Source organism: Ammospiza nelsoni, chromosome 2 (genome assembly GCF_027579445.1).
Source record: "Ammospiza nelsoni isolate bAmmNel1 chromosome 2, bAmmNel1.pri, whole genome shotgun sequence".
Lineage (NCBI taxonomy): Eukaryota > Metazoa > Chordata > Aves > Passeriformes > Passerellidae > Ammospiza > Ammospiza nelsoni.
Genome location: NC_080634.1, coordinates 55,474,474 through 55,601,983, shown reverse-complemented (window position 1 = coordinate 55,601,983; position 127,510 = coordinate 55,474,474). Strand labels below are relative to the sequence as shown.

The window sequence follows — 127,510 nt, the reverse complement described above, 5'->3', positions numbered from 1 at the left end:
GTGTCTACACAAGCACTGCTTTCATGAGATCATATTAATTTAATACAAAAGGTACGTATATGAACCTTTCCTGTTTTGATTATGCCTAGGATATTTGTATCATGATATATGACAATTTTGCCAGGGCTGCCTACACAAATAGTACTTGTTTTCTTATGGAGCAGTCTTAAATTACGATGTTTTTCATTTGAAAACATGGGCCTTTTTATGCCTCAGACAGGAAAACACTCCTCAGGAATCTGTACATCTTTTCTGTTTCTCCTTTGCCTTTGTTTTCAGGAAAATTACATACAGCCTATGGAAACCTAGATCTAATCTGGACCATATTTCTGAAATGCAAATCTTTTTTCTGCTGAAAAGTATGTGGATGTGCATTTGGAAGTCCTCAGAAATGTATCTTTCATAATCATTTATGGGTGCATATTGATTAGCTAAAGTCTTTGATGCTCAGTTCTTCTAACAGGACTTCCATGGTTTGTCCAAAGAGCCTGACTGCTTCTAAAATTAGTGCAAGCATTGTCCCTGAATTCATGAGTACAGCGGTGGGAGACAGTAGGAGCCTGTTGCCAACAGTAGAGGTTCCTGCTTCCTGAAGCCTGGGAGACACTCATTTGCAACTGGACAGGTTTTTGAGAATACTTACTGAAAAGGCAGCTCAAAATTATTTGTGGATTTGATAAGAAATCATTGTTTTCTCCAGGAGGAACTCCCTCACCAATGTACAATGTATTTTCTGTTGAGGTCTACTGACAAATCTGACAATTTTGTTCCTTCTCCTATTCTAGCAGTTCCTGTTTCATCCTAACTCTCTGCCCTTCAGGCATTCATGTGAAATGCAGGACCCTATAGTTCCAAGTCACCTGCTGGGAGGACTTCAACTAACATTTTGTTCTCCAAAGAATGAGCTACAAGTATTCATGCTGAGAGAATATTCTAGACACATCTCTTGGCAATTTGTCTGTATTTTAAAGATCTATTTAAATACTTTTATTGGAGCAGAAGTTAAAGTATCTGTCCTCCCAGACACCTCCCAGGTAGTTGTTCTGTCCAGCAGGCTTGAGAGTAATTTTTCTTTGTGGTTTAGAATTAAGATATTATTAAATTAAAAAAAACAACCCAAGCCCCAAACCAAAAACACACATCAAAACAAAAATTCCAGGAGTGACAGAGACATCTTAAGTTTCAGAAAACCCCACAGCCTACTAGTCAGCACACGCTCATGGAGAGGCAGGCCTGACAGAAACTGCGCTACATATCCCTGCTACACACCAAAGACCAGGCAGGATCTGGGGTGTCCTGCTTTCCCACTGGATTCTGAATGCTGTGACTTCAAGTTTTCTAGTGATGAAAGAGCACATTAAACCCTTTTCTGCCATGCTCACAGCAGAGATGGACAGCAGGTTCAAGGTAAAAGGGGCTGGTACTGATGGAATAGTTGATGCAAATATAGTCTTGCTCTGAGCACAAGGCTCAGACTAGACTTTTTGCATTGAAATACAATTCCATTTTACATACTTGTATTATCATCAGTATTATCTCAGGAAGTTGTAAAGGTGGGGACTGATCTAACCTAAAGGCTGTTTCACTGTATGTTTCAAGCCAAAGGTCAAATCAGTGTCACTTGCTCCCGTGTCACTTGCTTCATACATGCAGAGCACTCCCAGAAACTGACAGGAGTTTCTATTTTCTTTTAACAAAACAAAAGAAAAATTGTAGGAAGATACATTCTGTGTGAAGCACTCTCTTTTTCCAAAGAACAAAAAAAGCCAGCACAGTACTACAGAATACATTTGTGTCTGTTGCTGGTGTGGTGTTTTTACGGTAGCTGTGCAGTGACTCACATCATGTAGGTAGAATTCCTTCTAAATATTGCCTAAATAAAACAGTACTGCACATGGGATATGAGAAACATCTGCTGCTTCAGCCAGGCTCAGCAGTTGTGTGTGTGTGTGGCATAATTCCCCTGAGTTTCACTTAGCATTGGACAGAGAATTTGAGGTGTGTCCTTAAATTGCAAAGATCTGGTTTGATCCACCCCTTAGATGAGAATGGCAAAACTCCCACTGACTTCAAACCCAGGCTTCGTTATGATTATCAAATGTTGACTAGTTAGCAGCCCTGGAAATCAGTGTATTGGGTATGGCTGAGCTCTGGCAGGGAGAAGGAAGAGCTTGAAACATTCTGGAATGACAAAACGTATTGGTCTTCTCAGTGGAAATATCAAACTAGGCACAACTGTTTGCAAAGTGACTGTTTCTGATCTTTCTGCATTCTTACTGTTTATCCACACTGTTTTGAGAAAGTCCAAGATAAGGATAATTCCTTTTTTTCCCAGCAGGACTCTATTTATAAGTTACAAGGCCAGAGGAGACTAATGATAATCTCCCTTGACCTTGGGTAACAGAAACTGTAGGACTTCCCTTATTTAATTTGTGTTTGAGGTAGAACTCCTCTTTAGGAATAACAAGAGATTGCATGTTCTGGGAAATCCCCTTGCAGCCCTTGGCAGATTATTCCAGTGACTATTACCTGTAGGAAAAATTGTTTTGCTGTACGCAATCAGTGTGTTTAGCTTTGTCTTCTAGCTGCTAGACCTAATATTCAATAAGTGCTTTATGAAGCATGAGTTCCTGCCATGCCCAGTCTCCTGGAATATAAGAGTTTTTTAAACATTGATCATTTGGAGTCTTTTTGCCCACCTTGTTCTTTTTTCTGCTCTTCCAAAGGCTTTCCATAGTTACCTAATAGCCCCATAAATTGTGAACACCAGTGCTGGGCCAAGGAAAGCTACAGTAAAAGTGTTAATTGCAGAGGTAATTTGTTGTCCCAGTTTTTATACCACCAGCCATGCCCACAGAGGGCATTCCTGCACTATCAAACACGTTCTTGAGCCTGTGCTGGTGCTCAGTTCACTCCCCATGCACATAGTTCAGACTTGTCAAAGGAGGGTGACACCGTTCTCTGCTCCAAACCTGTGGGCAGCAGCACAAACTCACGGATGTGACAAGATTAGCTAACATCTCTGTCTGATCTCCAGAGCCTTGTGAAGTAATGACTCCCCAGGAGGGAGCTGCACATCCTACAAAGTTCTACAGTTCTTGTTCCTAGATGTGTCATTTTATGGGACCTATATTAAAACAGGTATTGTTGGCTAAAGCCCAGCGTGCTCAGAGATTGGTAAATTCTGAAAACAAGTCACTATCACTGAACATTCTCCCAATCTGTGTGTTATCTGAAAAATTGAGCAGTGATGATATTATATCCTCTTTTAGGTCTCTGAAAATTTTTTAAATTGCTAAAGGCTTATCTGTGTTTAAATCTTTAAACTAATATGTCCTCCATGAAAATTGCACATTAAAAGGACATTTTGAAATCAATTAGTCAACGCCTAATTCTTTTAAAGCATAATGTGCTAATTCTACACAAGCATCCGTCATGGAAATATCAGGTCATACCAATCCAAATATTCTATGGAAATGTTAAGTATTATTCCATTATAACATTACTTCCTTTACTCACCAAACTTGTACATTTATCTAAAATATATTTTCCACCAACTTGTGTCAAGTTGGTCAAGTGGTATTGGTCATGCTACTCTCCTTTTCATTATCAGCTTTTCCATCCCTGTTTCTGGAATCAGGGCTGTTCTCTCTTTATAAACCAACCGAATCAATGAAAACTCACACATGTTAATTCATCGAGTCGTCTGAAACCTCCACAGCATCTCCCAACTAACTGATTGGGAAAATAATATTAAAAACTGTTGGATGAACATTTATCCAGAGCTGCTGATTTTGAGTTCTTTAACTGGAGCTGCTCTTATTTTACATTCTCAGGCTTGCATTGGTACAGAAAGTATTTTATTACCAATCTGGAACATGGCTTTATCGTCTGTTTTTCACCCCAAAACAGAACAGAAATATTTATTGAACATCAGTGTTTCTTTTGCACTCCACTTGATTAGTCAAATTTTTTCACATAGCAGTAGAATAGCAACAATTCTTTTGTTTCAAATTTATATTAAAATTAGACAAATCTTTGTCACTCAGCATTGCTGACTGCAGATCTCATCTTTTACATTCTTTACCAGCTTTATGTTTCTGATTTTGCGTTTCTGGCAATTTTAGCACATTTTTCCTACTTATTTTTATTAATTTATATGCCTTTGGTCATTAAATTGTTCTTTTTCTTGTTAGCTCTCCAATCAAGTGCACCATCTTTCTTTTTTTTCCCCTTTTTTTCTTTTTTCCTTTTTTTTAAAAGAAATTTTCTTGAACATTGCAGAGATATAATCTCCAAAAGGACATGTTTCAGTTTCTCACTCTTTCCAGCTTTCTGAATTTTCCCCCTAAACCACCAAATGTTTATATTACCGTTTTGGCCCTTACCTTGGTTCTCTGTAACAGATGACTCTCTTGTATCCCAGCCAGCACTGCTTTGGGGGTTTCACAATTAAATCTCCTTTACCAGTGTGGGTGAGGGCAAACAGATTTCTCTGGCTTGCCTGCTTATTATTAGTGCTCCCCTTAGGAAGTTTGAGGTCAATTTAATATCAGCAAGAGAAGGCTTTTAGCATATTTTGCACAGATAGAAATCACAAACAATGTTACATCTCTCCCCCACTACACAGAGCAGAGAGGGAATTTAGTAGCCAGCCATTCTGCTTTCACACCTGGTGGTCTCTGGACAATATGTGCTACGACACGATCTTGTTTTTATGCCAACACAAGAAAAAGACATTTTCTTCCCAGCCCAACTGTGCTGGCAGTAGGGACAGAGCCAGAAACCAACACACCACCTTATGCCCACTGAAAACCACCAACACAGCCAATCTGGTGATTGTGCCCTTCATGTAAGTACCCTTAGTCTGGTTTGGGTAAAATCAAGCAGACTGGTCTCAGCTCCTGGCTGCAGTCAAGGTGGCTGCTCTGGCCTGGCTAAGCAGAGGCAGCTGCACCAGCAGTCACCACATGTGCAAGTGATTTCTGCCCAGCTGCCAGCAGCTGGAGAACACATAATCCCATTTTTACAGACCATAAACCTTTTTCCTGTTAGACCTTCCTGCCATGGCTGTCTTCAACATTACAGCCCCACGGGCTGCCTCAGCCCGGCAGCTCCCTGGGAGCTGTGTGCAGGTGGGATCATCTGCGCTCCCCGCTCGCTTATCACGCCGGCAGCTGGTGCTGGAGATCAGCAATTAAAGGTTACTCTCTCTTTGTATCCTTCAGTGTCCAACTTAATTTAGATCTCAACGTTTTGGTTGTGGGCTAAATGGGCACTCGTCTGCTCCCTTGTTCTCCCGTCCCTTCTGTTATTATTTTCTTGCTGTCCTGGGAGACCAAGTTTAATGGCAAGGATTTTATCCGCCGCTAGCCAGATGCCTGAGAGACCAGCTCCGTTGAAGTATTTTAATGAAAAATATGTTCCTGATGAAATTTGGATGGCATGTTAACAAAGACAGATCTTAGTGCTCAGCATCACAGCAGGTGTATTATGTGCAAACATAATCCACTGTGCTTCAAAGGGTTTAATAAAGTAGCCTGTCTATTTATCCTGTGCTCATCCTCCTGTTATCTGGGGTCTTTACAATTTCCACCATACAATCATAGGGGCGACTTGTGATTTCTAATCAGCATTTTTTGGCCTCTGTCCCCTTTTGGAAGTGTTGCCACAAAGGCGAAACAGGTCTGAAAGAAGGCAATGAGAGGGAGTGCACTGACCTGAGCTGCTGTCTTGGCTTTGTTTCTGACTTTACAGTTTGAGCATAATGTCAGCAAATCCATTTAGAAAAAAAATAAGGCAAAGCCTTTTTCATCAGCATAGGGAAACAAAAGATCAAAGATCACTCGTAACTCATAAAATACTGCAAGGCCATTGGATCAAAGGCACTATAATAAGTGCAAAATACTGTGATACAAGTAAAACATCTTGCCATGTCTTCCAGACTCTTTCCTGCTGCATGGATTTCTTTACTTTCTCCTCTGCATTACAACAGGGGAAAGAGACTCTTTTCCCTAATTTTTTTTTTCTACTTTTGAAGATTAAATCTTCAAAAGATTGTGCTCATAGTGGAAAAAAGCCTGGCAATAGATCCACCAATGTAAGATTTTTCAGATGTTAAATACAGGCAGCAGGTGAGACTGGAGTTTCAGTCTGGGATTTGAGCAGACATTTCAGAACAGACGTTTTGTCCACCTCACTCTTTTTGTTCTCTGAGCTTCTCCATCATCTGGAACCTACTTACAGTATTGTTTTCTTTATTACCATGTGTGATTTATTTCCTGGTTCATCCAAACCAGACCCAGTGCCACAATTCATTCACTTGTGCCAGCTGGTACCTTCCATGATCAGTGGGAAAGATGCTCCTGGCACGACTGCACACCTCTGCACTTAGCCCCTCTACAGTGGCACTGCCTGAAGCTGAATTCTTGCTGCCAGAGTCACACAGACCACGACCAGACATGGACACAGGAAGCTCCTCAGCATTCAAAGAAAGTGTTGCCCAGTCTCACCACAAGAAAAGTAACAGGTCATGTTAGCTGCAAGTGTCTGGTGAAAAAATGCAGCATCCTTCATTTATTAGACTGAATACACACATGACTGTATCCTCCAGAAAATCAAACAAAATCTTACCTACAATAAAAGACAGGCAAGTTAAAACCCCCCAATTGTACATGTTTCTATTAAAACAAACAAGGAGAATATTTAGAATTTGGGTTGTTCAAAATAAAATGTTTAAAAACAGCCCAGAAAATGTTTATGATAGACAACATTTCCCATTTTGCTGTCCAGAACACAGTCTGAGTTGCTCAGCAAGGGTTTCCCTTGCTCTCCCAAAGGCTTTGTCAGTACTCCAGCTGGCAGCATGGCTGTGAAGCATTAACCATCGTAGACCCCAGCCAGCATATGGAAAAGAGGTTTAGCAGCAGGTTGATCAGAGTCCAGCCACAGTGGTGGGAAATAACCCTAAGCAGCTGCTTGGTCTCAACACTCACTTGGCGCAGATACCCATGTATGTGGAAATTGTATTTCCTCAGTCATATAGATGATACAAGTTAACTAGGAGGGACCTTTTAATCTGTTTTTAATTCTGAACACCAAAAACTGACCCTTCCTCTTGGGCCTTTTGTCTTGCCCACACTTCCCATAAATGAATGAGGGAAAGCAGGAGAATTCATTACATGTAACACTGTCTGATGTAAATGCTCCATAAATCCTTTCCTATCTTTGTGGGTATGTAGGTATCCACCACTCTGCATTTAAATCACAGACTTCATGTCATGCAAATAAATTTAACAACAGTCTGAGATAAATTAGTATATTTTACAAAAACGGATAGAAAGGGCTTTTCTTAAAGCAGTCTCTGCACAAGGATAGATTCATCATGTAGCAACAGTCCCTGAACATTACCCATGAACACTGGACATGACAAATACCCACATATATGTGGCCCTCAGCTGCAGACGGGCACATTAAGGAGCTGGTGCTGCTCTTTGCTGTCTGATGCTCCATCTCCAATGCTGCAAGCTGACTCGCTGACTTTGGAGAGCGGCCTCCTGCCTGCCCACTGCTCTCCTCTCATCAGCCAGCCTGGCTCCGACGTGCTGGTCCGTGCCTGGACACGTTGCCCTGACCAACGCCCAGCGGGAGGGGAGGGATTTTCGTGGAGTATGCTGAGTTGGAAAATCCACAATGGTCCACAAGGATCGAGTCCAGCACCTGGCCCTACACATGGCCATCCCCAAGAGTCACACCATGTGCCCGACAGCATTGTCCGAACGCTCCTGAGCTCTGTCGGGCTGGTGCTGTCGCCACTTCCCTGGGGAGTTGTTCCAGTGCCCAACCACCCTCTGGACGAAGAACTTTTTCCTGACATCCTACCTAAACCTCCCCTGCCACAACCTCAGGCCATTCCCAGGGGTCGCATCACTGGTCACCACAGAGAAGAGATCAGTGTCTGCTCCTCTGCACCCCACCCTGAGTAAGCCGTAACTGCGATGAGCTCTCTCCTCAGTCTCCTCCAGGTTGAACAGACCGAGTGACCTCGGTCGCTGCTCGCAGGGCTGCCACACAAACCGCACGGACAGCGGGGAGCTGCGGAGCTGCCCCAGCGCCCTCACCGGGGCCGGCCCAGCCCGGGGGCGCACACGGGCCGGGCGCGCCCCTCACGGGTCTCCTCTCCCACAAGGCCGCCCCAGCCCCGCGGGCGGGCGGGCGTGTGAGGGCGGCGCGGCCGCGGCGGGGCAGGGCCGGGCTGGGCCGGGCTGGGCCGGGAGCGCCTCGCCGCCAGGGGCGCGGGCTGCCCTCGCTCGGCGCCCGCCGCCGCCGCCCCGCGCCCGCTGACAGCCGCCCGCAGCCGCCATTTAACCCTCCTGCCGCCGCTGCCGCCGGCGGGCAGTGAGCGCCCGCCCGCCCCCCGGCAGCGTCTCCTCCGCGGGAAGGACCGCGCTCTATCCCCGACCCGCCGGCCGCTGCCCTGCGGCGTGGAGGTGAGCGCGGGGCGGGAGCCGAGCCCGGGGGTGCCGGGGCGCGGGCGGGTCGCTGGGTGCCGAGGCGTGGGGCGGTGCGGAGCCCGGGCCGCCCCGGGCTCGGAGCCGGCCGGGGGTGGCTGTCGGCGCGGAGCCGGCGGGCACGGGCGGGGAGAGCCGTCGGTCGGAGCGAAGGTGCCGCGGGATCGCGCCGTGATCGCCGTGACGCGCCGTCCTGGAGGTGTTTTAAAACACCCGTGCGCCGGCAGGTCCCGGGGCTTGCCACCGCCCCGTATCCTCTGTGGTCGCCTCTGCCCCGGAGACAGCGCCCGTCCCGCCCGGAGCCCGGCGCTGCAGCGCTCTCGGAGTGCCGGGAGCATCGGCACGGGGAGCGCCTGCCCGGGTTCCTCGCCCAAGTCCGCAATAGGTAGGAATAATTTTAGTGGTTTTGAATATGTTTGGTGATTTCTACTTTATATCAGTCGCTAGACCGGTCGAAGCCGTGTGAGTGCACGGCAAACCCAGGGTAAAGCGTAGGAGAAAGCTTCGCAATTCTTTTTAATACTGATACTTCACGGTATTTTAGACCTGCTTCTCTAACAAACTTCGGATTGTATCAGCTGTGCCGTGTATGTTCTCCATACGAGGACCTTCATTATAAACTCCACCGAAAGGGGAATTCCAGTAATAGTGGACAGTATATATATATATTTATTAAAAAAAAAAACAACTTTGAAGGGGAAAGGAAAGAATGGATGGCTGCATTCCTTCCCTTATGCCATGAGCTCTCATCAAATGTATATAATTCTTTGCATTCTTTATTTATTATTGCTCGAACATCTTCCCAGATCTCCTTATGCTTAGTAAACTTGTTTTCATTGTACATTTTCCAAAGTAAATATCATCCCTGTATGCTGTTTATTGTAAGCCCTTCGGTTTCAAAGGACAGATGTTGCTGGCCAGTCTGCTCTTGAATTGCTATGTTAATATCAAAAAGAGAGCTGAGAAATCTCAGGATTTTGTGAGATCTGACCCCAAATATTAATGAAAATAGGCTCTACCAGCTAATTGGGTTTTTTTCTTGCACAAGGAGGATCTGGTGCTGTCAGTTTCAGCCTAGTGAATTTAGATGCATAATTTTAATAAAGTCATTATCTGATAACAATGTAAAATTGTTGGATGTGTAAATAAGAATGAAAGATGCCTTTGAGGATGTCAGCTCCAGCCCCCTGCTGTGGCAGACATCACATAGACACTTTCCTGGCTAAACTAAATATCTTCCAAGAACTGGCATATTTTTGGCCCTGACCACTCTGGCTGGTCAGCAGTGATTAGATTTTGATAAAATGTGATGAATAGTTGAGGTGTTCTCTCTTTACTGTCAAAGTGAAGAGATTATATGGAAGGTTCTGAAATTCCCAGCAGGTGGTAACACTTCAATAGCTGCCTAATCCCATTGCAATAAGCATATGATGGTTGAAAATAATTAATCTCTTTTCCAATATACAGATAAAATATGAAGAAATCCATTTGAGGAAATGTTGCAGATACACATTTCTTTTTGCTGTTAGTGCTGCTTGTGAAATGTAGGGAGGATTTAGGGACTTTCAGGCTTTTCTGTCTGTAGCTTATTTTGCCGTCAACCTCTCATACGTAGCCAGAACTGTGCAGATTTTGGGCTGCAAATACAACTGGAAAATGTTTAATAGTGAACAGCTAAAAAAAAAATATATATTTTTTTCTCCTTAATTTCAAAAAGTACCCAGACCATGACTGGTTGCTGGGTCCATCAGAGTGCCTGGGTAGGTGCTGCTGCCTGGGGCAGGTTGGTTCCAAGAGGATCATTCCTCAGCCTGACATCATACTGCCCCCCCCACACACCCACTCCTTCCCCAGGCCCTTGTCCCACCTTGCTCTCCTGTGTACCCTAAGTCAGGGGGCTTTCTGTGCCATGGCTGGGTCCATCTTCTCGTGCAGCTGTGGGGCTGGTGGGACAAGGAGAGAACAGGGCTGTGCTCAGAGGAGAGATGAGCAAGAGCAGCCCTGTCACTGAAGGAGGATGTGAGCTAGGGCAGGGGAGGGCTCAGATCTTGGTGGGGATTTGCAGAGGAAGGGGACTGAGGGTATTTGTGGGTAGGTGAAATATGGGATCCATCAGTGGCACTTCTCTGCATGACTGAGGCTCCAGAGCACAGAGGTTTTGAGTGCCATGGATTTGTGTTCTCATTAAACTCCATGCTTGGTCATGGAGTGTCTGATTAATTCCTGATGGCCTTTTCTTAACTACAAGGCTTATTTGCCTGTCATCTCCCTAATGAAGGGGGAGCAGGCACTGAATGCTGTGCTATTGCAGTTGGCGAAGGTGGTTACTGCCAAATCAGCAGGTGACAGCTCTCAGAAGAGGTGGCTGGTGTCTGAAATGTCATGTCTGTGCTGCAGCCTTGGATACTGCTGCAAAAATACCAGGAGTCATAAATCCAGTTGGCTTGGAGTTTTTTATTTGTTTGGTTTATTTTAGGGGTGGTTTTTTTTTTGTAAAACCAAAATGATCCAAATATATTTTATGGTTTTAACAATGTAGGGAAATAGGGACATTTTTAAAGTAGATTAATACATATGATTCTAATAGGCAGTATTATAGCCTATTCTGGTAATTATTTGCAAAAGATATTGCAAGTGCAATTTCAGATTTCATGTCTGGCTCTTACCTGGTCAGTGACACTGTGTGCCTGCAAACCACACAGCTGATGAGGATTTATTCTTGTAGTCCCCATACCAGATAGTGAGACACAGTCTCCAGTGGAGGGCTGTGCCACAGGAAAAGTAAGAGATGTGACCAAGATAGCACAGGAAATCTGCTGCAGAGCAGGGACTCAAAGTTTTCCTGTGTCATTTGCGTGGCACACAAGCCTCTTGGTCTTTGCTTCCAAAGCGCTTTATGGCTTCTGCCCTCCTCATCTGTCATTTCAAATTCCCTTTGGAGAGGAAGTCTTCCACTTCCAATCAGCCCATTACACTGTCTCTTGGAAGAAGAAAGCATCTTTTTATGTTGCTGTGTTTCTGCTGCATTTTGCACAATAGAGCCTCAGTTCATGCTTGTCCACGAGAGCAATAAATTAAAAAAGCCAATTATTTGAAGTCTGATAGCCTTCTCCGTTCCATCATTTTTCATCTCATTAAGTTAATAAACTTGAGGTAGAAGATCTGAATAGAGTAGAAACCATTTAAATGTACTGTCTGCTTCAAAAACCAATTTTATAGGAGTGTGAAAAGAGGAAAAATATTTGAGCAGGGGGCAAATATATGAAGGATTTGGAAGAAGACCTAAAAATGAGGAGAAATCTAGAAAGATATTGGCTTAGAGAAGATAACGAGGTAAGGGAAAAATTCTGAACTGAACTTAGAGGTCAGTGTAAGGCCTTTCCAAAACTGAGATGAGGCAAAAGGAAGAAAAGTGAAGGAGGGGAGAGAGCAAACCTGTGCAGAAAGAGAGGAGTACGGCAGCACTACTACACCAGAAATGGGCCAGCATTGCTTTTAGAGGTGCTATTGGAATTGAGCTAGCAAAGGTGCAAAAGCTCAGGGAGGCTTCGTGGAGCACTTTAACTGGAGCTTTGTTCCAAGGTAGGGCTGTACTGCAGCTGTAGCCTGAAGTAGCTGTGTGTGTGTGAGGTGGGAGGGCTCCTGCTGCAATCCAGCGCTGCAGAGGCGTGCAGAGGCTGAAGTAGCCCTGGGCTAGGCTTCCAGAGGTGCCTGATCTCACTAATTGGAAGTTAGTTTTGGTACAGTTTCAAACACTCCCGTTCTAGCCTGGGTGTTACCCATGCTGCACACCACAATCTTTCCCAAGAGAGCCAAGATAACACAGGAGGAAGGGTGAGAGGGAAGGAGGTTTTGGTGTGACAAATGATTGGTGTTACCGAAACACCCAGGGGCTCTGGCACTGGGCTCCATCTCCGGCTTGGTTAGAAAGAGTCTCTGTCCTGAAAAGTCTTTACTATAAATACAGAGTGTGAAAGATGGGGTGGAAAGGAGGGGAGCAGATTAATGCTGCAGTTTGCTGACATTATGTCTGGCAGTGGCAGGAATAGGAACAGAAGTCAGGTCTGGTCCCTGTGCCTCCTGCTGGCATGCTGTCTCATGAACCATGCTGCTTTTTGCTTGGTTGGGCTGATGTGCAAATTAAGATGTAAGGCAGCTACCTCAAGAGTGCTCTCCTGCACAGGCTTTTTCCTTTTTTTTTTTTTTCCTGAGCATTTATTCTCCTTTCCATAGCTTAATTTCCTCTGTGCAGTGTGTCGCTCATTAGACTGAGATTAGGATTATTTGAATTTCATCTGTCAATGTGTGACTTTCTGAAAGAAGTATTTGTAAAAGCCATTTGAAGAATCTGCAGCTAGGAAAGCTAGGAATGGAAAGGACCAGTTAAAGTCATCCAGCACAATCATGGTGGTGGCCCACAAAGCAATTTTCCCTCACTTTATTTCAGGGCAGTTTACAGCAATGCCACATATCTTCGAGTTTTCTTTGAGCAGTTAACTCAAAGACATCTATCACAATTATTTTTTTTAAACAAAGCCTGCTTTTTCTTCTTTGGACTACTTTGATTCCTTGTTCCGACTAACTGATTAGTGATCAGTAAGGACACCGGCAAGGAACGATGTTCGTGCTGTGATGCTGCGCCTGCCGCCGGCAGCGGGCGGAGCTCGGAGCGGCTGTCCCTGGGGCAGGCTGGCTCCGCGCCGCGCTCCGTCAGCAGCCGCCCCTCTCCTGAGGCACAAGGTTTGTCTTCCTGTAATTTACAGCGTATCAAGTGAAATTGAGGGTGGTGGCGGTATCACTGTCCCTATCTAATGTTTTCTGGAGCCCTGTCAAGTTCCTGGGCCAGATGATGATTATTACTTTCAGATATGTGCAGCTATTATTGTAATGGGCTTTTACTGAGCAAGGCTGTGCTGCTAGTCTTCTTAGAAATTATTCTCTCCAGCCACTTGGCGCAGAGAGCAGTTCAAAAAGCTTTCAAGTAACACGTCTGCTGCATCTTAGCTCAAGAAGCCGAGCAGTGTAATTGCTGAAATACCTTATTTGTGAAACATACATGATATTTGGTTCCTATGTTTTACCATTATCCTCCACAGTTTTGCTCATTCCTAACTTCTCTCTGCTCCAGTGCCAAATTTCTCTCATAAATTAAGTTGTAAACCTATTCAAGACCTTTCTTGCAGGTTTGTGTGAAGGTGAGCACAGTGACACTGACCTACAGGTGCTCAGTGAAATGCAGGAGAGCAACTCTTATATTTTGAAATGGCCTCTAAGTAGAATTTCTCTTTTTAGAATCCCTCCTACTTACATTTCTGAAGGAAACTGTTTGGTTTTGCTGCTATCATTGTGCTTCCAACCTCTTTTATCTAATTGTTATGAGACTCGTAAGGACTAGTTTAAACCACATGGACATAAAACTGGGAAGCTTGCCAAAAGAAGTCTATTTCTATTGGCTTAGCAGAGGCTCAAGTGATTGTAAACTTAAAACATTATGGAGGAAAAAGTGGAAGTTGGCACCTTTTTCATCTGATCAGTTGGAGTGACATAAAAGGCAGATATAGATCTCTTATAAATCTAGTAAGATCACTGAGTGTATTACTAGACCTGAATTACAGAGGGAGTTCAATGACCAAAAAGTTGGTTGGATGACCAATCAGTTTGTTGCTGAGCTGCTTTCATACTTGAAAGTAGCTGACAAACAATATGAATTGTGCACCAGCAATAAATCTCCAATATCAGTATGTCCTGAGCTCAGAGTTATATTTTGTAAAAAATACTCATTATTTTGCTATTGTGAGCCTTGGTCATAATATAAGATATCCATAGCAGCAGTTCCTGCAGTGCAAAGATAAAGTTGTTGTTATCTGTCTTTGTTGTTCTGGCTCAGGAGCTGTATTTCAGGATAGAAAATTATTGTACAGTGAATTGTAGCTGTTCTTATTCCGATGCATTGATACAGTGTTAGTAGTTGTTAAGTAAATGAGAGAAATATTAATTAATAGTCAATTAATATTTTTTTACTTATTAATGATATGTCTTTCTTCTCATAATTTATGAAGCAAAGTTGACACAGCTGTAATTTTTTAACTTTTAGGTGTTCTTGGAAAACGTACTGGCACTTTGGAGCTGAAAAAGGACATGAGGAGTAAAAGGACCCAGGATCTCACTGGTCAGAATGAAACATATGTTGAAAGATTTTTCAAATCTATTGTTAGTAGTGCTCTGTGACTACGGTGAGTATTAGAGCTGTCAAGGGAAAGCTGTGATGTGCTTTCACAAGGTGGTTTTGAATGGTGGTGTTTCCAGGTGATCTGTGGAAACGAAATGCTGTGGAAGCCACCACTGATGGGCACAGAGTTTAGTGTAGATCTTATGCAATAGTTAAATGCAACTTGCATAAACTGTCCCTTTAGATCAGTGTCAGGATTCTTTCCTGGTATAAATTTGCTCAGGGAAATGAATAAGACAAATTAACAAATTTCCATGAGCATCAAGGGATGGGCTGTGCTAGAAGCAGTAACTGGAACTCTGCTCTCTTGTAAGACTTATATTTAATAATATTTAATGAACATCATGGAAAATAGGTCTGGTTTAGGTATCCATAGTGGGATGGGTGGAAATATGTACAGAACTACCTGTTTCTCTCCATTACTGGGAAAGGAACCTGCGTGGTTGGATCATATGTAAGCATCTACAGTATAGCCAAGCTCCTGTGGCTCAGTGAGCCCCCATCTGAGCCCCCCATCTGCCAGCCAGAGACCTTTTGAGTACAACAGAGGTGTTCTTTACTCTGATTGTATAAGAAGTCAAAGGATGAGGTTCATACTCATTCAATCTTAGTCACATAAAATTAAACAGGAAGTCAGAGACAGTCAGTCTTGTTTGATTAGTCCATGCATAAATCCATACATATTGAAAGCAGCTCTTACCCATCTGCAACTGAGATGTGTAGAATGAAAAATCCTCCTTCTCACCATCAGCTGCCAAGAAGGGAAGTTAGACATCCTAAGTTCAAGTCAGAAACCTGCAAGATGTTTATGAGCTGAGGGGCATCATATCTATGGTGTCTTATCCTTTCCAAGAATGTACTAAGTAGGAAGTAGGTTTGCAAATTACTTTCTTATTGCAGAATGAATTAGAAATTCTGAAAATGGGACTCTTAATTCCTAAGCAATTAATATGTTTTAGCAAATTTCATTCCTAGTTTAAAAGTCAGCATTGTTTTGACAGCTGCAGTACATTGTCAAACCACCCTGAAGGATTAAGCTGTGCACTGCAGAAATAAGTACAGCGTGGAAAACATGGGAAAAGAAGTGGTTAATCCCCACTTATGGAATGAGCTGTAGCAGGTAGTTCTTGTGACAAACAGCTGAAGATGTCTTATGAAAGAGGGAAATGGACAAAAACATATGCAGTGTGCTGTCCTTGTGTAAGTGAGAAAAATTATAGTAATTAATGACTGGTATGCTACTCATTTCTCTGTGCATACTCCATCTATGCTGCAGAGCAAAGGATCCCTAAAAGATGTAAAGAACCTAGAATTGCTGTCTTTTAGATGAACTTGGTTCTAGTAGAAGTAAAAACTCTTGTCTATGGCTTTTAGTACAATTCCTTTTTTTAATAAGACAGCTAACCAGCCCGGGTAGAAACACTGCACTGAGTGTGTAACACAGTAAGGTAAGTAATAAATTCACTGGAGCCAAGATGTGAGATGGATGATTACAATATCCACTGGTTCTTGGTGAGCCAGTCCTCTAGACATTCACAACTGATTGACTCAGAGGTAAAAGCTATTATTCATGAACTTTATAGAGTGTGGCACAGCAAGTAATTATGAGGTACAGTTAATGAGCTAAATCTCTGCTGCAAACTTTAGGTGCATCAACTTTCACCTTATTTTCAGTTAAAGGGCAGCCCATAATTCAGAAAATTGCTTCCAAACAGTTCTGCATATACATATTTTTGAATATTACTGTGTACATCGATTTTAGATAACTATTTCATTTATATAGTTCTCTTTTCAGGCAAGACTATTTTTAAGTGATCCAGTATGCTCTGGAAAACTACTGAAGTGCTATAAAAAGCTCTAACATCCAACTAAACTGTATTCTCATTTCTTATCAGTTTACTGATGTTTTTGTTCTACTTAGCTCTGTGTAACCGAAGGCTGACAAGCCAACAGTGCAACCCAAGCTGGCTTAAAAACACTTAAAAGTAAATAACTATCTGAATAGCACCCTCAAGTAATTCTTCTTGCTCTTCAGTGAAATCAAGGACTTTTCTTTTAATCTTTTAAAGTGTGAATTTTTACAAAGACTCCTCTGGCAGGTTGTTGGTACCACAGCCAGACTTCTTTCAATGGGATACCATTGTAATGACAATGAAAATGATACAAGTGCATTGAAGGATGCCCGTGACTGGCTGTCCAAACTATTGGGATGAAGTTTTGGCATGTAGCAGTCATGGACACGTAGTAGGCTGGAGGGCAGCTGAAGGAGCTTGCAGTGGAAGCTGTCTCCTGACTGGTGTCTTTTGGAGCATTGTGAAAAACTGCTATGTGGGCTGTCCAAAAGTGCAAATTTCTTATTTACCAAACTGAAGGAAAGGATGCTGTGAGCTTGGGTGCACCAGCCAGAGCTCTGCAGTGCTGTAACTGCATCCTCCAGCAGTGCTCACTTTCCTCACTTCCTGAGTGATCTGCACTTAGGGTTGATGGACTGCTCCACAGCAGTCCCCTGCCCTCCTGTCCTTCCTCCCTACATACAGAGTGCTGTTACTCCTCGTCTCAGCCATTCCAAATGACAAACAGTGCAAGGAGGTCAAGACAGCTGTACAAGAGAGTAAGGACAATAAAGCAATAGGTAGAAACATCAGTGCTTTTTATTACTATCTCTTGAATGTTTTTGTTGTAAGTTTAAAGCTTAAAATTGAAACTTTTCATGCTGGGTTTTTGCCATGGTCTGATTTCCTTTTCCTTTAATGTTTCAGCTACATTGAATCTAGCTGATTCCCATGTAGAGAAATGCATCATTTTGCCCACTATCGAAGAAAAAATATCCCAGCAACTCACAGCCATTTCACTGAGAAACTCTAACACATCTGTGGGAACTTCATTTTTGTTAGAGTTTTCACAGTGGCCTGGGACATGCTTTCTGCTGTCCTTATAAAGATCTAGGTCTGGTCCAGATCTAAATCCTTGCAGATGTAAAAGAGATGAGATTCTCTGAAGGGTCAAGTGTGCTCCAACTCCCCCTGGCTCCTCTTGCCAGCCTCATACAGCACTGTGCATGCTCCTGCCCAGGGCAAGAACTCCCCAACATTATTGGACACAAGAGTTGATTTTCCTGTGCTCCCTTATGGAATGAGCAAGGAATGTGGGAATGTGCTGGAGTTAATCACAGGCCCAAGGAGCAGCAGAAGATAAAAGAGCTATAAGGTAAAGAGATGAGTGCAGGAGTTTGAAGAACTGTGGTAACAATAATGGAGTTAGGCTAGTACCCAAGAGATACTGAAAGTGGATGGTGGTAGAAACAGGACTGTAAAATATGGGCAGGCACACGTGACAGAGCCAAAACATGAAGAGCAAGGACAATATGTTGCTGGTCAGTTCAGAGACACTTTTTACATGTCTGTCTCTTACTCTCTGGGTGTCCAAGTTGAGATCAGGTTTGCTGCAGTGCCATGTGCTCCCCACAGCTGCGATGAACGGGATCCTGCTTTGGATGTCTGAAGGACCATTTTACTTAAAATCAGGTCCTGGCTTTCACAGGGCACCACAATTAGTTGATACTTGACAGTTTTTACCTTCATGCCTGTGCCTTGGTTCCTAACACACTAAACAAGAATAGTGACCTCCTCTCATTTTTCAGGGATTTTAGAAGGATAAATTCATTAATATTTCTAATGCACTAATGCACTACAATAAGGGCACAATAGAAGGGTCCATGGGGGAAATGAATAATTCTGTGTTATCCGGATGGATTTTGGATGGTGTGCAGTCAATAATACATAGGACCACCAACAGAAGACTGAGAACAAAAGAACCCTCTGATAATGAGCACTGTCCATCTGCCAAATGAAGCAGTGTCTTGTGGAAATGCAAATGAAAGGCTGGAGTTATAGTACAAATACATGTAAGAGTATATGTACGATTTGTATGTGTAAGGCTGTGCGTGCCACCTTTACTCAGACTTTATGTATGTATGTATGTGGTTGGAGCTGTTATTTAAAGGACATGTTATAGCTGGTGGCAAGTAATAGGCTCTTTTTTTCTGGTGCACACTGCACCCCGCCCAGATGTAAATGTCTATACCCAGTCAGATGAATTTCTTCCTGAAAATCTTTCCTGCTGAGAAGAAAGTGAATCCAAGGTGACTAACTCAAATTGAAGCTTAGAGTAGTAGGCGTCTAATATTATGTGAGATGAGTCCTGCTACTCCTGACTGCTAAGTGCTTGCCTTGGCAGTTGCAGTGTTTTCCCAGCAAAGCTTTCTTTGAGGTAATCTTAAGACATGTGTAACAGATTTAACAAGTCAAAGTATTGTTAGTTGATACTACTTATGAAAGGATTGCTTTAACTGAAGTTTTACACTTCCATGGCACCTTCCATCTAAGACTCAGAAGCCTTTCCCCAGACAATTAATTTAATAAAGATGTCTCACAGCACATACTTTATCTGGAATAGATATATGCAGTTTCCATTTTTTCAGATAACCTTTCTGTGTCTGAAATCCTTAAGGTTCAGGCAATGCAGAGAAGGTAGCTGAGCTAAGAACGGAAATGTGATTTTCCAATTTATTGCTTTAGATATCATCACTAGTTACAGCATGTCTCAGGATAATTTGGCGACTTGCACAAACATGGTCATGCAAGAAGTGAATTTGAAAAGACTGCACCATTTATAATGGAATGATGTCATTTAGACATGTTGCACCACATCTGAGACAGGAAAAGTGCTGCAGTCACCATCACTGTTATTTTCAGCTCTTTCACTCAAGTGTCTGCAATGCAAATGAGCAAAATGAAAGATTCATAAGACAGAGCAAGAGAAAAGGCTTCAAAAAGCATCATGCAGACTTTCTATTCTATTTAACTTGGGGGACATTTTTCATCTGTCTGTATAAGAAACCACTGTCTTTTTTTGCTAAATTATGGCTGAAGCTGAAAAACAGCTGGCCTCTGTGGAGTTTCAAAATCTGTAAGTCAAAGAAGTTGAAAAGTTTGAGAATCTGTTCTGATAAATTAAGGTTTCTGTTAATCTTTTGGGTGGTTTGTGGTCCGCTTTATAATACTGGTTTTTGCCTTCCTGAATGTGTTACTGCAGTGGATTTTGAGCTGCTCCAAATCACATCCCTGCACAGAACAGAGCTGTTGAGCTCCAGCTGCTATTGCTAGGACCTTTTCTTTTTTTGTCATTTGGTTCACTTGAAAAAGACTGAGAACCGCTTTTAATATCCATTTTTAAAATATTTATTTTCTTCCATAGGAACAATTACTTGTCTGTTTCTTAATACTGTTGTGGAACTTTTCCTTTCAGTTCTCGGCGAAGTGGAGTATCTCCTGTTGGAGCACCCGGATCATGTAGCTTTCAGCAATGACACAGTGTCTGTGGAATATCAGTACTACAGTGGTGGTAATGTGACAGCAGAGCATGTGTCCATCCTTTTATTGGATGCCAGCACCAGTGAGATAATTGCAAGAAAACAGCTTCCTGCAAATCAGTCCCAGGGGACGGTGGTGTTTGAGTGCTTCCATTTCAAGAGTGCTGGTGATTTCTTGTTCAGAATGGTCTCCCCCAGTGACAACAGCAGTGCTGCTCAGTGGAGCAGAAACAGCATGCCCACCCTCCACGTGGAGTGGCCTGTATTTCACATTGATTTGAACAGGAGTTCAGAGGTGCTTGGGAGCTCCCTTCAGGTTGGACTTTTTACAAATGAGCAGTTATGTGCCATGAACAGGACTGTGATTTCACTGGATGTGATATTCACCAGCACCCTTTATGAATTCAGAAGAGTATGCTCTGATGAGACTCTGGGCATTAGAACTAGCAAAGAAATCCCCCTGTCTAGGTCCCAGTGGGTAGAGTTTGACTGCCCACCTGTCAGTCAAGAAATATACATCACTGTGTTACTGAAATCATTAGAAACACATTCCATCATTGCCTCCATAGGACCTGTAGATCTCCTCCACAAATTTGGATACAGACTAGTTGTGGCAGCAGAAGACCCATGCAAAACTTTGGTTCAGGTCTTTGTAATCTCTCCACCATGTGCGTCTATCAGTGGAAAAATTGTTGTTTATAAAGAGGCTCTCAAGCATCCAAGTCAAAGAACAACTTGGCTGTATGAAAACATCCTTCAGCCTGGAGACAACAGGACAGAATTTAACTGCACTTTGTTTGATGTGGGGAAGAACAAATACTGCTTTGACCTCCTCAACTTCTCAAATCGAAGCTATTTTCCAGCAAGAGTTAAGGAGTGTATACTGATCCAAAGGAATATGGGTTTGTACTGATTTTTTTTCTCTTTTAGCCAAAAATCAGCTCTCTTTCCAGTCAACATGGATAATGATTTTGGGTCTCCTGCATCAGACAAAATAGTTGTAATGTCATACTTAGGTGGGAACAGGATAGACTGTAGAGGACACAAGGACATTTGACAACAAGTGCCACTGTGGTAGCTTAAGGCTGCACTAAGTTAATGCTAGGTACCAACTAGAACCACTTAGGGCATTCTGAATGATGTACCTATCTCGTTGGGCTGGAAATGAAACTTTTCCTTCTCAGTGAGGTAAGAAGCTACTGTGGTAGATGTGGCCCACTGGAGACTCTAAAGGTAGGATTAGTCTCACCTGCATTTAAGTGTGTAAAAGCCAGGGGCCCAACATTAAGTAGTTGTGTAGCTTTTTAGTTGAGAAGCATCTTGCAAGGGTGATTCATGAGTGTTGAACATACAGGGGCTGAATCCTCACATGGGTGTCCTTCTTTACCCATTTGGTGTAGAAGTTTAGTGCTCTTCCTGTTAGATGCACAAACTCTGGTGAGATGAGTCAGGATCTGGGTACAGTGAAGAGCACAGCTGTGCCACTTGGACAGCTGGCAAGTTTTCTAAAGAAGTGTTTGCTGCTTAGAACTGACCGGGGTACATTTTCTGACCCATGAGGCCTTCTGGCAGATCATGGGCCATGTTCATATAGCCAAACCTTTCCTTATAGGAAAGATTAGAATAGTACAGTCTGCCAACTGGGAACAGCTGGTGGTCCATATAATCCTTTGGACCGTGATCAGGCATGCTCAGAGAGTGTTGGTTGGCAGAAGCCAAAACAGTATGTTTTACAGCCATAGTGTTAGAAGTGGCAGTCCATGGTTTGACAGTCTGCAAAGCACAGTAGCATGGCAGAGGAAGCAGATGAGCCAAATACCCTTCTCATCACTCATCTGTGGAAGGCAGCCACAGAGAGGGATGGGCTGTATGTGCACAAGGGAATTGGGATTGGGTTGGGTTGCATTGCCTACACCCTGGAAGGTAAATATTCTCATTTGAAGCAGCTTGTGTCTACAGGTAATGAAGTAGTCTTTTCCAACTGCACACTTCAAAGAGTTTGGATTGAAAGGTTTAAGATGTGCATTATTTTCCTCACGTCCCCACCTTGGTTGCCCTGAAAAGAAAGTGGAGGATCTCTAGCCGAAAAATGGCCACTGAGCTTCATGGACAGGTATCTGAGAGGGATCATGAGAAGACCAGGAGTGTAGGACATGCTCCAGAGCACACACTCTCAGACACAGCCTACATTAATGAGATTCCTAGCATCTTATTTTGTGCTATTTCACAAATTCTAAAACTGTTAGCTATTTAATTAACTCTCTGTACTAAAAATGACCTCTGTTTTCAACACATGCCAAATCCAGTGCATAGTTCTCTTCATCTTAACTTCCCATCTACATTTTCTTTTGGCACTCACTGTCTTCCTTTGGCATAAGAAAGTCTATCTAAAAATAAAAGCATATTTATTTTCTTAATAGAGGTAATTCACAAGTAAAAAGGAAGACAGAATTCTAGTTTTTCATCTGTACCTGGGTGGTATGTTACACTGATATGATTTAGATAATTACCCTGACAGATAAATCACTAGCATACGGTACAGATATGATACTGTGCCCAATATTTAAATGGTTTAATTGATGAGATCTCCATTAAGCAATGGTGCCCTGCAGTCTGCTCTGTTTCCCTGGGTTCCTCAGCAACCCCGTCCTTACAACCACATTGGAAAGAATCAGGCTATGCCTCTTGAAAAGCAGAGTTAGGTCAATAGCTGCCAAGTGAAGAGTATCTCATCTACAAAGCCGATGAAAGCAAAGCCACACCATGTAGTTGTAAATAAAATGTCAACCTGAAATTAATTAGGCTGCAGCACATCTGACTTTGTGCCTGTATCTGTGAGACTTCAAAGCCTGCAGGCAGAATTTGAAAGGAGCAGGGTGTTCTGGGAGGGGCACATCAGCCTGAAGCCATGACAGACAGAGCAAACCTGCACTGCCTGTGATGGCCATCAACCTCCTGGCTCCTTTGGAAGGGGCTTCCCTGAGCCCCCTCCCCTTGCTGCAGGGCACTGAGAGGTGCCCTGCTTACAAAAGACCCCCAATAGCTGTTTGTGTAAAACACGCGACTGCTGCAGAACAGGTGCCTCTCCTCAAGTCTCCTAATTTCTGCTTTGGACTTGCTGAAGTTTAAGGCCAGGAGAGGTGATAAATCTCAAGTCTGGGCTCCTGTGCAATGTGGGCCATCATTTTTCATTCAGTTACCCTGGTGTTGAGCCCCACAGCTAGTCTTTGCATCTGACTGCCACTTACCCTGCAGGGAGTTATCCAGTCTTCTGCTGAAGACACCACAAAACAGACTTATCTGGTAATTTCCCTCAATGCTATGCTCTAATTTATTTATTCTTTTGAAAAGGGAAACTTTGTGTGTTTTCATAACTAAAGTTAATCTAGCTTCATCCTCTGGTGACTGAATTTTACTCTGCTGCCTTCTAATAGCAGAGTAAAATTTCTGTTTCCTATCCTACTGTCTTTGCCTCACAAAGACATTTGCACATCCAGGTCATCTCACTTCTACCAGATTTTCTCAGTGTTCTTTTTAACAAACTGAAAAGATGAAGTCTTTAATTGGAAGGCATTTTCTTCAGGATTTGATTAATCTATTGGTTCTGTTTTGCTCCCTTTCTGTTATTTTAAACACTCATGATTATTTGACAGCCGGGGTACCAGATTTGTGTGCTGCATTCAGACATCGTTCTCACTGATGCTCCTTGATCAGTAGCACTCTCCCTATCCCTACCTCTGCTTTCATTCCACTGATTGCATTTGCAATTTTCCCTAAAAAACTTTACTTTTGCCCTGTAAACTCCTCTTGAGCTGTTTCAGTATGGAGTCTGCCATCCTGCTGTTGCAATTTTCATTCCTTCTTCCTACAGTTCCTTCTTGCTTTGCTGATTTAGGATCTATTTTCCTTTAATTATCCTAACTTAGCAAGTACCCTATGTTGCTCCATACAATTGCACTGTCTGCTTGTGTCATTACAGGAGGGACATATTTTCTCAGTAATGGTTTATATTTATTTTCATGTCAACTAGGGAAGCACTGAGCCTTATACTGATCTCTCTGGAATCTCTTCAAATGCATTCTCACTCAATGATGGTTTTCTGTTGACAGTTGCATATCCAATCTGTCACTCAGCCAGTTCTTACTTCATTTAGCATATGCTCTATTGTTGTGAAGCAGAGATATTGTTTTGTAAATGATCAAAGTTCCTAAATCATTCAAATGATCTTCATCCAAACCACAGATGATGAGATAAAATATGATTTTACCACATGTCTTTTCCATAAATCAGACATGAGTTATATTCCTGGTGCTTTGTCAGTCCCGCTCTTTATTCCTCATTCAGGCCAAGTTTAGTACAGCCTTTTGGAACAGGAATCTGACTTGTGTATGGATTAGGAAGCAGAAAGCTGCCAGTGGCCCTGAGTGGGCCAGGTCAGCAGCTCTTCGAGCCCAGGCAATCAGCTTCAGAATAAGCGTCACAAAAAACTTATGCTATCCAAGACTGTGACTATATCTATTAAAGGTGGGGAATACATCCATTAATTGTGAGACAGCACTTGTGCAGTTTTCTGTAGACCCTAACTGGAGAATCTGTCAAAGTCAGTGAAAAATTTAACAGTGAGATGTGAGTTCATTCATCTCGATGGGCTCTTCACTGTTTCACAGAGGAACACGCAGCTCATTTTTTCCCCAGTGTTTGACTGGATTATTGGGATGTCTGAGATAGGAAACTCTGTTAGATCATCCTATCCAGCAGCAGATGCATTGCAGGCTCATGCTTTTCCATGCTTAATCCTGTGCTTTGCTCACCTGAGATTTAAATGCTCCCAGCAGTGAGACTTCTGCTCTCCTTAGAAGGTTGTCCATGTTCTAGTCTGTATCCTGCTTGAAACATTCAGAACAAGCCTGATAATATTAATCAGTAATGCTAAAGCATAGAAAAAGGTGTTTTTTCATATTTCTGGTGTTAATTAACTTTCTTTTCCGGTTCCTAGTTACACTCTGGAGACTAATTTCAACTTTGGTGTGACTTACACTGAAGTCTCTTGCAGTTGCCTACAGCACAAATGAATTTTGTTCATCCGACTTTTGCTTTTGGGATGATGGCAGGGCATAAGAAATGCAGCTGTTGCCTGAAAAGGGAAAGAGGAATGTGGAGGAAGACCTTCTGAAGAGGAAAGTGGTCAGTAAGGGAGGAGAGGAGCAAATGGAGCATCTAGAGGTCAGGCAGGGGTGTAAATTTCTGTCAAATTTTTGCTTCCCGAATAAGAATGTGTAAGTCAGACCTGCTCGTTGGTAGGAAATTCTGAGAACCAATTAGCTCTGTTGCCTGAATCTGTACCTGAGTTGGGTGTTGATTTAGAAACAGGCATATGCAGGGGATTTGGGTATGCTAGGGCTGGTTTCTACCCTATCCACTTTTTCTGTGTCAATAAATGCTTCATCTCCACACATTTGGAATAAATCAAGTTTTACAGACTCACTTACAGACTCAGCTTCTGGAAAAAAATTATTTTTAGGCTGTGCCTCCCCATTTCTTAACAATGCCTGTTTGTGGGGAAAAGACTCTAATTTTCCCAGGATTTCTTTCTTTAAAGGGATCCTTTTCCTTTCGTTGTCCAAATTAGTAACTGTTGGAACATGCCACCATTTCAGTGCACCCAAGCTTCATTTCCATGGAAGGGTGATAGGCTGTTTTCAGGACCTAAAAACTGGTCTCAGCTTCCAAAAATATCCTGCAATCCCCTAGGCTAGCACAGATACTTTCATGAACCTGTCAGTAATTAGTGATTTTGTCCCACACCACTGGCCTGGTTGAAGTGTTTAAGACTCTTGGTGTGTGTCAGGCTGGAAGGATGATGATGATACTGAGTGTCCCTCGCTGACTGTGCTGATGGACAGTGCTGCATGTGCAAAATCTTGTGAACATGGAAATCTGAGGGGAGAAATTTATGCAGAGCAATAATTAACACAGTTAATTGCATTTATCTTTCATGTTGGCAGATCTGCCAACTGTCAGCTATTTCAAAATAACTCATCAGTTAGATGTCTTCACATTGATAATTGATTCCTCAATTGTGTGTGAAGAAACCTCACGCTTATTAGAGCTAGTTTACAGTGCATACCTTCTGGTTTTTCCCCTGGCATTTTCAATCTGTTTGTCTTAAATGGAGGTTAATAATTTCATTTCCTTGGGGGAGAATAACTGTGCTTCATTTTCTTTTACATTCTGGTAATTGCAGGGGATTGCAGAGCAAGATGCAGGAGTTTAAATCTCCCATCTTTCATGGGAACTGGAACATTTCTTGCTCTCCTGCTGTTTGAAGCACATTTCTTAGCCCCAAAGCTATGGATGCCAAGTGTTTTTGCTAAGGAACTCTATACCTTTAGCCAAAGTCCAAGTCAGTGAAAAGTGTCCTGGAGCAATGGGCACGTCAGGTTTGACGTCAGTGTTGGGAAATTACTCATCCTAAATGTTCTTGTATGTTGAAACCCACAGGCATCAATGTGGAGCCTGTTGAGCACCCTCCACTATCACCAGTGTTAGCACTGGAGGCAACCAGAACCTTTCTGAGCTTGGCTCTGCATCTGACTTTAATTAACAGAAGTTTAGATGAGCAGGAAATGTGGAGAGAGGGAAACAGGTTAGCTCATGCGCTGGAAATTATGACAGGAACTCACCAAGCTGCTCACACAAAGAGTCTGTAGGTCTACAAGGAGGTAGGTCCTTCAGCTAGCCTCTCTACCAGTGGTGGGGGACACTGCTGGAGTCCTTCATGATCCTCATATGAAGAAAACTGTTGGGAGATCCTATGATATATATGATACCATGAAGTCTTCTTGAGAAGGTATCAATGAGCCCTTTATTAACTATTGATTATGAACATTTTTTCTTCCTGCCCTCAGTAGTACCTTGGCTCGCTAACTGATGTGTTTTTGCAAACTTTACATGGTTTGTTGTTGTCCTGCAGTGCAGGTGAGGACCTGCACCAGGAGGGCAGCTCCACTGCTCCTCTTAGGCTGATCACATTAATGCTGACATGGTCACAAAACTGTGTAGGACAGGGCCCAAAGCAGTTACAATTTAATGCTTATTGAAACACAGCTGTATTTATTCTTGTTAGAGACATTTAAAAATAATAACACACTAGGAACATTACAGCAAACAATAAAATATAAAATTATAAAGCCATTTTCAGTCATGCAACATTCTCTAGTACTTGGACATCATAACTTGGTTAAGGGCTCGGGGCATGCTAGCAGCAGTAATAAAATTAAAAATCACAGCTTGTGTTGGCAGTAGCAACACCATAAATTATCCAAAAGAGCAGAGTTTAACTTGGTTTACTTTAAAAAAATTATTTGGCTGTTTTTCTACTTTATCTGTGGGCAGTGAAATGAAGTTAAGAAGTCTATTGTTTTTCTTTCTGTCAAAGTCAGCTGACCCATAGGAGCATCTCCAGGGGTTTTATCTTTTAAGATTGCACCTGAGCTCATGCATTCGTTTGGAATTTAAAGTGGTGGCCCTGCCTCAGTGTCACCGCTGTCACACAGGGACAGGAATGGTCCCATCTTTACTTCTCTGGGTTCTCACTGTAAAGTTTGAATGTGGAGATCGCTGGATGAGGATGTTGTCTAAGAAAAAGAGGGATTTTATTACACATTAAAAAATTATAATATAGTGTTAGAACCTGCATCTGCCTCCAGTTAAAATAAATAAATGCAAAATTCCATCCATGCAAAATTCCATCCATGAGTTAACTGCCTAATCATAAGCAATAAAACAATAGAGACCTGTAAGTTGCCAGATGAATGATTCAATAATACACTTATGTGCTGGAAATAAAATAAAAGAGTGAACCAATGTTGTCATTTCATTAGGCCTTGTAGGCTTATCATCCTGTCATAGTCATGTAAATCAGCAGTAACTGTACTTCAATCAAATTATCCTGCTGTAAATGCACTGTTTGTCAGGCAAGAATTGGATGAATATATAAATTACCAGCCCACTTCAAAGATCTGTGGATTCATTTCCTTTTGCTGTTGTTCCAGGCAGAACCTGCCTGCCACTTGACTGACCACTGTGTTGCAGGCTGACACTGGGGTGAAAAAAGGAAAACAACAAGTGAAGCTTTGGCCCATCCCTGGATGCCGCTTGCTATTTTGGTCTTGCTGTTTGCATTGTTTGGTTATTTATTGCTGTTTTTCTCAAAAAGAAGACAAAGGACTGTGTCATTAAAGGTAAGGAGGCAGACACGTTCCTCATTGCTGTGAGCTTGTGTGTTTGTAGAAACGTGGAGCCGGTGGCAGCCCTGGAGCCCGTGCAGCGTCTCCTGTGGGGACGGAATCCGCGAGCGCTTCCGAGAGTGCCTCAGCTCCTCGCCGGCAAAACCAGGTTGCGCTGGATCGCCGAGGGAGACTTCCCTGTGCTCGCTGGAGGAGTGTGTGTGTACGTAGCTCTGCTGTCCCCTTCCCCCAGTGCTGTGACCCCCCTGGCAATAGCAAAGTGTGAAATGGAAACATCCCATCTCCCTTTCAGTCATACTGGTTTGGGGGGCTGTCACATTCCTGTGGCTGATGGAGTAGGGCAGGAGCCTCTGCACATCTGATTGGGGGACACTGGAGATAGGGCTCCAAGGCATAATATTTCTGAATGCCATGGGTGCAGTTTATAATCTCCAGGATGATCAGAGAGTGGAGAAGTCCTGAAAGAGAGATCTTGGGGCTATCAGAACACATTCAGTAAAAGCCAAAGGCTCCAGTGGAAACTTATTAGAAAGCTAAAAAAGGTTGCTGGTTCCAGCTGGGACCTGTGGTATGAAGTTTCCATTCTGTGAGTTTTTTGAGGTGGTAGTGCCAGGTCTTCCCCTGCTCCAGCCTGCCATTTCTGCTGGCCTGTGACAGGGCAGGCTGGCTGTTATTGATAGGTAAGGCTTTATAAAGCTTTTATAAACCCTTACCTATCGGCAGCAACTGGCCACTGCTGCTGGGTGGAAAGTGGGCTCAGAAACAAGAGACCTGAGCCTTCTATGAGGTGGATTACAGCAGTCATGTGGCCTCCAGTGAGGCTGGATCAGGCTGTGCCAGCACCATAGTTGGATGCTGACAGCCACTGCTGAGGGGCATGAGAAGTGCCCTCTTTTAGCAGGGTACTGGTGCTTAGTCTGTGCAAAACTTTTGCTTCTTGCAAACTCCCTGCTGAAAAGGAGTGTGCTGATGCCAAGAGAACAGAAAGCTGATCTACAAGCTGCAGTGCCTTTGTGTCCCACAGGTGCCACAGGGGATGGGGATGGGGAAGGAAAGATACCTGGGAACTGTGCAGGCTGCTAGGACCTCAGACTATAACTTAACAGATATTTTAAGCTATTACAAAGTGACCAGCAGGTCTTACTCCTTGCTTTGGCTGCTTGCAGGCACTTCTTTCTGCTTGCAAAAGTGCTGTGTGTAGACCTGGAATAGAAACAGCTAAAAAAATGGACAGTTTGGGGATGTGGAGAGTTGTTTTGCCTGTGGCCACTGTGGTGTTTATGCCACTGAAAAGGAAAGGACAGCAGGGGGAGAGAAAAGGAAAGGACAGCAGGAGCAGAAAGAGGGGAGGACTGTTTTTAGTGGAAGTATTGGCTTGAACCAGCTTCACGTGTTGGGGATGAAGGCCTCAGAAGTATACAGGCACTGAAATGTGTTGTGGAACACTGCAGGAAATGGGTTGTATTTAACAAAAGTTTGGGTGAACGAAAAATACTAAAAATTATATTAAATTAAAATTAAAAAATATTCCATCAAACCAGGTATTACATGTTGTCAGCGGTCATGAAGCACTGGGAATGTTTTAACAGGTCTAACGTTTTTAATGACTTGAAAACGCTGGCCACATGGGTTTGCTTATTTAGTAAAGCTCTGAGTGAAAGCAGAAAGGAACAATTTAGGTGCTTTGGGTCCCCAGTTTAAACCAGCCCTGCTCTAGTTGTCTTCGCTATGCCAGGCTCTCTGAGGCTGCTGTGGGCAGCAATGCCACCACCAAAACACAGTGGGGTTGTTAGTGTTTTTCCAAAGCTGCTGTTGAGCTGTGCTATCCCTTGCCTTCTGTCTTTCTTCTGGAGGGGTATGTCTGTAAGTGTATAATTTGATTTGTCTCCTTACCAGCCAGTTTCATTCCGCACCTCTGGAGCTCAGAACTCAGAGGGCAGTCCTGGTGCAGGGAACTCACTGAAGGGGGTTCCCTGCATGCAGAGCATGTGCTGGAAACACAATTTATGTGTGGACCTTGCTTTGTCTGCATGGAGGTGACAGCCTCTGGTGCTTCTCAGAGGGGTCACTCCTCCCGTGCAGGCATGCAGCTGTAAAAGGTGTATGATGGTTTCCAACCATCCTGTGCACACACTGTGCACACAGCTGTGGCAGTGTGGTTGGACTCAGCAGGTCTGGACAATCCCCAGGTTCCAGTGAGGTGTCTAGGTTAATAAGAAGGTTAATGCATAGAGAGCACAGAGGAAAAGGAGGCTGTGTCTGCACCCACTGCAGTGGGATCATCTGGAGGAAATACCTCGCTTCTGTCTTGTACATGCTTTCTAATCCTCCTGCTCCCACGTGGGGCAGCTTCCTTTACAGAATCACATGCATGGTCATCCCACTGAATCTCAGCTTGCTCAAGAAGGGGTTTGACACTCTGACTTTACAGTATTCATCCACTGCCTAATCTCAAGCTGGGAGTGTCACCGTCACCCTTCCCATTCCAGCTGTCTGCAGCTTTCAGGAGCAGACAGGTTCTGTTTCCAGCATAACTCTGCAGACATTAGTCCAGCAGATGGAGCAAATGGCTGAATGAGCAAGGCCTGTGCATGGTGCAGGGGCCAATGAGGTGCAGGGAGAAGTGAACCATACGGACCCAATCCTTTTTGGAACCTCTCAGTTCCTTGCTGTTAGCTATGTATCCCAAACAATGCAGCACAGCATGCATTACAAATAGAGAATGGAATATTTGGAAAATATCCATAAGCAAAAACAACTGAGAGAAGGATGAGAAATGAATGAATTGCTCTGCTGCAGGGGTGCTGAATAGAGCAAATGCTGGCCCTGCCTGCTCCGCTTGTTCACTCCCCTCTCAGGTATCCAGAGCAGCAGTGCTCTGGGCTCTGGCACAGGGGCATTGGACTGAATGCAGATTTTAGAGATCCTCCCATAAGATTCAGCAGGCAGTGGTCTTGTTTTTTAAGTTGGTTTCAAGCTCTCAGAGTGACACAAAGATCAAAGTTAATCCAATGGCAGGATTTTTTAGAGGACTTGGGATTGTTAGGTAGCCCTGAAATAGGGAAGTGGATCTCCTTCCCAGCCCAGCACCCTGCACTTCTGTTCCGTAGCAGCCTGAGACCTTCTAGCCTGTGTTCATCAGTGCCTTTGTGCATCCTGCCCACCTAACAGCTGCATTACCAGCTTGCTGTTGAGTGTGGGTTGTCCTGAATTATGGGAAGTACATGGTGTCCAGTTCTTGTTATTCTGCAGTCACATTTCCTATTCCTGGGCAGTCGCTGTAGTGCAGGCAGGAGCACCTGCCAAGTCTCACAGCTGGCTGTCAGTCTGATGGAAGGCTTTGGATCCTGGATAAAACTAGAGACTAGGGCAGGGTTGTTCAGTGGTTTTGTTTGAGCTCACACCTTCTTGGCCAGCTCTTTTCAACTGCAACTAACCAGCCTTGTCCCCCAATAAAATCTTCATGGCTTTAGAGAGCTCATGTGTGACCAGAAGAGTCATGCTTCAGATGCTAACAGATACTAAAATTAGCTACTGGACCAATTAATCCACTTTTGACCATGCTGTATTCTGTTCAGGATTGCCCCTGAAATACTTGAGACCTCATTCAAAACAAAGAATTACCAATTTGTCATTGGTTCAGCCATCTGTAATGTGGTGGAATGGGCAAGTGGGAGGTTTAAACTGGGCTATGGACCGCTCTGTGATTGTCACATTATGGGTTAGAATCACAGAATATCTCAAATTGGAAGTGGCCCATAAGGATCACAGAGTCCAACTCCCTGCTCCCCCAGGACTACTAAAGCTAAACCACATGACTGAGAGCATTGTCCAGACAATCTGTGATTTCTGGCCGTGATGACTTCCCTAGGATGCCTGTCCTGGTGGCTAATTACTGTCTCAGTGAAGAAAGGTTTGCAGAGTACTCTTCACTGTTCAAAGTCCCATCTCCAGTCCACAAGTGAAGGGTATCAGAATGGTAGTAGAATGCTAAAGAAAGAGCAATGGCACTTTCAGTTGAAAGCTTGCTGTGGCACGGGAAGGTTTTGTCCTCTGGAACTGTGGCACCAGACAGTGGTAGAAGCATCCTCAGAGGACTGCTTAGAAAAGTTGCATTGCCTCTCCTGATGCTGCCTCTCTCTTCAAATTCATTTCAATTCTCACACCCACTTAAGCTCTCCTAAAAATAATTTTAAAGTGATATCTGAAGCACTTGCCTGGGTTGAATTTTTTTTACCCCCTTTATGTCACTTTTCAACGGGGAGTCTAAATGTACTTCATAAAGAAAGGCAGAGTTCCGCCATTTTCCAGGTATGCAGTAATACCTTATGGAAACAGCAGAACAGGAAAAAATAACTATTATGTTTAAAAGGTCTGTGGCAGTCTTGGTTTAAAGTAAGTAGATGTTCATGCCAGTTTGAAGCCATCAAGTAGTAAGTCATCTCCAATGAACAAATTTTAATGGCAGACAAATTCCTGTACTGTATTAATGGCTTCTTTTGTGTGAAGTATCCATCCTCAAATACCAAAATGCTGCTGCCAGTGCAACTCTGACAGATGTGTGTGCTCTTTCTTACAGCTGTCCAGCCTCCCACCCCACCTTCTGTTCAGCCAGGAGAGGACCAGAAAGCAAATAACATAGTTACCATCACAGGTATTTCACTGTGCTTGTTCATCATCTTTGCCACTGTTCTTATCACCCTCTGGAGGAAGCTCTGCAGAGCTCAGAAGTGCAGCACCGCTGTCCGACGAAGCTCCGTCCATTCCCCCGGCTTCCGGAAGAACTCAGATGAGGAGAACATTTGCCAAGGTAACAAGCAACGAGACAGCTTTGCTGAAGGAGGGGATGCTCCTGTTAATATTCCCCTAACCTACAGGCGAAGCCTCCAATTTGCCCAAGAAGATGATGCCTCTGGAAGTGAAAACTTTCAGCCAAATGCCCAAAAAATTATCCCTCCAATTTTCAGCTACCGCCTGGCACAGCAGCAGCTGAAAGAGATGAAGAAGAAAGGCCTGACAGAGACCACTAAGGTGTACCATGTCTCTCAGAATCCTCTCACGGACACGGTTCTTGGTGCCACCACCATGCTTCCCCTGAGCGGGGAAAACCAAGAGGAGGCAGCGGCAAACAAATTTCGGATCAAATCTCCATTCCTGGACCAGCCAGCCAGTCAGCCCAAGTTCCTGGGAGAAGGCTCGCACCCTAGGCTGGATTTTCCATTCTCACAGGCCAATCCTGCAATGAGCCCTACCCAAACCTTGGTAAGAAGAGGTCATTTCAAGCACCAGGATAACAGAGTGGACTTGCCTGAGAGGGGCTGTCACAGAAATTCACAGTTCAGAAGAACAGCCAGTTTCCATGAAACTAAAAAGGCCAGGCCTTTCAGAGAGAGAAGCATGTCCACTCTCACACCCCGACAGACTCCTCTCTACAACTCCAGGACCAGGATGTGGGACCATGGTCTGGAGGACAGGACACGGCCAAAATCAAGAAACGCCAATCCAGCTTGTGAAAAGCTGGATCAGCCCCAGGGCACTGTGCTGGGGTGTGAACCACAGGGCCATGGCACAAAGCCCCACCACAGGGCAGGTCCCCCGGTGAGGAAGCTGGACCTGATCACGGATCGCCAGCCTGCTGGTCAGGAGAGGGCAGCTGAGAAGCCTGAGCCCAGCCGAAGTAAGAGGGGCCCTTCACCTAACCCCAAAGGTGTGTGGCGGAAAGAAACCGGCCCAAATGGCAAAGATAATTCCCAGAGAGGCCAAAGCGTCAGCCCTGCGCAGTATCGAAGGGACAAGTGCCAGAGCTTCCCCCTGGACCCTGAGTTTGCCTTTTATGACAATTCTACTTTTGGCTTAACGGAGGCGGAGCAGCAGATGATCGACCTCCCTGGGTATTTTGGCTCAAATGAAGAAGATGAAACAAGCACTCTGAGCATGGAGAAGCTGGTGATCTGAGTGACTCATCGTGGCCCTGCAGGAGTGCCGTGCGTGGGAGAGGATCTGCAGGATCACTTGGCTTCTGGTGAAAGAAAGAGCAGGAGTCATGTTACCTCTACACACAGCAGCAGGGAGTAATGCCCCGGGTCTGGCTTGTGGGAACATATTCCTTTCTAATTACTGAAAAGTGCTTTCATATAATTATTTTTTGTATGTATGTGTGTACAAGACACACAAAGTACCCTGGGAAGGAGCACGTTAGTTAAGGTGTGGCTCAGGAATAGCCAATAGATTTTATTGCGTAAAGCATCATGTTTTGTGCATCATAAATGAAGAGTGCCGCTGACATTTCCCACCTTGTCCACTGTGTACTGATAGACTGTGAGATACTGAAGCATCCACTGTCCAGCACCCTCAGCCATCTGCCCTGATTAGTGAATCATTTCCCATGTAGAAAGCACAAAGCTCAATCTGTGAGCAGTTTTCATAACTTTTCTGATAGTCATCAGTGAACTGTGTTGATTTGTAGGTGTTGCTCAAATAACTCATATGGTGGGAGGTGTTTTAGCTGGTTGCATGAAAGTGCAAACATTTGATGCTGAATATTTGAGTGAATTTAAAATTGAGGAGACATTTTCATCATTCAAGACTTTGATATTTTCTTACTGTCAATATTTATATCAAGAAAACAATGTACAAATATTTGCAGGAAATTAGTACAAAAGGCATGCTACAGGGAGGGCAAAGAACACAGGTGATCAGATTTTAGTCCTCACAGAAATGTCACCGCAGCATGTTACCTGTCAAAAGCAGTGAGAGAACTGTTGAATTATGCATCCTTTCCATAGTGATCCTTTCCTTTATTGAATTTTTTTAATGTAAGTACATTGACAATAATACTACCATGGCAAGCTCAAAATAAATTATGAACAAAACCAGAAAACAACAAATTATTTGATTAATACCCATTCTGGGAAGAAAAAATTAAAATGGCTTGACAATATCTGGTGATTCACAGGGAATCTTATAGAATCATTTACATTGGAAAGACCTCTGAAATAATTAAGTCCAACCATTAACGTAACACCACTAAACCATACCCCTTAACTGCCACATCCACTCACCTTTTGAACACCTCCAAGGACAGTGATTCCACTGCTTCCCTGGGATACCTCTTCCCATGCCTGACCACTCTTTCAGTGAAGAAATTTTCCCTCATATCAAATCTAAATCTCGTCTGGCACAACTTGAGGCCATTTCCTCTGATCCTGTCACTTTTTACCTGGGAGAAGGGGCTAACTAACTCCTGCCTTGCTACAACCTCCTTTCAGAGAATTGTAGAGAGCAGTAACAGTGAACTACGAAAACCATGATGGGCTTTTTTGTTGTGTTTTAAAACCAGACATCACAAATTTGCCATTAGATTTTGCTGTAAGTATTCAGAGTTGGGTTGGAACTCCAATTAACAGCAGAAGCAGAGCTCAGGCTTTGTGGATGACTAAGACTTTTCTTGCCATTTGTTAGGATAACCGACTCTCTGGGGACTTTGCAAAGACCGGGGAATGCTAGTGGGCAGAAACAGGAAAAGAGGAGATGCTCCCCATGGAGGTTGGTGTAAGAGAAGAAAGGTTTAGGCAGTGGACTATTAGACTGAAATCAACTCTCCCCTAAGGAGCCTAACCCTACATGCCCTTTAACCTGCCTTGTGGGTGTGAAAGCAAAATTAGCATGTGCTCCATTGTCATGATGTATCCTGCTATCTTTCTCAAAACTGGCTTTCTGAGCAGAGAGATTTCCCAATCCCACACTTCTTCCCCCCCAGCCCTTCTCCCCCACAAACCAGCAGCAATATTAAAGGGAGAGCAACATTGCTGTGTGTAAGCTGCCAGTTTCCGATGGCACTCCGCTGCAGTGTCCAAAGCTGGCACAGGTAGCTTGACAGGCACACGGTGTTACCTGCTGTGACAACATAGGAGGAGCAAGCCTCAGCATTTGGCCACCAGAGTCAAATCTGGCTGTTTGAATGGCCTTTCTGATGGGTAATGCTTTGCAGCTGCTGCTGGAGTGAGGGATCTGACTCGGTGGGTGATGTGAGCTCCCTCTTTCCCGGGAGCCATGCCAAGATGCTCATGTTCAGCCCTTGGCCCAGCGTGGTGTTGGTACCAGCGATGCATTCCCATGAACTGTCAGCTTGAAAAGCTGTTTAAAGCATCTATAAATGTGTTCACGCTTGAAGACTTATCCAAAGGCAATCAAATGTAATGAGGCTTTAAATTGACTTTAGTGAGCTGGAAATCACGGCTCTGGAACAATTGCTGCTCAGGTTACTTACCCTGCCTGTACTAAGGTAAGGTCTGTGGTAGTACCTTCTCCCTGAAGCGGGGATCCATCAGCATTGGAGCTGCAGGGCTGCAGTATGTGTTTAAGCTTTGTTGAGCCTCTCAGCATGGGAGAGAGACCCTGGAGAAATGGGAGACCAGATATGCAGTGCAGCAACATTCAGTAAGCATTCCCCTAGGCTTCAGCAGGAGGGATTGGAGCTTGGCGCTAGCCCTCAGATCCACTAAGTACTCAGCTAGTGCCATTCTACCCTGTTTATTAAGATTAAAGGTGGTTCTGAAATGCTTCCTGAGGTGTGCTGTGGGACTTGCAGGCTCCTGCACAAAGCCCTGTGACCCTTGCATCTCAGAGGGGGTTTTCTTTGCCACAGCAGGGCAGAGAAGGGGCAACGTTGCTCTAAATCAGATGCTGCTTTCTGCAAAGTTGTCCCAGTGTTGGGCTGTGTTGTGCCTTAGATGAACTTACGTACATTTTACATCAAAGGCAGCAGGGCAAACCTCTTCCCTCCCAGCTTGTCATGCCTTGGCCTCCCTTTCCCTCTCAGAGACAGGAGAAACACCCATGATGTTGGCTGAAGGCAGTCCAGCTCTAATGCCTGCCCCTCCATAGTGACACACAGGGAAACAGGCTCCATTGTCTGGATTTGACATCACTCATTGCTTACTCACTGAGGAACTGCACTGGGTGCTGGTTGTCTGATTTAGCCCTGATGACTTCATCTCCACCTTGATAATCCATTATCAGATGGGTTACCAGATGCTTAATGAACTGCCAGACCACAAATGCTGTCCCCTAAATGCTGTAGTTTCCACAGTCTTTGCCCTACTTCCTTAGCTCTCTGCTGAAGGATGGGATTGAGCCTCAGCTGCCAGAAGGCATGAATTTATTTCACTCACATTTCTCTGTGTCTTCAAAACAATAAAAATTATCCTTTCTGCCCCAGTGCTCCTCAGAGGCCACACAGTTATAATGTGTGCAAAGTCATTCCTTATGTCCCAACATGCAGTTACAATCTTGCACTGAGATTTTACCGTATCAAAATACAGAAGCAGTGATCAGAAGGGAAAGGATAAGTGCTGCCTTTTTGCAGCCCTTTCTTCACAAGGACAAACTCATTTCAGACATGTTGGTGAAAATTTCACTCCACATGAGCATGCTTGAGAAGAGGGCAGGGGGGCAGTCTAGCCAAGGGCACAGGCTCTAGCAGCACAGCTCCCTGGAGTGCTGCCCATTACGCTGGGATGTTCATGCTTGCAGTCACTGGGATGTCTAGGAAACAAAGGAACCAAACCAAGTTTTAAACTGAACCTTCACCTCATGCCTCTGCATTGTCTCCAGGACAGCTTGAGCCATGAAAATTAAACTTACCTTGCAGACTCTTTCAACTACCCAGGACAACAAGTGAAAAAGCACCAGAGCCAACACTGAAAGAATACATTTCTCATATTATGAGGTTTCCAAGATTTTGATCCAGATTTCTGTTCACATTCCTATTGCTGAAAACCAGCTAAAAAGTATTAAGTCCTACTCAGATGGTTTTATTTCACTCTTTGTCGATATGTATTCAAATTACAGTATGTATGGATATAAAAGCAAGTAAATGGAAGAGAAATACCAGTTTAAAAATTATTATAAATCAGAATAAAAGGAAGCAGGTTTAAATTATTTGCATCAAGCTGATTTTGCTGTTCATTTTTAATTGTTGTTATTAACAGCTGTAGAAAATAAATTTTCAGTATTCCATTTCTTTCAGTCATTTGTGTTGCTCTTTCATTTCACCCAGTGAGACAATGAAAGCAGTGTGCCTTGTGGTTCAATCACTTTCTGATTCCTCTTCACTAATGCAAGGTCATCTGGTAAATTATAGGACAATGTACAGGAGAATGACTGCATTTTAGGAGCTCCTAGGAATATCTCTGTTCACCTTAATTTTAGTCAAATCTACATAATTTTAATCTGGGGTTTAAAACTGGTTGGCAGGATTGTCTTTGTCTGCTTTAATGCCTTGTGGTGTACTCTAGCAGTGGATCTGCGGCAGGAAGCTGTTGGAATGGAGCTCACAGTGTCCACATTGTGGGTGGACAGACTACTTTGAAGCAGCCTTAGTCTGGATGCACATTAGCAGTTGGAGCATGTCCATCCTCTGGGTTGGTTTCACACATTCCAGGAACACTCTGCATCTGAAGTGTAGCAATTAGAACCATAGGGAAAGTTGCTTAAAAACATTCTCCTGAAGCAGATCAAAGCATTAACAAAGGCACATCAGATGAAGTCCAATTCCCATCCCCTTGTGCTTTCTATCCTGATGTTCTCATAACGGAAACACTGATGGTTAAAATCAAGATGAGAAAGACTTTGAAAAGTATAGATTGATTAAAGCACATGCTTGATCCTTCTAAGTCCAGAGAACTTTAAAGAAACATTCTCCAACAAAATCTTGAAAACTGCTGGAAAAGAAATCTCTGGTTATTCCATGACTGTGATCCATATGTTTTTTATTAAAATGTTGTCTGACTGTGCTCAAAGAACTCGTGCTGTTAGCCTCAGGTAGCAGAAGCAGGTGCAACTCCAGCTATCAAGTGCAGGTTTGGCGATTGGCAGCAGCAGAGCACTGGCTATCAACTTACACCACTCTTTTCAGCCTGTGCTTTTCTCTTTCCAAAGCACCAGTTTCAGCTGGCCTGACTGTTGTCACCATCTCCGCTCTCTCTGTCGATAAAGAATGGAGGCCTGATTTTCATGGCTGAGTATTTCAGTGAGTACCACATCCCGTGCCATGTCGACCAAACCAAGCCGTCATCATGGGGTCCACTGTACCTCCCTCTTTTGTAGTATCGCCCATTGAGGTTCACAGCATGGCACCTTGGAACAATGCAGGAAAGACAAGAAGGGAATTCAGTTTAGCATGAGAAGATACTGCATCATTGCAAAGTACTGTTCTCGCACAACAGATATCTAGATATGCCAGGACAGGATGGACTAAATGGTTAATGCTTTTAGTGGAACACAGGAATATGTGGGTCATCCTAAAGCAGACACCTACACTGGTCAGATAATTCTGCCTGTTGACTCCTTCAGGTGTATTAACTATGGGCATTAGAACTGCATGGCCTGAACAAAGGGGTATAGTGCCTTTTGGTAAACTCTAGCTCAAGTGTAGGCAGCTCCATATTAACACCTAAAAATGCAGATGTCTTTTCATCGAGGTAAATCCTGCTATTGATGTACATTTTTTTAGCTCCACCAATTTCAAGTGGTATGTGATGAGAATCTGGTCTAAGAGGCTCATCCTGTACTAAAGCAGAGAAAATCTGAGAGTGTTATATCCCAGATTCCAGGGCTGTTAAACATGAGTCCCTATCCACTGATGTGTGGCATATGCCCAAACAGCAAATACACCCTTATAACTGTTGTGGGGTAGCTCTGCTCTTAGACAGAGGGTCCACTCTAGGGAAATGTTCTTTGTACACACTTCACCTTACCATGGCTACAGTTGTTTTCTTCACTGGAGTATAACACAAAGCACTTTCAGGAATTTTAACTGAGCTCTTTTCCTTTCAGGTCATTGTCCCCCATGCATTTGTTCTGACCCATTTTCTTAAAGTGAATTCAACTTACCTGCTTTGCTCTAATAAAAGTAGTAAATTTTTTTCCTTTGAGAATCTGTAGGTTTGGCTGTGAGAGGTGGCAAGTGCACACAGCAGCCTCCAGCTGCTGTAAGGCAGGCAAGTCCTCTCAGCTGTGCAGCCACCCACAACCTACCCATCCAAGAGGAATCAGCTGTTTTCCATACCTGTTAAACCACCAGCCACCCTTGTTCTCTGATGCACAGTTGCCTGCCAGGAACTGATCGTGATCCTTATCAAATGTGGTGAACTGCATCCCTCTGTGAGAAGCTGACCACTGATCTTCAAAATTGCTCCCACCAGACAGAGCGTCGCCAGCATTACCAGAATAGGTGCCAAACCATAACCTATAATTTTCCTGCAAGAATATGTGAAACATTTATTTGACATCCATTCTTTCTGCCTTTCCTCACAGTTTTGAGGCCAACTCAGCTCTGGACATTTCATTCACTGTCAAAAGCACTGTTGAAGTCAAGGGTGACTTTTGTCTCCATGCTTTAATGATCCTAGTGTAGATCAATGCAGGATTTAAACTTCCAGAAGGGATTGGTAATTACTGCTGCTGCTACAAAAGGCTCCGGGTTTATTGTCATTCAACAACCATTTAATACACTTTACAGCAAGATGGAAAGCTCTTTCTAGCTGATCAAGAACAACTTAGCAAAAACTGCCAAGTGTCAAGTAATTGCCTTCCTAAACAGAGCAGTTCTTCAGCTAGAATAAATGCTTAGGCATTTTGCTCTTCCAAGGATGAGAAGCCATCTGATTTCTATTATCTGGTCCTGGTAGGAATATTTAGAATAACAGTTCCATTGTACACAATTAACAGGTTGAAGAGATATTAGATATTAAGTGGATGGTCACATTTGTGTTGTGGGCTTTCTTCTGTCATTATTGGCCTCATTTCTTTATGAAAAATGGCAGTAAGGTATTGAAATGCAGCTGTTCAAACTTTTCATAAGAAACCGCTAATTGCAAACTGAGTGTAATGTGCACATTTCTGGAGCAGTGATGGATTTGGAACTAGGACAGGTCCATGCAGTGTCCTTGGTTATTTGAGCTAGTTACATGTGGTGTTCAGGAAGGCAAGTCTGCAAAGAACAGCACCTGTATGGAGCTGGACACTGTCTACAGCTAGAAAAGCACAGCATGAAAATACAGGATGTGTCTGACTCTGGGCTTTCTGTGTCTGTAGCAGTGGGTATAGTGCTACAAGTACCTCTCTTGAAGATAGGAACTTAGAACTGCTCCTCAAAGCTTTGATTAGAATTCTCTCGTTTATTTTAAAATAAAGTTGAGAGGATTTGCTCTGGCACTTGCCTTTTGTGTGACAGTCTGAAACAGTCTCTTAGAAAGCAGGAGAACAGGGTTCCATTTAGTTGCAGAAGTTCAAACCCTAAGGGTCTTCTCACTCACAGAAGACTCTTAATCATGAGGCCAGAGGCAAATATATGTGGGAATCCCTGTGCCCTGTGGCCAGGGAACTGCCCTCTGTTCAGCAGCACAGTTAGCAAGAGGGCACAAACATGTGCTCCTGTCACCCACTGACCTGGGCTCTCAGTTGTAAGGAAGAAGTCCCAGGTTTATGTCCCTGATCCCAGGGCTCTTTGTCAGTCACACAAAGTAGGAAGCCCAGGAAACCAGAGCAGGTCAGTTTTGCAGAGCTGTAGATACAACCCTGATACTGGTGTGATGCTGTGTATGCACTGCCCCACCCTCACAGACCAAGGCAAGCAAATCACTGCTCTCCCATTTCTTACCTGCTCATTTGCAAGCTGGAAATTTTCATAGATTGCATAACGTCTTTCCCCATGCCAGTCCATCAGGTCAATCTTTAATGAGTTCTCTCCTAAACATAAAGTTGTGTCATGTTAGATGAATACTTAATGCAAATTAGAGAGAAATCTATGGAGAAAAAATACTCAGACCTCTAGCAAGCAGGTCATAGATGTGGTCATTTCCCAGCCAGTATTCATCATTCTTGCCCTGGAATTTCCCAAATCCCAGTTTGTAATCATCCCATTTCCTGTGCAGAAAAATGTCTAGATATAAATTTCATCATGAGAGGGGATTAGACAGTTTTTGACACTTGAGAATGGTAACAATTAAAACTTCACTTGTATCTAGATACTGTTTTCTAAAAGTATCTGACTCATCTAGCAATAAATACAACTCGCAGCTTACGTTTTCCCTTGCTAAACCTGTGCACACACATACATGGGGATCAAACCTTCAAACTGCTAGATGCAGTGCTTGCAGACTGATGTTTCCAGTTAAAAGGAAAGGGAAAGCAGCAGCTGTCACATTGTTCTTCAGCAAAATACCTGATATTGTTCTCCAGCAAGTCATAATTCACCTGCTCCACCTTTGATATTCTCATATACTTCAGTGTGTGTCATCATTTTGAGTTTTAGTAACCTGTGTTTATTCCTTCTCTCATGTTGTTATTATGGATATTCATTCTGCCTGACCTTCATACTAGTCAATGCTCCTCTTCAGGATGTTTTTATTTCACCTGAACTACCTTGGCTAGATAGCTGCCACTCTCTGGGTAAGCTGCCTTAGAGTCACTTGAGGTAGCTTTGCAATGCACTGCATAGACTTTAGAAGGCATTAGATATGCCCTGAAATTGTGTGTGCTGTGATAGTTAATTAACCTTCACGAGGACATTTCTTGTGAACTGTGCTACCAGAGCATCTCTCCTGATCTAAATTTCAGTATGAAAGTCACCTCTCTGGGATTTTGCATAGGAAAAGGACAATCTGGTTTGGCATTTTTAAAAGTTATCTGAATATGATAATAAATGTTACAACATGCTGAACAAAATTCCTCATATCAGAACAGATCTGTTCAACAGGTCTCAGTCTGTGCACTGGTAGCAGACACCTGCCAATTTGGAGCCTTTGACAGTCTTTAATAATGATAAAATATGCATTCAAATGCAGAGAACCCATGGAAGTTCTCACCAAGTTGCAGATCCATTTTGAAAATGGCCCCCTGCTGCCAACAGGTACCACCAGATTGTCCTAATCCTAAACTATCATCACTAATATAGAGTCTTGCACATCCTGCTTCTCAAGGGTGGGGGTTTGCCTGGCAGCAGGACAGGGGTAGGAGCTGGTGGCCAGACTGCAAGCCCTGTTGCTGCAAGAACAATGCACGCACCTGTTGAAGTTCTCCCTGCCGTTGCTGCGCCGCTGGATGACGGTCCAGCCCCCGCCATCGGACATGTCACAGAATGCCAGGAAGGGCTCTCGGTCCGCCCTGGGCCTGATGCGGTAGTAGCCACTCGTGGTGCTCCTCCGGCCATACACTGCAGAGCAATCTGGGCACAACAGTACCTGTCTGTTAAATGGGCTGGGGGCAAAGCCAAGGGCTGTGTGCCACCAAGAGGAGATGTCACTCTATGGGACAAGGACACTTGGCCAGCCTGTGCAGAGCTCTGCAAGCCCTGCAAAGTCAAAGGAAATGGTGCAGCAATGTAGTAGCTACACCAGTTTGCAAACTGCCAGCCTGACAAAGAGCTTTAAGGCTTGAGAGCCTTTACAGCCATGCCCTCTGAGGGAATAATGCCCAAATCTTTGGTGAGATGCAGGACAGCTGCAGCTTAGTCTGGGGCTATATCATGAAAACCTGAGACTGAAACTTTATCTGTCAGCAAGATCATTTGCAGGGAAGCTAATTTCCATGTGGAAGGTAAGGTACCCTCAGCTGTACTTCTGATGAGATCAGGGAACAATATTTCTAAAATAATAGGCTAAACACCTGTGTCCAACTCTACCAGGGCTGTATCAGGAGAGAGCCTTTCAGGATCTCAGTGCTTCACACTTCCAATGTAATGCCCGAAGGCTAAAGTCTTGGCCACAGGAAACAATGTCATTTATGACCATGTTCTCAAAATAACACCAAGGAACAAAGTGCCTGTTCCTGTTCTATGCCACAGAATTAATGGGGGAGCTGAGGAACAGGGAGGCTTGGCTCATCCAAACAGCTGCAGCTGAGCCAGGCACTCTGGGCTCCCCTAAGCCACACGGGAAATATGGGCTCTTCAAGAACAGGACCCATCTATTCCTAGAGCAGATGCCTAAAGTAAATCTGATGGCAATCACAAGAAGTGATTGTTCCTCTCTTCAGGTAAGAAGCCCAGCTGAAGATGACCATTTTGTACCTGGGTAATAGCTGCCCGCAGCTAGGGTAGGTGACTCTAGCCCCAAGGGATATCTTTTAGTGTCAGGGCAACCAGTCAGCTCTTCTCCTTCCCATGTATCTGTATTTTAAATCACAATCCACTTTAAAATTTTTAAACTTTTAGCAGACATAAAATATGACATATGGGACACTGCAGGGAGAAATAAACATAGTGGCACACTACTGCAAACTGTACCTTGGTCATACACTATCAAATTTCCACTGGTTGTGGGTAAAAGCGTCTCATGCTGCTCACTCCTGTTGCCTGAGAACAGTTCACTTTTCGTCCTGTGGTAAGTGTTCTCCAGTATGTCCTTCAGCTGCATTTCATATAAGTAAAGCAAATCTTGAAGGTGTTTTAACCTTTGTCTTAATTTATTGTTGTCTAGGAGGCAGATATCTTTGTCCTATGGAGAAAACAAAACAAAACCCCCCACAATTCAGCCAGTGGTAAGGAGAGACACAGAGAAAAGAGTATCTGTCTCCTCTTCACCCTAGCATGTCACACTGCCTATGTAGATCACCATGATTTCATGGTGATCTCTTCCTAAGATGTCCAAATCTTGCACAGCATGAGCTGTTGAATTGAGTCCAGCAGAAAAGGGGGTCCTGAAACAACCTTGGCATGGATTAGAACATGCCAGAATACGATCAGATGCACAAAAAATTTACTTTGGATGAAAATAATTTGTCTTGACCCCACTTAATGATCTCAAGGGGAAGGTTTGCAAACTATGAAAGTGCTCCGGATGATAAGAGAGGGAAAACTTGGCTCTTGCACTGCAGATGGGTGAAACCAGCAAGGTTCCAGAATTAGCTTTGTGTAAAACTGAAAAAGAGCTGATATTTTGGCTATAAAAATACATTTTTTAAAATACTTTTTTGTTGTTGTTTTTGTTGTTGTTTTGAATTCTTAGTAATGTCAGTTCAGTCTCCCAGACAGCTGTACAGCCCTTAATGCTATGAAAATCCTGTATTATCAGCACGACATTCCTTTAGCTGCAGACAGATTCCTTTTTGCTCTGCTCCTGCAGCTCTCCATCCCTCCTGTGGGGGAGTGTCCATCTCTGCACGACTGGGAATGGTGAACCATCGAGAGTACAGAAACAGCTAAAATATACACACCGAAAACCTGGGTGCAGGTGAGCCAAAGCTGACCAGAAGGAGCAGCAGCAACCAGTGCATCATCACACACATTTCTTATCACCTGAAAAGAGGCATTGACAGGCTGTAATGGAAGCTTTTTTACTTCCTCTCACAACTTAATCCCCCCTCACACTTATGTTTAATTCCCCAGGAGATGCTGCAGGATTTATTAAGGAGGTTGCTTGAAACTACAGGCAGGACAAAATCAGGGTAAGATGCATATTAAGGAGAAGCTAAAGCACAAGTGCGGTATGCTGACAGGGATAAAGGCTCAGGTCTGCTCCTAATTCCCCACAGAAATAAATACTCTGTGTGACTTTCCAGCAACCTCCGTATCTCCTCCCAGGTATCCACACAGGAAGTTGCTCAGCAATCATGTTTTCTTGAGGACTTTTCAAAATCCCACAGAGTTTATTCAGTTCAAACTTCTCAAAGTGGAATTAAGAGGAATTTGCCTCCTGGTTAAGTGACTGTAGACATTCCCCTCCTCATCCTCGGAGTGGTCTGTGCGGATGGGATTACCTTGGAGGCCAAGTCACACATGTGACAAAGTGGACATGAAATAGTTTTTCCTTGGATTTCAGGGGAGAAGATGTCTACTGCCAATCTGCTTCAACACACAGATGTGGTTTTGATTGGAGAGTCTTAGCTAGAAAATATGCTAAGTGACTGCCACTGGGAACATGCAGCTGAATGTGAATGAACGGTACAAATTGTTCTCAGTGTGCTTGCATCGTGCTTTTAAAAAAACCCAACAAAATCAGAAAGAAAAGAAAATCTGAAAACTAGGCTAAACCCAACTCCCCTGCTTCACATCTGGAAGTGCTGCAGAAACCTGGCTCCCCAGCTCTGTGCTCTGAGTGATGTGCTTTGTTTCAGCTGTGGCTCTATCAGCATCCCTGCAGCAGCTGATCCTAGAGCTGCTTCCAATACACCAAAGCTGCTGCAACAGAGGAGCCCTCTGCCAAGATGGGCAGGCAGGGCTCAAAGCAAGCTGAGGGAAGAAGAGCTCCACAGAAGTTGCCCAGAAAAGATGACATGCAGGTAGATGCCCCATGCAGTGCCCACTGGTGACAGCAAAAATTTACCAGGAAGGGTGGGATGAGTGACAGCTCCTGGAAACCAGACAGTGCACAGCAGAGAGAAAGAAAGCAACTACATCTACACCTTTACCAAGACACATGAAATGCACGTACCTGTAACTTGCCTTTCTTCAGACCTCCTCCCGGAAAGATTATCTCCCCTAAAAGTCAACTGCAAAAGAAAGTGGTCATAAACCTGGATGCATTTCAAGGGGTTGATGAGATTTTCCTCTCCAGATGACCTACATCAAGGGCACAGAGGAAGAATGTTTCACAGCACTAGGCAGTTTCACAGAAAAGGCATCTCAGTTCCTAATGTGAAAGAGTTACCCAAGCCCCAAGTTTTCTGTTGTTACCCAGTACTCATCTTGCTGCTTCCCAGTGAGAGTAAACAGCAGAAGGCTTCTATCAACCATGTTCTCTAAAGGAGAGGGGAGAGGGGCTCTGCTGCTGGTGTACTATTACCTACCTTGACTAGGAAGCTCAACCAAGACTGACTTCTTTGAGTGTTTATGTGAATCACTCAGACTAATGTGCCCTGTGGGAGTTTCAGCTCGTGTTTTAACCCAGCCAGGAACATTTCAGTAAGTCCTGCAAGGTGGAAATAACACAGCTTTTCCATTCAGCATTCCTTTTGCTGTTTAATCTGTTTTATAAGAGTACAGCTGTAATGCCAAAGAAGCTGCAAATCTGAAGCAAGAAGCAAATGTGGGAGTGTTAAGCAAGACTTGCTGTTAGACTGAAATCTCGGGAGGGTTGTGTAACTCTCCTGTGAGCTGGATGATTAGATTTGCTAGTTAACACAAACAAGGACATTTGTGGAAAAGAGAAAAAAAACACAAAACCAAACAGATGGGTGCCTCCCTTTGTATTATGGCCAAGGAATTACAGATTATTTTAAAGAAAACAGCAGGAATGCTCCATTTTACAGAGTTTTCTTCAGAGGAGAGACCATGGGCACAAAAGACAGGGCACATAAACCCATGGCAAATGTCTGTGCTGCTCTTCAGGAAAGCAGGACTATCCAGCTACTACCAGCTACATGAATGCTGTTTATTCCTTTAAAACTGCATTCCTCTTCTCCCACAAGAACCCTGATTCATTCCACTGCCAAAGGATTATGTAAGCAGTGCTTTTTTTCTCATTTGTTTTCTAGCCCCAGTTTAAGACTGGTTTTGACAGCTATGAAATTGAGTGAAATGTTTCCTCTTCTCCCTAGTGGGTATTTGGCCCTTTTTTCTGCCCCTTTGGCCAGGAGCTGCAGCCACCAGCAGGGTGTGCAGGTACCATGCACTGGAGCACAGGGAGGCTCCACATCATCCCCTGGGGCTTTCACCAGCAGCAGCAACTCTTTCTCAGGTGGACCCATCCAGACAGCGCTCAACCTGCTGTGCAACCATTTATGCTCTTGTCTAAAAGGTGGCCAAAAATCTCGTTGGCCTGTGAGCATCTCCTGATCCTAGGTGGGATCAGAGACAGGGCTGAGGCTGTGATGTCAATGTTGGAGTTGTGGTGTGGGTGCACAGTCAGTGCCTGCAGCTGTCTGCAGGGCCATAAGATTAAGGAGCATCAGGCCTCACAGCATTGAGTTCTGCTGGTCCCAGGGCAGAAGGGAGAGTGAAACTGCAGTGCCAGTGAAGCTCACATGTGTGCTCTGTCACTGCAGCTTTGCAGGAACAGGACTCAATCTCCAACCCTCGCTCAGTGGCCGCCAAAATATCTCAGAGCCAAGACATCTGGAGCACTCACGCTGCCTCTAGGTCTCCACCAATGTTTGCCTCAGCAACATCTGCACGTGAAAATCCCACTCAGCTGGAACATGGTTCTTGCATACCTGTTTCATGATTAACCTATTTTCCCAGGCTAGAGAGAGCTTTAGGAATATCTGAAGCACAAGAGAGGGGTTGCCATGAGGCTGAGTTCACGTGAGGGGGGGTCTAGCAGGAGAGTGTCTTCAGGAACTGCTCCACTGGCTCGGAGCTAAAATAACCAAGTCATCATAAAGAATGTGGACACTGTGTGATCACCAATGTTTCCTCACAGATGTTGAAATCCCTAGGCAATGTGACAATAAATACTGGGTTGTGGTTTTTTCCCTGGAATACACATGCTTCACAAATATTCTGGAATGCAAATTCCTGTTTAGTTTCTTGGAAGGATATCAGATTCCCTTTTCTTAAGATTCTCAGTGATCCTGTCAGCAAAAAAATAACAGTTTCATAACTAAAAATCTTCCTACCTTGCTGTCCTCCACCTTCCTTCCAGCAAAAGTATGAAGGTGCTGAAAAAACCATTATTTACACATTAAATGCAATACCAGCACACGCAAACTGGTGGATAAATGTGACTGAAGAGCACGGCTCTGGGGATATTCCTAGAGTTATGGGGAAATATGGCTTGGAATGAACACAGGAACATGACACCTGATGGATATTAACACCTTCAGAGCCTAAAGGAACATCATTGCAGTAGTGGCATCTCAAAACTCTCCCAAGACCGGTTTCTTGTTGGTTGCTTGTTCTTAAAAGGGGAAAGGCAAGAAATGAGGCAGACTGCTCCAGGCTCCAAAGGAGGTAGAGAGACCTCAGGATTTCACAGCAAGAGTCTGACTCTGCTCTAGGAAAATACAGGGTAGACTGGATCCAGCTCAAAGACAAACAGATTACTTGCAATGAATCCAGGTGCACTATGCATTTGCATTATTTTTATACTTTCCTATCCCATGACACCCTCCATGAACACCCTGCTCTCTGGGAGAGACTGCAGACCAGGCTCCTTTGCAGGCACTGCAGGTGTGGAGGTACTTACCAGGGGTCTGCACACCCTTGATGTTTGAGCTAGCGTACATCTCTGCAGGAATCTAGGCTGCCAGCTTTTTTAAAACAAAGTTAATATATGAGATCTGAAACAAATATTTATTGTATTTTAATCTAACAATAAAGGGTTTCATCAAAAGTAAGCTGAAATGAAAAGACCAGGATGACATCAGCCACCATAGTTTCAACCTGTGAAATAACCGAAACCGGCATTTGCGCATGAAAAGTCTGTGGTTGGTAAGCCAGGAGTAACCACAGAAATCTGTGTACAAAGCAGCAGCAGTGGTGGCAAGCCATGAAACATGCTAGATCTGAATATTTTGATAACGTTCAAAGAGCAAATACATAATTCAGTTTAACTAATGAGTCTGCATGCAGCCTATGAGTATCTAATGGGTTGACACAACAAATGTAATTATTTTGTAAGTTCCTGAGGGCAAGCACAGGTCCCAGCAATCCCATGTCAGGAATAGCTGTACCAAAGGGAATTAATCACAAGACTAGGGGGGGTATGTGGATTCAATGATCTTCTACCTATCTCAGGTCAGAGAACTTCCCTGACCTAATTCACTCCCATTTGAACTGGAACGTCCCTTTGATTTTGCTGCAAAATATTTAGTGCAGAAGAACCAGCCACAAACCTTAGCATGTTCTCCCGCTTTTTAATTACTCACATTGTGCTTTTTTTTTTTTTTTCTTTTTGCCCTGAGTTTGAATCTTCCAAGTCTCATTCTGCAGCCTTTTAATTTCATGAAGCCTTACTCTGAGAAGGGGAAGAGCCCTCTGTGCCAAAAGCCTTTTTCCCTACTAAAGGCTAGGTCCAATCACAGAGGCTGTGTGCTTGCTTCTGGCTGGGAATCCAAACCCCCATTATCTGCTTTGACTGAGGGTGTGTGTGCAGGAAACCCAGCAGGGTCATGGAGTGAGGAGCTGCTTTGGAGATTTTCCTAAGCAGGGCTGAGGAACATGGCACAAGCACAGCACACTTGTGAGCAGGGCACTTGGCTGGCATGGAGAGGAAAAGCAGGAACAAGTTCTGCTCCTGGAGAGATTGCATTCAGGGCAGTTTAATGTAGAACAAGTAGACAGAGGTGAGAAGAGCTGTGGGTGGTGTATGACAGGGTGTGGTGGAGGTGGTCTCACTGGGCATGTTGAGGGGGCTCCAGGAACTGCAGCACTCTGCCTAGATTTGGGAGCCTGATCCACCTAGGCAGGGACAAGCAGCAGAGATATGTGGTCAGGACAGGAGCAGAACTGCAGGTTCTGGAGGGATCTCTGCAGCACAACACAGAAGTGCCACATCAATTTAACTGTCTCAAAGGTTAGGCAACTGCTGAACAAATACCTTTGTAGTCATAAATGTTGATGGTGTGAGTCTGTGTACACCCCTTCTGGGGTACCTTGTCCTTTTTCCAGATCCAGCCCTGTCTGACTGTGGTTAAGTCACTCACATTAAGAGCCATACAAAGAGCTCAGACAATATTTCCAAAATCTTTCCTGTTTGTGGATTCAAGGATATCATTCCTTTTGTCACAGAGCTACATGCCACAATCATCTGTCACTGGCTAATCCCTGCTATTGCTCCAGGACTTTTCAGGGTTACCTGACTTCTGTCACTGATGCTCCAAGTGTGACCTGCATGGTGTTACCTGGTGCAGTCAGCATGACTGTGACTCACAACACCTGAGAAGTGAGTCCAGAAATGCCTGCCAGCTTTTTGATATGTGCACACACAGGCCGTGCAGGTGGCAGGGAGTTAGAGGGACTGTAAGCAGACCTAGAATGTTTTAAACACGTGTTGCATGGTCCTTCAGCTACCAAGGGTACCAAACACTGTCCTGAGGTCTTGTGTTCTGAGATTGACAGTGGATGTAAGTTACACTTTACTCAGTGGCAGGCAGTCGTTCTTATTCTATCTGACCACAGTTACAACCTCTGTGTCAGCTGCAAACTTTATCACTCAGGATCTTATCCAGACCATGGTTTAAAACAAAACAACACAACATTAAACAGTGCAAGACAACACCCAATCCCTGCAGAATCTCTCAGGAAAATAATTGCTTAAGGACGGTTTATCTTTTAGTTATTTTAAGACTAGTGTGCTGCATTTACATCTATGTGAAATGGGTTGATTGAACCTTTTTAATCAAAGTTATTTTCTAGCCAGTCAGTTGCTTACAGAAGCAACTAAATATTTTTATTTTAGCAGTAAAACTTGCAATCTTGTTTTAGAAATACAGTGAGCACAATTATTTTCCCTAATCGCCATGTTGGTTTACAATTATTATTAATATAATTATTTTTGCTTCTACTATTAAGCTTATTTAATATTTTATTAGTCTAAACCCTCTTTCTATTCTGCTCCCACTTCTCAGGGAGCAGAGCCAAGATGAAAAGCTATCACCATCAGGTCATCTGGTCTACCTGTTTTTAATACTGGCAGAGAATTAATTTTTTACCCACTTATTTTCATATTTCTGCTATCTCAAGACTTAATAAAAATGTAATATTTTTCTTGCCTGTCTTAAAAGAATCCGATACAGAAGAGCAATACCTACCAATTTAAAAATCTGTCAAGTTAAGAGATTCTGTTTACCACCTTCTCTGTTATTTTTGGAATGCAAAGTATGTCATCACCCCTCTGAGAAATGCGTACTTAATCCTGCTCTTTAGCCAGTATGTAACTGGATTATTTACTAAATATTTAAATCTTTTTTCATTTTTGACAATTCAGCTATTTTACACTGATGGACAATTGTCAGAGGATCAGAACTGGATCCTCAAGGGTTATTGAATATCAGTATCATGACTTAACCAGCAAAATAGAATGAAAAATATTTACAAGTCTTGAATGTAAAAAACATAACACTTTCAATGCTTCCTTTTTATTTTGTCTTTATGAACCTTGGATCTTGTTCCTATGCTTTTCTCTACCAGCTGAGAGATAGAAATTTAATTTTATTAGTAAAAAGGTAGTGTTTTTATGTTAGTCATCTGAGTCCAGAAGTAAGGGTCTTAAGAAAATAGACCGACCACCAGGAAACTCATGAAACTCATGAAACTCAGTATCACTGGCAATGCAGCATCTATCCATGTGATGAAAACTGGGAAGAGCTGTTCTTCCTTTTGAAGTGCACCTTTAGCTGGCCAGCCCTGGAATTCAGCCCAGGTACCAAAGTGGAAGCCTCCCACCTCCAGCCCCTCCTTTGGCTGCTTTTTGCAGGTTGTCTGGTGAGAAGTCCACTTCAATACCTAAACTGCCTTCACACCTTGATGCCTCCAGAGCCCAGGACAGGGGAAACTGGACTTTTGTATTTCTACACTGCTCTCTGATGTGGGCCTGCCCTCACCACCTCCACCGTGAAGGGGCTCCACAGGTGTAAATTCCTGCTGAGAGTAACTCACAGCATCCCCACCCGCTCCACAGGTAAGGACTGTCCTCAGTAACCTGCACTGTAAATGCGTGAGAGAAACATGGTCCCCCATCGTGGTATAACCAAAGATGTTTATTAAAAGTGCACATAACTTCTATCATATTTTCACCACTGCGTTAGAATAGCATGAACCTAGATAGCCAAAAGTATAATTATTAATAAGCTTGCTAACCAGTAATATTCATGCTCAATTCCCTAATAGCAACATCAGACTTTTCTCTCAAAGATAAATGCTTATAGAACAGTCCTTTCTACAAACTACTGTGCACCTGCTACTTGTTACACTTTTACAAACTTTGTTACATCTTTCCTGCCTTGACTGAACAGTCTTCTCTAACTAAATGCTCTTTGTTCTCTCAATTACAAGTTCCCTTTGTTTTATTTCCCTACACTGCACATGTAATTTTTTTTTATAACTTAGAAAAAATTAATTGAATGTTTCTTCTCATCATCAAACTTAGTTTCCATCCTTGTTTAGCTGCTTCTCAAATACATAATTATCTGAGTATACCAATACTTCGCACCAACCTCATGAAGTTTAATAAAGACAAATTTTCAGTCTATGCAGGGGAGGGGTCCTGGTCGATGGCAAGCTGAATCTGAGCCAGCAGTGCCCTGGCAGCCAGGAGGGCCAACCCTGTCCTGGGTGCATCAGGCACAGCATCACCAGGTGGGCAAGGGAGGGGATTGTCCTGCTCTGCTCTGAGCTGGGGCTGCCTCACCTCGAGTGCTGGGGGCAGTTCTGGGTGCCACAATATAAACAAGACATTAAGCTGTTAGGGAGTGTCCAAAGAAAGGCAATGAGGATGGTGAAGGACCTTGAGGGGAAGCCACATGAGGAGGGGGTGAAGTCACTTGGTGCGCTCAGCCTGGAGGGGACTGAGGGGAGACCACAATGCTGTCTACATGTTCCTCATGAGGGGAAGGGGAGGGGTGGGCACTGATCTCTTCTCTGTCATGTCCAGTGACCGGATCTGAGGGAATGATCTGAAAGTGTCTGAGAAGCTCTAGGTTGGATATTGGAAAATGGTTTTTCACCAAGAGAGTGATTGGGCACTGGACAGGCTCCCAGGGAAGTGGTACTAAGCCTGACAGAACTCAAGAAATGTGTGGGCAACACTCTCAGGATACTTGAAGTGTCAGGAGTGGGACAGCAGTTGGACTTTGATGATCCTTGTGGATCCTTCCAACTCCAGATATTCTGTGATTCTATTTCTGTTACTTGCTACCACTGTCTGTACTAGACATTTATATATTTATACATATGCATATTTGAAGGGAAAACTTTCTCTTCAGTCTAGTGCTCAGAAATGTTCCCTATTCTCAGCATTCACGTTAAGGGTTTTATTTCTCTTGGGCAGGGAGCATCCGGGCAGGCTCCGGCTATCAGTCACCGCATCTCCGCTGCCAAGCCCCAGCAGCCCAGGGAGCAGCGCTAAAAGCTCGCTTTGGGCTCCCTCTGGTGTCGGCCGTCCTGCAGAAAGCCTCCCCAGCGCAAAGCAGCCCCAACCTCAGCAGCGACAGCAGCACTGCTGCACCGCGGGATGCCCAGGGACTGCTCTTCGCTTGCCGGTTGGTAACGAGGTGGCGTGAAGCCTCTGCAGAGCACAGGGTCTCACATCGCATTCGGGAGGCTCCGATCCTGCGAAAACCTAAATGTTCGATGCCGTGTGAAAATCCAAGTGCTCATTAGGATGCTCTGCCCTGGATGATGGCAAGAGCTGCCCCAGGCTGTGGGGACTGGCTGGCCTGCAGCCCTGCCCAAGCTGTCATGCCATGGGAAAGGCACTGAGAAGCATCAAACCACAGCAGCAAAAAAGTTTACAAAAACTGCGAGGCTGGGGCTTGAAAGCAGATGGTGGGGCTGGCTGGGGTCTGGTGGGCTGGGGACAGTGTGACTCCCACACAGAGCTACAGAATCAATTAGAAAATACTTGGAAAGTCTTGGAAAAGGCTTCAGCAATAATCGAGCCAAACCTATGTCTGAACACGCCCATGTCACTTAGACAATGGCACTAAGGTGCCATGTCCAGTCTTGAATGACTCCAGAGATGGTGAATCCACCCACTCCCTGGGCACTCTCTTCCAATGTCTCCTTCTGTGAAGAGTTTCTTCCTAATGTCCAACCTAAACCTCCCAGCTTCAGAGTGTATCTTCTTCTCCTGTCCCTATTTACTTGGGAGAAGGGGCTGAACCCCACCTGGCTCCACTCTCCTTTAAGGCAGTCTGAGAGCGATATCTCCCCTGAGCTCCTCTTCTTCTGGCTAAATAACCTCAGGTGCACCTTGTAGCACTTGTGCTCCAGATCCATCACCACCTCTGCTGCCTTCTCTGGACACACTCCAGCACCTCAGTGTCTTCCCTGAATTCAGGGGCTCAGAATTGGACACACAACACTGGTGAGGTGTGGCCTCACTAGTGCTGAACTCACTGCCCTGGTCCTGCTGGCCACGCTATTGCTGCTACAGGCCAGGATGCCATTGGCCTTCTTGGCCACCTGGGCACACTCTGGCTCACGTCCAGCCGCTACCATCCAGCACTCCCAGGTCCTTTTCTGCCCGGCAGCTTTCCAGCCCCTCTGCCCCCGGCCTGCAGCGCTGCCTGGGCTGGTTGTGACCCAAGCGCAGGACCTGGAATTGGCCGTGTTGCACCTCACGCTGTTGGGTCTCAGCCCATCGCTCCAGCCTGCCCAGATGCCTCGGCAGGCCCTTCCCACCCTGCAGCAGACGGGCACCCCGACCCAGTCCGGTATGGCGCACGAACGCCCCTCCGGGGGCACGGGGAGCCCCGCTGCCCGCCCGCGGCCTGTGCGGGCTGTGCGGGCGGTGCGGGGCGGCGCGGGCCGCCGGGGCCGTTATCATGGCAGCGGGCGGGTCCGCCGAGCCCAGCCCGGACCGGCCCGGCCCGGCCCAGGGGCAGCTGGACAACGCCGCCGAGCCCCTTGTTCGCACCCCGGGGGCCGTGAGGCGCGTTCGAACTCCGCGCTACAGCTCGGTGGGTGAGACGGGCTGGCGGCGCGGCGCGGAGGCGGGCGGGAGGGAGGGCCGGCCGGGATACAGCCCTCAGGAAGTTTAACCCAACTTTCCGCTGAGTCCGCGGGGCGCCGGGGGCGGTGTCCAGGCTCGGCTTGGAGCCCGGCGGCCGCGCCGAGGTGAGGTAGGGGGAGGGCTCGGGGGGCTCTGTGCCAGCGGGGTGCAGCGGGAGCGAGTGCGGGCCTCCCGTGCGGGCAGCTGGCGTGCGGCGGGAGGCGGCGCCCGGAGCGGCTCCTGCGGCTCAGCCCGCGCCCGCAGCTCCCCCGAGGTGCCGGCTGGGGCTCCTCTGCGCTTCAGAGCTTGAAGCAGGGCGAAATGCCTCATCGTGAGGTACAGATGCTGTTGTCGCTGTGGTATGTTTGGTGTAGTCAAAAGCCCTTCATCAGAGGGCTGAATGCCTTGACTCTCACCAGTGTTACAGCTGAAAGATTGAGCTTTGTCAACCATAGGGGGGAATAGTGGAAAATGAAGCAGTAGCCTGGCTGTTGGGACTGTGAGGCTACTATAGAATGATGCTATTCACAGTTTCTTGTACAGTCTCACTTCAACTCGGTGCGCTTCTCTTCAGGTCAGCAGAACAACAACAACAGCAAGCAAAATGACAGCTGTGAGGTATGAACAAGGGATCCAGCCAAGAGAATCAACTGGGTGAGTGAAATTAACTGTGCCAGCAAGGGGGTTTGGGATTGAATATGTGCTGTGTCTTTAGGTCCTTAGTGCTTAAAATACAACAAAGGGAATAATGATGGAGTGTCTGAATGTTATATAGCATAGTCTTTTTATCTCCCCTCTGCCACCAGTGCTGTTGTCTGAGAGGAGAGGTATCTTTGGGAGAAACACGCTGTTTTGATTCACGTCTTGTAAGTAGTTAGTAAGTGATTAATGAGTACAAGGTGTCCATCCCTGATATAATAAGTCCATGGTATTAATGTGTGTTCTCTTTTAGCATCCAGACTGTCAAGAGACTTACAAGAGTGTCAAGGTCTCTTGTAGAGCAAGGCTTTTTCTGTTCTTGCTTTAAAAGCCTCAAATCTGAGGTTGTGCTTGTGCTCTGTATGGAGTGTATGTGTGAAGGAAACAATTTCTTCTAATATGTCCTCCTTTTACTCTGTTCCACCCCCATAGTCAAAGCCTAATTGTAATAGTTTATGGCTGAACACTTGTTCTGTCTTGGGCAACAAGTAGATGTAGAATGATCAGCAAAACAAACTCCCTCTGAGGAAAGCATTATCTAGAACTGAATTTTTGTGTGGGAGCACTATGGAAACAGTGTACTTGGGCTTCTGTTTTATCTTTGTGTTAAGGATTGTCTTCCTAACTGAAAACACTTTTGTTTCTCATTCTTTTTGTGGCATATTTTAATTACAGTAGAGGATAAGAAGGTAGCATTTGGTGCACATCATGTGTCTGCAAGTACAAGCAAGTGACCTGCAGCAAAATTGCTGCAGCAGTAGCAGGCTTTAATAAGTGAAACATTTCTGCTGTTCAGTAAGTGTAAACACCCAAGTGAATATTCTGTAAGAATAGCTGGGAAGCAAACCTGAATGCCTGTCCATCACTAAAGCTTTTCTTCAGCTCTAGGAACAAAATGAGGCAGGTTTCACTGGAAACACTGGAGCTAGGAAATGAGGCTTGAATGTTAAAATTGCTACATCAGAATAATTCTTCTGCTGAGCCTGGTACTGAGTGCAGATGGTGGAGCATCAGTACTGGCTCCTGAAACTAGGAGCTAGGAATGATGCTAGGAGAAGCATCATTAAACTTCTTGCTTAAAAGGTGGTGAGCCCAGACTGCAGCATCAGTGCTGGTGCATGGGTCTGTTGCGGAGGATGAAGAATATTTGAATCCTCAAAATTATTACACTAATGCCTCAAACATGCTAGGCTGCCTCAGAACAGAATGGAAACATCAATTTTGAATGTGTGTGTGTAGCTGTTCCTGCCCATGAAGCTGTGAAACCAGAGTCAGGGCCTCAGCAAACACTGTGGCTGTGCTATTATGCATCACAGTATTTCTGTGGAGAAGACTGAAATAAAGACTCCTGGATTTTGATGCTACACTTTTTCTCTGAAATTGTCATGTGGCCTTCAAAAAAACCAAAAACTTGATCTGAAGAGACACTTTTAAGGAAGTTATGGCAAGCAGCCACTACCCAAAAAACTGCTGTTCTAGCACTAGCTCAGCTGCTGCTCTGGTCTTCCAGTTTCCGGTCTGGTATCCTGCTCTGTGCAAAAACATCTCTATGGTATGGCTTTTCCTGGTGAAAGCATTAATTCTCTGTACAAGAAGGTCACTGTAACAGTATTAATGTCACTTGGACTCTCTGAAGCCATTTTGCATATGCATATTTCTGGCCCGAACTGTTGAGTCCTTAGCAGTGGATGCCCTGCTTCAAAGCCCTTTATCCTACTGCTGAACTCATCTGTCTCTTTTTGGGGGGGAAAAGGGGAAAACATTTGAGAAAGGATCTGCTAATAGGAAATAGAGCAGCATAACCAAGGGGTTCAGCTGTGTCAATATGGGGGAAGTCTTTCTTCCCCTGGTGCTGGGCCTGTGCTCTGGCTCAGGCTGCTGTTCACTTGACAGTTAATTCTTTTTTTTTGGAACAACAAATCTTAGCAATGTACAGAGTTGACACCTCTATCAGTGTGTGACTTGTATTATTTCTTTGCCAGCTCTGCAACAACTGAAGAGGCCACAGTAAAGATTGATAACGGTCGTGATGAGAGTAATGAACCAGACAGCTGTTCCAAGTAAGCTAATGATAGATCAGTTTCTTTGCTTACCCCCAGAAGTGGAATCTGATGAGCCAAAATAAGAAGGCAGGTGGCTTGTTGAAGTAGAGATAAGCCCAGTAAAATGCTTAATATTGACATTTCTTCTAGTACATAGTGAAGACAAATAAATTGTGAAAGCCTCTTTATCCCTCTAGAGATAAAAGTCCAACCCAAGAACACAAGTCCATCATATTATGGAGAATGGGTAGTCCACACCACATTGATTAAATTTTCCCAAAGGAATGAGTTTGTGGGAGCACAGAAGAACAGGTGCTGGTGAGACAATGAGGTGAATGAGAACCTGAGCATGAGAATAAGCATTGTGGCGCACATCAAGACTAAGTTGTCTGAACCTGCTAGTAGTTATCTCTGTTCTTGAAACAGTTATTTCCTGACAGTGTTTACCTCACATTACTCTTACAGCAAACTTAGTCAAGTCAGTGGCAAGTGCTGCAGCTCAAGAACAGTAAGCCTAAGCCTGTTATTTCAGTTATTCTATGTGAGAACATGTTTTTCTAGATTTCAGAATTTACAAATGTATTTTACTGAAGCTCTAAGCTAATTATGTAATCAAATGTGCCATGTTTCCTTCACCTAAGATGTTGGCAGGCCAAATTGGAGTGGTGTGTGTGTATGTTTTGGTCTCAAGTGTACCTAGTTAGAGGTACTTGTCCACAGACTGTGGAAGTTGAAGTCTTGGTGTCCCCACTACAGTTGTAGGTTTGACTGGACAGACATAGACCAGCAAACCATTAGTGTCATTATTGCAATGTTTCCTTAGATATTTTTTCATTCATTTTCCTGGCATTAATAAATAGCCGGAAAACCCTTCTATATGTTAAGCTGCCTTCAAGACAAGACATGTCATTACATACTTGACTTCTGTAGGAATAGTGAGTACTATAACCCACGTGTCTACCTCCAGCTTAAGAATGCAAATGTTTGCTGGTTAGACCTTGTACCTTAGTTTAGAGTAGAACCTAATAATGAAAAATGTGGGTTAATTCAGTAACCTCAGCAAGATGCTACCTCAGCACTTCAAAGGTACCTAGCCTTGTCTTAAACTGAGTTATTGAAGTGCACCAAATCTATCAGTACTTTTTGTCAGTATGTTAGAACTAACGGAAGTCCTGCTGTTAGTGATATGCTTGTAAAAAGGTGTTTTCTTCTAAGTGTCTAAGAAAAGATTTGATGCTTACAGTAGTTATCTTGGGATTGCTTAACAGACTGGCAGTCTGTTTTTTCACTCTCAGCACTTGAGTTTTGCAGGTTCTACACCAAGAACTTCTACCTTAGTTCTTGGTGTAATCTAAAGAGGCTTCAAGCCAGAAAGAGTTACATAAAAGCTTTGTTCTAAACCAAAGGGCTTAAAGCATACCAAAGAGGCAACAAAATCTACTGTAATTGGGAACAAGAGCTGTGACCTTGCCAGGACTGAAGATAATTCTCACAACTGGAAGAACTTGGCTTCAGAAACACTTTTTCTTAGAAGATTATTTGGATTTTCAATCTGAAAGCCAAACTGATGTTTCTTTTTTAAAGTAGATGTGGGATTTCTGTTCCTCTTTTCCAAAGGCATGGGAGCCGTTAACAAGTGCAGCTCTTTTCAGGCCTGGGAAAAAAATGGTCTGATACAATAAGCTAATATATGGAACAAAATAAATTAAGAGATGTTTGTATTCCAATCTTCCTTTTGACCAATATAAACCCACTTCTTACAGCTTACTAAGCCAGAGTTCAAGTGTCACTGGAATTGTGACACAGAATAATGTCAGAAATAAGTACATACTGCTGTATTTCTAGGGTCTGGAAGCTGATCAATACTTTTTCTAACAAGTGATCAAAGTACTGTTTTCAAGTACTCTCTTAACCTATACACTTCATGAATGCAACTGAGTAATGGCATTTTAGAGAAGTTACTACTGTGCAGAATACTAAAACTAAAGGAATGTGAACAAAAGAATGTAACAGTGCACTTTTGGCTGATGTCTGTAGCACAATGTCACTTGTCTTGATGTCAGTTCTCTTCTCTTGCAGTGCAACTAGAAGAAAAATTGCCCCGTTTGTGATGTCATTCGGATTCAGGTAAAAGCTTGAGCTTGTAATGATGTGGGAAAGGTAAAAATAGTCCTCATTTCTGGAGTAAGAACTTAAAAACCCATAAACATCAGTAACTCCAGCTTGCTTTGTCTGAAAGTACTGAATCCTTTGTCACCCCCAGGAAAGGTAACTTGAGAAAAGTACTGGAATTTAAAAATTAGATTTAAACAGATATGACTACATTCTCCAAGAAGAGCTGAAAGTCAGAACTGTAAATGTCATTGTCTTGGATAAAACCTCTTTAATGGCTTATTCTTGGTGGCAGCCTTTGAACAAACAGTTGGTCAGTTGTGTGTAGTCTAGGTGCTGGGACAAGGCAAGCCATTAAAGACAGGTATTTTTAAGGGACTGTATTAAGTCATGAGAGGGAGGGAAGCTGAGTAAGGTGAAAGCAGAAATGATACTTGTATGCCTTAAATCATTCAGGTTTGCACTGCTTCTAGGTAGCTGTGAAAGCATAAACTAATAACTACAGCTGTGTCTGAGATAAATGTATGGTTCCACAGAGATGGTGGCCTCTGTGCATATTACTTAAAAATGCAGTTGGAAACCTTCAGCTTCTAATTAAGCAGGCTTCAATCTATGTAAGAGATTACATTCTTGCTGGAACATCTTAGAAATCAGGGTTTGTGCTGTTCAGTTGATAAGTGTTCATTCCTACCTCTCAAACTTCCTTGTATTTTTCTCTTTGCAGAGTATTTGGAGTTGTACTTATCATTGTGGACATTATAGTTGTGATCCTGGATCTGGCTATTAGTGAGGGGAAGAAGGGTACAGAGATTCCTGAAGGTGTTTCCCTGGCAATAGCACTCTTCTTTCTCATCGATGTTCTCCTGAGGGTGTTTGTTGAAGGGTAAGACATAGGCAAAAGTTAAGTCCATGTGGCAAATCCTCAAGCTAGGAAGGAAGCAAAACTTCAAGCTTGAACTATGAACGTGGTGTCCTGTAAGCTGATTGTCTGGCCATAGATAATAGCCACGTCTTGGCTGTGTATGTTGGTGGCTACCCTTCTATAGAACAACCTTTAAGTATTTTCAGTATAAGTGAGCATCTGGGAACTACACAGCTTTGCCATAACTTGTGTGTAAATCAGGGCTGAGATTGCTTCCTTAGTGAGACTTCAGTGCTTAGTGTTAAGAAAAACTGCTGGAGAGCTTGTCTCGAGTAGTAGCTCTGCATAGATTGTTCTCTTCTTGGAGATATATTTCAGTTGTTGCTGCCTATATTGGCATCTGTCTAAAACTATCCTTGGTTTCAGCTTCAGGAACTATTTCCAGTCCAAACTGAATATTTTGGATGCATGTATAGTGGTGGGCACCCTGTTAATTAATTTGACATACTGCTTCTTAGATGTTGATGCAGCAAAGGAGATACCAAGGTAAGAGTGGTATGGCAGCTGGTAAGTGTGAGCTCTTATCTTGATAATCTTCTAAGAATTTTCTTGGGCACCTTTAAGCCAGATTTGTACATTTGAGATAACAGATGAGACTGTGATAGTTTGTCATGGTGCAGACCAATGAAGGATAGACATGCAGCTTTGGTCTGTGGTTGTGTTCTAGGCTGTCCCTGCCTCAAAGGCAGAGGGGATCTGAACATACTAGTTGAGGTAACTAGAAGTGGGGCCATCAAATGCTCTGACTCAAGCACTTTTTGGGGAAAGGTGTGCTGTAGCCTTAAGAGAGGAGGGTCTGAAGAAGGCAGAAAGAGTTGCATTATTGTAGCAAATGGAAGGGACAGCAAAGGGAGGATCTCTGTCTAAAGGATTTTGCAATAGAAAGAGTTGCCAAACTGTCTTGTTTCCTTTGCTTTGCTTTCCCAAAAGCCTCATGGTAATATAATGCTGGATTTTTCAGCCATGCTCTGAGGAGAGGAGACATGCTGTTTATGTGCATAAGCTACTTCAAGTCCTATTTCCTTCTGATTTCTGTATCTTGATCAGATGATAACCTGTAAGATGAATCTATTCCTGATGGAGACAGAACTACAACTTTAAGATGAGTTTATCTGCACTAGATTTGACTTAGAGAAACTTTCTTACATCAACCAGGGAAAAGTTGAGGTCTTTTAAAAAAAAAAAGTCACCTCTTGCCCCAAATTCAGCTGACTAATGGGCATAAGTAGGGAACATTTCTTCTGGAACATTATTCCAAAAGGAAAGAAAAAATTTAGTTATTGAAGAATCTAGAATTGGACAAATATCTGTAAGTAATAGTTTTCTATTAAAGTGCTTGCTAAACTTGGATATCAAGAAGTAAAACTGTCAAAGGAGTGGCTTTTGCAGCCTAGTTTCCTCTTAGGTTGTCTTAAACAGTCATTGGAGGTTTTAATTATTACTTTCCATTTCTATGGCCACGTTTTTCTAAAACAGCTTTCATCTTATAGCAGCACCCAGATAAAGGAGGGGAAAAGAGCAGTGTGACAGGTTTATCTGCATTCTTATCTCTACTAGGCTATGCTAGTAGTAGGCCTGATCCTACACTGACTGTAGATCTGTGTGTGCAAGTTCTTTGTATTCTGACTTGCTGAAGTTTATGGGAATCTAGAATAGGTTTTTGGCTCACATGAAGAGTACTTCACACTGCTGCTCTCAGAAGACACTCAGCTGGGGCATACCATCTTACCCATTCAATTTTTGAGGCCCTCTGTAAGGCTTCCCTTGTTAAAAGGCTCTAAAATGATGTTCTGACCAAAATATTGCTACCTGACTTTAGATGATACCTCAGGTTTGACCAAATCCCAAATCTTTGGATGGTGTTCATCCCACCTAACACAGCAGTAGTGTCAACAAAATCCAATTAATTCTCAGCAGCCTTACTGGGGTTTATCACTTTTCTTTCCTGAGTCCTTCATCAAGAAGCAAACAGTAATCCTAAAGCATCTGATATATCTCAGAAGAATTAGAATTTGAGCAGCTTTTTTGTGGATAAGAGCTTATATACAAATGAAATTTCAGTGACAGACCATAATGTGCCCTGATGGAGGAATATGGTTTCTCTTTATAATCTAGTCTAGCTGGGTGTGTGTAGGGGTCAGTTAACTGTTTTCTTGAAGTCTGACCTATAAAAGGACTTTGAGGAATGAGAGCTGGATATCAGTCTGGGAGCTAATGCTTAACAGGCTGACTTCCTTAAGGGCCTTTTATCTTGAAGAGTTGCTTCTCAGAGTTGTGGGGAGAGGGGTTGTGGAGGTTTCACCCCAGTTTTGGTTCATCTCATTTGCTGCTAGCTCCAAGGAAATTCTGTTTTGAAAACTGGAGGGTGATAGTGAATTTGGAAGAAGCTCAGGGAAAAACCGAAACTTTCCTCCAGGTATCCAGGACAACCTTACCTTGCTGACTTAAAGCTCCGTATCAGTGGGGGGCAGACTGTGAGCAAAACTGGAGTTTTGTCTCCCTTACTGTTGGTATTTACCAGCATTTTTACACAAATGTATCAAAACCTAGAATGTGTGTGTGCTGCCTAAAATGTATGCTCACTTACCTCCTTAAGGAATGAATTGAATGTTAGTTTGCCCTGAACCAGGACAAACCCCCTAGGAGTGTGGGAAAGCAGCTGCTCCTGTTCAGTTGTTTTGATAGAACTGCTCACCTAAGCTTCTTTCCTGCTTCAAAGTTCAACAATAGTTCAAAGTTCCTCAAACCAAACCAAGTGTTCAGCTTGCTGAATGATTAAACACAGGATATATACTGATTGGTTCTCAGGTTTCTTAATCAAGTCATGATGTACTTAGCCTGTCTAGCCTATTTTTAGTTATTTTTCAGGTGGCTACATATGCTTTAGTGGGGCTGCATACACTTTAATATGTAGTTAAGAATAAGCTTCAAGGAACAAAAACTTGGTGATAATAACATGGGTAATGTTAATGGAATTTGTTGCTTTCTAGCCAGAGGTGCCGGTGGAAGTAGGGGATTTCCTAGTTCTGCTAGCTGTTGAGAACATGTACTTGCAAAAAACCCTTAACAATAAACCCATTCTATTGTATTTGTTCCAAAATCAGCCTGAGATGTCCTAGTTCAACATATGAAACAAAGTTTTAAACTTTCCCTGAAACAGCTTTTAAACAGCTTCAATCTCTGCCTGTAAGTTTATTTGTGTCCATTTTCTTCCATGCTGAATCTGTCCTCTAGAATGGTTATTTTCCTCCGAATCCTGAGAATTGTCATCTTGATAAGAATATTTCGTCTGGCTTCGCAAAAGAAGCAACTTGAAAAGGTGACCAGGAGAATGGTAAGTTGGCCTCTTAGCATATCTAGGCTGCTTAATAGTAGTTTCCAGCTCTTTGTTCAGGCAGCATCAGTGGTAAGTAGCAAGACTGACCATGGCCTATTGGTCTGCTATTGCTGGTGTTGCCCAAGCAGCACATCTGTTCCATGTCCCTGACAGGGCTCTGGAGCTTTGCCCCCAGCCTCAGCAAAGCCTTGTCATTCTTGGCTTTGTTCAAGTAAGCAGCAACTTGACCTGGCATGTCAAAGTGATTGCAACACCCTGTGCGTCTAAACTGACAGTTTCTAGCTTGTGTGGCACATAGACTCTTTTCCCTCACATGGGGGAAGGTATGAGTTTTAATGTGTCTGATGCTTTATTTTGAGTACAAACAAAGCAATCTAGCTGAAGCCCTATCCACTGTCAATGCCTCTTATTTTCATCAGGGGCATTGAAGTTGTGCTTTAAGCTTCAGGTATGTCATATTGTTTAGGAAGAAGCAACCCTTAACTTTATTCTTTTTCCCCCAGATTTCAAACAGTCAAATAACAATGACAGATTCCTGCTGCAGTATTCACAGAATCTGCAGTGGTCTTTTTACTAGAATAAATTTTGGTATTTAAGGGTAAAAATTCTATACAGAGCTTCTACCTAGAAGTTAATACAAGGAATTTGCCCTTGGATAATGCTGTAGTGAAGTGAGGTTCTGCTACTCAAGCTTAACTGGAGAGTCTACATGGTTGAATTTTCCTAGTAACAGGCAAAAATTGATGATCATTGGTATTCTTGTGGAAGATTAACTTTTTTTCTTTTTTTCTTTTTTTTGTCAGGTCTCTGAAAACAAAAGACGTTATATGAAAGATGGCTTTGATCTGGATCTCACTTATATTACTGGTTTGTAGAAACAAATGTCACTTTGCAGCATATTATGTCCTGTAAAGGCTTGTTTTACAGTTAATAAGAGCTTATCATGAATTACAGACAATGTTTTAGACTCATGAAATTTAAGTATGAAGTCAAACCAGGCCTACTCCTTTTCTGTGGGATTTTGAAATATGGATTCCTGACTAACACTATTCTCCAGAATTATCCTTCTGGGAGAGTTGTACATACTGTATGTAATGATAGAAATTTATCCTAGTTCCCTAGGCCTAGGGAGCCAGTGTTGGGAAACTACTTACAGTATTTTTGCTTCTGATTCTATGGAGACTGACACTTGATGGTGGCTGATGCTTTGGGAAGCATTATTTGTCTTGCTCTAGCTATGCTAAATGTAGAGGAAAGCCTACCAGAAATGGGTAGATTGTTCTTATAATTAGGGTAAGAATGAGAAATTTCATAAGGATGTTTCTCAGTCATGTAGTTCTTATGTGCAGGGGGGCTTCCTGCTGTTACTTGTGATTGCTGTCTTCTCAACAGATCGAATTATTGCAATGTCATTTCCATCTTCTGGGAAGCAGTCTTTCTACAGGAATCCCATAAAGGTAAAAATCTTACCTACCAAATTCTGAAACCTGTTTCTTTTATAGGTTCCTACTAATTTACATGTGGCCTAGATTATGTCAGTCCTAGTTTTGCTGCCTTTGCTGGTTGGAATGACTGGTGATCTGCACTGTGCTGCACTGCTTATGTTGTAGTGTCTCAGCTAAACCTAGTGGTTTTCTCTCACTGGGGACACACCAGTGCATTGATGCTCCTGTTCTTTGGGAATGTTTTGAAGAATGAAGGTAGTTCTGCCCCAGGCTAGTAATGGTGATACGATCTATTCACCTAAATAAAGTTGCTTTAAAGGTCCGTATACATAATGTCCTTTTCAGAGCTCTGCTTCCTGGTATTGTAGAAACATATATAGGGCCAGGAAGATAGCTGCAGGAGTACTTGTATTCCAGATGAGAATGAGCTACCAGGTTGGAAAGGCCTGCTTTCCAAGTGCTGTTCATGAATGCAGTTGTTGATCCCCGCTGGGGGGTGGGGGGTTGAGGTGGCAGTGGAAATAACAAGTAGAGCACTAACTACTCTAAACTCATTATTGCTTAGGAAGTTGCAAGATTTTTGGACACCAAACATCCAGGCCACTATAAAGTCTATAATCTCTGCAGTAAGTATGTTTAGCTGCTGACTATATTTGAGATAAAATTTAATGTATAAGTGAAAAGTATGAAACCAGAAGCTAAGCATGCATGGCCTTAGCCAAGTTACCTCTGGTTTTTTTCATTCTAATGTCTGTTAACACTACTGTATTTTAGACACTAGTACATGCTCAGACCAGCCCTTTTGTATTACAAACTACTTTCTTTGTTACAATCCTTCTCCCTTCCTGGCATAACTTCAGGTCTTTCCCTATAGGTGAACAAGGCTACGACCCCAAGTACTTTCACTACAGGGTGGAAAGGATCTTCATTGATGACCACAATGTCCCAGCACTACAGTGAGTCTTGTAAGAAATACATACCTTGTAAGAGTTCTATGTAGGCATTTGCCTTGATCCACTAACTTTGCTCTTATTTAGGGACATGCTGAAATTCACTGCCAGTGTCCGTGAATGGATGAGTCAGGATGAGAAGAATGTTATAGCAATTCACTGTAAAGGGGGCAAAGGTAGGATGCAATCTGTGTATGCTACAAATCATGCTTCTTTGTTATTGTAGCTTCTTTGATTAAAGTTTGGCCTTAAACCATACTATGAGATGGGTTTACGATGTAATGTGACAAATACTGAGGACACTGTGATGACTAGCATGACTACAATACTCTGTTTAGTATTAAACAACCTCAGTTTTAGGTAGTCTAAACTGGTTCTTAGTCTAAGCTGTTAATATGTCTCCTAATGTTCTAAGTGTTCTTCAATAACTTTTTGGTGTTCTGGCAGCTGAATTTTATATGCTTCATTTTATATGCCCCACGAGAGACTGGGGATAGGGAAGCTACAGAAATTGCTACTATTAAAAGTGTTAGGCTGTTGCTTTGGCTTCTGGTAGCCAGTCACCCATGCTGAATATTGTGCACTGTAACGTGGCTCAAACTATCCATTATTTAGGTTGGAAAAAGGCATTTAAGATCAAGTCCAACTATTAATCCAGTACTACCAGATGTACCACTAAACTCTGTCTCTCAGTGCCACATCTGCACATCTCCAGGAATACCTCTGGGAGTGGTGATTTGGCCACTTTCCAGGGCAGCCTGTTCCAGTCCTTGATGACCCTGTTGGAGAAGAAATTTTTCTTAATATCCAATCTAAATCTTCTCTGGGACAACCTGAGGCCATTTCCTCTCCTCCTATTACTTGTTACTTGATGGAAGAGATCAGCCCCACTTCACTATGACCTTTACAGTGAAAAGGTCTCCTCTGAGCCTCCTTTTCTCTATGCTAAACACTCTCAGCTCTCTCGACTGCTTCTTGAAGTCTTGTGCTCCAGACCCTTCCCCAGCTCTGTTGCCCTTCTCTGGACACATTCTAGCATCTCAATGTCTTTCTTGCTGTGAGGGGCCCAAAACTTAATGCAGGATTCAAGGTACAACCTCTCCAGTGACAAGCATAGAGGGACAATCACTGTCTTGGTCCCGCTGGCCAGAATATTGCTGATACAGCCCAGTATGCCATTGGCCTTCCTGGCCACCTGGGCACACTGATTCATGTTCAGCTGCTGTCAACCATCACTCTCAAGTCTTTTTCCAGTGGGCTTCTTTTCGGCCAATATTCCCTGAGCACTCTGTGGGGTTGTTGTGACCCAAGTGCAGGTCCCAGCCCTTCACTTTATTGAACCTCATACAACTGGCCTTGGTCCATTGATCCAGCCTGTCCCTGCCCTCCAGCAGATCAACACTCCCACTCAACTTGGTGCCTTCTTCAAACTGACTGAGGATGCACTCAGTTCCCTTGTCCAGATTGTTGGTAAAGACATTAAACTGGCCTCCATCCTGTGCCCTGGGATCACCACTAGTGACCAGCTGTCACCTGGATGTACCTGCATCCACCTCAATTCTCTGGGCCTGGCCTCCAGGCAGGTCTTTACCCAGTAGAGAGTGCACCTGTCCAAGCCACAAGCAGCCAGTTTCTCCAGGACAATGCTCTGGGAAATGGTGTCAAAGGCTTTACTAAAGCCCAAGCAGACAACATCCACAGCCTTTCCCTCATCCATTAAAGTGGGTCACCATCTCACTGAAGGAGTTCTTGTTGATCAAGCCAGACCTGCCCTTCATAAATCCATGTTGGCTGGGCCTGATCCCTGGTTGTGCTGTGTTTGTTGTGTGATACCACTCAAGATGGTCTGCTCCATAACATTACCTCTCTAGAATGTTCCAGATACTGCTGGATCTTAAATCAAGATACACATGATATTAGGTGATAGAGTACACTGAAGTTTTATGGAAACAAGAATAGTGAAAGCTACCAAACATATGAGCTAACCTGCAGGTGCTACCTGAACCAGCAGTGGTGTGGGAGCTGCTGAAATGCATAAATATCTGCAAGTAAGCCAAGTTTCCCTGCAAATATCTGCCACACCTTTAGCCACCTGCTGTTACTACTGCAGCAAATACTTGGCTTAAAGTAGGTGGTTACTTAACATTAAATAGTTGCCCCCAGGTGGAGCTCTGTCTTAAAAGGTTTTGCAAAACTGAATGTTGAAATTACCTGCCAGTCAAAACCAGCTTGAAGAACAAGTGTGGGGAGGGCAACTTCACCTCTGAGATTTTTAAATAAAGAACCAAAACTATATTGGCATCTTCCGTGCTAGCAGACTTGATAGCTTCTTAGTAGGGGTGCCGGGAAAACAGTTGGGGCAGAGAAACAGCTCTTGACACTTACAGCATTACACTTACAACTATAAACACTTTAAAGTTTCAGTTTATAGCCTCATTTAGTAGAGCTTGACTATTTCCTGCTGGAGTATGCAGATACTGACCAGCTGCCTAAGTGTCTCTAGTAATGAAAATGTGGGGACAAGGAACAAGTTGATGCCATAAACAATACTACACACTGTGGTATCTTGTCTTTAACTCATTCTTCTCAGAAGTACTTGACTACTTGTTTGTCACTTATAACTCTTGAAATAGATAACAGGAGATGACTTCACAAAAATAATCCCAAATACCTTTGAACTGCTCTAATTTAACTTGCACTGTATGTCTAATACAGGCAGGACTGGAACAATGGTCTGTACTTGGCTCATAGACAGTGACCAGTTTGAGAGCGCAAAGGTAAAAACTGCTGGGTTTTTTTTTTATTTGTTTAGGATTCAAAATGTCCTCTTAGGATTTACTGAATTGGTGAAATACACTAATAACATGCAAAAATTCTATACTAGAAAAAGAATTCTCTGAAAAGTCTGGTTTTAAAAAAGTTTATGAAAGTCTTGCTACAGTGTAAATTCTGATTTATTTGTAAATTCTGAGACTATTTGTGATCTGAAAGGAGTGAGAAAATAGCATTTAACAGGTCACCACCTTGAAGGGGTTTTTTTTTTTGAGGAATAAGGTGTCTAGGGTATTGAGCAACATCTTAAGCTGTAGGTGACTTCTGAGCAAACTCTCCCAAAGATAGTATCACTAGTTTTAAGTGGTTTTAAGAATTTTTTTTTCCTAGTCTCCCTCCAAGTAGTTTGAGGCATCAAGAATTGTCTTGTTTTGACAGCCAGCATTACAAAAGGAAGCTCTTCTAGGAAAAGGGAGAAAGATCAAGTCCCAGCCAGGACAGGTGCTGATGCTGCTTTAGTATCCCAGGTCTGATATATCAGCTGGAGGCTGGGGATGCAGAAGGCCCAGGACACTCAAGGTAGTCTGGGCAGACTGTATATCCATTTAATCACTTGTTTTCCTCTGAGTTTGCTTTGTGAAGATATGAGCTAGTGTTCAGCTTGGTCTGCCACAGACCACTTGAGAAATATAAATGGTTCTAAAGCAATTGCTTGAAAGTTTTGTATTGCTCTCCTTCACTCTTTCATGAATGACAGATTTATGTGTCGGACCTCCTAATTAGTACCTTCTTCTTGGAGTTAAAAGTCTCCTTTAGAAGGTACCAAAATAATGATTGCATATTTCCACTTGCATTCCTTTACTGGACTTTAGTAGTGTAGTTCCAGTTTAATATCTGCTTCTCAAGAAGGAGAATGGTGGTGGGATGGATAGTTTAACCCTTGAAATTATTATTCTGTGTAGGAAAGTTTGGACTACTTTGGGGAGAGGAGAACTGATAGAAGCACAAGTACCAAGTTTCAAGGTGTTGAAACACCCTCACAGGTAAGCTCATGCAGGTTCAGGGAAGTAGTCAAACCAATACTAACCTTGTGAGTGCTTATGCTGCCCTAACTCCTCTGCCTTGTTTCAGAGATGTAGGTTCCTATTACCTGCTTAACTCCTGAACTTTCTGTACTCTTTCTTTGAGAGTTGGAATGTGAACAGCTGACAGGGTTGCCCTGTTTGGTAGCTTTCACTGTCTTTCCCCTTCCCCTTTCTCTGATCTGAAGTATAGTATCTAGGATAACAACAGAATTCTTGAGATTGGGCAAGCTTTCTGTCCAGCCCTACTGTTCAAGCAGGGTGACCTGGACAGTTGTGTCTGGTCAGGTCCAGAATATGTGCACAGATGCAGATTCCACAGCATGTCTGGGCACCCTCACAGGAGTGGGACTCTGTGAGGCGATTGGACTGCTAACAAGGATGCACAGGAGCTGTGATGGGCCTGGGATGGGGCCCTGGCACTGATTTGGCTTGTGTGGAGAAATGCATCTTCTGCAGACTGCATTCACTGGGAAATACTACACAAGTTTTTGCCTCAGGCCTCATTTTTGCACATCTTGATTTACTGTTCTGCGTGATGCAGAGTTGGGAAGTGAATATTGTGATGGGTACTTAAAATTGCTGGTATAAAATAGAAGTATAGCTGTCCTTCAATAAAATGAAAATTTCTAGTATGTTTAAACATTTGGCCTCGTAAGGCTGCCGTATAAAATATCCTCACTTCTTGCTGAACTAAAAAGTACAGAATTCCTCTTAAAACATGAAATTTAAATGCTGTTTAAAAATGTAGATGTTGAATTTGTCTAGAAGATTGTTTCTGCAGGGAAAGGGAAGGAGAGTAATTGTCTTTCTTCTTAGCTTTGGACTTTGAAGAGCTAAAAACTTGGTGTAAAAGAAGCTATTTAAATCCTACTTCCACCTAGAATTAATCCATGGTGGGTACAGAAACTGCATAATGTGTCTGGGTTTTTTGCATTACAGAGTAGGTATGTTGGGTATTATGAGATCCTGAAAAACAAGTATAACTTGGAACTCCCACCAGAGAGACAACTCAAAATAAAAAACATCAAAATCCACACTATACATGGTAAGAACTCTTGTATTTGGGCATTGCTCTATCTGGTAATGGTTTCCTATTACAGGCAGCTGATAACTGTCTCTCTTGCTAAGCCCATGATCGGAATGTAGACTTAGTGGGATTTGAGAATTTAAATGACACAGAACACAATGAAGAGTATTTTGTAGTCAGTTGCTCTGTGTTATGTCACTTTCTAGATGTCCGACCCAATGATGGCTTACATACAACCTGCCCTCTTTTGGAAGGGGAATCACTTTTTCAGTGAGACTAACTCTTGGTGTGGAACTGGATCCACTAATGTTTCTGAGCTTTAGATACATGCCTGCTACAGTGCATGTGTGCTGATAATCTTGATCAAAGGCTGGAAGTTCATCACTCCTTGTTCCAGGGGTGTTCAAATTGCTGTTATTGTTCAGTAAATGGAACTAGATTTTACATTAGCCTGTTCCCCTAGTGGGAGGAACTTCAAAATGTAAATTTTCAGCCACTGAATCCTTTCGCTTACCTTTAGCCTTTGAATTCTCTAGAGTCTTGAGCCAGGCATTCTGGAAAGAATGCAGTTTTGAATGGGATTGCACTTGGTTTTCATGACTACTTATGCTTCCAGCTGATGTCTGTGCCTCTGGTATAATGCAAGACTTTGTTCCTAGGAGTTGGGAAAGGCAATGGAACTGATATGAAGGTGCAGATAATAACAAGGAAGAGAATTGTACTACAATGTGTATGTGGCAATCAAAACAACTGCAGGGTGAGTACTATGAAGATGCACAAGTTGAGTCACAGAAGCTAAAAGCTGATTTCTAGGTTACAAATGTCTTAGTTTTGTCCAATATTAAATTTCTACCTAGTCTAACTAAATGGATGATGTAAATTCCAAGAGGACAAAAAAAGCTAAACTTTGCCAAATCTCAGGAAATGTAGTGGTGAGATAGTGAAAGATTTCCCTGGGAGTCCTTTAAATACAAATAGTTCACTCTGTCCTGAGCAGCTTAAGCTGCTGTCTGTTATTCTAGCACTGCTGTTGTATTGTGTACCATGAATGAATGTTAGGTCTTGTCATGAATTGGTCCCTTGTCTTGCTGCAGAAACTTTCATAAAATAAATTCTTTATTCTGTTATCCAGCTTTTCTTTGATTCTGAAAGTGACACTGTAGTCATTGGCTTGGAAGACTGCCCTGTTCTAAGTGGTGATGTGAAAGTCAGATTTGAATGCAATTCTGTAAGTACACCAGTGTGAAGACCTTCAGTTGGGTATGGGGAGAGGCTGCAGTGCAAGCTGCAGTGGGTCCTGCCTGGCTGGGCAGCAGGGGCAGAATCTGTTCCTTCCCAGTGACTCCTGCTGTGTGTCACTGTGCAATGAGGGGTGCAGCAAGTGCTGTAATATCAGCCTAGGCAAGCAGGGGAAGCACCTGGCTGCTCAAACAGCAGTCCAACCAAGGCATTTTAGTTGGGTACCTGCTGCTCCTGACCATGGGAGTCCCACCTCATTGTATTAAATGACTTGGTACTGAAATAATTGCAGAGAAAATAGTGATCTGTGTATGATATGGGGCTCTTCAAGTGTACTGATTCTGACACTGTAGCTTTTTAAACCAAATTAGTGAAGAGGGTACCCTTGCTCTACAAACCAAAGTTCTGTTGTGTAACACAGTCCTTAAACAAGGTGTTTGTGTTTAGGCTCTTCCAAAAGGCTATGATGGCTGCCCATTCTTTTTCTGGTTCAACACTTCCTTTATTGAAAATAACAGGTAAGGATATTAGTGAATGCCTTCAGATCCTAACTTCTGGTGTCTTATAGAGCTGAAAGATCATAAACATAGTACTGAAAGCTAAGATAGTTCAGCCCTGATCAGCCAGCTAACTTTCATGTGAGTACTGGTCTTTGATCCTCGGCTGTAACTTGTGAGCTGGCAGTTGCTCATGCTGTGACAAATATTTTAAACATATGGGAGCTTTTTATCTTAACTTAAACCACTGGATTATTTCCTTGGTGCTTTCTAACCATTTTTAATGAATTTGAATTAAAAAATGTAATGCTAACTATTCAAATCTGCCATCCTCTATAGATAGTATGGTTGCCTGAGAAGCAGGAACTCAGTAGCTTAGCAGGGAGATATTAAGACCACAGTTAGAGGTACTGATGCTTGGAATCACAAAGAAAGGCCTTCTTATGGCTTCTCATGCTCTTGATAAAGTTAGAAATTACTGTGATTTTGCTTGCAGAGACTGGAACTCCTGGAGAAGCTCCAGCTGGTGAAAGTTGGGGCTTCTTTGCCTTGCTTTGGGAGTGATGTAGAAATGCAAAGACAAGAGAGCCTTATCTTTGGTCTGCCTTGCTTGACAGATTTAGGTAGAGGAACAGTGAACTTGGCATGGGAGATATAATTACTGTGTTCTCCATGAGTGGAATAGAAAGAAGACAGTTTTTACTTAACTGATCCTGTTAGAGCCTGAGGAGAGGTAGCCATGAGTCTCTTTGTAACACTCAGCCAGCAATGCACCTTGCAGTCTCAATGCAGACCAATTAAACCAAACCAGTGCCAGGAAAAATGTGTGCCAGCTGTCTGATGGCCCTGCAATGTTGCCATCTTGAGGGTTTTGCTGAAGAACTATGGAGCATGCCCTACTAGGCTGAGTGCTGAATCAAATCCTTGCCTTTAGGAAGGCTGGTTATTAAATTCCTGGCACTTGCATCATATCAGGAGGCCTTGAGCTGAATGCAGTAATAATTTCTCTCTGTCTTGCACTGTGGGGCTCTGGGAGGGTGCTGGGGAGCCAATCCACAAACCCATCAGGTTGCCTTTGTTTCCTAGATGACTTCAGATGCAAAACACTGTGCAGGCATGGCTGATTTCTGTTTAAATTCAAGGTCTGGGGCTGGATTTAATAGTCTAGGGCTGACTAGAAGATTTTTCACGTGGCTGAAAGGAAAAGCATGTCTTAGGCTGTAAGATATGCTATTGAATTTTGTCTTTCAGACTCTACCTTTCCAGGAATGAGCTGGATAACCCTCACAAGTCTAAAACATGGAAAATCTATAGTGAGACATTTGCTGTGGAGGTGAACTTTATTGATGCATAAGGGAAATCTGAAAGAAGGAAAACATGTAAAATTCATCTCTTTCCTGGAGAATGTCTTGCTGTTTCAGTATAAAGTGAAGCAGTGTCGCTTGGATGTATCTACACAGAAACACACTAAGTACAACTTCTCAAATAAAGCTACATGAAGTTCTGTTGCATGGGGCCAAAACACTCTGAAGAGTTACTTAATGTCAGTTGACTGTCACATCATGGGCTGTTGGATTCCTGGAGCTTAGATATCTCTGCATACAGCTAATTCTTGTTAGAATAATCAAAAACAATTACTTGTCTTTAAGCATAAGCATTACCATGATAGTTGAAGACCAGCAGTTTGCATGAGACTGGAAAAACCTGACATGATTCCCTCAGCATTGGGGTTTTCCACAAATCAGTAGAATATGGGAATTTTGAAGGAGAAATATTAATCTCCCTCTGTTGGATTGTTGCATCTTAAGCAGAAGCCTTGGTATTGAACTGCTCTTCATCAGTAATCAGTGATGTAGTGCTTTGAGCAACACCTGGCCTGGGAGCTGCCTGTGGAGGCTGGAGACTGCACAGCTGCTTTTCTACTGCTGTACCTCCCCACAAAGGGCTGCAATGGCCACTTGCCCTAAGGCTTAAGACTGGCTCTCATCAGCTCCTGAGCATTCCAGCTGCCTGGGATCAGTTAGTGTGGTTGCCTTAATGCCTGCATATGAAGGGTTTGATCTGTGCACCTGCTCATTTGAGCAAATAGTGCAAATGCTCACTGGCTCCTCTTGAGTTGTACTAAGACCTGTAGTGCACAAACTTCCAGGATGCTTATTCTACTTCCAGCTATTTTCAGCAGTGCAGCTCTTCTGTGGAGACTGTATCTTCATTTGTGTGAAATGTGTTCAGGTGTTAGCTTCTTGGTTCTGCTGCTTCATTAGTCTTTTTGTTCCTGGGAACCAAAAAGTGGAAGGGAAATGACATAGCTTTCCAGTTAATGAAATGAGCAGAGGTCACATACCTCCCTGTGCTCACTTGAAGGTAGTTATGTACTATGAAGGATATCATGTGTGGGCTCAACTTCTGCTATTGCTATGTATTACCTCAGTGTATACATGAATGTGCCTATGGGCTAAAAAGGATGCACTTCATTGCAGCTCCAAGCCAAGTTCATTTTGGCTTAGCTCAGGCAATTGGATATCTGTCCACTGTCTGAGGATGCCCTCTGATACAGTTGGCAGGGCACCTAAGGTGACCCATTTTCCTGCTTAGGGACTAAGCCAGTTTGCTCAGATAGCAGCAGCAGAGGCTGTAGCAGCAAGTCAGATTTTCCTAGTTGAAGCACATGCAGTTAAGTAAAAACTAATGTAAAAGCAGCAATGAGGAACAAAATAGCTCAAAATACTATATTTCTCTTGAGAAATCCAGGCACCACTGCTCAGAAAAAGGTAACAATAGGCCCTGCCTCCCTGCTGCACTGACCTTCACAGGGTAGTGGATATTTGTCCCTTATATTTGTGGAATTTAGGTGACCTATGCTGGACTCCTGGCATTCTTCTGACAGAGAACCTTACAGCCTGTATCACGATAATCTAGCAACTTGAAATTTGAGGTGAACATTAATACTACAACTGACTTTGGTACTAACAAAGCAACAGGCCAGGTGCTGAACTATGGGTTTCATTTTCCATAGATGTAAAATCAGCAGGTTTTTTACAGCACCTTACTCTAGCTGCCCCCTTTCCTCTGTTTTGAGGGCTTTATATGTTCATTGATTGTATAAAGTCTTTTTCTTTCATTCCAGAAAGGTGGTGATGCTGAATTCAACCTTTTTGTTTCTCAGCTAGATGAGCTTATTACATAGCATAAACAATCATCAAGTACTCAGTTAATCAAATGAAACTTTATTTCTGTGAATTCTTATACCAACATCATGAAGTTTTTAGCTGAACAACTGATACACATGTACAGCTTAAGCAGCTCTGAATGGAAAATTACTGCTTACATCAACTTCAGAAGGTAAACTCTCAAAAATGCCACCAGCTTTTTGCTGTAGGTTGTTTTAAATACCCTGCTTCTCTTGAAGCTTCAATTTTTGTATTAAAAACTGCCACCATGAGCTTTAAAAAATGAAAGCAAAGACAAATCTAAGAAATAGATTGAAGTATTTCACTGAGGTGGAGTCTGTCCTCACCTTTTCATAACTATTAGAAATATGTACAAATATACTATTTATCTTAGCTAGACAACTTTGAAAAGAAGGGGAAGTCTAACAACTCTTAAAGCCTCATCCTCCTGCCTGAATCATTTAAACATTTGGTATAAATTCCTTTTAAAGTACTGGCAATTCAGAGTAGTGCTGCCCCTGTTGCACCAGTCAGTCAGGCTGTATTGGTGCAATAGACACTGAAGAATCTTCAGTCATGCCCTGCTTTAACTGCCTTTTCTCATGGTATATGAAAGGGAGATGAATTGTTCTTTCTGCACTTGGAGGCTGGAGGAGCAAGATTTTGTGGAACTGGAGCAACCACCTTCCATCAAAGAGGCTGTAATGATGCAAGGAATGAGCCAGTTTAAATGCACCCTGGCTCCACTGCAAGAGGCAGCAGGTATTGACAGGATTTCATCTATGCCTAAAGCTTGTTTCTATTTCTGGGATCTGAAAGGGAAACTGTAACATGCAAAACTAGGTTGTTCCAGCTCTGTCTCTGACAAATGTGGTTGCTGTGACAAGCTGCTAATCTCCATGTAGCTGTGATGATGTCAGTGAGTTAAAGGGCTCTGTCTGTGCCCCCCACTGCCCCCACACTGGTGGGCTGCAGTTAGAGCACCCAGGCAACATCTCTGTACAACTCAGGACAAGTTTGTGCTGTTCTAAGACCTGCATGACTTATTCCAGGATAAGGCAGTAGCTGCTTCTTACAAAGCAGAACATGCTTGTAGGAAGAGCATTCCACTTGAAGAACAAAAGGGGCATCTGGAAAGAGGTGTCACTGCCTCATTTTGGGTAGTACTGACTAACTGTATGTTTAATCAAATAACATGACCAAGCAGGCTGTGCCCTCCAGGCCTGAAGGCAATACAAGCTATCCAATCATATGAGCTCTTTCCACTCAGCTGAAGAGGCACAGCCAGTGGCAAGACTCCAGCCCCAGTAACACTGCTATGTCAGAGACCATGGTGTCAGTTAACAACTCATTTCTGGCTTTCTGTTCCTCTTCAGCTTCCTGTCCTTCCAGCATGTGGCCTTATTTATGCCAAGGTGATCTAAATGGGAGCCTGCACAAAGTTACAATTCCATACTCAGAGGCAGCAGCTATTTTCAGCAGTGTCCCTTACATTAAGTGGTGCTTAGCACACTCCAGCACTTCTTGAAAGGATTTAGGCAACAATGCAATGCAGTATAGCCTCCTTAATGTTGTTACTGTGCTTCTTTTATCAAAAATGTAGGCATATCTTGGGCTCTAAGTCTCATATAAGGTAACGGGTGAATGTTTCCTACTTTTATAAACCCATTCACTAGGACAGAGTATGTAAGTCAGACACCCTCTTCCATGACCTTAGCAAGTCACAGAGCAGCAGGGAGCCAGAGCAGAACAGGGGTGTAGCTGGAAAATGAAAGGTCTCCCTGGGTGTGGGGTATGTCCAAGTCATCTATACTCAACAAGATTAGACAAGAACTGATGTTATTTTGAGTCAGACATCAGCAGCAGCTGCAAAAGGTCACAATTGCAGCACAGTTGATGTAGACAACTCAGAACCTACTCTTGCATGTTACATTAAACCCCACAGGTCAATGTAAATATTTTTAGCACCAGTACAGGTCAGGAAAGACATTTATGACATGCAGTGTACCTTGTGCAGAATCTGTAAGAGGGAGATAGTTCTGCTTGTGCAATTCAAGCAACATATACACACCTCCATAAAATCACCTGATTTTAAAAGATTACAAATCTTAAACTGGAGTTGAGTTCCTAAAATTAGGTTGCTGATTTGGTTCTGCTCAGACCATCATGTGATCTATGTGTTTTTCATCATTTATTTAAATGACCCTTGAACAATCTTTTGTTCTTCATCTGCCAGGCAGTATCAGTAAGAATCTATTTGTTTCATCAGAAGTTTCCTGCTGTACTCGTAGGCAAGGAACAGCGCCCCGTTGGCCACAAATGCACGGATCATAGTTGGTGTTAGTCCAGAATACAAGGCAAGCACACCTAGAAATGAAACCAGAGCAGTTAGCCATTTATTGAAGTGGCTGTCTGCATCAACCTCTCTGCTCTTACCTGTGAAGGGTACTGAAGCAATGTTTCTGCTTAGAGGAGCATGAACACAGAGAGCTGAACTCACTGCTGTAGCTACTGATTGCAGTGGTACTGGATATTGATATGGGAGTATCTAATGTTGTAACAGGAGTTTAGCCATGTAAGGGCTTATGCTAGATGCTTATTTCAGGTATGACAAGTTCTTGGCCAGCTGAGATAACGTGACAGTGGTTTTACCACAGCTGGCAAGGGGGCAGCAAGACTATGTTAGAGCTGTGCCCTAGGTCAGACTCCAGTTCTGATGAGTATCCTACCTAGCAATGGGGCCAGGATTCATGTCTGCTGCCATGTATATTCTCTCATGTATATTCACTCTCTTCCAAAGTGCCTGACACAGGCCTTTTCCAGAGAGGAAATGCTGAGGTAGATGCCTCAAGTTGCCAGGCTGGATAGGGCTGTTTGATAAATCAATCCTCAACCATATATTAACTTCTAGAGGTGAAGAAAACTTCTGCATGGAACTTACCTAGTCCCTTCAGTTTTCATGTATAGATTTAGTCACAAGTAATAGAGCCCATTTCTTTATCTGCTTTTAATGCATAGTAAGCTTCTGTTAGGTTTAAGTGAATCATCTCCTGAACCAAGAGGCAGGGAAGATGAAGTAGGTCTCAGTTTCTAGATTCCAAGCTTTCCATACTACATGAGGTAGATATTCAGTTGGTCGGCTTGGATACTCACCCTCAGTTCTCACAAGAGTTACAAATGTTCCCATAAAGCCTGCCTGTTTTCCAGCCATTGAAAGAACCTGAATTCTAGATTTGACACAGTCCACAGGATACACAGCAATCCACAGACAGCTGCCTCCAAAACCTCCACTTAGTAACAAAGGGATGGGACCTAAAAGTTAAGAGATACATTTTTATACACCACAATATTCACTAACACAAATTTAATATTATTTCATCTACAGGATTCAAAGGGAACAGAGGAAGCTGCTTATGACAAAAGAGCAGTTGCTGTTCTCTCATTAACCTTTAAGTCAATTTCAAGACACTGGTAAATTGCAAGTCAACTAGAGACTCAAAGATTATAAAGAGTGCCTCTTAGATTACTGGCAGTGTTAAAAAAAAACTATAACTCAAAATTCAATTTTGATTCTATTAACTAAATTCACTTTTTTAACACTTGTAATCACTTTCCAAGGTTAATTGTGAAATGGTTTAGAGAAACATCATATAGTGTTGCTAATCATATATAGAGAATTTGGTAGAGTTATTTTGTAATCAGTCATTTCTTTCATGATGGACTCTGATTTTGTATTTCTGATCAGATGTTTGTAAACATTTTGTTACATGTCCAAAATGCACGCAGCTGAAATCCTGACTCCAAGCAAGACTGGTTCAGTTAACAGGAGACAGGCAGTCTTTATTCTGGCATCACCATGGTTTTTTCCCTTCTAATTTTCAATCTCAGTGTTCTCTTACTATCATTGTAACTACATCTAATGGTTAGCATGCAGTTCAGCATATACTTGAATACACTGTTCAAGAGAATGCAGCTAAATACTTCAAAATCACTCTGAATGGCAGCTGAAATGAAATAGTTCGGAGTTATGTTACACTGTGGGGTCAGATATTTCAGCAGTTTTGTAGTGTTAGTTCACTCTGTTATTTCTCTATTTATTATATATCCTGCTTCATTGGAAAATGGTCACTTCAATAATTTATTACTGTGTATATATAAGATGCAGCCCTCCAAATTTAGTATGCCTCATTTCCTTCATTTGGGTGTATTTTACAACATTATTAGTATATCTTCAGAGAAGATATGCCCCCCTTTATGTCTCCCATGACAGCATGCTAAAACCCACCTGTAAAAAGGCACCATACCTAATTCATCTTTTGATCTCCCAGAGGCAAAGAACGTCCGGCTCAGTTCATACCCTCCAAAGAAGAAGAAATAGCCTGGGACTTCCCGCAGCAAAGTGCTTGACAGGCCACGATAAAATCCAAGGGGACCATCCTTTTGGATAACACTCTTCACTACTGACCAAACTGTACTGAGAGAGGTTGGCCCAGTTAGTGATATTTATTAGCCAGATAATGAGAAGTTACAGACCAATAGGCAACGGCAGCAACAATTAATGGTGAGACCTATTGTGCAAACAATTGAATTAATGTAAGACTTAGAGCAAGATCCTGCTGGGAGCCCTTCACTGGCATCCAGCTTTACTAGCACTAGCACTAGGGTCAGCAGGCTGTGACCCTCCCAGCCACAGCTCTTCTCTGGTTAGCAATGCACTGTAAATGTGACACTGAGCTAATAGAGGATCTGAAGAAATAATGCACAAGGAAAGGTTTCAGGGATACTGAGCTGGGTGTATACTTACTTGTGTCCCTGGATTATCTTTCCTGACAACTGCATTTCATGCATGGCCTGTAGCCGGCACTTCACCAGCTCTGTGGGACAGAGGACAAGGGTGGCAAAGGCAGAGGCAAAGGAGCCTGCAGCAGCATTCTGTAGATCACTGCAAGAAAGAAACTGCAGAAGGTATTTGGGCACTGACCTTCAGTGCAGTGGAGGCACTGCACCAGCAATCAGCTTCCTGCACCTCTACCCTAAATACCATCAAGAAAAACTGGCAGTCTTGGGGGAAAGATTCTTAAGGGCAAAGGGCAGTTACTCAAACTAGAGGGAGGAAAAACCTAGCTCGTTCCATATTCTTATACAACTGAAAGACACCCTTTTGACACCAAAGAGATATGTTGCAACCTCTAACCTTTTAGCTGTACTTCAGTAATTGGAGCAGAGTAAAAGCCAGGAAGGGAAGATTTAATAGCATTTATGAAGATTTCCATAGACTTGTTTTACTGAGAAACTTTTGGTTACTTATTACTTCCCTAAAGATAATAGGAGCAATAATCACCTCATATAGATAGATGTCAGTATTTTCAAATTCACCTTACCAGTATTAAAGGTTTTCAGTGGAGGATGCTAGAAAACTGAAAGCAGGCACAATGGATCAGTGTAATCTTTGTATGGCTGTGCTGCTATGAATACAACCATGTGAATCAGAGACAGCACAAACATAAACCACGCCACCAAACAAGACAGCACTGTCATCTGCAGTGACTCGGTGTTCCAAAACTGGGGCTTATTTTGTGGTAATTTTACACATACCACAGATTCTGGGCTCCTAAACTGCCAGGACTCAAAAGGCTGGTACTTGAGGGCAACACTGCTTTATGATGCATTTTAAACAGGTGCATTTCTACAGACACTGGTGTTTTGGACAGGAGCTGCATAATAGCATAGAAGTGGCACTTCTCTGGGGAGTCAGCATAGTTGAGACTGATCTCACTGCAGCAGAGAAATTCTTTCCATCCAAGGGAGATACTTGCCTTGTGCCCAGCAGTGTGATATATTTATAGGATCAGAGATTAAAGCTACAACTTTTCACCTTGAAGCATCACAAAACTCAAGTTATGACATGAAGCAAAGCTCATGACATTCAGATATAGCATTAATGAGAACTTTCAAAGTGGAATATATCAGTAACTGCCTACAGAGCAGCAAATGGAATTTAGCACTTCTCTTTTCAATTTGTTGTCTCACTTTAGACTTTATGATGAAATCTATTGGTTGAACTAAGCATATATTAAAAGATAAACAGAATTCAGCATTTCTCTTTTCATTTCTTTTTTTGACTTGTGCATCAGTGATAGGTATTCCTTTAACTGAAAAATGTTTTATAGTTTGTTCTTTTCTGAAGGTGTAACAGTACAGTAACAATGGGTGGGGATGTCCTGGACATCATCAGGACCCTGCTGAAGATCATGTCAATACAATTCTCTCTTGCATGTGCCTCATAAGGTGCCCCCACAATGATCCAGATGAAGAGAATAAGGAAACAACACCAAGGGACAATCTTTCAAGTAAAACTTAAATTCTTTAATGTTTTGTCCTAGAACAACTCTGCAGTCACACTATTTAACCTTGAATCAACAAGGCATTAAAGAGCCATCTTGGGTCTGAAAAGCACCATTACCTGACCAAGGAAATAATTGTCATATGCCAAAGGTGCTTGCTATTGCTACATACTCACATTCCCATTCCGTATCCAACTCCAAAGACACCAATATACTGTTGCAAAGTTTCATGCACTACCTTCCCTACATCCAGCATGACCATGGTGCCTCAGTCACTTGAGATGATCCCAGGACATCTGCACATCTGCAGTCTACCTCCCAGCATGATCACAAAGACAGTGAAGAAGTGAAACATATTGCTGGTAGGCCTACCTCCTACATTTTAATGGGTAGGAAAAGGTAAGGGGTTTGTAGGGTTAGTAAGCTTTTGAACCTTAAAGAAATACATTTTTTAAAGCAAGACAATATTAGGAAAGTACCCTTCTCCCTTAGTATGCCTCCTTGTAAGAAAAGCCACTACCTCCCCTGAAAATCAGAACAACCTAGATATTAAAGGAATACAAACTTTCTGGTGTTGAATTGCTCCATCCTGTTGGTAAAAATGTTCCAGGTCTTGAATACTGCAGTTAAGCTGTGATCATCTAAAGCAGCCAGCTGCAGTGACTGGTTAGTAGACAGCTCTGTGATATTAGACACTATATTGTCACACTAAGGCCTATATTCCAAAATTTACTACACTGTAACTGTCAGAGGAGAGCCTGGGACCTCACTTGCACTGGACAGTAGAGTACTGGCAAATAGCAATTACCTGAAATTTTATAATACAAACCAGATATTTATTACTAACCTGAGCTTTGTTTTTCTGTCTACTCCAACAATTCTTCTCACAATTTGTTGGCAAAATCCATAGCACATGAACAGAACAGAGTTTTCTGCAATGTTGGCTACAAGTGCTGGTGAGGTTCCCTTGTAGAAGCCTCGAAATCCCACTTGCTTATAGGTTTTGACAAAACAGTCAACAAGTCCTTTGTACATGTTGGGGAACGTCTGCATCTTCACCTTTGCAGTGTCAAAGGGCTGGCCAGTCACCACACAGGCTGTCCCACCTAGGCAAGCAGTGGAAGTTAAAAATGGCTGAAGGTTATCACAACTGCAACACCTATGCTGGAGCACCAGTATTAAGAAAATCACACAGAAAGCAAAGATGAATTAATTCCCTGTAGGAAACGACAAGTGCACTGATTTTAGCACAATGGCGTCAATTGTCACTGGTGAATTTAGTTACCTTAAGAAAAAAAATTCAGGCAAAGGAGCAGTAACATTACGATTCTCATTAAATATTTTTTTAATCTCATGAAAAGCAAGCATCTGAATGAATCAGCTCACTTTTACAAACTTGTACTGAATTAGAGATATTGTTCTGCAATCAAGTCACTTGTGTCAATGAGTTAAATAGCATTTTCCTTTGCCCATTAATGCAGTGGTTCAGAATGCAGTGGTCTGATTTTACATTCCAATAACAAAAAAAAAATCTCAACCCTGAAAGATTAGTAATCAAGTGATTCCTCCAGGACAAGAGGAGCACTGCTGAGAGTGCTAAACTGATCATACATAATAAATTGATAACCAAACACTCAGACCCTTTACTTCAAAACTCCAGGTGGCTGTTAAGCACATTTCTTTCCAGAGACTGGAAGTGTCAAGTGTGAGCTGAAAAAGGGCAAAAGGGCAAAGTTTCTCAACACGTTATCTTTTCCAAACTGAACTGCAAGGTCAATACCCTGAAAACTTGTGTGATATTTCCTTCAATGTCGTCAATAACCATTTTGCTCACAGGGCAGTGTTCTTCTGCTGATCTAACTCAGTTCTGTAGTCTGCAGGAAGAGCTGATGTTACACTTTTCCAGTAAGAAACAGTGTGCAGCGATAGCAATCTATTAGAAGCAGATACTTGACAGGAAACACATGAAAGGTGTACCTTATATAGGGTTCATGGTTTTGTTTTGTAGCAAGAGAGAACTTTACTAAAAGAGAAGCTGATCTTTAACCAAAGCACAATTGACATGCACATACCTTAAATTATCTGTAAATACAGATAGGAAAGCAACTGAAACAGAAACAAATTAGTACATCAAAACAAGATTAGTTATTTTTCTTTTAAGTGGGGAGAAGAGTATTTGTTTAGCCAGTGTTATTAGCGGTCCATTTTACTCTTTGCAAACACATTTGTATAACATTGTTCTTGCTTCTCTGCAAAGAGGTACTCCAGGCCTTTGAGAAAACTCAGCATCTAGCTGCCATAAAACCTCCTTCCCAACCAGATCTATCATTAAGACCTTCAGAGCAAATCATGCAAGGAAGCACGAAGAGTTTCCTGCTCTGGAAGGATATCCAAGGAGAAAAGTAGCTGGCTCAGACCAGTAACACCCATGTAAGGTTCAAATAAAGAAAACAGAGCTGGGAAGGCTCAGCCAGTGTTATTTGCAGGGAAGTGAGGTAGATATTGTCTACTGGACAAATGCTAGGTTCCTATAATAAAATAATGTTGGAAGATGTCCAGGGAAACCAGGAATGTTCTTGGAAATGTAAAGCTGAAAAATTTGGATTTGACAGAATGGCTGTTCCAAAAAGGCTGTTAATGGAGTTGGCTCAAAAAGCCTAGTAAATGGCAACAATGAATTTTGTAAGCCTTAAGATAAAGACTAAGAGTCCTAGTTATTATCTGAGATATTAAGAAAAAAAATTTTTCCAGCCAGCAGTAAAGAGTCACAAAAAACCCAACCCAACTACAAAATTAAAACAAACCAGAAACCCAAAAAGTCAAATCTGTTTGAACTTTCAGACCAGTGTGGTCCTAATAATGTGGCAGTGGTGGGGAAAAGAGTCCTACTGAATCAAAGCAGGTATTAGAGGTTGCTTGGATCCTAGGTGAAGGACTGTGACCACAGACATCCAAATGACTTCTTTATTCTTTCCCAGAATTTGCTTGCCTCGATATGTCATTACTTATCAGCTAGTCAAGACTGTATCTGGAGAGGAAGGTAAAACCAGGTTATGCATTTTCTGGAAGAACAAGCTGTTTGCTTACTTAATAACATTTTCTAAAGAGTGCAGAGATTGCCACACTGGACTTGTGCTGTTACCCCTTTCTCATTGCACTATTAACCTCCACAGACAAATAACTGCAAATAACTACCATTGAATGCACTTAACACCATTAATACTGCCATATTCACAGCATTAACATTGCCATGAGAGGACTGACTGCAATATTTATTGTATGGGAAAGAAAAAAAGATCACTAACATTGTCTAAACTAGTTACAAAAGTAAATTAGACAAATCTTCCACCTTTTCCATAGAACCACTGTTAGGTTAGAAATGTCAAAAAGACCCCTTTTCCCTGGCAGAGTTCAAAATTGCATCCCTGAGCCACAGACATTACCAACATGGCAATATCAGTGAGAAAGTGCAACCATTTCCACACAACCGGTCCAGCAAAATTTGACAGCACAGAGCAGACTGAAGTGGAAGTCAGTTATGCAAATTCATCATCAGTTCTACTACTGAGCTTCACAGGTTTTAGAGATTCACACCAGGATGTTGTCTGAGCCAGAAACCCTTCAGGCAGCCTTTTGTCCCTTTCACTTAGGGACGGTTCCTGTGACAAAAGCAGCACCTCAATCAACCACACACTGAATTCCTTGCAAAACCCTGCTGATACTCTGACTGATTCATAAACTCATGTAAGCAGCACTTAAACCTCCTTATAGAAAATGATTAGTCTGAGAAAAGTGTTATGTCTTCTTCACTGTGTGGCAGGGGTTTCACCAGGGAGGAGCAATAGTGATACAGTTACAGCACTGGCTGAGGTCACTGCTTCTCCTTATACCCTTAAACCACAGAAGGTAAGGCTTTTTATAGCAACTGCAAACTGCTTTTATATTTGTCAAAGGCATTAAACCTGTCTCAGAAGTTTTGTGCAGTTAAGCATTACCTGCAGCACCTGCTGTGAGGTCAATAGCAGCCTGAACAGCAGAGTTGATCCTCATGCTTCACACTTGTTTATCAATTATTTCAGGGCAAAGTCTCCCGTTTCCTCTTAGGTATGGAGATATTTGTTTCCTGAGGGAAGAGAAAGATGAAACATACAGAGTTTACAATAACTTGACCGGCAAAAGCATTACAGGAATGCCCTCAGATCCACTCTTCCATTTAGAGACAGAAAATGGTTGTGCTCATGAACGAGACTTAGCATTCTTGTATTTTGACTGATTTTACTGCATTGGGCAGATCTCCTGGAGTATCACTGCCTAGCTTCAGCTTACTTGGGCTTTCCAGCTTCTTATCTCCCTGGATCTCTCAAATCAAAGCTAAAGAGTGCATCCAGGGAACAGTGCTGAAGGTTACTTTTATATTGATTATAGAGGCATAGTCTTCCCTCAGGTGTCTAAGGCTGGAATATTTCATGCTTGTCTCACCTCCTCACCTATAAAGCATCTGCTCTCCTCGTGGTGAAGAACAGCTAAGAAAACTCTACCCATGATGATACACTGGGTGGCTTTCAGAGGAGGAGTAGAAAGGGAATGAACATAAGCATCTTGAATTGTGTCTGGCTGTCATGTTCCTAGTGCAAGTCCCCCCCACAACAGAATATTATAAATAAGAATTACACCTCATCTCTCAGGAAGGCAGCTGGAAAGCAGAAATACAAATGTGACACTTTGAAATAAAACATTCAAATGAATTCAGTTCTCAAGTTTTCATCAAGATACTTTCACTGGGCAGGCAGTTAAAACAAGCTTATTTATCTGGGGTAAAATAACTCAGCCAAAGAGCTCCCACTGTTTCAGAACCGTGCTGCTGTCTGGCAGTGCTGTCAGAAAGCTGTATGAGTCTTAATACCCACACAAATACACATGTGAATTAGTGCCTCACTGGCTTTTAAGCCTGTCTTCAAGCACAGTACATCAGTAAACAGAACAATTTTCACTCCTCTACCTACTGTAATGCTTCTTTTGAAGCCTGTTACCTCCCAAAATGTATTTTGGCATAATTTGAATGGGAAACATAATTCCCAGTAGGCTACCTTGAAAGAATCATAGAAAGATACATTGTATAAACTACATCCTTCATACAAGAAACATAGACACTTGGATACAACCAAGGCTTTCAGAAAGCCTGTATCTAAACAGATTTTTTTATTCTTGAACATTAGAAAAATACACCAGAAGGCCAAATACTGTCACTCAGTGACTTTACCCATCCAATCTGTTACATAAATCTAAGGGAGCTTAAAACAAAATAAAACATGGCTCTTGCAATAAATGGCACTAACACAAGTAATTTCACAATTGTGGCTTCAGATTTGAACTGTTTTGTTACTGACAGCATGGCACACCACTTGTTACTTCAACATGGAGTCTCCAAGGCCAAATTATGCTTGGTTATCCTATATATCTCATTAGTGTTCACACTGCACTCTGAGTTTTGCTCCTTATTTAGGGGAGAAAAAAGCAAATCATCGAGACAGACTTTGAATGAAAGGAATTACTCGAGAGCAACAATTTCCTGTGTTCAGTAAAATGTACACTGCTTTCATCATGCTGAGTGCTTATCGATTTGTGCCAGTCCTCAAAGGGAGCATATGCCAGATCACCCACAGAAAACTTGGCAGCAGAAGGAAAAAAGTATATGCCTATAAAAATATTTATATATTTTAATATTTAAGAGACAAGGAAGTTTAGTCGTCTGATCCATATCAGCCCAGTGCCACTTTCAGAAGATTGAAGTCTTAGTCAAAACTAAATTAGTATTATATCAGTACATACCTTTTTTCCTGTTTGTAATAATACTACTATATTAAAAGCTGAATCTAGGTAGAACGAGGCGGCAACTGCTCTGTGACTTCCAAAGCAAATCCAAACCTCAGACCTGGAAATACAGAAGCATTGGTTAGTGTAACAGGTCCTGCAGAGTCCGGATGTTATTTCAGCCCCAGATGTTTCTCCCTGCCCGTGCAGTCCCCAAAGACCGAGATGCACGCAGAGGGCAGCGCTGCTCCTTGCAGGAGCCGCGTGGGCAGGCCGTAGCTGCGCTCCCCAAGGTCACAGCAGGCCGGCCCGGGGCGGCAGCAGCGGCAGGGCAGCAGCGGCAGGGCAGCCGCTGTCACACGTGCTGCCGGCGGCAGGCACAAAGCGCCGGCTCCAGCCCTCCTCAGGGGGAAGGCTGAGCACCCCCGCTCCGCCAGCACCGCCCGTTCGGAGCAGGAAGCCCCGGCCTGCGTTCGGCGGAGGCCCGCGCTGGCAAAGCCCGCCCGCCCCCGGCCCGCCGCCTCTCCCGGGCGGCCGCACCGCAGCCGCGGCTTCCCGGGGGCCGCGCATCCCGAGCCCGCCGCGCATCCCGGCCTGTGCGCGGGAACCTCCGGCCGGCCCCACCGCCCCCGCCCCGCCGGCCCCCGCCCGCTGCCCCCGCTCACCGGAGCCGCCGCCGCCCGAGCGGCCCCGTCGCCTGTGCCCCGAAAGAGGCGGCGATGGAGGCGGCGCGGCCCCGCCGCGGCCCCAGGGAAGGCGAGGGCCGGGCAGGCGGCGGGGGGGCGGCGGGGCTGGGCTCTGTTTAAGCTGGGGCTGGGCCGTGTTTCAGCTTACTGAACAGGATGCAACCGAATTTATGAATTAAAACCAATTTTTTTTTTTTAATTTTCTTGGGGTTTTTTAAGATACATGTTTGTTTGTTTTTCTTCCAGTTGGGTGATTTTGTTGTTGGGGTTTCTTTGTTTTATTTTAAAGGATTTGTTTAGGAATTGTGTATCCTGAATCAGCAACAGTTTGTGTATACAGAGGAACTGCTCTGAGTCCCAAGACACTCTCCTAAGCTCTCACTTTGTGATCCTGGCTTTTCGGGACTTTGAGGTGGCATACAATGACCTAAGCTACTATGTCAAGGGCTAATACTGCTTTTCTCAGATGAAACTACACAGCACTTTCTTTTTTTCCTTTTGATTTTCCCCCTTTTGATTTGCAGTTACCTGAAGTGCTTGCAGTAAGGCTTATCAGGAACAATGTCTGGTTGAAAGCAGTAGGGCACTGTACAGTGTGTGGCAAGGTAAAGGAACAGCAGCCATAATGTGTACCAGTGATCAGTCATATTTGAGATGCTCTGCCAGACCAGGCAGTGTTTCTGGAAAGCACAATAATCCCTGTTGAGCTGCACATGTGTTTGCATGGGTTGAGACACGCAGACCTACATATTTCATCTTAGATCCATGGTTTTTTCCACCAAATAAAACCGATGGCTCCTACTTTCACAGCACAAATCAAGGAAAAAACAGCATAAACAAAAATGTAAACTTTAATGAATTTTTTCTTCCATCACTTTTAATTAATTACAGGGTGCAGATTTTATTTTTTCCATATGTTTATGTAACATATTGGTTGGAAGGGAGCTTAAAGACCATCTAGTTCCGAACCCCCTGCCATGGGCAGGGACACCTTTCACTAGACTGAATTTCTCAGTTTCACCCAACCCGCCCTTGAACTCTTCCAGGCATGGGGCATCCACAACTTCTCTGGGCAACCTGCTCCAGTGCCTCACCACCCTCACAGTGACAAATTTCTTTCTAAAAACTAATCTAAACCTAATCTTACTTTGAAGCCACTCTCAAGCTCTCTTGTTTGCTCTCTACAGGTACTGGAAGGCTGCATTTTGGTCACCCTGAAGCCTTCTCTTTTCCAGGCTGAACAATCCCAATTTTCTCCTCCTTTCCTTGCTGGGGAGATGCTCCAGCCCTTTGATCAGCTTGGTGTTCCTCCTCTGGGCTTGTTCCAACAGGTCAATGTCCTTCCTGTGCTCATGACCCCAGAGCTGGATGCAGCACTCCGCGTGTGGCAATTGTTAAGAAAGAACAGCCTAGGTTATAAATGGTTTTAGAAATTGCATTGTAATTTCTTTAATGTAAAAAAATTGCTGTTGTAATTAGTGATTTTGAGCTAATTGTGCATCTCAAATCATCCACAATACTAAGAGATTACTGTTTCATTGCAAAGAATTTTGACCTGTGTGCTGGCTTCTTGTTTAGCAGGACTGTAGCACTGCTGGAAGATCCACTGGTGAAAGCCATCTAAGCCCCTAATGCAGTGAAACTTGCAATTAAGATGGCATTAAACCACCTTCTGCTTGCCATGACCGTTTGCCAGCTGGAACATCAGGCCTTGAGCGTCTCAGGGTGTCCCTTCATTGCCACCTTCCTCGGGCACACCACCAGGCCTGATCTGCTCTTATCTGTAGAAAACGTGGAGACGGCGACAGCGCTTGAAATGTTTCCTGGGAGCTCTGGAATGCGACGCTTCCACGCGCATATCGCCACCACGCGGCTTTTTCTGCTGCCTGCACCCGCGGCTGCTCAGCCAAACCCTGCTTTTTGTCCATGCACCGAGCTGCTGCGGAGCACTTGTTTTGTTTTAAGGAAGAATTTATGTAGGAATTGCATAACCTGAAGTAACAACACTTGGTGTGTGTAGGGAGACCATGGAAGAGCTGCCATGACTCCCGAGAGACTCTCCGAAGATGAGGTGTCAATTTGTTTGGAGTTTAACTTCAAGGTTCCCCTCAAAGGATTTAGGCACAACAGAAATGGGACATGTGTGCAGAGACCTTAACTCGTAAGAGCTTTGCAGGAATGTGGAAGTACTTGCTGGCACTCGAGAGGTCTGGCTTTCGATTGGTGATTGGCTTTGGGATGTGATGGTCCACTGTGTGACAGAGTGGCACAAGTCCTCTTCAACAGAGTATTTTGGCATGGAGGGATGGGTAACCTCTGGGAAGCTGACAGGGGGATGCCATGGAAACTTGTCTGATGTGGGAGAGCAAAGGGATCCCTTGCAGGCTGTGTTTCTGTCCATTCTGCAGTCCAAAGCTATTTCCTGGGCTCCACACCATCTCCAGCCAACCACAGGCAAACCATTTGCCCCTGTAAACCAGCTGGCATTTCCTAAATCTCATGGAAATCCTCATTGTCCAGGAGCATGAATGGCAGTTCTTGGCATGTACTGTCCCAGAATAGCAGCCAGAGCTGCAGGAACATCACAACTCCCCCAGCACCTTGCAGTGGATGCTGTTCACACTGTTTGGAGAGGTGGGTCAGGCAGGACAGCCCCACATGGAGGAAGAGTGAGATGGCTTCTGCAGGTCAGGCCTTCCACAGGTGACACTGGTGTGTGTACTGGTGTACCACAGTCAGCTGCAGGAGATGGGACAGTGCTCACCTTTCCAGGTGTGAAAAATGCGTATTTTATGATTGGCTTTTCGCAAATATTAAAATTAATATTATATGTGTTACATTAGAAAATTATGCTGTATTAATTTTTTTTAAGTAGTGTGTTAAATATAGTTTTAGGTTATAACAGAATGTTGAAATAGAAACTATGCTATGTAAGATACTTTTTTAAAAGAAAGGACTTGCACCGAGATAGCAGCCACACGACACCTAAATCTTTCAGAGAAAAAGAATTTATTGCTCTCTTATCAGAAGAAACAAACTTCTTCCCATCTCACTCAGCCATGAAAATGCTGTTAGGATTCAGAGGAAGAATTTGACACTGACCATCCTGTGTTTAAATGGAATTTATGCATCATGTATGAGATGTATGAATATGAACAGGCAATTGCTTTTAAGGGTTGATCCTCTGTTAACGTATCCTTTTTCGGGCTGATGTTGCCCAGAAAAGGTACCCAGAGGTCCATAATTCTTTGTGTCTATTGCCTCGTACTGTCTTAATCCAAATTGTCCACAATTTTTATTGCTCTAATTATATCGCCATTTTCATAACCATTTTATTACTAGTAAACTTTTAAAATTTTAAAAACCAGTGATTGGCGTTTTTCACACAGGGCAGATGAAGTGAAGGCTTGGGGACATTTTTGGAGCGTGTTTCGGAAAGATGTGAGCCCTAATGTCTCTCTGGGCAGAGCGGAGCCCAGAGCTGGGCACAGCACTCCAGATGCGGCCTTAGGAGGGCTGAGCAGAGCAGGACGTGCTGGCAGCGCTCTCCTCACACCCGAGCTCCCGGCGCCGAGGCCCAGGCCGTGAGGGAGCGCGCGGCCGGGCCGGGCCGGCTGTGCCGGGAGCGGGGCGGGGCGGAGCCGGCCGGAACGCTGCTGCGCGGAACGCCCGTGCGCGGCGGCTGTTGCCGGCCGGCGGGAGGGCGGGGAGCGCGGGCCGCAGGCGGCGGTGGCGGTGCGGGATGTGGGGCGGCGTGCGGGCCCGCGGCCGCGGGCTGGCGGCAAGGCTGCTCGGCACGGCCCACGGCAGGGCCCGCAGGTACCGGCCTCCCTGCACCCTCACCTGGCGGACGGCGCCGGCCGGGCACTGCCGTGAGGCCGAGCCGTGCCATGCCTCGGGGCGCGGCCTTCAGAAGGACGGGGCTCACCTGTCCTGCCGGGGCCGGGTGGCCGGGACAGCGGTGGGCAGAAGGCAGCGGGGAGTGGAGGCGGGTGGAGGGGAGTGGCGTGGGCCGTGTTTCTCGTGGTGCTGCCCTTGCCGTCCTTCCCATCTTGGAGCGCTGTGAATGATCCGCGTGTGTGACCTGACCGTAGCTTTGCACCCGGTATCAGCAGAGCGGCGCTGCCTGCTGGGTGGTGTTGTTTCTGCACAAAGTGCGGACTAAGAGCCGTGTTTGGGAGTTCTTCGTTTTTACTAAAGTATTGTAAGCTGCTTTTAATGACACCTCAGTTGTGCGTTCATTCATTGTTTTTGCACTTCAAAACTCCTCGATATTTTTGAACAAGCACCGTGCTGTGATGGCCTCATGTTCAAAGCAGCTCGGGTTCTTTGGGAGCTGTGCGTGCTTTCCGAGGCCAAGCTCCCCAGCAGAAGGCAAACTGGATGGCAGGTGAAATACAGAGGTGCAAACTGCAGTGTGCTGCTGGCTTTAAGTGCCTGAGGCTTTCAGCCTTGCTGTGCTTTGCTGCTGCTGTAGGCTAAGGTGAGGCTGAGAAGGTTGGAGTTGTTCAGCCTGGAGAAGACAAGGTTGCATGGAGACCTCATAGCAATCTTCCAGTGTCTGAAGGAGGCCCACAGGGAAGCTGGAGAGAGACTTTTCTTCAGGAATATGGGTACAAATTGCATCAGGAATAATGGGTACAAATGGAAAGACAGGAAATTTGGTATTACAAAGAAATGCTTGTGCTTGAGGGTTGTGAGATGCTGGGACAGATTGCCCAGGGAGGTTCTGGATGTCCCAGCCCTGGCAATGTTCAAGGCCTTGAGTGACCCAGTCTACTGGGAGGTGACATGGCCTATGGCAGGGAATGTTAGAGCTAGGTGATGTTTAAAGTCCCTTCCAACCCTTTAACAATCTGTGATTTCTGAATGGTTACATAGTTTTAAAGAGCATGTGGCCTGAATTAACAAAAAAGGAGTTAGTCAAGGACCTTTGGGGAGCAGTGCAGTGTAAAACAGCAGGGCTCCTACCATCTTCTCAGTAATAAGGTTCTAAAGCTTTCCTTAAATTTTCCTGTTGCTTCTCAACATTGAAATTTAGATTTTAATGCTGACAATTTATCAAGTGCAGAATGACCTAAGTATGATGCAGTGCCTGCTGAAACTGGCAGATTTTCCTTTTTTAGCCAGAGAGAGATGTGTGTGAGGAGGAGAGGTATGCCACAATTCCTTCAGATTTGTGGAGGTGTTTTAAGATCTATTGAAGTTTTTTTATTTTGAATCAGAATAAACATTAATTTTTTCCTTTCTGTAATTTAAAGGTGATTTTTAAACAAAGTTAGTAGGTGTGAATGTAAAGGTTTAAACACTGCCTTTTAGAATGTTATAGAGAACAGCTCTTTGAATTTTATGATAGTTTTTCTAGAGAATGCAGCTGTATCTGTGTTGCAGAATCTCCTGAGCAGCTCCTTGCTGTCCCTGGCTTCTCATCCTCAGCTGCATTGTGTCAGTTTCAGCTTCTTTGCAGTCATGTGCTAAACTAAGCAGAGGAGCTATAACCCAAATAGCTTTCTGGTTTGGTTCTGGGTTAACTTGCAGCAGAATCCATGTTGCAGAGTAGGGGAATGTGATCTGTAGTAGTGCCACAAGTGTGAAAACATGTGAGGTTATCTGTGTGTGTGTGTACAGTCTTTTTTCAGGGAGTGATCTCTTTATTGAGATATTCTCTCATATTAAGAGTTTTGGTGAGTTTTCTATAGTACCAATGAATTTAAGTATCAGGTACCAGTAAATTCAAACTCTGTATTATTTCCTCCACAAATAAATGGTGTGCAAAGTTGTTTACTTTGTGTTTGTGATGAGGAAATCAGAAGTTATCAAGAGTTTGAAATGGTGTCTCAGCCCTTCTCGAATGTCAAAAGGTATCTGTTTGACATGTACTGAACATACTCAGGTTACACTCAGCTGGGCCTGGACAGTTGTAACTATTGTTTTGGGGCTTTTGGTAGGTTTACAAAATTCAGCCTTGGACCCTGTTTTTAACTCCTGCTTCCTAACTTTGTGTATCATCTAGCAAACAGGAACTCTTCAGCACAAGCAGTCTGCTTTCTAAAGACAAAGATAAATCTGCTGCTTCCAAAGACAGCACACCTGAAGGGGCAGCAAAGAGGCAGGAGGATGGAGCAGAAACACCAAAGCAGCAGCTGTTAGACATTATTGGTAATATGAAGGTGGAGGTGAGCTACAGGAAGAAGCTCCAGCAATTAAAAGCCAGTGAGAGCAAGAAGCAAGCTGTGAGCAAGCTGGAAGGCCCGGACAGGGAAGGTTCTGTGCCTCAGGGAATTACAGAAGACACCCAACGGTAAAGTAGAACAAACTTTTCTTAGCCTGTTTTATCCTTATTTCAACTTTCTTTTTTTGATATTTAGGACAAATAAACCATTTCCAACAGTATAAAAGCATCTTGTAATGGAGTGTGGTGCAGAGTTGTAGGCTAGAGTAAATCACAGGGGAGGATCCGAGCAAAAGGTGCTGTATGCTGTCAACCTTATGCTGCCTTGTTCTGCAGTAAGATTGTGGAAAAGTAGCACTAGCACCTGCCTGTGGAAAGTTATTTTAATGGGAGAAGGGAAATACTGTTCAGATAAAATACAGCAAAAGTGAGGAAAAAGAAAAAAAATTAAGAATGGCGTAATGATTGTTGAGTCTTAGGAGCTGCTCCTGTCCACAGTGTGTTACATCATATTTATCATCTCACAGGTCTGTGCTCCCCGTGGTCTCCAGGCTGTGCAGTGGCACAGGACTGCCATTTCACCAGGCTGGGGAGCAGGAGCTTGTCAGAGTCCTTCAGCATTTAATAATTAGGGCAATGTAGGGCAAACTTGCCTGACCCACTGGCCACCCCCACTTGGGAAAATACCTGACGAGCTTCTGAGTTATTAAGATATGAAATGGCAGCACAGAAATGACAATTTAAACATATTAAAGGCTTTTGTTTGGTTTTGTTTCTGTATCTGTTGTGTCTCTGTTTACAGTTTAAATCCAGAACTGGTGAAGGCTGCTTCTGCAGTTGCATCTTCCCTTCCACGCGACAAGAAACAGACAGAATCAGAGCTCCTTGCACAGCTAAGAAGACATGAAGAAACCACAGATAAACAGAAGAAGGGGGGCACTATTAACCTACGGTCTGTGTATTGATTGTTTTTCTCAATTACATCAGAAATTCCTATTTTGCAATGTCATCCTGAAGGTAACTGCCTTCTGTGTTGGGAAGGTGCCCCTAAAAGATACATTTGGACAGTATATCCTTAGGATTAATGAATATTGGTAACATTATTGATCTGGTTATACCAAACTCTAAATTTTGCCATCATCCTTCTAAAGTGGTTTTGCAGAAACAGAATTGTTTTCATGCCCAGGATCATTGCTTTCTTGGACAGGCTAGCAAAATAACAGCTCTTTTTGTGGGTTTGGTTGGTTTTTTTTTTTTTTTTTTTTTTGCCACAAGCTTCCAGAATTCTCACACAATGGATGGATTTGTAGATGTTTCAGACGTTCTGTCTGGACTGGTGAATTTTCATGACAGCTCTGCAGAACTGAACTAGAGCAGCTCTGTTTATAGCCCCACCCTTCCTTTCAAAACTTTCCAGTCAACGCATGAAACTCATCTCTTGGCTTAACTCTGTTTCCAGTGTGGCTTTCAAACAGATGAGAAACATTTGTTTGGAAACTCAAACACTTGTGCATACAGCTCTTTTGGATGATGGTTAAAGGCAAATTTTTTTTCTTTTTTTTTTTTCAGCTAGTATTCAAATACCTGCTGAGAAAATAAGGCATTAAATCCAGGTGAAATGCTGAACAACAGAAAATTGGATCTTTACCAAAATATGAACACGAAACCTTTCTTTATGTCTGTTTGCAGTGCAAGCTGCAAGCTGCTTATTTTATTCCATAAAAATGAATTTGCCCCAACCGAGGATCTAAGCTTGACCCATCTATTATCCTCTGTAGGTTACATGTATTTCTGCTTGTAGGTGTCAGTAAAGGATCTGCTGGAATGATTGTCAGTGTTCTGCAAAAAGAGCTAATGGTGTCTGTGGCTGATGTCTGCCTGAGTGGAAATTAAGGAAGAAAGAGACAGATGCTTGCAAACAGGTTGAGTTAGGTGATTGCACAGACTGGGATGTACAATGCTCAGTGAATGACTTCATTAAGCAAAATATCTGTTCTTCAGATATAAGGACTGTGTATATAGAGGATATGTTTGTTAAACTGTTAATTACCAGGGAGTTTGTTCACTCTCTGTCACTGAGTTCTTTAGAAGGGCAGAGTACACAAATGTCTTTAACAGTGCTGTGGGCTGTGGGTGGCCAACTTAAATGTAATTCAAACCTTCTTGAGTACCCAGGGTGCTGGAGGAGCACAGAAATACTGGGTGAGCTAACACATGCAGTGCCCAGCCTGGAATGTGCTGGTTTCCCTTCCTTAGGGTGCACACGCTCTTGTTTAGGTGTGGTTTCCCTGCCTGCTGGCATTATAGGCTTTCTCCTCACCTATGGCACTTTTCCTGAAGCACTGACCCAACTCTGGCTGCAGTGGAAGAAAGACAGTGACTAAGGAAGTCGTAGTCAAAGCAAAAATGTTTTTTCTCTTCAAAGAGAGTTTAAATTCTTCAGAAATTTAAAAGCTGCAGCTATATAGTGCCTCTGTATTTTTGATTGGTGGGTTAAGATGTGATATTACAATGTTTTATGACATGCTTTTGGATGAAGCACTACCATTAGAAAAATGCATTTTCCTCAAGCAGAACCAGCCTTTTTGGAATGTCATGGCTGCTCTGAGTTGGCAAGTTCTATTCCCTGAGGCAGCTTTGTGACCTAGCTTGTTTCTCCCAGCAAATACACTCCTCCTGCTGCCGCCATTTGCTGAAAAGTTTTAGTTTTCTTACTTAAGAGTTAGGTAGCTTTATCAGTGGATGAGTTTTCCAGAAAGACCAGCAATTTATGCTGATTTTCATGACAAAAAACTTGGTAAAAGTAACCTTTTAGAGTTACTGTGGACCTCTTAGTTCTTTGAGATAAATACAGTACTCTCAGATTTTTGACTAGTATTTAAAAATGTTGATTTTACAAAGCCCAGCAGCCTCAGACTTGATTTGGTGTGATTTATGTTCCATGATACCTCTATCCACACAATGCATGAAGATGTTTTTAATATATTAGAAAGCATTCTCTTTTGTTCATGCATGATTATTTTGTGTTGAGTTTTGTTTGACAGTAAGAGAATACGTGCAATTGAACTTTCCCTTTATTTCTGTAGAAGTTTTACAATCAATATACTTACATATTTTAAAAGCCAATATATATTCCTTGGTTATTCACAATATTTAAAAGCAAGATACTTTCACAAGCAGCAGAGCTACATAGTGCTGAACTGCAAAAAACTGAATTCTGCTATTGTGATTTATTATATGAAATTTGTTGTATGTTGTCCAGATCTTTTGTACAAATTTTTTTTACCAAGATTGTGGCAAGACCTCCAGAGGTCACTGTTGTATGCAGTCATCTCATTGCCTTGTAGAAAGCACGGGGACAGGGCATTCACTAGGAGGGAAAATATTAACGATAGAGGAATTTATTTTCCTCAGTGTGGGCTGAAGTTTCACTCAATGGAAATCACAACAGCACTGCACCAAAATAAAACCTGCAGCTCTACTATTTCAGCTTCTGTTTTGGATGAGCAAGAGTAGTAATTCAGAGCTTTGGCTAGAATATATCCAAAGCTCCTTGGGTCTCTGTTTTAAGTATTATAATTATTGGCTGATAATCAGGAAAGAGAGAGAGTCTGTGGTTGTTACAAAAGTCCTACCACTTCCCATGTCTGGAAGGCAGGTGTATTTAGGAATTTCAGTTTTTAATGTGTTGTAATGAGAGAATATATAATATCTAACCACTATCGGTACGCTGGGGTTGGAGTGTGACTTTTTAAACCTATATTTTTTCTTCAAAAGGCATTAAAAAAATCTTTGTGGTTGTACTTTTGTTAGTACAGTGCACTTTTCATGATGGAATGATGAATGTTGCTGCCAGAAATGTTCATGTGCCGATGGTGGGGGGACATTAGGATTTCCTAGCGAGGAACATGGTACCATTGACTGTGTGTTCTCATAGCTCAATGGTGTAGTCTTTCCACATCTACAGGGCAAAACTGCAAGTAATTCAGGAAAGAGAGCAGCTCTGAGCAATCCTGACTTCCCTGAAGCACGGGAAAACACCAGCCTTTTAGGTCACAGCTGAGTCAAGCTGTTGGGCTGGGCTGTGTGTGGCTGACCTTAGGAATTATGTCCCTTTGACCCTTGTAAGTGTGTCAAGCCTCTGGCCCAACACCAACTCACTAATGCCAGTAGCCACTTCACAGAGTAATTTCTAATGTGAGATATGCAACTATTCTGAGATTGCTTTTTATTTAAAATGAAAATGAAATTATTTTAAACTTGTTTTTAGATGCCTTTATTTCAGAGTAGGTACTGGAAGAGCTGTGCTTGTTCTGCCATTTGAAACCACATCTAAGACTGAAGAGAAATCATGCTGTGTTTCTGTGGCAATTAGCTTTTACAATTTTCCAGAAGTATTTCTTTCTTGTCAGTAAAATCTCTTTTGCCTTAAGCTGCCAAGAGCATAGTTTGAATTTCATTTGGATTTTCATGAAATGGGTAATGCACTGTTTTTGCCTTGGCCTATTTTTATCTTTTGAGCCCATATTTATGTCTTGAAGCTTAAGTGCTGCAATTTGGGATGACTGTGTGTGACTGGAAGTGGTTGGGTGGAGAGGAGGCTGTGAGGAAGAGCTACCAGAGAGCTACCAGTGGAGTTACTGTGAAAGGAGCTCATGGGCAGGGGCAAAAAGGGGCTCTGATTTGCCCTTTGTGATTAGAATGAGCTGTGTACGGTGCTGGTGGAGATCAGAGCATTTGCTCTTCACGTATGATTTTCACTCCAGAATGACAAAGGAAGATGTGGTCTGTTAATGCTGTAATATGATTATGCAATGTAACAGATTGCAGTGGATCAGGAAAGGTGACCTACTTATTAGGGTGGCATGATTGGCCCATGTCAGCTGATGTGTGAAGGCAAGCTTCCTTTTGGTCTGCAGCAGCACAGCTCTGTCCCTGGGCAGTATTGGTTCCTGTCCAAAAAATAGTGATTTTTGCCTATTTAAACCTATTTTTTGTATTCAGAGGAATTCCTCATTTGCTTAAACAAAACATGCCTAGTACACTCTGTGAATATTAGTATACAGATATATGATTTTTTTTAGTTGAAAACTAAATAATTTAAAAGGAAGCATTCACTGTAGATTTAATAGGCTAAAGTAGCACTTTTATACGTGGAATGTAACAAATGGTTTAAAACAACAGCCTTGAATGTTTGATGGATTAAAGATGGGTGTATTTTGTGAGGAATGTAAAATTCTGTCTCCTGGAAGCTTATGAAACCAGTTGAGAGTAGAGTTTCTAGTTAATACATATGACAAACTTCCTTGCTTTGTCAATCTGTTGAGTTTTTACATTTCATGTTTTCCATTTCAGCAATGTTATTTCAGAAATGGCAGTTAAAAGGCAATCCCCAGAGCAGTGGGGTGCAAGGCTGTCCGGTCGCATTTCCTTGCAGTTGGATGAGGATGGTCAAAGAACAAGGCCTGGAAGGTCATCAGCTCAGATGGACTCCAGAAGGTATTTTTATGGTGTTCACCTCCAATAGAGGGAGCATGCAGTTACTTATGGATAATACTTTAAATTTACTTGTACTTATTAATGTTACAATACTTCAGAGCTTAAAGAAACTACTTAAATATTTTTCAAGATAAGTACTGTTAACATTGAAATAAATTGTGAGAACAAGATAGTTAATGGCAATCAACTAATCAAACAATGTGCATTTTCTTAATATTACATTTTATAATTAAGCATACTTGGTGCTGAAATGTAACTGTTCTTGTTTTAACTAGATTTAACTAAATTATTTTCACCTATGCATAATACAATATTATGTCACTTTCTTAACTTCTTGGGAAATGGAGGTTTTGAAAGCTTGCTTTCCTCCTCTACAAAACTTGATCATGTTCTATGTTTAGAAAAATTTCATCCATTCTGTTGCGATTTTAAAGATATATTAAAGTTGGTCTATTTATTTATTACCACTTCATTCTGTAATTGATTTATTTGTTATCTGTGATGTTATAATTGTCTATGAAATTAACTTTATAATTTACATGTGATTTGAGGGTACTCCTTAAGTGTATTTTGCTCCTGTATTATGTGGCCACTCTTGTGAATTAAGGAGTGCTCTTATATTTTTGGTTTACTCCTGTAAGCTGTACTTTTACTCCTGTAAGCTGTACTTTTTTTGCCTGCAGTCTTTGAATTTTCCCATGGCAGCTCATCATTGCATTCCTTCTCCATGTATTCTTTCCATAGCAGTTTTTTAGTAAGATTAACTCCTCTTGTTTTTAATTTACTTTGTAAATTAATCTCTGTTTGGGAGGTTTAGGGCCTGAAAATGGAGGGAATAATTTGTGTTTAGATAGATCATGGTGAAGATAGAATTTGGGTAACAAAAGAAAAGAAAAGCATGAGTTCCTGGGTGAGTAAATGTACAGAATTCTGTGTATGGTGCAACTGTGCTTGGTATATAACTTCAGAAACAGCACCTTAAAATAGTTTTTAAAATCCCTGTAGTGAGTAAACTGTCTCCAGTTTCAGGCCTGAGTTCCCTCCTGCATACCTGAATATCTCATGTATTTGCTTATCAACTGATAGTAGGAAAATAATGGGTTAGGAAGAATACCTAACTTTGAGTCTAGTTAGTACATTGCAGTGAAACGAGTGATGTTGCTTTATAGTAATTTAAACTTATAACTTTAAAATAAACTTTCTTCCAACACATGCAATGTATCTTTGGCCATTGTCATTGGGAGTTACACACAGATTGGAAAATATAATCCTGAATCAACATTCTTTCAAGGCTCTGTAACTAAATTGTTGTGTGCTGAAATAGTTCCAGGGTAGTTTCATCACTAAAAAGTAATATGACAAGAGCATGTTTGCAGAAGTAGTTGAGGCCATTAGAAATCTCCAGTAAATCCAGAAGGGTAGAATTTTAAGGTCAGAAAGGATAAATCTTGCCAGGGTAACTGTGGATATGTAATAACAAAAATGAAAGAACTGTTAGAATTTCAGTGGAAACGTGGAAGATAATATGATTAAAAACATAGTTGATACTAAAGACATTGGGGGTTTTTTTGTTTTCATATATAAGAATTTGACTACATGTTGAACTCTTGTATTTTTTTTTTAATATAAGCTTATGGTAATGATAAGTGTGATTGAAAATAGATGGTCAGAGTGAAATATTTGTATATTCAGAAGAGTGAGCACCAGGGTGATGCTATTGAAAACATATCATATGGTTATACTCTGACTGTTTGCCCTATGGCAGAGAAGGTGGCTGTGTGATCTTCCAAAAGGGCTATTTATGTCATAAAGCAGGAATTATTTGATTTAGCTGTTGCTTTTTCTGTTCCTGAATTGTGCAATATTTTTTTTACAGGGAAAAAACCCAAGTCTTCAGATAATCTCAACTTTGTAAAATCACTTAAGTGCAGTGGTTTGATGCTGTTTACCTTTTTTCAGATTCCTAAATATTCCAGTTAAAATTGACTGCAAATATAGTGCTTGATTTATGCTCCTCCTTTCACATGGAAATGTTTTGAGAAGCTCTGTTTAAGACAAATAGTAAAGCCATAAACACTCTCTGATTAAGAGCCTGAAGATTTAGTGAAAATCGCTATCTTTTTTTTTTTGTCTCCAGAGATCTGTTAGTTCATGAAAATATTTTGTGCTATTTAATTTGTTATCTGGCAATGTTGTAAGGTGTTGCGAAATACTAAATATCGGTTTTCTTTTTTTGTTTATAGAAGTCTCAAAGTAGGAAAGAGGCTTAATATATTCCCTAAGGCTTCTACAGAACCAGAGCATGCACTGAAAACAGGTTAGTGGAAATTCAGTAATGAAAAATGCAGTGAGGCTAAGTTGTGCATTTTTAGAATATCAAGAGATGTGTTTTTATGAGGAGACATGACCTGCTCACTTTCTGCTTTCAGTCTGATAAAAGCAATTACTACTTTGATGTAGCTCAGATTTTTACCAAGTGAAACTTCCATGCAGTGTAATGAAATGTTTTCTATGCTGATCAGGGCATTCTGTTAGTGAATATGAAGGGTATAACTGGCTTTTTGTCACAAAGGTCAGTCTTAATTCTGTGAGTTTAAAGCCAGCCTGGAGGATGGGTGTATGTTGGCTCCAACTTATTTGGTCAAGTTGCAAGGAAATGTGAGGCTGTGATCCCAAGGAAGCAAGCATGCCCTGCAGGTGACTAAGTATAAACAGGGTAGTAGCAACCCAAGACTACACACTGGATTGCTGTGTGTGCTCTCTGGCCTTTTGTTTAGTGTTCCAGATGGAGCTGGAAAGATCCCACTGGCAGCTGACAAATGACACCTTGCTTCACCTATTGTAAAGTTCTTCATATCTGTTTAGAATCATAGAAAGTTTGGGTTGGAAGGGATCTTTAGAGGTTATCTGGTTCCAACCCCCCTGCAATGAGCAGGTACTTCTTCCACTAGGTCAGGTTGCTCAGAGCCCCACCCAGCCTGACCTTGAACGTTTCCAGAGATGGGGCATCTACCACCCTTCTGGACAACCTGTTCCACCACCCTCATTGGAACAATTCATTCCTTTTTTCTAGTCTGAATCTCCCTCTTCTGGTTTAAAGCCACTACTCCTTGTCCTGTTGCAATGGGTCCTACAAAGAATTTTGTCTTCATTTCTCTTTCAAGCTCCACTTAAGTATTGCAAAGATTGAATAAAGTCAACCCAGAGCCTTCTGTTCTCCATGAGGAACAACCCCAGCTCTCAGCCTTTCCTCTTAGGAGGGATGTTCCATCCCTCTAATCATCTTCATGGCCTTCCTCTGGACCTGCTCCAAGAGGTCTGTGTCCTTCCTGTGATGAGTACCCTGGAGCTGTTTGCAGCATTCTAGGTGGGGTCTCAGGAGAGCAGAGGGGAAGAATCTCTTCTCTCAACCTGTTGGCCATGCTTTGTTTTATTATTCTAGCTGGCTTTCTGGGCTGTGAATGCACATTGCTGGCTAATGTCCAGTTTTTTATCCACCAGTATCCCTAAATTCTTCTTGGCAGGACTCTGTCCACTCATGAGCCTGTGTAGATGCTGGAGGTTGCCCCAAGCCAGGGGCAGCACCTTGCACTTGGCCTTGTTGAACCTCATGAGATTTCCATGAGGTCACTTCCTTGAGTTTGCCCTTGAGGTCCCTCTGGATGGCATCCTGTCCTTCACGTGTGTCAACTGCACCACTCAGCTTGGTGTCACCTGCAGACGTGCTGAGGGTGCACTCAACCCCTCTGTCAGTGGTGTGGATGAAGACACTGAACAATACTGATCTCAGTGTGGATTCCTGAGCAACACAACTTCATCACTAATCTCCATCCAGGCATTGAGCTTTTGACCATTGAATACATGGTCTGGATAGACCCTTGGAATGGCCCATGAACCCTGGACCATCTGGATGTGACCATCCAACCAATTTCTTATCCACTAAATATACATGCCAAAACTCATGTGAGATAAAAGATACCAAAACTAAATTCAAAACAGGTGTGATACCTTCATATTCACTGCATGGCACAGCTGTGTGGGAACAGTCTTAACAGGGATAGCTTCCACTTATGAAGACTTGGCTTTACTACAGGCTGGGTTTGGCCAAGAGTGTGTGAATACGGGCAAGCCATATAAAGAACGTTGTCCCTCACTTTTCTTTGTGAACAGTGAGACTGCATTGTTAGTATTGATCTTCAAAATGCTGTTATTCTGAGGCCCTTTTAAAAAGCAGACTTTGTTCCAGTGTAGTGACTTAGACCTTTATGTAAAGTTAGTAGCAGCAGAAGAAATAGTACTCCTGTCTAAAATCTTACAAAGCTATGAGTATTTGTTTCAGTTTCAAGAGTAGAACTGTAAGTTTTTGCCAGATTCTAACAGAGAAGTTTTTTATTTTTTTTTTTACACTTGAAACTACAGGGAGATATTAATTTGATTACTTAATTTTTTAGTAAAATGTCAAATAGTGCCATTTCCATATTTTCAAGCAGCTGTGAACTTTCTGAATACAGCCACCTCTATGAAAGCTGTTTATTAGAGTGGGATTCAGTTAGCTGTGTTTTAAGACTGCCAATATTAAAATTGGTCCATTTTACATGTAAAACCCACAATGAATGATGTAGTGTTTGTTTTTAGCTGTCTTAACAAAAGTGGTGTTGAAAAAAATGGATTTTGAGTTGAATCAAATTTGCTCAGGTAAAAGAGTGAGAATATAAGATTTCTTTTTAGTATGAACAGAATGCAGACACAGTGGCTCATCGTAGTCACCCCAGCTAAAAGCCGAGATGCACTTTTTTTTAAAAACATAAAATTGGAATGTGTACAAATTGTTTCAGAGAGCTAGTGGACTTTATTGAATTTGTAATTAGAAGTTAATTAGTAAGCTTCTTTCAGCTTTTTGTTTGGTGTTTCCTGTTTGATTCCAGGTAGCCTTGAGGAACTCTACAGTATATTTTAGACCAGGAAGCTGATTGCTTGGCTTACTGACTAAGCCTGATGACAAACATTTTTTTGGGCATTAACCTCGGGAAATACCAGTGTGATACTTGATACCTTGATTCATTTGTTTTCACTGTCTTGGTTCATATTTCAGGAGATAATGGGTTAAATTTTTTCTATACAAAACAGAAAAGCAAGTTTTGTTTTAAGTATTGAATATTGACTTTGAAAACTTGAATGTTAACTGGAAATTGTCATCCTTAAAATACTCTTCATAACTGTTAATGTAAAATGCCAGTATTATTTTCTGCTTCATGAGGTGAAATTATAATCTTTGTCACCTCTCCTGCAAGCTTGAAAAATGAGGTACTGCTTTCCTCTGTTAGAGGATTTATTAGTTTCTTTATGATGTGGACAACAATTTCATTCTGGTATGGTTTCTCATGTTGTCTTGTAGCTGTATTTTATTCCTGTCTCCAGTCCTCAAATCAAAGTACTCAGCCTGGTAAAATAGTTCTGGAAATTTCCCTCTTAAGGAATAATTTGAATAATTGTATTCTGATTTAACACAAAGAACCCCTCTGAAAACACTTTTTTGTATGTAAAAATACTGTTTGCCCTTCCATTGTGTTTTCTCTTAAAGGAGGGGGGATTTTTTTAAATTCAGTTGAGTTGTAAGCCACTGAGCTGAAGATGAAATTATATCTTGGCCTCAAGTACTTAAGACTCCGGAGTAGTAAAATAATAGGTTATTGGCTATAATCCACTCCAAGTGGACTGTAATACTTGAATTCACATAAAGATCTGTGTTCCAAGGATCTTAGGATGAATTGATAACAGAGGGAGTCAGGAAAACAAAGGGGAATGCAGCTTAGGCCAGCTCACTCGACAGCAGCCCAGGGCACTCCCAGAGGTCCCTCCCTGTCCTGTGGTAACAGCTTGTTCCCTTCAGTTCAGTGAAGCGCTTCAGTCTGGGCTCGTGACCAGCTCTCCTGGGTGGAGGGACAGGAACTCCTTGAGAAGAGTAACTGCTGCAATATGAGTGCACTTCGATTAAAAAAAAAAAAAGGCATCAGAAAAGATATATCCCTAAAGGAACTGTTTAACTTTGTGAAAAGAATAAGAAATCCTGGTTTCTCAGCTTGAGAGACAAAAACTGGCACACTTAGGAGCATTGGGGAAGGAATTGCCAGCCTTTGAGTTGAGTTGTTTCCCTGAAGGAGAATGTAGTTGTGAAGAACTTGAAAACTCCCGTAGAAATAAGGGTCCTTTAGCACAGTGCACCAGTCAAGTTCAGAATTTGCTGTGTCCTCATTTTTTGAAAGACAAAACCAAAGAATGATTGTGGAAAAATTAAATTATTGCTTTATGTGAAAGACATAAAAATAAATATTCCCCTAGGTGTTCAGAATAGATTTTCATCAGACATTTGAGAACTTAATGAACTTTCTTGTTAACAGAGAAGTCTCATTTGAGGAAGGTGATGCTGGTATCTAAGGTAGAAAAATTTGCATGGCTGAAGTTATTAGTCTCTGTAAAGATTGGTGTTAAAGGACTTTGTCTTAGCTATTGAGAAGTGTTTTGTTGCTGACAAATCTTAACAAAATTTATTTTTTAGTATCTTCGCCAACAATTTGGGATCTGGAGTTTGCAAAGGAGGTTGCAGCAGTAACTGCACAGCCTCCCCGAAATGGTTTTGAGGAGATGATCCAGTGGACAAAAGAAGGAATACTGTGGGAGTTCCCAATTGACAATGAAGTTGGTATGTGCACCATGAGCTTTTATTATCTGTCTCAGTTTATCTTTTCTGAAAATTAGAGCATGTTTGACCTTTGACTGTTTTAACATAATGTTTCAGCTGTGAGTCATGCTTCTGATAGTAAACAAACATAACTCCCTGACTGTCCCAGATCAGAGATGCTTCAGATGAACTCATTCTGGCACTCTTCAGGTGAAGTCTTGCAGGTGGCTTGGCTGATCTGAGGGCTGGCTGCTGCCAAAAGGGGACGACTCCTTCCCTCCCCCCCTCTTCCCCCCATGATGTGTTTAACACCAAAAGGCAGTTCAAGTCTCTTACATAATACCTTTTACTCTGCATCTTTACTAAATTAAGCTCCTAGCAGAACTTGGGGAATCTTAAAACTGCTGTGCATGTTTTATAATGCTGATTGTGTTCTTTGGTGTGGCTCTTGGACCAAGTCTCTTGCCAGATCCTGACCAGCTATCTGCCAGTTCCGTATCTGGGCAGGCCGAGTGTTAAACAGTTGTTTGCTCCCTTTGTTCTGTCTGTTTCATAAGAATAAACAGTCACAATATTCACTCACCCTGGGCATCTATGTTAATTAGGCATCTTTGTGCACAGTATTTTCTTTTATTACCATACAAAAAGAGAAAGCTCTGTGTGAAGTTATGCCAGCAGAGAGAGTGAACGTTAAGGAAGTGAAGAACAACTACACAAAGTGTGCAATATAGGAAAGGGGACTTCATAACTTCAGGGTGAGCTTGGCTGTGGGTTTTGGGGTTTTTTTAAAGACTTTAAAGACTTCAAACAAAACTGCTTTGTAATGATTCAGTCACTGAGAGCAAAACAGGTTAGTATCTGAAGCTGGGAGTCTTTGAAAATCTGTCCTATACTGAGTTGCAAATTGAATAATGTGCTTCATTGTTTCTTAATGTTTATTCTCATCGTATTTGGCAGTTTCTTCACAGAATTTAATCACTGCTCCCAGGATTGATCTGTTCCATCATGTTCCATCATGTAGAAATCCAAGTATACTCTAGTCATGTTTTTGCAAGCTTAAAACCACTGTGGCCAATGGTTTTTGTGTTGTTGTAATGTGGCTGGAACCCTGCTGTCTGGGGCCCTCAGTTGACAGCGTGTCTTTGGCGGGCCGTGGTTTCCCTGGGGCAGCCGTGCCGCTGGGACTGCGCTGTCTGGGATGGGGTGGCCAGCGGACAAAGAGCCTTTACATATAGTTAAAACAAGAATCTTGATTGATTTGTCCACAAAGACTAGTCATGTGGAAAATTCCAGTGGAGCTTTCCAAAACTTGTCACCTCTCAGGTTGAAATACCAAGTCAGTAAGACTGGCCTATCAGACTGCCAGCCACAGGCTGTTAACCACCTCAGGTGTGTCAAAGCACAGTTAAAAGCTTGAGAACCTTGCTCTGAGTATATCAACATGTTGTAATTTCAGTTTCTCTGCAAAATAAAGATGCCCCTTTCTGCTGTTAATTTTGCAGTTTTGTAACAGCCATTGCCCTCAACAGGAGGAGATTACTTCAGCTTGTTTTGTATCCAGAAATGTGTGATTATTCTTATGTGCCAAAAACATGTGGCTTTAAAAATATAAGTGCAATTAAATTTTCTGTTGAGAAAGCACGTATACTCAGCTTTCAGCATTATGAAATCTTTTAAGGTTTTAAACCAAATATAAAACAGAAAGACAACCTCTTATAACTCTTTTCCTTGGCTCCAGAGTATCTCTGGTGTTCTCATTAGGGTGCTTCACCTAGGCACTGTACTGTGCTGTGTGGCACCAGGGCAAGGTCACGGTTTTTAAAATTATTTTTGTGCGAACATCTGGAGATGTGGCTGAACATACTGGCTTGCTACAGTGGCCAGCAGCAGTCTTCCCCCCCACACCTTACTGCCCTGTTGTTTGCTTTTACCTGCATGCCCTTGTCCAATGCAGTTGAAGTCACTGTTAGGCAGAAAATTACCTTTTTTTTTCTTTTCCCTCTCCATCTCTCCATCCTCTGAACAATTTTTACCAGTTTAGCAAACCATTAGTATAGCTTGCATACCATTGTTCTCACCACTCCTTTTTGCTTGTCTCTCCTACTTTTAAGTAGCTTTAATGCTGCTCCATGATTGCCGTGGCAAAAAGTTGGGAAAGACAATTATTTGTGCCTCATTTATTATTTCTGTGCATTTATACCATAATGACTCAAAAAGCTGGAAAGGACAGAGCAGATTGTAGGTGAGAATTTGCGTTAGCACCTCGTTATGAGGAGCAAATGCTTTTGGTGGGCCAGAGATTGTTACTGCACAAGTGATAGGAAGGCCTCAGAAAATTAATTCCTCAGTTGCTTCTGATGGCTTCTGCAGGCAAAAGTTCACCAAGTCCTGTTCTAGTTGCTGGTTAGCTGAGCTGCTGTTCCCAACAGAGAAATATTGGATCATCTTGCCAAGTGAGTTGGCAGAGTTGCACAACCATTGCGTCAGGGTTTCTTTACTATCTCTGTTCTAGGGACCTTCTGAAGAGCATGATTGATGTCATTGTAAAAATCCTGAAAGAATAGAATACTTTGTGTTGAAAGGGACCTTTAAAGATAATTTAATCCAAACCCTCTTCCATGGACAGGGACATTTTTTCACTATATCTGAATACTCAGTCGTCTTTATACCATGTCAGCAATGCTTGCTATAAGGGATGGACATCTGTGTCTGGATTGGCATCTTTAAGACAAGGTTGGTCATGTCTTGGAAGGATTAGTGTTTTAGCTAGAGGAATTCCCCAGACTTTCTGTTTTGTAGCATGTAGGTGGTTGGAGATAGGATATTGAGAGTAGGTGTCTTCTTGTTTTGATGTTGAAAAAGAAAATTCTCTAATTTAGACTTCTGCCATGCATATTGTTTCAAATTATGTTTATGAGGACAGTGCAAGAGAGGCTGAGGGACAGGCTGGCAGCAGGAGTCAGGGCTTGCTAGGGGTGAGGGAAGTCATTATCTCTTCTAATCTGTTCCCACCAGAGGCTTCAGCTTCTGATGCTTTGGACAGTTGTGGTCTCCTTTTCTATGATGCACACTTTACTTTTTTGAGGACTGAAATACGTGGTCTAACTGAAATACTTGGACTTAACACTTCATCCCCAAACCATAAACAGTCTTTGACAAACAGGAAAGCAGAATACATATGTAATATTTACTTATCACCTGCATTTTTGTGAGATTCTAAATCGCTTATTTTGGGTTAAAGATGAAAATTGGTGAAATTATTTATTAGATGAAATCTTTCCTGATACCCTGTATCTGTCTCCAGAAGAAGAGCATTCAGAAGGCCAAATTTTACTGTCAGCATTATTCAGATTCTTTAAGTAGTGATTTTGTTTGGTTTAATTCTCTTGGATTTTTGAGTCCAGTGAAAGTAAGGAAGTCTGGGAAAGGTTGTTAGTTTGAAAAAGCAATCAGTAGCATCCAGGTACAGTAAGATTCTATCTCCCCTTGGTGGGGGAAAGCCAGCATGGGTGGATAGTGGAAGGATCATCACTGCTTCTGTCTGTGGACATCGTTTTCCAACCACAGCAGAACTACACTTTCTGAAACTGACGTGACCTGTTTTTTGTTATTTTAACTTTCAACATAAAGGAACAAGGACAGAGCTTCTGAAGAAGGAAATGTACTTTTTTTTTTTCAAGAACCACAGAGATAAATGTGGTGTGCAACTGTGGTATTGATACACTCACACATTTCTAGGAAAAATGCAGGTATTTCTCAGCTCCTTCAGCTATTGCAATACCTTAAGTTTAAAGCAGGAAAAAAGTAATGCAATCTTAACAAATGCAAGTGACCTTTTGGTGACTTCTCCATCACAGAGATGGACATAATTTCTTCTGAAACTGTAAAGCTCTACCAAAGAAGGAAGCCTAGAACTTACGTGATTTAATTACCTCAGTTTTAATACCCCTGATTTAATTTTATCAAATAATTTAGAAAAACATGTACACCATACTCATGTGTGTGGTATAGGCTTCTCATTTTTGTCATCTTGAAGTAGTGCAATATTTTTCTCTAATAACAGATTTTTATTTAAGGGTGCAAGCCAATTGGTATCAAATAAAAATTTCCATGTATATCTAACTAACGAAAAATCTTTCATTACAAATCCCAGATTGCCTTTTGGTTTTTTGCCCCTTAAAATTAGGAACAGCAAAAGCAGCCTTTTTTCTATATGTAGGAATTTGTGTTCTGAGTCTCTACCATCATAGCATGAACAACAGCAAAAAAATCCACAGGATGAAGAACAAACGTTTGCCCTATCTCCAATAATCCCTTGTACCATGTCCTGTGGAGGCTTTTGAGTGCATCATCTTTGATGATGGCTGTGACTTAATAGCAGCTGGTGAGATAGACCACACTTTTGCATCATCATACACTCACACATTCAGAAAATGTCAGAAAACAAACTTCTGTGCCCATTTGATAGCAATAGGATGTTAAAAGCATGGCTTGCAAGGACATGTTTTTGTTAGCTGTTCAGTATTTGATACTTTATGAGGTTGCCTTATTTGTTCAAGACTAGTTTGTATTCTTTAATCCTCTGCAGAATTTAGGCAATCAGTGTTCTCTTTAAAAATTTATGAAGAAAGTGCCTGCAATCTAAAAGGTGGTACCAATGATGAATTAAAATTTTCTAGTATTGAACAAACTGGATTTTAGCAAGAAGATTGATTTATGGTTATAATTATTCCTCCTACTTCCACCCAGCATCAGGCTTTCATCAAGATTTCAAGCCAGAAATTTGATTTAAATATTACATATTCTTAGAAATGCAAGCAGAACCATTAATTTTACTAATTTAAGACTATTTTCAAACTATACTATTTTTACTTTGTTAAACTTGCTATTATATTATGATAACAACTTTGTCTTTCTTGCTTTGTCTTTCTGTCAGGGATGGAGGATGATGCTGAATTTCATGAACATATCTTTCTGGACAAACACCTCGAAGGCTTTCCCAAGGAAGGACCTATCCGCCACTTCATGGAACTAGTTGTCTGTGGGCTTTCAAAAAACCCATACCTCAGTGTTAAGCAGAAGGTTGAACATATTGAGTGGTTTCAGAAGTATTTTGAGGAAAAGAAGGAACTTCTTCAAGAGATTTGAGATTTGGGAAAGTGCTTACCCTTGAAATGAAGAAGTTATGTGTCAGTGCATAGTGATCATGTGGCCTGAAAGTTGTATTTTAAACAATAAACTCCAAGGTCATCTTTTGTTACATGTGTGTCTGTGTGTGTGTGAATACTTTTGGCAGCAAAAGAAGGAGCTGAAAAGTATGGCTTTTGTAGAATGTGCATTTAAAATTTAGTTTATTGGAACTGTTGTTTTCTAAATTTGAAACTAGTCTTTCAGGAGTACAAATCCTAGGTCTAATTCCATGTCCTCCACCCTTTACAGCTGGACTGTATCTTGACAGGTTGGATCATCTTTCCCATTTTGAAAAGCTTGAAATGCTTTCATTTTGCTTATTTGTGAGCCACACTGGTGTTTGGATGGTATTAATCCTTTCTCCCCCCTTTCACTAACTATAATTATTGGTTCATTTTGAAGTTTTTGGTAATGACAAAGTGATTTGAATGGTATGCTTTTTGGTTCATGTGCTCAGTGAAAGGCTGTTATATTCCTGAAATGTGTGCACAGCATAACACTGGTGAGTTACGGAAAATAACAAGGGAGTGATGTTCCTTAGGGTTTGCTGTTGGGACTGGTGCCACCAACAATGGCTTTAAACTCAAAGAGGTATGGTTGGCATTAGATGTTAGGGAGAAATTCTTTGCCTTGAGGGTGGTGAGGCACGGGCACAGGTTTCCCAGAGAAGCTGTGGATGCCCCGTCCCTGGAAATGTTCAAGGCCTAGATAGGATGGGGTTTGGAGCAGCCTGGTCTGGTGAAAGATGTCCCTGCCCATGGAAGAGGGGTTGGAACTAGATAATTTCTAAGGTCCCCTCCAACCCAAACCATTCTATGATTCTAAGGTTATTCTCCTGCCATCCATACATCCATTCTGAGGCTTTTGACTAACTTCCCATCAGTATTGTTTAAAAAAGAGTCTGAATGTTAAGTAATACATAAAGTGCTGTTACACTAGAGCAAACAGTTTTTTTGATGACTTGGCTTGGAGCTGAGACCTTATCTTCTGCATCTGCAGGACTAGAAAGAGTTCTTGGCATTCCTGACAAGGAAAGTTGTTGCCTACAGATTACATGATGCCACTGCTATCTTCTGTCTAGTCCTGTGATGCTGCTGAAGCAGCTTCATATTTTCTAGATAATCCTTTATTCCAATTAAATGTGTATGGATTGAACTATTGCAAAGTATTTTACTTCAGTTATCTCTTGCTAAATTTTCACCCATAACTACTCACTCATAATTCAGGATTCTGAGCGATCATCTTGCTGCTTAAATTTACTGAGCATTTCCAGCCCTGCATACTGTGTTCTTCCTTGTTCTCCCCAATCACATTAGCAACTGTTGGCCCTATAAATACACTCCTGTCTGTTTCTCACATTTCCTTGTAACTCAAGCAGGAAGGAGGATTAATACAAAATTTGTTATAGATTGAAGGTAGAACACCAGCTTTGTATGCAAATTGATTTTTAAAATGAGAGTTACATGAAAGAGAATGAAAATGAAGAGTTGGCCTTTTTCTATGAGTTGGAATATTGTTGCTGTGTTCTGCTCATCTCCAGGATGTGAATTTGCCCTTCTGGGAAAGGGAAAGGCTCAAGCTCTGGAAAGGAAAAGCAACTTTTTGACTTTCTGACTGTAAGAAAGATTCAAGTTTTGCAGAAATTTTTAGAGGCTTCCTGGCTTTGGAATGGAGAGAGTGAGAATTATATCAAAATATCTCCGTTTGGTACTATGATACTATAATAGTTTTAATTTTTGGTTCAATGCCCAGATATGTTTTGCTTAAAAAATACTGTTCCCAAATTTCTACCAAACTGTAGCGCACAGCCTGCGTCCTGCTGTTTTCAAGCCTTTTCTAAAACAAGGCACAGTGACTTTGAAGTCAGTGCAGGATTTTAGAAATAGCTCCTCTTGTGTATTTGCCTGTAGTGTGTGTTTTGATGTGAAAGACAGGACGCTCACAAGCTGGAAGAGGTTCAGGAGTGCATGAACGTACTGAATTTCACCGCACTGGGAACGAGGTGAATGTTATCATTTAAACAGATTCATTAGGAGGTCAGTACTTGGGTAAGCTCTTAACAAGAGCTCTTGATGCTTAGGGTCTTTAGAAAGCTGTAGTAATTCCTACTTAGGTGCTTAAATATAGATTTGAGTGTTAATGCTAGGCAACAGGATTTGAATAATCAGACCTAGCTGCCCATATGTATGGAGGCTTCTGGGACTGCTCAAGGCAAATTATGAGAGCCCAAGTGGCAGGACTTTTATGTGTAGGGATTTTTGGGGTGTATACTGCTTGGTAATAGGCTTTGCTGCCTTTTCAAGCATTGCTTACAGATTAGTCACTTTCAAGCATGAAAATTCCCCATTTCTTTTGAATCCCAAAGGATAAAAGCTGTCTGCTGTTCAGAGTGGAGCCAGTGTTGCAGCTAGTGATTCCCACTCTGGAGTCATTTGGACTTTTCTTGGTATGATTGGTTTTCCCCTCTCTTGGAACTGGTTAGGTGATGCTATGTGGTAACTTAATGTGCTCAGCATTAGCATCTGTGCCAGGTAAAATAGCATTTGTTACATTCTGCACTCTTCCATTTCCATCTTTATGCATGAAGCTGAAGTCTTGTACTGTGCTGCTAATGCTGTGCCTCCTTGGAAAGGAAAGTTGTCTGGCTTTGGTGGGCAGCTGGGGTTGACACTGCCCTGAGAAAAGCAAGAGGATGGAGCAGACTGGCCCAGAGCCATAATTGTGGGGAGCATTGTCCATGTGCAATTTTGGAGTGACAGTTCCTCCTCTTGGTGACTCAGTGGGTGCATAGCAGGAGGATTTTTGTTGAGTGGAGATGGCTGTGTTACTGGGAACTTGTAGGCAAAGGCTAAAGAGGTTCATTGCTGGAGTGGCTGTTGTCAGAACTGTGAATGACAGTCATGGCTTCCCCAGCCTGCATGCTGCACTGTGAGAAGTCTTTTCCCCTGCTCTCTGTTATGTTCAAGTAGTCTCCATTTTCCACCTGTCTGGTAGCTACTCCAGCACTTCCAGAGGGTCTCTGGCCATCTTGGAGGAGACGGAGCATTTGCTACTAGATGGTAGTAAGAAAAAGCTGGAGGAACAGTTGTGTGGTTGGATTGTGAGATTATATGTGCTGGGATTCCAGCTCTTGGTGTTAACCTTGCTAAGGAATTTCACTGCAGCATTACTGAGGCTTGCACTCCTTGAACACTTACCTGAGCACTGGAAGAAAGTAGGCAGTGGCTTAATTAAACCCTTTGGACTTGGAAAAAGGGGCTAAAATGAATGGAGTGAATATGGAGGAAAATCTTGCACAGGTTCCTAAACTGCAGGCAGATTTTTCTTTACCCATGCATGTATTTTGAAGTGAAGAGGAGCATCAAAGGAGTCCTTGAGTGCTACTTAGGTCCATTTTTTTTCAGCACTTACAGAGATAATAAAATTTCAGCATGAAAATAAGTCTTCATCAGAAGCTTGTGCTTTGAGAACCCTGAAGCAGCAGTTATGTAAGAATGGCCACAGTATTGCTTTCAGTGGGGGTTTAAGAGTAAATAGTCTTGGTTTAGTTAGGCTTGTGAGGATCACTTAAAATTATGTCTGTGGACTGAGAACAATGACTTCTGAGGCTGCAGGATCTGGTTTTCACTGCAGGCACAGCTGCAGCTGCTTTGGAAAGTCCAGCTGCCTCTGTGCTAGTGTCCAGCAGGACATGGCGAGGGTGCAAATCCCACCCTGCCCAGTGGCTGTGGCATTTTGGTCTCAGGATCTCCACAAGATGTCAGTGTAGATTTACTGGATTAGATATAAAAATCCTTGTGCTGTTCCCTCTAATAGATTAAAGCAAAAACTGTTCTGAAGCTGCACAATAGGTTTGATTGTGCTCTGGAACGTGTTGCCTGTGGACGATGGAAGCGGCCAGCGCTGGCGTCGAGGGAGGAGGGTGAGTGTCACCCTGAAACGGGAGCAGAGCTCTTGGCTGAAACTGGCAACGCTTTACTCACATCAGCGTGCCCTTATTCCCTTGGGGACAAGCTGCAGATGCACTAATGCAATAAAGTACTCTATATTGTACTCAAAGAAGAGCTGCAAGCCTGAGGAAAAACTTCCTCCCACCATCCAGGGTGGCAAGAAGGATGTGAGGATGGTTGGATCAAGTCATGTACTGGAGAAGTGTAACTGCTGCCTGGGTGGTATCCAAAGCTTACTTGGTTTCTTTCCATAGGAAAAGCGGACTTGCAATGTCCAACGAACCGTGATCCTGCAGAGACTGGTACACAGCATCCAGCCGAAGGGAGTTCCCCTTGACCTTTTACCGCTTCTGCGCAGCGGTCCCAGCGTAGCACAGGGGTGTTTGAGAGCCAGCCAGCTCTTCTCCTTTGAGTGCCTGGTGTTTTATTCCCATTTTCCCAATGAAAGCCAAATGCAGGGCAGCCCCCCGCCTCTCCTTGCAGCTGGGGCTGCGGTCCCCCGCCCCAGAGCCGGGGCTGGCGTGGGTGGCCCCGCTGTCCCCGCAGGGCTCGGGCGCCGCCGGGCCATGGATGATTCATTGCGGTCCCGGGCGCTGCACCCTTCACCCGCCAGGGAGGGAGCGAAAGGTGACGGTGTTTGTCAGCCGTGGCACAAATAGCCACGTTTCAGATTTCATTGGGGAAGTGGGGAGGCAGGGAGGGAGACCACTGCGGCGCTCAGCCCCGGTCCCAGAGCGCCTCGTAAGCAGGTGGTGGCGAAAGCAGAGCTTCATCTTCCGTGCGGGCAAGCATTCGCCCTCCTAGATTTGGGGGGATGCCAGCCACTCCTAGCGTTTGTGTTGTGCGGATCGGGTAGGGATGGGGATGCAAACTCCCTCTTTCCTTGGTGTGTCCTCTCAGCTCACCCTGGGGATGGCTGAGATGACTCTCTGGGGTCAGGGGACTCCTGAGGAGACACTCGTGATTTCTTGCCTTCTATGCTGCAGCTCCTGTGGGGCTCCACTTGACCCTTGGCCTCAGTGGAAAATTATTCTTATTTTGTTGATGGCCAAGGAATTTTGCCTGCTCAAGGGCTGGACTCTGCCTGCTGCTTGTTTCTGGCAGGCATGGGCTCTTGGGTGCCCAGGATGCTCTGCAAAGCTGGGCAGTTTTCAAAGATGGGATAATCCTATCTTTTGAGATAATTTTTAAAATAGAATGGATCCTGTTGCTCAGAACCACAGCAGCCACATTGGATAAGGGAAAAGGTGCGAGCAGAACAGCCACTGAGATTTAAGAACAAAGCTGTGATCTTGTTCCTCAGGTTGGTGATTACCCCCTGAAATCAATGGGATTGCTCAAGCAAGTTGCCATTTTAAACCTGACAAGGCTTTACTCTGAATTCACCATAAGCCTGTCTGGTGAGGAGATATTTTCTTAGTGCCTTCTAGTGGGAAGAATGGAACTGGAGACACACACCAACAGCTGCTCCTAAAAGCCTCCCAGACTCTTAGACCAGGGCTTAGTCCATTATATATATATTACATATGGTAGCAGCAGGTGCAAAATTATTTTATAAAACTGGATTTAAAATCCCACAAGTTATAAGAAGAAAAGTGAGAAAATAAAAGGAAAAGGTGGAAAATAAAATATAAGGCATTTTTCAAATTTAGCCTAATTTTAAGTTGAAAATCAACGTTTCTCCAATGCTGCTGTCAGTGTGATCTGCTCAAAAGGCCCTGTTATCACAGAGCTTAATTCCCTGGGAAACATTGTTCTAATGAAATTACTTGAAGTTACTTTTTCCCCCCTTTCCCTCTTGAAAGCAACTTAATATTGCTTTCTTTTTTTCTTTTTCTTTTCCTTTTTTTTTTTTTTTTGAGAAAGGTTGTTTTAGGACAGCCACAAGATATCCAGGCCTGAGTGTGGCAGTGCTCTAACAGATTGGCAGCGATAGCAAGCGGCGATATCCAGACACGGATTGTGCCGGTGTCATGGGGGTGTAAATCCGAGTTTCCGATTCCTTCAAAACCAGGAGCAGCTGCCAGGCACGGGAAAGGTGCCTGCCTGAATCCAGGGCTGCAGCCGAGCTGGTTCCTGTGGCACTCAGCAGTGGCAGAGAGGGATGGAGGCTGCCTGAGGCTGCTCAAGGCTCCCCCGGGGCTGGTGGGGGTGCCATGGCTCCTGCTGGGATACAGCAGGGAGAAGAGGGACTTCCCGGTGCTCTGCAGTGGCCAGCTGTCTGCTTCCCTCTGCTCCAGACCTGGAACATCTCCTGCTCCTCACCAAGGGCCTTCTGCAGGGGCTTTAAAAGCCACTGTTAAGTTTCCCAGCTTCCATTCTCCCCCTCCACAAAGAAAGGATCCTAATCTCATGGGCGTTTGCAAAAGTGAAAAATGAAGCTAGGGCTGCTTCCTCTGCCTAATAATTTTTTAAAATTTGGTGAAACAAGCTTGGCTGTTCCTCTAGGTTCCTGCTGTGCCTCTTCTGCTTGCCCAGAGCACAGTGCTGCTGGTTATCCCTCCCTGATGGAAGCTACGGAGTGACCCTGCGTGCTGGCTGCCACAGGAGCTTTGCTGTTCACGTTACTGCACCAACGATGATTCCAGCACCAACTACCATGGAAGACAAGGCCAGCACCCTTGTTTGGAACCTCAGGCTGGGGCCCCCCTGCAGGCAGATCCCTGCTGGAGGAGACCCTGTGGCCGTGCATCTGCCAAGGAGAGATGTTGGAGGGGCTGTGCCTTCTCCCAGGCTGCACGGAGTCCCCAGGTACGTGTGTACCCTGCAATCTGTGGCTTTGGTGTGAACCTAACCGACACCCCAGGCAGTTTTTCTGCAAGGTGGTGATAATAGGACTGACCAAAACTGTAGCTCAAACAACCAACAGGGATGTTTTGTCTCTGTGAACCAAGGGGCTGGGAATGGCTGCCTTTCCAAAGCCTTGGCCTGGGCTGTGTCACATCATTTTCATAATGGAAAAGCGATGGATAAGAGGGGAGGGAGCAGGCCCTGTGCTTTTGAGGGGGCTCATTTCAGTTTGGCATCAGATAGGCAGGGAGGTGGGCTTGGTTGGCTGATGCTCAGCCCACAGCCCCTCATCCCTGAGCCATGGTGTGCCCAGCTGCACCCCCACAGGCTCAGGGCTGAAGTTCTTGCGGCTCCTTGTGCCCCAAATGTCCCAAAATTTTAGAAGAAACTTGTATTTCTGTCTTGGCAGCAGTATTATTTGGAGTTTGGATAAGGCCATGCAAGGCTCATTCCAAATTCTCCACGGACATTAGCAATAACTTGTTCTTTGTCTCTTTCTCTGCAGCACATCCTCCAAATGGGTGTTTATCAGAATCCAAGGTAGGGAGCAGACAGGTTTCACCTCTTTAATCACCATCACTGAAGTATTTCCATCATACTGCAGTGCAAGGGGGGATTCTTTATCCCTCCTGGAGCCATCCCCACATCTCCTTCAGTTGCCAAAGCACTGTGTTGGTAACAGGAGCAGACTTGGGCATGGCTGAGGAGGCCAAAACTGAGCTATTACGTGGTCAGGAGGCTGAGGGGCACATCCCTGCTCTTGTCAAGAGCACTCAGTGCCTTGAGACCCAGCAGCATCCTCTCTGGCCATCATCCAGAGCTGGGGGTGGATGCTGCACTTTTCCCTCTCACCCAGCCCTGGGAAAAGCACTGAGACCTGTAAGTCAGATCTTCTCCCTCCTCTCACCAGGTGGAAATGGGGAAGGAAAAACCTTAATTCCTCCTCTCCTGGACACAACAGGAAAGAGAAGCTGCCTTTACTTTTCACTGCCTTGCAGCTGAAAGGAGGAAGGGAAAAGTGAGTGTAGAGAGGCTTGGGGCATGGAGATTCCCCCCAGTGACCCCTCTGGAGTCTGCTGGCACCTGAAATGGGCACGCTGGGGGGGCAGTGTGGCACCCACACCTGCAGGGACAGCTGCTCCTGACTCCCACAGTAACAGTACAGGGCAAACTGGGAAGGCAACGCAGAGAAAAATCTGTCCCACCTGTGGTCGTGTCAGGGGTGTTGCTGGGTGTTATTTATAACATTTAATTATTATTTTTTTTTACTTGTCCCAGTTCTTCCCAGGCAGAGAAGGTCGCTCCGGCCATTGCTCAGGAAAGAAGATGGTGTTAAACTGGTAAAAAAAAAAAGCTAAATTCTTGTGGGTTTATTTTTTGCTTGTTTTGGTTTTTTTTTCATGGTTTGCCATTCTCTCTTCTGTGAGCACTCCTACATATCTCACACAAACGAGAGTTGAGCTTGGTATTTAAAAAAAACAAAGGGTGGAGCAGCACAGAAAAATGGAGGTGAGCCTGTGCTAATGCTTGGCAAATAAAAAACCCAAACATTAAACCAATTTCCTGGCAAAAAGCCCCAGGAGCCTTTGCCAGGGTGGTGGGCAGAGGGGCAGGCAGCTGGGCAAGAGCGAACCTGGCAGAGGGAATAGAGCCCCTGCCTGTTTTTGTGTGATGTCTGGTGTGGGATGAGAGCTTTTTGGAGAAGGAAAATCAGCCTTTGCTTACAGATGGGATGAGTCTGGGCACCAAACAGGACGTGCTGGTCCTGGAGAGGGTCACTTGTGGCAGAAGCTGCAGGGTAATGGCCATGACTTTTGTATCTGCAGTGTGTGGGAATGGTCAGGGGCACTGAATGAGCATCACACCTGTGTCCTGTCTGTGGCCTGGGGTTGTCACCATCATGTACCCAAGCTGGGAAGAGTGGTTACTGCTGTGGAAGGATGCAGAATCAGGCATAAAATGGGAAGAAATGACAATCCTGTGGCAAGTTTGCCCTACTTCTTTTGCTCTCTCTATGGTTAAAAAGAAGAAGTTGAGGGGCTTGGGCCTTCCACAAGTGTTCACCTCAGGCTGTGGGCTCACAACCTGCCCTATGTAGAGTGTAATCTCCTTACTTTGCTGTGGTCTGCTATAACTGTGATGTGGGATGAACACACTCCTCTGCCCTGGCAGCATGACCCTGCCCAGGAGTAAATGACTGTGGTGACTGTCAAGTAAATGCAATAAAAAAATTAAATGTAGCTGTTAACCCACCCCTCCTCTCTTTGACTCTTATAATTAGGTCAGAGAGAGCAGCTACTAATTTGAGTAGTTTCTGTGGCTCCCCTCAGACAGCCTTTTTAGCAGCAGTCCCTGATTTTTAATTGGGCTATGGAAAGGCATTGCCTTTTTGTGAACCATTTGCTAGACCTGCTCACCTCCACAGAGAGTGACACATGATTTTAGCGCACAGAAGCCAAAACCAACAAATCAACAACTAACTCGTGGTCTCTGATAGTCCAGGTGACGTGGGTGATTAATTGCTGAGACACTTACAGGAAGACACTTGCATGCTGGGTTCTGGTCGTGACAAACGAGCTGTGACTGTCAGGGTGCATGCTCTGCCTTCTCACAGCAGTGCAGATAAAGATTTGAATCTAGGACATCCAGGGCTAGGTCAGTTCAAAGGTCCCTGACAAGGATTAGTCTCTGGGATGAGTGTGTGTCCCTTCTCATCAAAATGGCCCAGCACAGAGGTAGCTGTGTTGCACCAAGATGCTTGCAGGGCAGTGAGGCTGCCTGTGCCATGCCATGCCACCCTGGAGCTCCTGAATCTCCCAGGTGAACAAGACCCATGATTCATGCACCACGAAATCAAAGGGAGGCAACATAACTCTCTAATCTGATATGTGCAAGCTGGGTGGCTTATTAATTTCAACTAGAGAAATTTTTTTTTCCCTTTTTCTTTCTTTCAGAAAAAACCCCAAGTAAACAAGCCAAAAATTTGTGACTTAATGGTTTCCAGTGATGGAGAGTCCACAGCATGACTAAGTAAATTGTTACAGGGTCTTAATTGTGCTGATGAAGCCAATGGAGCTACTGTGAACTGAAGTTATGCTGGTGTGACTGAATAAAAAATTTGGCCTAGTTACCCAAGAGGAGCAGCACTTTAAAGTCTCTGTATGTCTTTAAATAAAGTTATTCTCCAGCAGAAGACGTGGAAATGCAAGACTTGTCTTCCAAAGCATACTACAGCAGTCAATTGGTCTCCAGCATACTACTGGAATATTAATGCCAAATCCAAGTTGCACCCATGTTTAAGACAGTTAATTGGACTTATTTCATACCTCAGTCTGCCTGCTGTCGTTAGGGCTATTTTGCTGCTGGCTGTGATAACATTTTTATCTGTTAACTTCCAAGCTGCTACGAGTAACACCAGCTACTCACTAAATGAGTCAGCTAACTTTCCTTTTAACTGTTTCTTCTGCTCCCCGAAGGTGTTATGAGTGTTGTGGTATGACAAGCTGGTCAGCACTCATTCCTTTAAAGCTTATGTATCAATTTTATTGTCACAGTAGGCTTTCTAAAAAAATGGAATCAGTCTTCAGCAGCTGGGCAAGATATATTTGCCAGTTCAGTGCAAAGACCGGAGTGAAAACAATTGTTTTGATTTATTTAAAAAGCATCTTATGATGGAAATTGGTGTTACGATATCCAGGCTTTTACTCCCTCAGGAACAATTCTTACAGGCTATCTGAATTATCCAGAAAGTTGCAAGGCAGATTTATACTTAAACTGGATTATAAGGAAATACACTGCAAACCACCCCAACAAATAATTGCTAATCACAATCAATGGGAGTGATTAAAGCTCTGGAATCTCTCCCGACGTTGCGTTGATGGATGTGAAATTGCACACAAGTGGCACTGCAGTTCCCAGTGCCAGCCCAGCACTGTGCCTCTCATCTCCCCTCTCACCCAGCATGTTGCAAGGCTTTCCCTTGAACCAGCGTCCCGATAAATGGCTTTTCCATCCTGGATGATATTTTCACAGGAGGACTGAAGACCTTTATCCCGGAGAAAGAAAGAACACTGTAGGTTGTCAGACCCTACAAAGATTTTAGCCCCTACAGATCAGTCACACCCTTATTCAGGTAAAATACAGACTGGTTAACTTTTCACAAGAAATAAATGTCTGTGGTATTCTTCTTTACTTCCTGTGCTTAACTGCTGGGGCTATGGTTGCTCGACACATCAAGAAGCTATACTTTCCCACCCCAAATGAACAGGGAGCTCCAGCTTAATGCTTTTTTACATACATTGCAGAAATATTTTGAAGTTTAAGAAGTCTCTTGGACTGTGTTTGTTCAGTGTTTCAATAACCTCCTCTGAAAATACAAAGGATAATTCTTTTTTCTAGTCCACAATATCTTACTTATCCCTCAACTCAATGTTTGCTTCATGCTGATTATAAGGGCCATAACTCCATGGCATTCAAATGCATAATTTCCAGAGGTCATTTCCTCTCTTTTTTGGGAGAAAAGAAGGACTTACACCCCAGAGGATGTGTCCTGGTTGCAGGGTGGTGATGGCTCTCCTGGGACTGCAGAGGGGGGTGACAAGATGTGCTGTGCCAGAAGCCCACTGTCACCATCATTGTGGATGCATGTCCCCAAGCGTGTTGCTGACAAATTATGCTGACAGCATCTGAGGAAGGCCCCTAAAATGTAATCCCTAATCTGTCTCCTCAGTAGCCCAGAAAGGCTGGTGTAGCTGGTGGGATATAAGAGAAATTTAGCACTTCAAAGCCAGAACAGGACATCTTCCATGCCCACTGCACTGGTGTGACCTTGGCCTGCACAATAGAAGACTTTTATAATGTCCCTGTGTTTCACCCTCATCAGGACCCACCAAAAGAGAGAAAATGAAGCCCCAGATGACCCATCCCCCATTGGGAGGCAGATGGGAATGTCTCCCACCTGCTCTGGGTGGGAGGCAGGAGATGTGCCCACAGACAGCGGCACCTGGGAGAGCAGTGCTGTAATTGCTGAGTGGTGAATACCTGTTTGTCATGTTCTGGAATCCTCCCCACCTACACCCACTTTGTGCCTCTTTCCTGTTTGGAGGGGAGATTATCCCAGCCCATGAACACCCTGGCAGCACGACAGCTTTGTGCAGCTCTCCCCTTGTGGCAGAGCTGATGGTGAGGATGGTGCCCATTGTAAGGAAAGCTGTGCACCCCAGGGGCTGCCCCCCAAATGCCCTGTTGGAGTCACCGTCTTCTCCGATGCTGCAATAAACAGCGCCCACGCTGTGTGTGCAGCACCAAGAGCACCACCAGCTCGGGGGGGTTTGCAGCCACTGAAAGCGACCCTGAAGAGGTGCCAACAGCTGCTTAGGACATTCCTGTATCCCAGCACAGGCTAGGGGAGGTGACTCAGATCCAGGGCACCCTATCTCCCCAAAGGGTGTTGCTGCAAAGCAAAGCAGCACTTCTTGATGCAATTGCTGCTTCGTGACAGGAATTAGGGAGGTGTGCTTTAATGAAGAGTGGCTTTGGCTTCATCCTGAGTCCCTGTGTGGGAGGATTGCTCTGCTGTGGGCCAGCGCTCTGGGTGGGTTCACCCTGCTCCTGGCATTACAGGCCAGCCCTCTGGCTCTGGCCAAAAGTCACCTGAAACCACTCCTGGCTGGTGGTGCTGGTGGAGGAGGCAATGGTGACCTGGACTGATCATTGTGCCTTCTGCAGAACAATGGCTAAGCAAGCATTTAAGAAGGAAGGAAGTAGTGAAAGGAGAAAAGAACCCCTGTAATTCTGTCCTATTTTTTGTGGTGATTTCTCATGGCATCAGGATACTTGGGCTGACAGGCCAACATGGGCTGCAGCTGATTCAAGCCAGAAGATTTTAACAAGGCAACAGGGTCAGCTGGCCATGGAGGCTGTTCATCTTCCTCCCATTTAAGTCCTTAGGATGTCTCCCTAGTAGGTCTGCTTGGATTTAATACTCCCTGAAAGCACTCAGGACTGCCTCCACAAGCACTTAACGTGCTTAGTGTTTCTGGAGTCTACAGTCCATCCCTACAAATGTGTACAAGGTTCTGCATGTGCCAGAGTTACAGCTCATGGGGTATCACAGAGCCTCCTCTGTTTCATTTCATAGTGTTTGTAAGTATTCCCCCATTTTTACCCTCAGCTGGCACTTATTAGGTTGCAGAGGACACATCCCTGGCTTTCATCCCAGGTTACCTGGATGGATGCCTGAGAGCCTTCAGGTTTGTTCTTACCTTCACAAGCTTTGTCCCAGCATATCCCTTCCCTGGGAGAAACCTGGCATGTGACCCTAGCACTGCTCCTCTGCTTCTGTCACCATCTCCACAGTTTGCATGTTCAAGGCTGTGTTCTGCTTTTCTACCATTCTGCTGGAATCATCCTGTAACTCTCAGCTGAGCACGAGATGCTGCGTTCAGCAAACTCAGGTTTGTTCTTCAAGTCCTTTCATGCTGCCCCTTAGTCAAGCATTGCTTTCCAAGTAAGTGTCTCACTTCTAATGGTGAAGAGTCCCATTCCTAGTCAAGGTGATGTTTGTGGCACTGGACATAGCTGCCTCCTGAAAAGTCTCTCCTGCTGCTCTGTAATATTTCTCTTTCTTGCTGTGCAGGTTGTACATGCTCTGCTTTTCAGTAAGTACTAGAAGCCCTGGTCTGAAGACTCTTGTGAAAAGGTTTTCTCTCTTTTAAGTGGAACAGATCTTTGGAGAGCCAGACACTGATAGTGTGTATGTCTTTCCATGCCTTTGACAGACTTCCATGCTGTTTTCTGTAAGGTCATCCTTGGTGCCTCTTGCTGGTGTCTCCCTGGACTCTCAATATCCCATTTCTGCACACATTGCCTTAAATTAGTTCTTCCTACCTTCAAGAAAAGACAAAAATCCTCTCACATTCCCAAGGTGCTTCAACACCCTGGAATCCCTGGTTCCTGCCACAGGGTTTCCTCCCTATCCCTTGCCCTGCCTCACCATTCCTCTTTGCCCTGCCTCCACTTCCAATGTAAAATCAGCATTCCCTGCTGCTAGGTAAGGTGAGCCCTGCAGAATGGCTGATGAAAACAATTCTTTGTTAAAATAACAGGTTAGCAGGCAAAGGGAGCAATCTCAGAGGG

The 127,510-nt window shown here is 43.2% G+C and overlaps 5 protein-coding genes across 13 annotated transcripts; 3 read left to right on the top strand and 2 right to left on the bottom strand.

The window, feature by feature from the left end:
• The first annotated feature begins 8,297 nt into the window (after positions 1 to 8,297).
• Positions 8,298 to 38,388, top strand: THSD1 (thrombospondin type 1 domain containing 1). Of its 4 annotated transcripts, XM_059491260.1 has the most exons (6): positions 8,387 to 8,489; positions 8,738 to 8,895; positions 14,605 to 14,743; positions 20,047 to 21,012; positions 28,403 to 28,561; positions 32,939 to 38,388. In XM_059491260.1, exons 3-6 carry the CDS (start codon positions 14,686 to 14,688, stop codon positions 34,312 to 34,314), a joined length of 2,559 nt encoding a protein of 852 aa, XP_059347243.1. In that variant the 5' UTR covers positions 8,387 to 8,489; positions 8,738 to 8,895; positions 14,605 to 14,685; the 3' UTR covers positions 34,315 to 38,388. The 4 variants fall into 4 exon arrangements, with proteins under 4 accessions (XP_059347226.1, XP_059347252.1, XP_059347243.1 ...); XM_059491243.1 differs by lacking the exon at positions 8,738 to 8,895 and having other exon boundaries at positions 8,298 to 8,489; XM_059491252.1 differs by lacking the exon at positions 8,387 to 8,489 and having other exon boundaries at positions 8,702 to 8,895.
• LOC132085810 (fibrinogen-like protein 1) lies at positions 38,154 to 47,363 on the bottom strand. 3 transcript variants are annotated; one of them, XM_059491283.1, is made up of 9 exons: positions 47,149 to 47,363; positions 46,794 to 46,851; positions 45,577 to 45,658; positions 44,648 to 44,858; positions 43,429 to 43,588; positions 42,191 to 42,288; positions 42,023 to 42,111; positions 40,430 to 40,620; positions 38,154 to 39,498 (listed from the first exon to the last, which is right to left on the bottom strand). In XM_059491283.1, exons 3-9 carry the CDS (start codon positions 45,646 to 45,648, stop codon positions 39,309 to 39,311), a joined length of 1,011 nt encoding a protein of 336 aa, XP_059347266.1. In that variant the 5' UTR covers positions 45,649 to 45,658; positions 46,794 to 46,851; positions 47,149 to 47,363; the 3' UTR covers positions 38,154 to 39,308. The 3 variants fall into 3 exon arrangements, with proteins under 3 accessions (XP_059347266.1, XP_059347274.1, XP_059347282.1); XM_059491291.1 differs by lacking the exon at positions 47,149 to 47,363 and adding an exon at positions 47,036 to 47,100; XM_059491299.1 differs by lacking the exon at positions 47,149 to 47,363 and adding an exon at positions 46,926 to 46,999.
• Positions 47,364 to 55,979: 8,616 nt separating this feature from the next.
• LOC132086333 (phosphatidylinositol 3,4,5-trisphosphate 3-phosphatase TPTE2-like) lies at positions 55,980 to 75,604 on the top strand. Of its 3 annotated transcripts, none has more exons than XM_059491924.1 (19): positions 55,980 to 56,080; positions 56,530 to 56,609; positions 58,637 to 58,714; positions 60,776 to 60,823; positions 61,533 to 61,691; positions 62,097 to 62,216; positions 64,965 to 65,064; positions 65,871 to 65,934; positions 66,460 to 66,524; positions 67,078 to 67,138; positions 67,387 to 67,468; positions 67,550 to 67,638; positions 70,178 to 70,239; positions 71,197 to 71,277; positions 72,259 to 72,364; positions 73,006 to 73,103; positions 73,479 to 73,574; positions 74,033 to 74,103; positions 75,334 to 75,604. In XM_059491924.1, the coding sequence occupies exons 2-19, from the start codon at positions 56,560 to 56,562 to the stop codon at positions 75,434 to 75,436; spliced, it is 1,533 nt and encodes a 510-aa protein (XP_059347907.1). In that variant the 5' UTR covers positions 55,980 to 56,080; positions 56,530 to 56,559; the 3' UTR covers positions 75,437 to 75,604. The 3 variants fall into 3 exon arrangements, with proteins under 3 accessions (XP_059347907.1, XP_059347916.1, XP_059347898.1); XM_059491933.1 differs by having other exon boundaries at positions 56,043 to 56,085; XM_059491915.1 differs by lacking the exon at positions 55,980 to 56,080 and adding an exon at positions 56,262 to 56,291.
• A 3,822-nt stretch (positions 75,605 to 79,426) lies between these two features.
• On the bottom strand, positions 79,427 to 90,154 carry SLC25A15 (solute carrier family 25 member 15). 2 transcript variants are annotated; one of them, XM_059491947.1, is made up of 8 exons: positions 90,073 to 90,154; positions 89,426 to 89,528; positions 87,592 to 87,719; positions 84,444 to 84,702; positions 82,057 to 82,194; positions 81,557 to 81,726; positions 80,406 to 80,564; positions 79,427 to 79,619 (listed from the first exon to the last, which is right to left on the bottom strand). In XM_059491947.1, exons 3-8 carry the CDS (start codon positions 87,644 to 87,646, stop codon positions 79,495 to 79,497), a joined length of 906 nt encoding a protein of 301 aa, XP_059347930.1. In that variant the 5' UTR covers positions 87,647 to 87,719; positions 89,426 to 89,528; positions 90,073 to 90,154; the 3' UTR covers positions 79,427 to 79,494. The 2 variants fall into 2 exon arrangements, with proteins under 2 accessions (XP_059347930.1, XP_059347938.1); XM_059491955.1 differs by lacking the exon at positions 90,073 to 90,154 and having other exon boundaries at positions 89,426 to 89,652.
• Positions 90,155 to 93,801: 3,647 nt separating this feature from the next.
• MRPS31 (mitochondrial ribosomal protein S31) lies at positions 93,802 to 113,703 on the top strand. Its single transcript, XM_059466015.1, has 7 exons — positions 93,802 to 93,912; positions 96,107 to 96,394; positions 97,068 to 97,217; positions 101,621 to 101,764; positions 104,008 to 104,081; positions 108,321 to 108,464; positions 113,380 to 113,703. The coding sequence occupies exons 1-7, from the start codon at positions 93,836 to 93,838 to the stop codon at positions 113,589 to 113,591; spliced, it is 1,089 nt and encodes a 362-aa protein (XP_059321998.1). The 5' UTR covers positions 93,802 to 93,835; the 3' UTR covers positions 113,592 to 113,703.
• Positions 113,704 to 127,510: the final 13,807 nt, after the last annotated feature.

Excerpts from the sequence above, each read along its gene's own strand:
- THSD1 (XM_059491243.1), top strand. The coding sequence starts at position 14,686 with ATGAAACATATGTTGAAAGATTTTTCAAATCTATTGTTAGTAGTGCTC. Across the intron at positions 14,744-20,046 it reads AGTAGTGCTCTGTGACTACG|TTCTCGGCGAAGTGGAGTAT; the intron begins GTGAGTATTAGA and ends TTTTCCTTTCAG. Across the intron at positions 28,562-32,938 it reads CTCGCTGGAGGAGTGTGTGT|CTGTCCAGCCTCCCACCCCA; the intron begins GTACGTAGCTCT and ends TCTTTCTTACAG.
- LOC132085810 (XM_059491283.1), bottom strand. The coding sequence starts at position 45,648 with ATGTGTGTGATGATGCACTGGTTGCTGCTGCTCCTTCTGGTCAGCTTT. Across the intron at positions 43,589-44,647 it reads TTTGATAGTGTATGACCAAG|ATTGCTCTGCAGTGTATGGC; the intron begins GTACAGTTTGCA and ends TGTTGTGCCCAG. Across the intron at positions 42,289-43,428 it reads GGCAGGGAGAACTTCAACAG|GAAATGGGATGATTACAAAC; the intron begins GTGCGTGCATTG and ends TTTTCTGCACAG.
- LOC132086333 (XM_059491915.1), top strand. Across the intron at positions 58,715-60,775 it reads GAACCAGACAGCTGTTCCAA|TGCAACTAGAAGAAAAATTG; the intron begins GTAAGCTAATGA and ends CTTCTCTTGCAG. Across the intron at positions 73,104-73,478 it reads GCAATCAAAACAACTGCAGG|CTTTTCTTTGATTCTGAAAG; the intron begins GTGAGTACTATG and ends TCTGTTATCCAG.
- SLC25A15 (XM_059491947.1), bottom strand. The coding sequence starts at position 87,646 with ATGAGGATCAACTCTGCTGTTCAGGCTGCTATTGACCTCACAGCAGGT. Across the intron at positions 84,703-87,591 it reads CCTCACAGCAGGTGCTGCAG|GTGGGACAGCCTGTGTGGTG; the intron begins GTAATGCTTAAC and ends CTGCTTGCCTAG. Across the intron at positions 80,565-81,556 it reads GAGATCAAAAGATGAATTAG|GTCCCATCCCTTTGTTACTA; the intron begins GTATGGTGCCTT and ends CTTAACTTTTAG.
- MRPS31 (XM_059466015.1), top strand. The coding sequence starts at position 93,836 with ATGTGGGGCGGCGTGCGGGCCCGCGGCCGCGGGCTGGCGGCAAGGCTG. Across the intron at positions 101,765-104,007 it reads GCTCAGATGGACTCCAGAAG|AAGTCTCAAAGTAGGAAAGA; the intron begins GTATTTTTATGG and ends TTTTGTTTATAG. Across the intron at positions 108,465-113,379 it reads CCCAATTGACAATGAAGTTG|GGATGGAGGATGATGCTGAA; the intron begins GTATGTGCACCA and ends TCTTTCTGTCAG.